Source organism: Sciurus vulgaris (genome assembly GCF_902686455.1).
Source record: "Sciurus vulgaris genome assembly, chromosome: 6".
Taxonomy (NCBI): domain Eukaryota; kingdom Metazoa; phylum Chordata; class Mammalia; order Rodentia; family Sciuridae; genus Sciurus; species Sciurus vulgaris.
The window spans coordinates 61658573-61780468 of record NC_136466.1 but is presented as its reverse complement, the minus strand read 5'-3'; the positions used below and the strand labels follow the sequence as shown (position 1 = coordinate 61780468).

The 121896-nt window shown below is 52.1% G+C and overlaps 3 protein-coding genes and 1 long non-coding RNA gene across 5 annotated transcripts; 2 read left to right on the top strand and 2 right to left on the bottom strand.

Annotated features, from left to right (window-relative positions):
- The first annotated feature begins 763 nt into the window (after positions 1 to 763).
- Positions 764 to 20465, top strand: SLC6A7 (solute carrier family 6 member 7). Its single transcript, XM_079144720.1, has 14 exons — positions 764 to 982; positions 6116 to 6299; positions 8301 to 8432; positions 8624 to 8858; positions 10434 to 10572; positions 11915 to 12049; positions 13166 to 13269; positions 13396 to 13520; positions 14218 to 14330; positions 14413 to 14544; positions 15018 to 15117; positions 15312 to 15412; positions 15976 to 16143; positions 19470 to 20465. The coding sequence occupies exons 1-14, from the start codon at positions 950 to 952 to the stop codon at positions 19677 to 19679; spliced, it is 1911 nt and encodes a 636-aa protein (XP_079000846.1). The 5' UTR covers positions 764 to 949; the 3' UTR covers positions 19680 to 20465.
- A 9953-nt stretch (positions 20466 to 30418) lies between these two features.
- Positions 30419 to 90337, bottom strand: CAMK2A (calcium/calmodulin dependent protein kinase II alpha). Of its 2 annotated transcripts, XM_079145985.1 has the most exons (19): positions 90142 to 90336; positions 75781 to 75875; positions 68347 to 68406; positions 61972 to 62026; positions 61139 to 61204; positions 60983 to 61055; positions 57901 to 58003; positions 56549 to 56632; positions 56327 to 56421; positions 55284 to 55406; positions 54839 to 54922; positions 53610 to 53652; positions 50879 to 50919; positions 45746 to 45778; positions 44727 to 44775; positions 38106 to 38181; positions 35548 to 35642; positions 31442 to 31670; positions 30419 to 31157 (listed from the first exon to the last, which is right to left on the bottom strand). In XM_079145985.1, the coding sequence occupies exons 1-19, from the start codon at positions 90201 to 90203 to the stop codon at positions 31154 to 31156; spliced, it is 1470 nt and encodes a 489-aa protein (XP_079002111.1). In that variant the 5' UTR covers positions 90204 to 90336; the 3' UTR covers positions 30419 to 31153. The 2 variants fall into 2 exon arrangements, with proteins under 2 accessions (XP_079002111.1, XP_079002112.1); XM_079145986.1 differs by lacking the exon at positions 45746 to 45778 and having other exon boundaries at positions 90142 to 90337.
- LOC306664875 lies at positions 68009 to 83088 on the top strand. The gene is made up of 3 exons (XR_013764823.1): positions 68009 to 68423; positions 82440 to 82607; positions 82777 to 83088. It is a non-coding gene; the product is annotated as an uncharacterized lncRNA (long non-coding RNA).
- Positions 75827 to 103742, bottom strand: ARSI (arylsulfatase family member I). The gene is made up of 3 exons (XM_079145984.1): positions 102873 to 103742; positions 96853 to 99165; positions 75827 to 75875 (listed from the first exon to the last, which is right to left on the bottom strand). Exons 1-2 carry the CDS (start codon positions 103181 to 103183, stop codon positions 97758 to 97760), a joined length of 1719 nt encoding a protein of 572 aa, XP_079002110.1. The 5' UTR covers positions 103184 to 103742; the 3' UTR covers positions 75827 to 75875; positions 96853 to 97757.
- Positions 103743 to 121896: the final 18154 nt, after the last annotated feature.

Sequence of the window (121896 nt, the reverse complement as noted above, 5' to 3'; positions counted from 1 at the left end):
TTTTCCATTTCATTTTCATCCCAAGGAAAGGTGTGCTAAGGACCATTACAGGCTTACTCTGTAACCTTGACTAAGGGACTTAACTCTCTGTCCTTCAGTTTCCTCATCTGTAAATAGGAGTACTAACACCTGCGTTTTCCAGGCTGGGAAAACGAGTCTCCGACCAGGACCTGGCACATTTTAGATGCTCAATAATGTAAATAAATACTGACAGATTAGATGTTTGGATAAATATCTGACTAATGGTGGATGCCAACAATCCATAGTTGGCCAATAAACGTTAACTGAGCACCTACTACGTGCTAGGCCCCGTGCTAGCTGATTCCCGTGTCTCTGAATTCCTCCCTCTTCTATAAGGGAAGTGAGATTCTTATTCCCATTTTCCAGAAGCAGTTGCAACGCAGGGAATTTAAGTAAATTCCTACAGCAAATAGGCAGGGGGATGCTGGATCCCAAGACTGAGCTGTCAAGTGTCACCGTGAACCGCTTGCCTCCCTCCTTGCCCAACTAAGGAAAGGGAGGCCCAGAGGCAGGTCACTCGCTCAAGGTCACACACGAGACGGTGTCTGAGGCCGAGGGTTTCTGTGGGAACCCCTCTCCCCACTGGCGCGGGCCCCTCCAATTCGCAGCTCTGCGTGCGGGGGCGCCCGCATCCCCCAGCCGCCCGCATCCCCCCGCCGCCGTCGGTCGGTCAGCGGGTCTGTCTGGGTGTCTCTCCGGCCTCGGGCGCTGCGCAGGGAGAGGCAGATCGTTCGCAGCCCGGCCGGCGCCCCACGCCCGCAGTCGCCAGACGGCAGCGCCTGCGCCCGTGCCGGTGCCCACCCCAGCCGGTGCGCGGGAGCCGCCGGGCAAAGGCGCAGCGGCCGGCGGGCGGGTGGACGATTTTCTGCCTCGCTCTCTGTCTGCGCTCCGAGAAGCCAAGCCTGCAAGTCTAGCACCGCCCTCCGAGATGAAGAAGCTCCAGGGAGCTCACCTCCGCAAGGTAGGGCACGAGGGCCCGGCGCACCTGAGCCAGGGCTGCTGGGGCCCGCCCGCCTGGCGGCCCGCGGAGGGCCGGAAGGGGTGGGAGGGGGCCGACCCGCTGAGCAGGATCCCAGGAGGGGTGGGGTCGGGCCCCCCCTGGGGTTGGGCTGTACTGTGCTGGGGGCCCATGCGAACAGGTGTCTGCAGCCCCGGGAGGTGCCGGGGAGGGGCGGCCAGGGACAGACCTCCGCCTCTCCCCTGTCCCGAGCCTGCCTTCCCCGGAGGCTGATAGCGGGGTAGCGTGGGTTAGGTGAGCCAACCTTGAGCTGGATTAATTTCGGGGTGGGGATCGACCTGGCGCTTCTCTGGGTACTCTACTGGAGCATCTCTGCCAGCCTCCAGCAGACCCACTTCTTTCCTGCCTGCTCCTGCCCTTGGGCCACCACCTGCTTCCTCCCCGCCCCCTGCCTTCTGCTGGCAGCATTCCCTTCCCTGCTGAGACCCCAGGCTGTCCCTCTGCTGGGCTGAAGGGAAGCAGAGGCAGGAAGTGGGGGGCGGGGGTGAATAGGACGCCCAAGAGTATGGGCAGTGGAGTTGGGAGGTGGGAGCTGGGTAGAGGACTGAGGCCACAGACCCCAGCCCCTCCCCACCTTTCTGGGTGGGGTTGGACCTCCCAGCCAAGTTTTATGGGTGTGGGGAGGAGGAACTCTGGGGGAAGCTTTCTGGCTTTTGACTTGATAGTTCCAGTCCTAGGCAAGGAGTCGAAATCCCTGGTTACTATTTGTGAAGCTGCCACTTGCCCTGTGACTTTGGACAACTCCATTCTCTAAGCTGAAACCCTGCTGGGTCATCCCCAGTGCACAGACACTAAAGCCCTCCTTCCCCCCTGCGTGTGTTGAGGGGTGCAGGAGGCTGAGAACCTAAGGGGCAGGTGGATGGGAGAAGACTTCACAGGGGCTGCGCTTCCCACCCCACACCCACCACCCAACTCAAGCACTCATTCTAAAGCTCTGCCCTTGGACTGCCAGGCACAGAACCCCTGTATAGTAAATGGGTCTTTTTTATTTACTGACCTGAGTGACTTCTTGGAGCCTGTTGTGGGTCACTTGGGACCTATACCCATTGTTTTTCTACTCTTCTTCCCTCCTTTCCCACAAAAGCCCCTACCCCTCTCTGCCACAGGGCCACACATTATGTAAACAGCCATGTGTTGTGAAGCTCTTTCTGGGAGCTTAGCTAACCTTATTCCATTCAATCTACCAATGATTCTGGAAGTAAGGACTTATCATCCCCATCTTACAGAAAAGGCAACTGAGGCCCAGAGAGGTGAGGCTCACTGCTTACCTGGTGATAGGTTAAGCAACCTAGAACCAATTGGGCAGCTCTGGGGCCACTTTCTCTCAGGGTCCCATCTTGGTCTTGGCAAGAAGAGGGCAGGGAATGAGAAAACACTAGAGTTGGTGGCAGTCTCTTTCAGAGATGAGCACTGGACTGGGAGTCAGGGGACCTGACTTGCTCTGCCTTCAACTTACTATTTGACCTTGGGCTCATCACTTTCCTTCCCTGAAGCTCAATTTCCTCCCCTACATGATGATGAAGTTGGACTTCAGATTCCTATTGTCCATCTCTGTCCTAAAGAAGGTAGGGCAGACATGGCTTGGGCAGCCCAGCCTCTCCCATTCCCTGCAGTGGGACCTACATCTACTGAGTCCTAAAAGAGAGGGTGCGGGTCTGGCAACCCAGATGTGCGTTTCTGCATGACCCTGGGGTGGGGAGTTTGGGCTCAAGAGTGAGAGTTCCCACACAGGTGGAAGTGTGCAGTGACTCATAGCTTCTGACCCTGCCCCATTTTTTGGTTCCTGTCCTCTGTCTCCCGAACATCTTCACTTTGCCAACCTTCTGGGATTCACCCCACAGTGAGGTGGGGGGCTCCAGGTGGGCTCCTGATTGGCTCAGCCTTGGAGGACCTCCATCCCCTGGCCCTGGAGCAAGAACAAGCTTCCTTCTGATTGGGGGAGGAGGGGGACGAGCTGTCAGCATCCTGCTCTTGGAACTCCTGTCACCATGGAAACGGAGCTGGAACTGCTCTGTGAGCATGGAAAGGGCAGCTTCTCTGGAGGGATCAGAGGAGCCTCATTACCAGGACCTCCTGTCAGCTGGCCTGAACGGGGCAGGGGGTCTCAGGTGACAGGCCTGCCTCACCACCCAGTGCCAGGGACCAGCGTCAACTGGCTGCTATAGCATCACTCCTGGAGCTCACCTGGGAGTGAGAGGTTCCAGAAGACTGATGCTCCCCCAGTCAGATAGGCGGCCTTAGGGAAAGGGAGGGGTTCATGCACGTGGGAGCCACCACCCTCACCTCAGCCTGTCCAAGATCACAGCTAAGGAACTGCCAGTCCAGCACATGTTTGCTTCAACTTGGAGAGTGATTATTTTTTAAAAGCAGCTTCGTCATTGTCATTGTCACCAACACCTTTAATCATGCCAGGCTGTGCTGGTCACCACTGCCCAACCTCAGACAAGATCACCACCACTATGGTCACTACTGTCACTGAGAGTCAACCAAGTTATTATCCCAATGTTACCACTTGCTCCACTGCCCAATCCTGTCACTATAGCCAGACACCTCTGGTCCTGCAGCTCTCATGCCATCTCTACTTTTCTGTCGCCATTTTTTGTGTGTGTGGTGCTGGGAATGGAACCCAGGGCCTCACACCTGTTACACAAGCTTTCTGTCACTGAACCACACACCCCAGGCCTCCTTTCATCATCTTCACCTGCACAATCAGCATGACCAGTACCCATAAAGCCTCCTCTGTCACCACCTGCTTGGGGTGAATCTTAGAATAAGAAACTCGTCTGATTATAGCAAGTCCTGAGCCCTAGGGCTAGGCTCTAATCTGGCCTGCGGGCTTCACAAGTGTCTCCAGCAAAATCTCTGGTGAATCTTGCCTCATGGACCATCAGGACCAGAGACTCACTGAGACGTCTAGACCCACATTTCTCCAAGTACATCCCAGCATGCTGCTCTTTGAGATTTTTTTTCTGAAAAAAAGGATACTTGATTCTAGTCCCTATTTGGGAGTCACTCTGTATATGGATTTATTGAAGGATTTTACAGGTCCTTGTAGCAAAGAAACATATTCTATTTTGTGTTAACCCCAGGTTTCCTCACACCTCTTTGGTTCAAGAATGCTTTTTTTCCCACAGAATATCTATGAACATCCCAAGGAACCTGTTTCTGAAAATGCTGATCCATCTTAATGCTCTCATTGCCCAGAAGGGGAAGTGTGGCTCAGAAAACTTCTAAAGTCTCACATTGTGTTAGCTCAGACCTTGGACTAGAATTACAGCACTCTCAGTGCTTTTTCTCCATAGCATTCCTCAGCAGGAGGCGAGGGCTTCTTGTCTGAAGACCTTGACATTGCTCACTAATAGGCCCCTGTGCACTAACATTCTTCTCTGACACAGCTGTGCATTGCAAAGTCTGGCAAGGTGTGGTTGCCCTGTCTCCTGACCATTCCTGGGTCTCTGGCTGAGAACTGCTCTTAGAATATTAGATGGTCACCCTGGTACTGTTGCACTTCCCATAGGTGCTTACGGCCATGCCAGTTTGCATGACTTGAGTCCAGGATGGATCCCAAGTGGCTGGAAGCGGGCCATCTCGCCCAGCCCAACTAGAAGGGAGAATGCCCAATGGACCTCTCCACCCACTTTGAGTCATGGAAGGGGATGTCAGAGACAGCTGGCCTCCATTCCCCTCTGCTCTTATCTGCTCCTGTGACAGCAAGATTGTGACTTTCTGAGACAGATCAGGACTTAAGTAGCTTTTTCCTGCCCATGAGCCAAAATCCACAGTCCTCAGTAAGCCCCTTGAATCACAGGGCATAAGTCTAGTCCCTCCCTTCGGGAGCCCACATCCTACCAAGTCCTCTGCTTCCAGTGTTCAGGGCTCCCGGCTTCTTCCCTTTGTCCCCCTGTAACCTCTTTTCCTGCACACTCTCCCATCTGGTCATCTGATGGGACGTGCTCCACACTGTGTCTTTATTAAAATCAAGTACCTAGAAAGGAAACAAAACTCAAGCATAACGAGTAAAGAAAAGGCCTTTAACCTCAGGAAACTCTGGGTTAGGACTACTTCTCTCACTGACTGGTCAGGGAAAGACCTTCAGCCTCAGTTTTCCTCATGCTTAGAATGAAGCTTAGTTGAGTAATTAGCTTGGAGTTGTTGTGAGAAAGAAATCAGGTGACATGAGTTAAATGTTTAGTGTAGTAGTCACATAACAAGTGCTCCATAGTTGGTAACTTAGTAAGACCATCACCAGCACCATCAACATCACTTCCACCATCATCGCCACTTCCACCTCCATCACCACCATACCACCTTCACCACCATCACTCCATCACCACCACCATCACTACCATCACCATTACCACCACCATGACCACCACCATTACCATCACCTCCATCCCCATCACCTCTACCACCTCTACCACTACCACCTCCACCACCATCACCTCCATCACCACCAACATCACTACCATCACCATTACCACCACCATGACCACCACCATTACCATCACCTCCATCCCCATCACCTCTACCACCTCGACCACTACCACCTCCACCACCATCACCTCCATCACCACCACCATCACTACCATCACCTTTACCACCACCATGACCACCACCATTACCATCACCTCCATCCCCATCACCTCTACCACCTCGACCACTACCACCTCCACCACTATCACCTCCACAACCATCACCATGATCATCACCACCACCACTATCACCTCCACCATCGCCACCTCCACTACCATCACTATCTCCACTCCCATCACACCACCATCACTACCATCACCATAACCACCACCATCATCACCACCATCATCATCATCAGTGGTGGCAGCAGCAACATCAAAATAAGACCAAGACCATTCCTTGTTTTGACCTCTGTTAGCTGAGACAGGATCAGGTACTGTTCTCAGTGCCCAGAGCCACCCTGCCAGTCCACAAGGCTCTCCTGCATGTGACCATGTGAGTACACTCAGAGCACTTGATTGTTCAATTCTACACTCTTGTCTTGGGGTCACAGCTCCAGCCTGACCTCACCCTTCCCTCTTTCCACTTTGGTCTTACTGGCAGCCCATCACCCCAGACCTGTTGATGACCCCCAGCGACCAGGGTGATGTGGACCTGGATGTGGACTTTGCTGCAGACCGGGGGAACTGGACAGGCAAGCTGGACTTCCTGCTGTCCTGCATTGGCTACTGCGTGGGCCTGGGCAATGTCTGGCGCTTCCCCTATAGAGCCTACACCAATGGAGGAGGTATGGGCCTTGGTCCTGTTGAGGACTCTCTTGGGTGATGGGCCAAGGCTCAGAGTAGAATGAGCTTTTAGGTGGCCTCAGCTACTGTCTGCCAGAGACCTTGGCCTGGGAGGGGGACTCTACTCTGCCCTGTCCCTTTCTATCACCTATGCCTCTCCCTCCTCCCTCCCATCCCCAGGATGGATACCCACACGGCTCTCTCCAGAGGCTCAGCACCCTCTGGGCCTTGAAATGTGGGTGGAGGGAGCTGCCTGGGCTTCTTGATAAAGCCTAGATCTGCCTGTCAGTAATCAACCTGTTTTTGATATTCTTCACATCCCTTTCCCCACCTCCTCCGGAGCCCTGCTCTGTCAATCACTTTCCCTCTTGAATCTTCAACATTTCCTCCTCTCCTGGTTCCTTCCACTCCGAATGCAAACACAGAGTCTCTCCTAGATTACAAAAAATTCCTTTCTTTCCCTGATTCTTCATCAAGTTCCTCTTCTAAGTCTCATTGATAATAGCTGAGGTTGAGCCATTATCATCTGCCATGTGCCTAGGCTTGGTGTCTGTCTTATTTAACCCTGATGACAACCCTCCTGGGTAGACACCATGGAAATGATGAGGCTACTGGAACCTGGAGAGGCCAGCTTATTTGCCCACGGTCCCATAGTGGCAAACCCCACCGTCCAACTCAGACTGTTTTCTCCAGGATCACTGTGCTTCTACTAGGTCTCTGTATTGCCAACAGGCTCTGTATTAAAGCCAGGTGTGGCACTGGGGCTGTAGCTCAGTGGTAGAGTGCTTGCCTCATACATGTGAGGCACTGGGTTCGAGCCCCAGCACCACAGAAAATTTAAATAAAGATATTGTGCCCACATACAACTAAAAAAAATATTAAAAAAGAAAGAAAGAAACAACCAGGCGTGGTGGCCCATGCCCAAAATTTCAGTGACTTAAGAGACTGAGGCAGGAGGCTCACAAGTTCGAGGCCAGTCTCAGCAACTTAGCAAGTCCCTAAGTAACTTGGTGAGACTCTGTCTTGACATAAAAAATAAAGAAGATGGGGGATGTGGTTCAGTGGTAAAGCACCCCTGGGTTTAATCCCCAGTACCAAAAAAAAAAAAGTGTTTTGATAAAATGAGAAAAATTCAAAAAACATTAGTTGAACCAAGCAAAGATACATTTATGTGTCTAGGAATGAGTGACTGGAGGGGGCCTCCAAAACTCCTGGAATTATGGTGTCCACAATTGCCCCTCCACTCTCCTGCTGCCCTGCTCTTTCTCTCTGTGTGCTGACCTCATTTTTTCCTGAGACAGGCTTCCTCCCAGCAGTTGGGGGGACTGCGGTCGAGACAACTCTGGAATGACCCTGAAACTCCTCAGCCAGGTTTAGCAACCCCAGAGCTTTCCAAAACTGCTGCATCTGAATGAGTCTCTACAGAATAACAGAGAAGATCTCTGATGGCCTGACTTGGGAAATGTGCCCACAGTGGGGCAGGAGGGAGGGCAGAGGCTCTAGCTGGTGTGACTGCAGCTCTTCCAGAGCCATATGGTGGTGGGCGGTTCTCTGAAGGAGAAGGCTGCCAATATGAGAAGAAAAGGGAAAGGATGTTGGACCCACGAAACCACAGGTGGCAGCCACGAGTGTCTGAGGTGGCGTGGTGGGGAGGGGAGAGGAGGACCGGGCCAGATCCTGCAGAGCATTGACTTCTGTGGTGAGGAGTTTGCACTTTCTCGGTGGAGAATGCCTTCAGCCCCTCATTCATTCACTCACTCGCCCAGCGGGCTTTTCTCAAGCACCTGCTCCAAGCCAGCCCTGTTCTGGGCATGGGTCTGCGCAGGTGCTCTCAGCGACCTGTGACAAAGAGATAACAGCCCTGCAGGAGCACAGTCCGACCCACAGGACCAGTGCCGCATGCACCAGCAGGTGCTCTCTGACCACGGGGGTGTTGGGGGGCTGGAGCTGGGCTTGGGTGGGAGCTGAGCCTCCTGAGCCCTTCCAACCTTCCCTCTCCGCAGGTGCCTTCCTGGTGCCCTACTTCCTCATGCTGGCCATCTGTGGCATCCCCCTCTTCTTCCTGGAGCTCTCCCTGGGCCAGTTCTCTAGCCTGGGACCCCTGGCCGTCTGGAAAATCAGCCCTCTCTTCAAAGGTGAGGCTCAGTGGTCCCGGGCTGGGCCAGGCCTCTGGAGGCAGGGAGGTTGCTGTACCCCACCCTCGAAGCTCCAGGCAGAAGGAAGCGAAGCCCTGGGCATTGACAGCTTCCCAGAGGCCCCTGGGCCTAGCTGCAGAGGGCTCTGCAGAGGGCTGGCCCAGAGGCCCAGCAGCCCCTCTTCCTCGCAGGTGCCGGTGCCGCCATGCTGCTCATCGTGGGCCTGGTGGCCATCTACTACAACATGATCATCGCCTACGTCCTCTTCTACCTCTTCGCCTCCCTCACCAGCAACCTGCCTTGGGAGCACTGTGGCAACTGGTGGAACACAGGCCGCTGCCTGGAGCACAGAGGCTCCAAGGAGGGCAATGGGGCGCTGCCCCTCAACCTCACCAGCACCGTCAGCCCCAGTGAGGAGTACTGGAGGTGAGGCAGCCCCACCTGGCCACCGACTCAGGGTGGACAAAGGGAGGGCAGGGACATGGAAGCACCCCCAAGAGGCTCAGTGTCACCTCAAAGGTGGAGTTCAGGTGCCAATGTGGGGGGACTCTGGCTTCTAATCCCAGCCTTTCAGCTGACCAGCTGTGTGACCTTGAGCCATTTATTTGGCTGCTGTTGCTTTGTCTTTAGGACCAAGACAATAATAGTAGCTGTCTCAGAGGTAGTTGCCTATAAATCGGACAGTCCAATCTGGTGGATTGTAAGTACTCAGTAAAAGCTAGCTGATATTGATAGTGATGGTGGTGACAGTAACAGTGACATTCTGGAATCTCAGTTTCCTCCTCTATGACAATGATAATGGAACATTATCCTCTCACTTGCTCATTCTTTGAATAAGCATTTGTTGTGTACCTACTACACCAAAAGGTGAAACAGCATAGGCCAAGGTCATATGTAGGAAAGACCATCTCAGATTAGTCTTAGGAGAGAAGAGTGTAATGAAGCAGGACCGTTGTGAGATTTAAACAAGGTAATGTGTGTAAAGCACATTGCAAGCCCCAGGAACCGTGGCCATCAGAAGGACATCACTGCTTATCAGCCTGTTCCAATGCCCATTTTATAGCCAGGAGACAAGGCCCAGAGGCTTCCTGAGTAGCTAATGCAGAGACGGTATTGACACTCAGGACTTCTGATTCCTAATCTTGTTGTGGAACATTCTAGAGTAGCCTGATCTCTGGGAAGAGGCCGTTGACTGGCCAGAGAACACACCAGATATCCTTATGCCTTCCCCTGCATGGGACTGCTCTTAGGAATTTCTCCCAAATGGGCCTCATATCCTAAAATATTTCAGTTCCTAACACAATCCATTTCTCTGTCCATTTCAAGGCCACCCAAAGTGTCTGTACCTGCTGAAGAGTATGTCTGATCTGTGGGAGAGGATAGGCAAGGGCCTGTACCTTAAACCAAAGGACTTGGCGTGGTCACTGGCAGCTGCCAGGGGTCTCTGTGGCAATGCCATGGCTCCCTGTATCAGTTGGGTGGTGGCAGGAGGCAGATGGCACTGTCAAGAGGGTTTTACTGAAGGGAACTTAGGAAAAGAGCTTTACAGAGGGTCAGGGAATCCACAAGGAAACATGGGGCACCTGGGAACAGCACTAGGGAGAAATAAGGAGGCAAGGGGAGGGAATCAGGGGCACGGGGAGCCTGGGGAGAGGGCTTCCAAGCAAGAACCATGGTCAGAGGAACATAGCTGTAGCTAGACTCTTGGATGGCACATGTGCGTGTGCAAGGGTGTATGCACATGTGCGTGCAAATGCCCAGACCCTCATCTCTCCACCATCGGTCTCCTGCTGTCACCTCCACTCAGTCAAACCAAATGGAAGTGAAAGAGGAAGGGAGCCTGATGTGGGGTCAGCAGAGGCCAGCCTCCTGGGACAAGCTGGTCAGGGAAGGATGCGGGGCTGGGAGGAGGGCCCCTGGGCCTGGCATATTGGACACAGCTTGGCCCCATCCTTGCGGAGCACGGCGGGATAAACAGAGGATGCTCTTTGTCTCCTGCAGCCGCTATGTCCTGCACATCCAGGGCAGTCAGGGCATCGGCAGCCCTGGGGAGATCCGCTGGAACCTCTGCCTCTGCCTGCTGCTGGCCTGGGTCATCGTATTCCTCTGTATCCTCAAGGGTGTGAAGTCCTCGGGCAAGGTGAAGCCTGGGAGGCCAGAGACATGAGGGGCAGGACAGGGGCTTCTGGAGGAGACAGGGCATGGACTGAGGCTGAGGAAAGGACAGGCTTTACCTGGAAGAGAGGAGGGGTAGGCGTTGAGAGGGGGCACTGCTGATGATGTATGTGGAGGTGGGGAGGGCCAGGGAAAGGCCACTTTACCAAGCCAGAAGCCTGCTTTGGGCAGCAGCCACAGGTGTTTCAAGTTGACATCCTTACCCTGTGCTTGGCACTTTGGAGTGGCCCAGTGAGTTTGTTGAGTCCTCAAAGGGGAGGTATATGAATTAGTGCTCTTTGAGATGCAAGTGACCTGACCCCAGATGTCACATTCAGTTGGAGAGTCCAGAGGGTATGTGTCAGGCACAGTTGGGTCTAGGGGTTTGATGGATGTTATCAGGAATCGGCTTTTCTGGTCTCCCAGCAATGGGTTCCCCTTGTAGTCTCCCTTCTGAGGTTTCATTTTTCCTGAGGTTGCCCCAGTAGCTATAGACTTAGACTTGACTTTCTGGGTGAACGTTTCTCTCTTCTTCAGTATCTTACAGAATTTAGTCTTACTGGGTAGGCTGGGCTGTGCACCAGTCCCGAGCAGATCTGTGGCCGGGAGGGTGCGATGCCTGCACTGGGGATGGACTCAGCCCTCTCTCGTGAAAGTTGGGGTACTGTTACCTGAAGAGGGCAAACTGGATGCTGACGGCCCAAAGCTACAGATGTACTACTGTAGGGGATGGAAGGACAAGGAAGCTGTTTCAGAAGGATTTGGAAACCTTCTGCTCTTCGCTCAGTCGTTTGTGAATTAGAACTTGTCCATGTGCTAAGTGCTGAGGGGTGCTGGCCACAGGAACAGAGCTGGTAAAATCAGGCTACCAAGACAGGGTAGGGAGCAATTCGAAAGAGGAGAGGTGCTCAAGGTCACAGCCAAGGCAGCGAGGACGCTGAGACCACACTGTTCACCAAAGGAGTAGCTGGAGAGGGAGGAGGAAGGGCAGGAGGGAATTTGGGGGTGATGAATGCACGGAGTGAGTTTGCCGGGGCAGGGTGCAGACACGGGGAGGAGGAGGCTCTGTCACCAGTGATGCTGGCCTGTACCAGGGGCAGCAGGGAGATGGATCTGGGGTGGCCTTGGGAGCCGGGTGACAGCACCAGTTGATGGTTGGATAGAGGGTGGCCGAAGGAAGGGAAGGAGACGCATTCTGGATGATGGCTGGTTCCTGGCTTGGGCCACCTGAAGGTAGGGGAGGTGAGTGTCTCAGATGAGGATGTCAGGAGGAGGGGTGTAGAGGGAAGTTTCCCCCCACCTTCAGCTCCCCGCTGATCATTTCTCAGGTGGTGTATTTCACGGCCACATTCCCCTACCTCATCCTGCTCATGCTGCTGGTCCGCGGAGTGACCCTCCCTGGGGCCTGGAAGGGCATCCAGTTCTATCTCACCCCGCAGTTCCACCACCTGTTGTCTTCCAAGGTGAGACCTTCAGGCTTGGGTGCAGAGCAAGGGGTCAGGCCTGAAAGGACAAGTGGAAAGAGGGCTCTGGGGAGAGGAGGGGGCAGGGGGCAGGAATCCTCCAAGTGGGGAGTCTCCAGCAGCAGGCACTGGAGCTGGCCCTTCCTGTGTACCCTTTTCATTTATTATTATTATTATTTCTTTTTTTGGCACCAGCGATTGAACTCAGGGGCTCTCGACCACTGAGCCACATCCCCAGCCCTATTTTGCGTATGATTTAGAGACAGCGTCTCACTGAGCTGCTTAGCACCTCACTTTTGCTGAGGTTGGCTTTGAACTCAGGATCCTCCTTCCTGAGCCTCCTGAGCCACTGGGATTACAGGCAGGCGCCACCATGCCCGGCTCATTACTCTTAAAAAATCCTGTTCTCCCTATTGTATGGATGAAGAAACTGGGATCCACAAGAATTAATGACAAGCTTAAAGTTGTACAGGAAGAATGGTAGAGCGGGAATCCCAGTCCAGAGCTATTGGACTCCAAACCCAAGGGGGGCATTAGGGATCATGATGAGAACTGCAGGGTACCAGCAGCTAACATTTATTATTTCTTGGTCCATGATTGTGCCTGACTGTGCCCTGGCATTAAGCTATGGGGCAGTGGTTCAGTCCTTCTGACCCTCTCCCCTGAGATGGGCACTATTCTAGCCCTGCACTTCGGAGGAGGGATCTGCAACTCAGAGTGACAATATGGCTTCCTGGGGCAGCACAGTTAGAAAGCAATGAAGCTGGGACTCGGTCCAGGTCCCTCTGACTTCAGGCTGGAAGTCAAGGGTCACATGACTCATTGTCAGTATGAATCTACTGCAAACTATGTTAGTTTCTGCTTCTTGCAGACCTGAACCAAGCTTAGAGGTGAGCTAGGTGGGAAACTGAGGCCCAGAGAGGGGAAGGGACTCCCACACAACCCATGGTGGAAGTTGGAGCAAGGCTCCTGCTGGCCCATGTTCATGGGGCTGGCTCTTCCCCACGTCTGTCCCCTGGCCCAGCCCCACTCCTTGCTTCTCTTCGCGGGCCTCTACACACTGCTGTGAACCAGCCCCTTCTCTCTGCCCGCCACCTCTCTCCTTTCCTGGCACAGGTGTGGATCGAAGCTGCTCTTCAGATCTTCTACTCCCTGGGTGTGGGCTTCGGGGGTCTCCTCACCTTTGCCTCCTACAACACATTTCACCAGAACATCTATAGGTCAGTCACTGCAGTTTCCCTGCACCCTGCGGCCAAAGCAGGAAGAGATTGGCCAGCCAGGGAGGGCCTTGGGGACTGAGGGTGTGGCCAGCTCACCCTGGCCTGCGCCTGGACTTCTCCCGGCAGAGACACCTTCATCGTCACTCTGGGCAACGCCATCACCAGCATCTTGGCTGGCTTCGCCATCTTCTCCGTGCTGGGCTACATGTCTCAGGAACTGGGTGTGCCTGTGGACCAAGTAGCCAAAGCAGGTGGGCAGGCTGCCAGGTGTAGTGTGAATGCATGTGTTGGCCACAGCCAGTGCTGGACCAAGGAGCATATGTGTGGACCAGTGAGGTTATGGATGGGTGTGTTGTTTGTGTGTGTGTGTGTGTGTGTGTGTGTGTGTGTGTGTGTACATGTGCACAAATGCACATGCTAATGAACATATCTTCATTGGTCTCTGGGTGTCCGTGTGCAAAGGCATAGGTGTGCAAGTGAGTGTACATTAATCTGTGTCTGGAGGTAAATGAGTTTCTGTAGGAAATTGTCTTATCTTTGTCCAGATGACTCACATCCTGTGTGAGATGTCTGTGTGCAAGTGAGTCAGGGGTGAGAATGATCTTGTGGATCAATGTGCGGTGCCAGTGGATGTGGAAGGGTGTGTTAGCGAGATTCTTGGGGCAAATGAACATGTGTTCTAATGAAGTTTTATGTTTGGATCCCGTGTTTGTCCATACGCTCATTATTAAGTCCTCCATTCTGTCAAGTTTTACTACTGAGCGCCTGTAATGTGCTGGCCTATGTCCTAGGAGTTAAGACAGTGTTGGAAGTATACATTTGGCCTGTGTCTCTGAGTTTGGCTAAATGAGTGTGCCCAAGTACATGTGTGTGATCATGTGTATTTGAGTGTAAATGTGGAGGTCACCACATGCCCCAAACTGCTGACCCCTTGTGCCCTTGGCCCAGGCCCCGGCCTGGCCTTTGTGGTCTACCCACAGGCCATGACCATGCTGCCTCTGTCGCCCTTCTGGTCCTTCCTCTTCTTCTTCATGCTCCTGACTCTCGGCTTGGACAGCCAGGTGAGCCTCGGGCACAAGCTGGTCTGGGGTGTGGGTGGTAGAGACAGAACTCTGACCCCAGGCTGCTGCCCCCACCATGCAGTTCGCCTTTCTGGAGACCATTGTGACAGCTGTGACGGACGAGTTCCCGTACTACCTGCGGCCCAAGAAAGCTGTGTTCTCGGGCCTCATCTGTGTGGCCATGTACCTGATGGGGCTGATCCTCACCACCGACGTGAGTAGGGCGGCAGGGAGGATGGCGGTAGCAGGGCTGTGTTGGCACCTGCAGCAGTGCCTGTGGCCTGGAGGAGCAGTCACTGAGCCACTTCCTTTGGAGGAACCTGCCTTTCCCAGGCCCTGTCCCCCCAGGGAGGCAGTTTGGCCTTGGGATGGAGAATCCTATCTCTGGAGTCTTAGTTTGAAAGCCCTGGGTCACACTTCACTCCTGCACTTGCTTGAGTGACCTCAGACAAGTGACTTCACTTCCCTGAGCCTGTTTCTCCTAATTGGTAAAAAGGGGGATTTTGCAGAGCAGGGAGGCCCCAGGAGATGCTGCTGGTGCGGGGCTGAGAAGGCAGATGCTATCACGGGGCCTCACCTGGCTCTCCCAGCAGCCTACAGCCTCCTGCTCACTCCTGCCAGGACAAGGGCCTGCAGCAGAGAGTGAGGCTGGGCTGGGGCATCCCAGAGCTGTGACTTGTGTTCCAGGGAGGCATGTACTGGCTGGTCCTTCTGGATGACTACAGTGCCAGCTTCGGGCTGATGGTGGTCGTGATTACCACGTGCCTTGCCGTTACGCGGGTGTACGGTGAGAAGGGCGAGGGAGGCGGAGTCTAGGCTTCCTGAGATGGGAGAATGGGATCTACCTGGGGCCCCTGCACCTGGGGCCCTGGCTCCAAGGGCCAGGACTTCAGGTGGGGGTATGAGGTGGGGGAGGGGCTCTGGGGTCTTGGGCTGCAGGTTGGGTCATTCCTCCTCTCTCCCCTCCCCTCCCCTGTGCAGGCATCCAGAGGTTCTGCCGAGACATCCACATGATGCTGGGCTTCAAGCCCGGCCTCTACTTCAGGGCCTGCTGGCTGTTCCTGTCCCCAGCCACACTCCTGGTAACCAGGGGTGGGAGGGAGCGTTGGTGGCTGGGGCCCCAAGGCTGAGCACGTGGGTCCCCTCTGTGTATTTAGTCTGGAAGGGTCACCCTGTCCAAGAGTGGAGCATGTGTCAGGGCTTCAGGGTGGGTATGAGGATCCTGGCCTTGATCTCCCTTCCAGGCCCCTAACTTTCATTGCTGAACTGAGCTGAGCTTTACATTTTGTTGGCAAAATGGGTGGGGCTTTCCCAGACTCAAGGGCCTCAGGGCTGGGGCCTTGGTGCTCTGCTTTCTTGGTCTTAGAGCAGCTCAGAGACAAGCTGCACTTCAGAGCTGGGTTGTCCCAGGCTATTGGTCAACTTGAAGCTGGGCTAGCCCCAGTCTTGTGAAGGCTCCAGAGATGGACCATCTTTGATTCTGGTACAACTTAGGATACTGCATGGCTTTGGGATAAGGTCTCTGAGATCTTGGGATGATCCTGGGCTGGCCTATTTCAAGCTTTAAGGTAGCTCGGACTGGGTCATCCCAAGCCCCGGGGCCCACTTGAGGCCCCTATGATACTGGAGGTCACCCACCCTGCAGGCCCTGCTGGTGTATAGCATCGTCAAGTACCAGCCCTCAGAGTATGGCAGCTACCGCTTCCCCGCCTGGGCCGAGCTGCTGGGCATCCTCATGGGCCTGCTGTCCTGCCTCATGATCCCAGCTGGCATGCTAGTGGCTGTGCTTCGAGAGGAGGGCTCTCTCTGGGAGGTGAGTCTGCACCACCCTGTGCACCTTCAGCCTTCCTGACCTGTGGCCCCGCCCTTCCACTAGAACAGAAAACACCGGCCCCCACCTTGTCCAGGGACCCACACCACTGGGCAGGTTCAGAGGCTGGAGTTCTGTGCTATGGCCCCTCACAACAAGAGGGGCCTTGGAGGAAGGAGCTGGACCAATCCAAGTCCAAGGTCCTCCCATGAGTTAGACAGAGATCAGGACTTAAACTCAGGTGGCCAGCCCAAAGTTTTTCTGTGGAACTCAGTTAGAAGAAAACAGAACTAGATGTGGCAGCACACGCCTGTAATCCCAGCAGCTCGGGAGGCTGAGGCAGGAGGATCTCGAGTTCAAAGCCAGCCTCAGCAAAGGCTTGGCACTAAGCAACTCAGCAAGACCCTGTTTCTAAATCAAATACAAAATAGGGCTGGGGATGTGGCTCAGTGGTCAAGTTCAATCCCTGGTACCAAAAAAAAAAAAGAAAAAGAAAAAGAAAATTGAGAGACTTCAGAGGGTGGGCTGTCACCTTCTCCAGTGCCCGGGAGCACTGCTGTGCCTCAGAGGTAGCTAGGGATAGAATGACGCTGTGAGGACTGGCAGAGTACAAGCTGTTGGACACAGGGGTCAGCCAGCCTTGAAAAGGGGGAATAGTGACCTGCTGTGGGTCAGCAGGTGAGCTGTGTGAGCACAGCAGATCCTGCCCCTCCCTGAGCATCAGGGCATCCTCTAGACACTGAGCCCTGCACCTCTGAGGCTGTGTGGGTTTGGAGACCTCTGGTAGCCAGAGGCTGACGTCATGAATGGAGCTCGAGGGAGCCTGATGGGGTCCAGACAGAGCGTGAGGATCACCCGCCCAGTGCCCATCCTCCTCCTCCCTAACCTTGTCCTCTCCCGGAGCGCTGGAGCCAGCTGGTCCTGTCTCATGAGAGCTAATGGTTAAATATTCAGGGATGTGTGTACCAGTTGTTAAACAATTGATAACTTGGAACTGATAGTGGCGGGAAATTGGCTACACAGCAGGCCTCCCATTTCCTCTGCCTCCCCCTCCCTCTCCCTGGGGCTAGCTTACCAGCACATGACCGCCCCCTGCCACCCTACTGCACTACCCTTCAGCTGCCCTTGTCTCACCTTCATATCTCCACTCCTCAGCAGCAGAGACAGGCTGTGACCACTCATCCCAGACGATAGGGGCGGCCTGGAGTCTGCAGCTGTGCCTCCAACTGCTATGTGATGTGGGCAGACTCTGCCCTTCTCTGAACCTCAGGACCCTCCTCCCGCCACTGCCACCTTACTACTAAAGGGGTAGTCTGCAGCGAGTCTGCAAAGGGAAGGCAGACAGGGGAGCTGCTCGGGTGGAGGCTTCAGCTCCCAGGAAGCCCAGGGTCCCTAGCCCTGCTGATGGGCCCCTGGCAACACTGAGCCCCCTGCAGCCACTGCCTCCTGCCTCCCCTGCTGCAGAAGCTGCCCACAGCCCGGTGGAGGGCGTGTACTGTTGGGGTTCCGTGGGAAGGATGGTCAGCACTGCAGCGAGGCTGAGTGCTGCCTTCAGAGATCAGGGCTCCCAGCAGACTCATCAGGATCAGAATCCTGGTTCTGCCACTTGTCCACAGCATGAATGATCCTAAGCAAGTTACTGTACTTCTCTGAACCTCAGTTTCTCCTTCTTTAAATAAGGACAGCAATCGCTATTCAAAGGGCTGCTGTGAGCTTATCAATATAGTCTACATTGCGGGAGCAGAAAAGCAGAATATTTAAAATGCACAGCATAGAGTCAGATGGCCTGGGTTCAAATCCAGGCAACTTAACTTACCTCTCTGAGCATTAACCTTCAGATAATATCTATGGTAAGTACCCCTCTCACGGGGATACTGTGAAGATTAAATAAGCCAACACCTACCTAGAACATGTTAAATGCTCGGTTATAGACCAGGGGTTCCCACAGAGGGGGATTTCGTCCTCAGAGGGCACTTGGCCATATCTGGAGATGTTTTCAGTTGGCATGGAGCAGATGGGTGCTAGTGTCATCAAGTGGGCAGACACCAGTGATGCTGCTAAACGTCCTTCCGTGCACAGGGCTGCCCCATAGTAGCACTGGAATTCTCCAGACCAAAGCATCAGCATCTGCACAGGAGTTCAGATGGGAGCACATCTGAATCTCCGCTCCCAGGGTGCCTGTGTTCTGATGTGGGAGACAAGGCAGGCGATAAACACCCTGTAGTGGAAAGTGCCATAATTAAACCAAAAACAAAACAAAAAGAACAGAAACCAGAGTGTAGGAATAGCCAGGGTTTCAGAGAGAGCTGGGGAATGGACACGGTGATCTGTGTGGTGTCTAGTGGGAGAGCATTCCAGGCAGAAGGGCAATGGGTGTGAAGCCTTAGGAAATGCAAGAAGGCAAGTGCCACTGGAGCAGAGGCAGTGGGGGGAGAGTGGCAGGCGCCAAGGTCAGGAAGGTACATGGGGAGGGAGAGGAGGCCATGGTAAATGCTTTGGCTGTCATTGCAAGTGACAGGAGAAGCCATTGGCAGGTTTCTGAGCAGCAGGGTTACGGCTCTTACTGCCTTTCAGTAAGCAGTCACCGTGCTGTGAAAGCCAAGTGAGCAAGGCCCTAGGCCAGGGCATTACACACATTATCTCCCCCAGGACCCGCAGCTCGTGGGCTTCCCGTACCATCAGCAGCCCCCCTTTCCTGAGGGATTGGGGCTTTCCTCCCCGGCAGAGCAGGCAGAAGGCTCTGGGAACGTGGTCAAGGAAGGAGGAACTCTGGAATGTCCAGGCTTAGTCATCACCTCTGCCAGCACCCTCCTCCCATGGAAGCTGGGCTCAGAGAGAGAGTGGTCAGAGTCAGGGCCTAGAGGCCAGGAGGGCCAGCTGTCCTCCCCACCTTGCTTCTCCTGGCTCGTGGCTTTTCCCTAAAACCCCCAGTTCCTTTGGATTCGGCATTTAAGGGAAGGGCATAGGAGGGGGATGCTGGATCCACCTTGGGATGCTCAGGAGAGGATCCTTCTCCGTGATCATAGCAGCCATGCCCTGTCCCTGGCACCCTGTCAAATGCGTCATTTGGGCCCTCACAATGATCCTGGAAGAGCTCACAATTTCCCAGTTAGTCTGAATCTAAAGGCTACCCAGCTTGCAAGTGGCAGAGCAGGATTCTCATTCAGACAAGGAATCACTTCTTTGGAGAAGAAGTAGGGTTCCCCCACCGCCACCTGGGGTTGTTGCAAGGGCACAACGAAGCGACTGGTCAGGCCTTTGCTGGGCATCTGGCCACAGAAGCACTCAGCAACCACTGGTGTCTTCAGGCTATCTTTGCTTTGCCACAGAGGCTCCAGCAGGCCAGCCGGCCAGCCATGGACTGGGGCCCATCCCTGGAGGAGAACCGAACAGGCATGTACGTGGCCACACTGGCTGGAAGCCAGTCACCAAAACCGCTGATGGTACACATGCGCAAGTACGGGGGCATCACCAGCTTCGAGAACACAGCCATCGAGGTGGACCGAGAGATTGCTGAGGAGGAGGAGTCCATGATGTGAGGCAGGAGGCCGGTGGTTGGGAGGCCCTGTCTGGAGCCAAACAGGCCCTTCCTGGGGGCTGGAAGAGGTGGCCGTGACTGCTGGGGTTCTGGGAAGCTGCAGGTGGTTGCTACAGAGATGCTGGCATCCCCAGGGCAAGTCCATGTCCCTCCTGTGACCTCTGTCTCACCTGAACTCTCTATCCAGCCCCCTACACACACACACACACACACACACACACACACACACACACTCACAAACACACACACCATTCAAAGTGAGAGGAAGCCAGTTGAGCCCTCACTTTGCAGATAGACATATGAGGCTAAAGAGGGAGGGCCTGGCCCAAGGTCACTGGGCCAAGAGGACTTGACCCCAGGCCTCTGAACTGTTCGTTCTCTTTCTCTTGGGGCAGTGGGCACCACATTCCCATCTTCATTCAGCGCCCAGATCTTCCCTTTGCTCCAGAAGCTGTCCTTCCACACTTTCGGACAACCTGAACTTGCACCTGGGGTTCAGGGAAGCCATGGGCACTCGAAGCTCCCAAGTCCCTGGGAGTTAAAAGTCAATAAATTAAGTGCGGAGAAAGATCCCTGTGGGTTCCTGTGTAGACCAGGGTCCCTGAAGGGGGTGGGAGCCGAGGGTCCTGGGAGAGGAAGAGGTTTGCAGAGAGAGAGAAAGGAAGGAGAGCCTCTGCCAGAGCTGCCTGGTGGGACCAGGAGGAAGCCGACCTGCTGGGGTGGAAACAAGAGTGGCCATAGATGCTGGTGTTAGGTCAAAAGGGTTCAAGTCAGGAGGAAGACTAGCAGGGAGAGAGGAGCCAGGGACGGGCGGGGTGGGAGGGGATTTGCATGATACAGAATATCATTTTGGACCTGTGCAGGGTGGGTTAGGGGCAGGGTAGGAGCAGGAGGCCTGTGGAGGGCAGGCAGGAGGTGCTGGTGGCCTGAATTAGGACTTGAAGTCGGGGTAGGGAAAGAAAGGAAGGCTGTCAGAAAAGTCCACACCTTCACCTGGTGGACCTTGTGACTTGACATGCCAGGGAGGCCCAAGCAGCACCGGCTGTGGAGGTGGTCTTAGTCAGGGGTCTTAGGACCCAGGGCCTCTCTTCCCTTCTGCTCCATCCTGGCAGCCCTTACTGTCTCCTCCAGCTCCAGGCGCTTCTGGGACGTTGGTCTTGACTGTGAATGTCAAGGGTAACCGAGAGTCTCAGAGATGGTCCCAACAGGATCATCTGATCCTGATGCCACCCACTCTGCTCCAGGGCAGGCATGAGGGCAGTGGGCAGTCCTGGAGCTGTGGGTCCCTGGGAAATGAGATGTACAGGCATGCCGAGCAGGTTTCAAGCCCATGGCACTCCCACGGGGCAGGTGCCCCGTGTAGCTACAGCCAGCCCTTGTGCCCTATCTCTCCTGGAATCTCCCCAGCCATCTGTGGTCCATTGGTTGATTGTTAATAAATACCAAATGAGGTCATCTTCGTTTCCATGTCTCCTTACCACTGAGAGTATGAGGCCAGCCACACAGGGCACTTCAGCTCCCGCTGGACATATGAGGAGACTGAGGCTCAACACCTCCCTTCCAGCTTTCCTGGCTTCTGACACTTGCTCTGCCCTTCTCTGTGGCAGCGCTGGGGGTTGCAGGGAGCTGAGGCAGGAAGGTGAACTCTGGGCCCCTAGAAACTACATAGTGCCATGTAATACATATGGACAAACTGAGGCCCAGGGCGGGGAAGAGACTCCTCCCACCCTGGGTGAGCCACAGATCAGGGTTCCCAGACATCACCCCCTACAGCTGCCTTCTTTCCCTCTGCGGCGCCCCCTCTGCCCTTCTGAAGCTAGAAGACCAGACTTGGGAGAAGCCTAGGGGTTCATTCCCAGGGAAGAATCTCCTGGTGCTGCCCATCCTGTCTAGGTAGGGCCTTGCCATGTGAAGGGACCCCAGGCCTTGCAAATGCGAGGCCCCGGTGTCCGCAAGTCTTGACGGATGGAAAGGAAGGGGCTGTGTATTTTGGATACTAATAAATTTCCAAGGCCCCTCCCATCCCTCTTCGTTCAAGGCTCCTTGTTCAGGTAGGGGAAAGGGACCAATTTGCTAATTTGCTGGGAATGAACTTCACAAGCATTCTTCCCACACCTAGCGCTATGCTCCTGGGGAGGAGGCACTGCTCCCAGGCAGTTGAGGTTGGAGGGTCTTGGAGACTCTGGGTCCCGCCAGTTTTCCTGCCCACCTCCCCTTAGCTCCTCTGGCCTCCCCTCCTCTCTGTGCCGTCCCAGCCCTGAGCCTGAAGCTCTCATACGGGCCTTCCCTGGCCCAGTCCTTACTCCGTCCTGCTTTTTCCATTTTCGCTGCTTTCAGACAGCTCTTCCCGCCCCTCCACTCTTCTTCTGCCATCCTTGCCATCTTCTGTCTGTGCCCATCCAGGTCCCACCGACCCAGGCCCTTTACTTATTCCAGGTCTCCCTGACTGAGGGACAGACCCCAACAGACCCCAGCCAGGCCCTGGCTCTCGAGGGGACTGACTGGGGAAACATTAGCTCTGTCCATAATAGGACCCCGGTCTAGAATCCTAGAATGTCCTGGCAGGTGGCCATCCCAAGGGCCCAGAGGGTCAGTCAGAAGTCTGAGCAAGAAAAGTTGTTGGTATGAGTGGGAGAAAAACTGGCAACTGACCCTTGGAGACACAGGAGGGAGTGGCGGCGGGGCGGGGGGACTGTGGGGAAGTAGGGAAGGCAGCAGGCCTCTCTTAAGGGAGGCTTTCTCTCACAGATCTCCTGACTTTTTAAGAGTTGCTGAAGTCTGGGATTTTGTGAGAAATTTCCCAATTTGAACGGTGACAACTACTTCAAAAGATGGCGAGTAGCACGGCTCCACTCTGCCTGCAGTCCTCTCTGCAGGCTGACTGCTCTGCAGACGTGGGGGTGGGCAGCCCAGAGGGCAGAGCTTGCCCGAGGTCCCACACGAGAATGTGCTGGACTGGAGCCCAGGTGCCAGGGCTTTCCACCCGATGTGGTCATCTGCTCGTCTCAGTTCATTTCTGTGTCCGTGGGTCCTGTACTTGGGAGGCTGGCAGGGAGGCCTTGGGTGTGGCAGAGGGTGCATTGGGGTCCTGCACTTTTCTTCCAGGACTCCCTTGGGTTCCCGGAAACACTGAGATGAGACTCTGGACTATCTGCAGTTGCTTGCAGCTTCTGATCTCTGAGTGCAAACATGGAGGGAACGGGGGAAGAGGAGAATGAGGGGCTCCTTACCACACCACTGGGGACAGCCATATTCCCAAGTTCAAGCGATGGTCAACAGACACAGGAGTCACTCTAGTTACCTTATAGTGTTTGGTCCTCTGCAGGCTCCACCCCCTGGATTCCCTTCCACTACTCTGTCAGGTTCAAGTCCGCACTATACCCTGAGCAGGCCCAGGCTATCCTGCCTCCTTCCTGACCCCATGTCTTCCCATCCATCCACAGGGATGCCAGCCCTCCTTTTAGGTGCCTCCTGAAGACACCCTCCTGCATAGCTTTCCTCAGTTTCCAACCAGCTGTGGATTCCTAGAACCTTCAGAGGGTCTGACTCAGTCCTACATCTGGCGAGTCCTGACAGCCCAACCCTGCCTGAAAAGTGTGGTCACATCCTTCAGAGACAATGCCTCTTCTCTCTGTGTGTTAAGACTCTTCTGACACTCCTCGGAACGCAGAGCCCAGGAGATGGTGCAGAGGGTTCAGGCAGTCCAGCCACACAGACCGAGGCCCGCCCCGGCTCCCCCCTCCTGAGCCCTGCGATCCAGAGGAGTCACTTCACTTCTCTAAACTGTATTTTCTTCAGAGTTTTCTTTTTCCTCCTCTGTAGCAATCTCATACGGGGTTGGGACGATGCTCTGGGCCTCTGCACTGACCTGGGTCTTGGTGGCACACGACATACATCTATTGATTAAAGGAACCCATTTGTGTCCATGGTCTCAGTCCCACCACCTACTCTTCCAGAACAGAGCCTGGACTTCCCTGGTCTCTCACAGCTCTGTATGAGGGAGTGTCAAATCAAACACAGAACTCTGGTGGCTCTGGGGACGACCAGCAAAGAGTTAAGACAGCTTCAGGCCCCTCTGAATCTCATGTGACCCTGGGTTGTGCGGCCTCAGGGTCTGTGGTGGCCACTCTCTCCAGACTCATTTTTTGCTGGTGGCTCATGGAAAGTTTGGCTTCTTTAGCTCCAGGCCACTCCCTCTGGGGACTGAGGCCTTGCTGACGCTGGTCCTGCCCTGGAAGGGCTTCCAGGACTGCCTGCCTGCCAAGGATCCTTGGCCAGCATCCCCCCAGCTCATCTCCGCCTGACTTCCTGCTGCCCTGGCTGCTTCCCGCAGGACAGAGCAGCAGCTGGCCCCCTCTGGTCTCCTCCAGCATCTCCATCCTGGATCACTTCTTGTTTGGGAGAAAAAAAGCCTTTTCCCGCTAATGTCCACAGCATCTGTGAGCTGCAACCCCAGGGAGTTGTCAGGAGTTGGAGCCAAGGCAAACTTGGACATCCCCTGGTCAGAGCCAAACTGTGGTTCTACAACCCATCTGAATGAATCTACTACTTCACCCCTCTGAATCCCAGCATCCTCAGATGTAAAGCAGAGAGAATAGTTGTCTCCTTGCAGGGGATTAAATGAGATAGTACTGGACACATATTTTTTTAAATGATCAACGTGCTTAAACGCAAAGCTTAACTGGTAGAAACCCTCAAGATGGGATGGTTCTCATTAGCAAGCTGTTCCTTAGACAGGTGAAAAAAAAAAATAAAAAATAAAAAAAAATAAAAAAAGAGCTCAGTTCCCATCCCCAACCAGCCCAGGGAGACGGAGGTGAGGGACTAATGTGTCTGGAGCCAGGGAGGGGCCCAGTGAGGCCCAGGGCTCCTCAGCACTGTGGCAAGGCTCCTTGGTCGCTGGGCCTCAGCATCCCCTTCTGTGTAACCAAAGGGTTGAACAGGAACAGTGGGTTCCACCGATGCCTCGGGGAGAGAGGTGACTCAAATGAACCCTTGGCCTTGACCCACCCTTTCAGCCTTCTGGAAGGACCATGTCTTGGGACCTGGCAAGGGAGCAGCACCCACTTCTTCAGAGATGGATTTGGAATTGGCGCCACCTAGTGGGAAAGTAGTTCGATTTCTTCAGCAGGACAAGCCCTGTTGGTTTCCCCAGTGAGCTGGTTTGCCCAGGCCAAACCAGTAGGAACCCGGTGGAAGAGGAAGAGCGGGCAGCGCAAGGTAAGTGTGGGCACAGCGACAAAACTGTCTGAACCCTCAGCTTGCTTTGACCTTGACTCTGCTGACCATGGTCAGGGTCTCAGAGAGCTTCTGGGCTTGGGTTGGCAGGAGTTTAGAGGCAGGGGAAGGGCCAATGGTCAATATTGATCTAGCTGAGTCAGGAGGAGGATGGGGAAGTGGGGAGCCTGGGGTGAGGCTTCCTGATAACTGCATGTATGGGCTCCCGGTGTGACTGTGGGAACCAGGGGAAGGGTGCTGTATGCAGGACTCCCTAACCTGGGAGCTTACTGAAACAACAGCTGCCTGGACTCCTGCCCAGCGTGATGTGTTCTCATCTCTGAGGATAGGGTCTGAAACATCTTTATTTTTAGCAAACTCCCTGGATGAATCTTCTGCTGCCAGACCCATTCCCACATTTGAGGAGCACAGTTTCAAAGGAATAGTTATAATGAGGAACTGAAACCCATAGAGGAGATGTAACTCACCTAAGGTCAACCCTTTTGGCTGGGTGGGAAGGGGTACCCCACCTGTAGCTTCATCCACCTGGGCCAGGCTGCCTTAGGGAAGTAGGCTCTGAGACCTTGGCAGGTCCAGGTGCAGAGGGAGGGTAGGCTTGTCCTGGAAGGCAGGACAAGGAGAGGGGAATATTCCACAGAACTGGACCTGCTCCACCTGTCCACAGGTGCTATGCAGACACTCCCAGCACCTACTGGAGGATGTTTCCTGGAAGATTTACTACAATCCAGGTCTGAGAAAGGCCATTTCCATTGCTGGAGACTCACCATGTTCTGGAAAAGGACAACCACATCATGGTGGATTTGGGGCTCTCTCCCAGCCTCGGATACTTCTGGCTCCTCTTAAGCTGGTTTTCATCCCTCCCACCTCATTTTTGGGCCCTCGACTTTTGCTCTGACCTCCACACTTTGCCCATATCTCATCCCACAAGCACCCCCACAAAGCCTCTCCCTCACTCCTGTCACCCTCTCTGGCCTCCTTCCTCCAGGTTCCCCATGCTTTGCACCTCTAGGTCCAGCCCCCATCCAAGCCTGCCCTGAATTTTTGTTCTCTACATGGCTCTCGCTGTCTGTGATGGTGTCGGGGATTTCTGGGAGACAGGAGACACATCTAGCTTATCCCTGATCCTTCCTCAGAGCCCAGTGTGGCTCTAGCATACCTCAGGGAAGCAGGTGTTAACTGTGGCTCAGAGTCCAAATCTCCCTTTCCCCTCTTATGCCAGGGCCATCTTGAGCAGCTTCCTCACCCTTTGACAGTCTCCTTAGTTATGGAATGAAGAGAATGGTAGTGCCCACCGTACAGGGATGTGCTACAGATTGAGAGGACAGAGGAGAAAGGATAGAACATGTCATGGAAGCCTTAGAGGGTCTTAACCTGCAGTGTGGATTTTAGGGGGTAGACAACGGAGAGATGAGGCGGTATGTGGAAGGGGACTGAAGGTGAAAGGTAGGGGAGTTTCTAAGAATCCCAGTCACTATTTGCTGGTGTCCAGAGTCATGAAAACACCCCTACCAGGCAAGGAAAGCCCCTGGGGGGAGCAGAGCACTGTGCCTCTGCGTTAGTAGGCTGGGTGAGTCCTGCCTCACGGTCTTGTGAGAAGAAGTCTCTTTGCTTCTGAGCTTTGTTGTCTTCATCTTCGAAATAGGATTGTCGTGACTGGGACAAGAGGTATTGGATAAGCACACTGTGAACCACAGAGCATCATGCTCCTGTGAGATGAGCACAGCATTTTGAGTGGTACTGGGGATTAAACCCAGGGACATTGTACGACATTCCCAGCTCTTTCTATTTTATTTTGAGACAGGGTCGTGCTAAGTTGCCCAGGATGACTTCAAACTTACAGCACACTACCTTAGGGTCCCAAGTAACTGGGTTCACAGACATGTCTACCGTGCCCAGTGGAGCGGATATTTCTTGAAAGTTAAATGCGATCTGTCTCTGGAGGTCATCTGGGCCCTCCTAAAGTGGGATAGACACAGAGGCAGAGGACCATCTGACTCGCTCCTGTGCTGCCACCTGATGGTTTGTGTCTGCAACAGCAGCCTGAGCCCTCAAGCCCTTTGCATTGCCCAAGGGGAAGAGCCCAGGCTGTGAAGATAGAGCTGGAAAGAGTCATCTCTCAAGTTTGTGAGCTCCAGGACAAGGTGTGAAGAGAAGTCCCCAGGTCCCTCTTGCTCCTCTCAGCCTTAACCTGTGCTCTTGCTGTGGAGATCCTCACATGTGTGCAAGAAACACACTCCCTGTACACACTCCCCCTAGCCACCCACGCTTGAGCAGCCAGTACAGACCTGGAAAGCAGCTGGTGTGGGGACTCTGGACTCCCAGGAACCTGGAGCACAGTCTAGAGGAAACTGTGGGCTCCAGTAGGCACACCCCCTTGGCCCTGTTTGTGCAGACCTCTGGGAATGGCATGGCTTAGGATGACCAACTTGCCTGGTTTGCCTGAGACTGGCCTGAGACTAGCACCAAGAATCTTGTGTCAGTATCCAAGATGATTGGCCACTCCACCATGGGCTGAGAAGCTATGAAGCCACTGCATTGCCGCCCTGTTCCAGCCCAGCCACGGGCAAGCAGTTTGGGCTCAGAGAACTTCCGTGCAGCCACTGGGGCCTCTCCTGGCATCCAGCTCCCCAGCCCAAGGCCCCTGTGCCAGATGCTGGCCCACAAACTATAGGTTAAAAGGCCTTTCCGCCTCTCATGCCGCCATTCTCCAGACAGACCTGCAGAGAGAGCTCGCCAGGTGCTCTGAGGCCGGGGGCTTGTCTATGAGGCTAGGCTAAGGGAAAAGAAGGGTGGGATTCTTCATCCTACAAGGAAAGTCAGGGCCTGTGGGGGAAAATTCTTGCCTGGGAATCCCTGAGGGAGACTTTACCTCTTGGTTGTTTGTGGGAACCCATACCTACCCTCTTGCTCTTGTTAAGGGTACCCCAAGAGCCTGATAGGAAACTGATTCCATCCCTGGCTCTGGGTAAATGGTAGGGGGAGTCCACACTGAGTGATTGACTCAACCTTGAGCGTGTAACCTAAGCTGGTCCAACAGAATGAAGACTGAGACTTTTCTTTTGCAACAGGAGAATCTGTGACAGAGAAGGAACACCTCTTAGCACATGGTGCTTGGCCAAGACAGGGAGACATGGAATGCACAGAAGTTTGTAGCTATTTATTGCACTGAAAACACCAAGAATAAAACAGACCCCCCTTTTTCCCTCCCCGCCCCCCCCCCCCCAGTAGCAGAAAGTTTGAGCAGTGGTCATTCAAGTTCACAGCCACATATTCGTTTAAAAAAAGAAAATAAAGAACTAAAAACAGAACCCCAAACAAATAATAACAAAGAAACCAGCATGGGGAGTCTGTCAAACACATCCCCCAAAGGGTCTCCCTTTGAAGGGAGACTGGAGGCTGGGGTGGGGGACGAGCCATGGTGGGCACAGACCCAGGAGAATGCTTTCCTGTAAACATATTTGCATGCTGGAGCCTGGGTTTTGGCTTGGGTTTGGATTTTTTTTTTTTTCATCTAAAGGGTGTTTGGGAGGAGCATAGAATCTGGTGAGGGTGGACTCTGAGAAGCTTTGTCTGCCAGTTTACCCCACCTGCTGCCTCAGGGTCACCCTGGTGCTTTGGAGTCTACACCAGGTGGTCACCCACCCACATTCACAGTGGGGGCCATCTCAGCCTGAGGCAGGGACCTGCCTCCATGTCTCTGGCATTTGAAGAGGCACATGGTGGGCAGGAGGTGTGTCAGCCAATGAAAGGTAGGACATTGGGGTCCTTCAGCTCAGTTTCCTCTTGTAGGGAAACCGAGGTCCAGAGAGGGAAAGGACGTGCCCAAGGTTGCACCGCAAGTCTGGTCAGAGCTGGGAATGGAAGCCTCCTAACCCTCCTACCACTTCTCTTTCCCCTGCAGCCATTGCTGATGAGCAGCAGATGGCACCAAAGAGGGGACCAAGGGGCCAGCAGGGCAGAGGGTGGGACTGGCCGGGCTCAGAAGCAAGTTGGAGGCCAGTCATGGAGGAAGCCTGGAAGTTCTCACAGGCAAGATGGGCCTCATGTCACCATCTGTGTGATCCTCCATCAGCCTGAGTGGGAACACTCAACCCTTTTAGCCAATGGGAAAATGGAGGCTGAAGAAGGGACCAGACCTTGCTTGGTAACTGGTGAAGGACACACCATCAGGGCTGGCAATGCACAGAGAGACAGGTGGTTTTGCTGCTGGGACAGTAGGATCACTGGACAGTACTGAGAAGCCCTTTGGGTCTGGGGCAGGCCAAAAGCCCACCTTTATGCCTGGGCATCAGGGTCTCTGCAGAGGAACTTGCAGAGGCCAGTGATGGACCAGCTTGGAAACAGGAGGCCTGGGCAGCCAGTTTCCTGGCTTGCAGCCCAGCCTATCTCACCTGTCCCTGAGCAGCAGGACTGAAAAAGGAATCCAGCAGACAGCTTATGATGGGGAAAGCAGAAAATTCTGGATTAAATGACCCCACCAGTTCTGCTCCTACTAACACCCAGAAGGGTGGGGGAAATAGAGCCTCCTCCAAAACCCTGGGGATGTGGCTCTTCCTCCCCTAAAATCCTCCAGAGGGGACAGTATCTCATGCTGGCAAAACACGGCCACACAGAGGCCAGAAGCACGGAGAGGCAGCAACATAATCCCGAGTCGGACACTGAGAATACAACCTCTATTATTATGATTATTATTTTGTCCAAAACATGTAGATTGATTTTGCTGTTTTTCTTCTTTTCGTTTTTGTTTTTAACATACTTACTGCATATAAAGTCATGCAAAGAGAACAGTGCAGACAGTAGATCCTCGTGGATGTGCCAAGACATTCCATACCAGAGTCAGTCCCAGGGGAAGAGGGCGGGAGAGAGGAAAAGTGAGCAGAGAGGAGAGCCCGAGGTTCAAGATGAGGCGTGGAGAGTAGATGTTTCCAGGGCTCTGCTTTGGCCACCAGATGCCACGGGGAGAGAGGCAGTGAGGACACTTGTTCCTGGGCCCCCGGAAGCATGGGGGCAGCACAGACAGATGGGATGAAATCCTGGGAAGTGCAGTCGTAGGACCCGAGTTTGAGAGAGAAGCAAAGCCAAGCCTGGATGTTTCCATCCTGACAACCTCCTTGCCTCCTGCCCTGCCATCTCCTAGTCACACTGGCATCAGATGCTCCCGCATCCTAGGAGGAAAGCCTGCATTGGCTCACCTTGGACCAGAAGGGCAGAGAGATCATGCTCCCTGGACTGAGCCCACCTTGGCCTCAAAATAGCACAGGTGACAAGGTCCACCGCAGAAATGACCAAAAAAAAAAAAAAAAAAAAAAGGAGGAAAAAAAAAAAAAAGAAAAAAATCTAGAACAGAATAAAAACTACCCCTCACCCCTCTTCCCACCCCCCTTCCCAGTTCAACCCTTCTCACAATAATTCGAAAAGTCTAGTTATTACATAAATATCCATTAACGCGAAATCCATTTACGAAACACAGAATTTTGGCTATAAAAAGGCATGCGGTCCAAGTAGAAGTGATACCCAAATGTTGCTTTCTTTTGACCCTGAAACACAACCAGATCCCCTCTCAGACAGGACGAAGCCAGAATTCTCTAGGGATGATGGGAGGGCTAGTGGTGGGTTAGCGTTGGAGGTGAACTTCTCCAAAAGGAGGAAGGCAGCAAGTGGGGACACCTGAGGTGTGGGGCTGCCCACACTGAGGGGTCAGGTCTGCAGACCACCGTGAGGGGAGGGGATCAGGAAGAAGTTTGAGGAAGGGGGTGCTTCTAGCATCTGCTCCTCTCTTATCCTCTCCCACCAGGAAGTTTGGCTCTGGAGACTTGGGGTGTTCATTGGCCCTTCCCCAGGGACCCCGGAAGAGGAGATACCCTCAGCCCACACCCCTCCTTCTCCCTGAAGACACAGCTGGGGCTTTTCTGCCTTCAGCCAAGGGCAGACTAGGCCAACAACAGCTAGGGGGCGGTTGGGGGTCCCTGGGGCCAGCACCCTGAACACCAGGGCCTGAGGAAGCCCCACCCTGGCAGAGGGAGAGCGGAGAGCGAGAGCTGGGGTTGTGCTCTGAAGTCGTGATGGCTTTGTGAACAGCAGGTTTTTTCGATGCAGGCGCAGAATTGACAGTGGTAGTGGTGGGAAACGTGATGGGGAGAATTCCAGCAAGATCCAAGTGGGAGAACCAGCAGCATATTCCACGAACAAGGAGAGGATCCCTGCGACACAGCAACGCAGCGATCCCAGCCTGGTCCTTCAACTGTAAGACACAGTGCAGACGTGGGCTTGCAGAACCTCTGAGGGAGCCCACCCACCACCTTTGATGGAGTCCACACTTCCTCCCAGTGCTCTGGTCCAGTTCAGCCCCTGGACTCTGCAGGCCCATGGTCTCCCTCCTGGGGTCCTCCCACCCTCCTCTGCAGCCTTTCAGAGGCAGAAGCCAGCAGCCAGCTTCAGAGACATGGCCCTGCTCCAGGCCACCACCCCACAATACACACATTCCCTTAGAACACCCTGGGGGGAGCAGGAAGGAAGGATTCTTACTGGGGGAGGACAGAGGGTGCCCCGGATCTGTGGAAGTGGACAATCTGCCATTTGCCATCCCTGCGGTGCCAGACGCGGGTCTCCTCTGACTGGGCAGTGCGGGGAATGCCGCCTGCATCCAGGTACTGCGTGATGCGGATGTAGGCAATGCAGGCCGACTCGTCCCCCATCAGGTGGATGTGGGGGTTCAGGATGGTGGTGTGCACAGGCTTGCTGTTCCGGGACCACACTGGAGGCAGGGATGGGAGGGGCAGAGCAGATGCAACTGGGGAGCCTCCAGCCTCACTTCCTTCACTTTCTATCAGTGGAGGCCCTATCAGTGGAGGCCCCTCCCCCTACCTCATCTGCAGAAGGGGAGTCTCTGTGAGAGGGCTCAGATGCCTGGGAGTCAAGGCAGAACTGCTAGGTAACAGAGACATCACACCCCAGCTCAGACGCAACGAATTTCAGACACGCAGAATTTTCCAAACAGGAGGGAGTGGGATTTTACAATCATAGTCTCTTGGACACATGGAATTATGGGGCCAAAATGATGATAGAGCTGGATGAGCTCCATCTGCCTCAGACCCAGTTCCCTATGTGGGCCAGGCAGGCAGAAAAAATGGGAGTTGTTAGATGATGACCGACCCCTCTGGGTCAGGGAGATGACAGGGAGCGATGAAAACTGCGGAGGATAGAACTCTTTGTCCCATCTAAAAAGGTGCCTGGTGGTTACCATGTGAATAAGCGGGACCCATGCTGCCACACTGGGTGTCTCAAGAGGATCTGGAAATCTGGATTTTTATACGACAACTTTCACTTTTAATTAGTGGTATAGACTTTGAATTTGAAACATCATACAGGCTACATGAAAAGCAACAGCAGTTGCTGTGGGCTGCCTGTCGGCCACCTCTATGGTAGACATACAGAATTATGAAAACATGGAGAATATTAGAACTGTAGGATCTTAGAACCCTTAACTTTTGGGATTGTATTGGTAGTCATGGAGTGAGGTCACGGAGCTTTCCAGAGTTTAGGCATTGATCTTGTAATTGTGACTGAACTGATAAAAGTACCTGAACTAGCTCCTGCTGTATGAGGTCACCACCACTATTATTATTATATTGGTTCTAGAAAAGCTCTGTTGTTTCATCAGTATAGAAAATAAAAGCACAGAAAGACAATGACCCAGGGGTGGGTTGGAGAATCAGATGGCTGATTCTCACCCTTTTGAGGAACCTTTAAGAGTAGCCCCAGTATGGTCCCCAGTCACATAGATACAGATTCAAAACACATATTCCCCGGTTCCACCCTTAGACACCCCAGTTCAAGGGACTAATAAAAATCTCCCTTCCCAGTCCCCACCCTCTGATTCTGATATGCAGCCAGATTTGTGAGCCACTTATTTCCTGAAAAATGTAGAAAGTCTTATTTTTTCTGGATTGCAGAAAGCACCCAATAGCATCCATCCCCAAATATTGTGATCACTCTATACCAGGATTTTCGATAATTATCAAAATCATGTGTCTTAGACTATAGAATAACAGACTTAGAAATCTGGGCTCTCAGACATACAGAATGTGAAGCTTTAGTGTCATTGACTTAGGGAACCTCAGAGGTCAAAGGTCACCACCTGGCACTCCTAAACAATGCAACAAGGCATCCATGAAATGTCCCTGACAGCATACAGGGTGAAGGCACACAAAACCATCTATTTCAATGCATCTCTTTAGTAGTTATGGAAACTGAGGTCCAGAGAAGCCATCTGACTTGGCCCAACCTGGGCCAGTTTCTGAAAGAACTACAGTAGAACCTAAAAGAAGTCAGGCTCCTGGTGGGACTGAATTAGAACATTCTAGGACAATTCCAGAAGGGATGAACAGTTTAGCATTGTCAGGGGAATGAGTCTTGCCACTGTTGTTAGGGGTCCCCAGACACCATGCTGACATGGTGTCTCTCGACTAGATTAAAGGCCCCAGTATCCACCCTGTGGATAGGGTGGGAAAGAAGGCCGAGCCCTCCACAAGAAAAGATTAACTGCATGGAGGGTGTGAGTGAGTGGTCACTCTGGGTCTTTTTCTCCTGAAGATCCTGCCTTGGAAGTGACCAAGAGTGGTGGGCCAGTGCTAAGATGGCGACTGCTGCCCAGGCAGGTGGGGACTGCAGGGGCTTCTCTCTCTGTTCGGTCCCATGGTCATCCCTGTACCCTCATATGGAGCCTTGGCCTGGTCTCTGCTCTGCTTTGTGGAGACAGGAGAGTTTATACCAGGGGACCAGCACTCCCAGAGGACAGAGGCATAATGGTGGCCCACTGATCTGTGGGTGAGCTTCAGTGTGATGGGGACCCACAGAGTCCAGCCACCTCTGTTCACATGAGGATTTCATCTCTACTGCTACTGATCCATTAAAGGAAGATGTAGCTTCATTCTTCACAACTTTTTCCTAGGGAGGGGACTCTGGTACTCTGTACTCCATAAAATTCAGTCAGGCAGGGTGCAGGCCAAGAGAGGGGTGTCCCTCCCAGCTGGAGGCTGCTACTGTGCAGATGGAGCTGGTTACACTGGCAATGGCAGGAGAGTGAGTCAGGTTCAGGTTCTGCCTCCAACTTCCTTTGGACAAGTCATTTCCCTCTTTGGGCCTCAATTTCCCTTTCTGAATGACAAAGAGTTGGACTAGATCCTCAGTCATGGAAGTACCCACCTTGATATTGTACCATATACAAGAGCCACCTGTGCTTATTTCACGAAAATATGTTCCTGGATTGATTTGCTTTACTAATTTACAAGTTTATTTTGAAAGGAAATTTCTAGCACAATCATTAATGAACAATCAGTGTTACAGAATAAAATCTTAATACTAAGTTTAGAGAAAACAAAATAAAGTTATGCAACCATTGTCCCAAGCTCTTGCCTGCCAGGGATCTGAGCCTGGGACTGACTTGATCTTTGATAAAAAGGGACATTAGCTCAGAGAGATGTTAAGTTAAACCAGTGTCCAACATTCTAGAACAATTCCAGAAGGGATGAACAGTTTAGCATTGTCAGGGGAATGAGTCTTGCCACTGTTGTTAGGGACTAGGGTCCCCAGGACACCATGCTGACATGGTATCTCCTGACTAGATGAAAGGCCCCAGTATCCACCCTGTGGATAGGGTGGGAAAGAAGGCAAAGCCCTCCACAGAGGCTTTCCCCTAGGTTGGAGTGGGAGTATTGAAAGAGAATTAAGAAGGAAGAGCTTTCTCACCATGTTAGCCAATGTTTCAAGTGGTGTTTACATACCCCTGAAATCCTATTGTATAGCCCTAGTGGCATACGACAGTTGTATACCCTGTTGTATAGACCTAGTGGCCCCCCTCACTTTGGGGGACCCTGGATATACCACCTCTCAGGTCCTTCCTCCAGGTCCTAAGCATTGTGATTCTAACCTGCATGCCCATTTCTTGGTCCCCTTCTGATCCGTGACCCAGAGAGACACAGACACAGGCAGAAAGCACCCAGCTTCAGCCCCCTGACAGCCCCCTGACAGCCCTGGTTGCAAAGCTGCCAGGGTCTCTCCTGCAGAGGAGAGGCCCAGGAAGGACGGACATGCAGGACAGAGACCTAGACAAACAGGCAGGGGCACAGCAGTGTGAGCTCGCTGTCCCCCCCCCCCCTTTCCTGCACTGCCCGCCTAACAGGGGCATGTGCATCACAATCCAGGAGCCAGCTTGTGACCAGCAGGCAGCTGGGATGGTTATAGGCATCATGATGTAGCTTGGGGTGTAAGCCAGTGGGAAGGCTCCCTTATCTATAAATCAGCAACAAATACCGGTCCCAGACCCATTCCAGGTTCGAGGATAGGAGAGGGCTGCAATGATTTGTCACAGGCATCCCTGGTTTCTGGAGACTCCCACCCCACCTTGCCCCATCCTCAGCCATAGGAGGGACAACTGCCAGTCAGGCTGGCAGTGGATATGCCAGGGTTAGGAGAGGGAACCAAGAGGGTACCAACCCTGGTCCACACGGAATCCTCCTCTTCTCTGGCTCCTGAGCCTCCCCTGGGGCCCTGCCTGTCACCCTGCTGTGCCATCCGGCAGGACATGGAACGAGAGCAGACAACAGGCACCCCAGAGAGAAGGGATTGCTCACGGTTTTCAAAATAGAATCGATGGAAGTCCAAGCCCTCGACCAGGTTCCCCAGGGCCTCAGGTTCGAAGGCTGTCATTCCAGGGTCACACATCTTCCTGGGGGAGGAAGCCAGAGGAAAGAGGGGCTGGGGAAGCTTCTTGCTGCAGCCTTGGAGGGGCAGCCCCTGTGGATGGGAAGAGGCTTGCACACTGCCAAGTGTGGGTCATGGCTGAGTGGTAGGTGCCGTCAAGATCCAGAAAACCTAGGTACAAGTCCTGGCTCTGCCACTTACTGGTTATGAGACCCCAAGCAAGTGGCTTAACCTCTTGAAGCAAGAGCAACATGAACAGGTAAGCAGGGTCCTGCTGTGGACAAAGTGTGCCAACAGGACAAACACAGTCTGCTTTCTGCTCTCCACACAGTGCCGGAGGGGGCATTCCCTAATTTGTCTTCCTGGGGTGAATGTAGGTGGCTATCTTTTCCTTTACATAAAAGTGACCTCTACTCACCAAGCCAGGTAAGTCCCTGAATTTTGCTAATTTTTGCAAAAGTGCTCTGACTTGAGCCTCAGTTCCCCTTCTGTAAGATCAGAGGAGATGCATTTGGAAGAGAGGAGCACAGGGCTGTGGCCGAGGAGGCCCTCAGTGAAAGGAGGCTGTGTTCAGCTAGCTGCTCCCTTCCAGGTTCGTCTTCTGGGACACCCTGACCACCAGCAGGGGAAGGGAACAAATTGTCTCCCTCATCCCCAGATTTATAGACTCTTACGTGGGACAATGTAGACTCCTGTGACAACAGCAATGAAGCCAGGGACAAGAAATGCCCCAGGGTGGATGAAATGCCCAATCCAGAGTGAAATTAGGGACACTGGAAGAGGATGTCAGGTCCAGCATTACCTGAGCTGCATAAAGCTCAGGTGACCCCACACAGTGCACTTGTCCACTCAGGACCTCAAATTCTCCAAACAGATTAAACAGAGGAGATGGGGGGGGGGGGTCTATGCTCAGTCCACATGGGGTGCCTGGGACACTTCCAGCTCCAAAACCCTTCAAGGGTGCTTAGTGTGTGGGAGACTGAGTGCACCACTGCAGAGGCCCCACTGGTGGAGATGTCTGGGTGTCCCTGCCTCTTAGAACACCAGGACTCAGGCTGCAGTGTACATATGGGAAACCAAGGCTAAGGGAGATGAGGGACTTCTTCACGGATACACAGCACCCAGACTCCAGGGCCCAGAGGTCATGGCAAGGGTCAGAACCTAGGGTAGGCTTCAGATACCAAAGTGATATCACAGAAGTGGAAGGGGTTCCCAAGGGTCTCAAGAAATGGCACTGAGGGGCTTAGGGGCCATAAGGGACACCACTCTCTTGCTCTCTGGATGTGCCTTTCCAGAATCATTAGCATAATATATCCCAATTTTACTCTCTAGGGTCAGCGGCAAGACCAGCCTAACAATCTGTTTCTGGGCTTTTGTGCAACACCCAGGCCCACATGTGAATGCAACTTGGGCACATTTCTTGTGCACACAGTCACAAACGTGCACACATGTGTACGAGTGCATACATACATATGTATAGGACATGCCAGTTTCAGTTTCAACATGCACCTCCCAAGTGCCTTGTTCCTCCAGAGAAAATCAGTGAATTTCTAGGAGCTTTGCTGCCCACTGCTGCAGAAACCCTCCCACCATGAGAACCATCCTGACTTCCAAGCCTCTGGGAGGCACACTTCAGCTCCTGGGCACAATGGACACCAGAAACAGACTGTCCAAGGTGCAAACCCCAGCCAGGTTATTCCCAACTCACCTTATCCCAACAGGCAAGGTCACTCTGCCTCAGATGGCAGGCTTTCTGTACCAAAATGTATATGAGGGGAAGCCAGATCTAGGCCTTATTATCAGTACTGGCCAAAATGCTAAGGTTGAAGTCCAGAATTTTTGCTCTCTAGGGAGGGGTTGAGTCTCCTTCTTGGCCAGAGGGACCAACAGAGGGCGCCCCAGCCCAGCCCACGCTCCGCTCTCCTGGCAAAGGCCTGCAGCAACTGCGGGATGTCACAGACTACCTGCTTCATTTGATGCTATTTCTGTGCACGGTGCCTTATTCTCCAGAGGATTTAAGGTTCTGTTTTGAGGTACTTTTGCTCAACCCTGCTCACTGAAGGTACACACCCTATGGGTCCCTGCCTGCTCCTGTCCAGCTGAGGTCAGAGCCCTGAGGAGGTCCAGCACAGGAGCCAGACGGGCAGGACTGAGGAGGGCCTGCCTCCCTCCCCTCCTTCCCATGCTGGAGGGGAGACACCCTCTCTTTCCTTGGGGAAGCAAAGGAACTTTGATGGAGTTCCTCCTGGGAACAAGATGAGGAAGGAGAGCAGGGAAAGGAGGACTGAGATACAGAGAGGTGTTGTGAGCAGAAAGCTCTATGTGAAACATAAAATCTGAGTGCAGAACAGACGTTGGAGCTCAGTCTCATTCACAGCACATGCAGAGTGAGCGAATGAGCGTCTGCAGTAGGGACCCCAAGTTAGCCATTGGCACCCCCTGAACCACAATCCAGGCAGGACATGCAGAATGAGCCCAGCTGACTCACGTGTAGGACTCAAAATCTCCATTGCTTATGGCTTCAATCAGCTGCTCTGTCACTTTTATAATTTCCTGTTTCCGCACTGTAAGGCAGGAGGGGACACAGAGATAATAATGATGATGATGATAGTAATGAAACACCAGCTACAGCTTCCTGAGTCCTTATGTGCCAGATAGACCCTGTGCTGGGACCTGAGGCCTCATACAGATCATTTATCTTTGCATTGTCTCTCATTTATCCTTGCATTGTCCCTGGAGGGTAGATAGCATTCTCCCCATTTCAAAAAAGAAGAAACTGAGGTCCAGAAGGGTGAAAAGAGGGGAAAATCCCCTCATTTAAGAAGGGCAGAGGTGTCTTGGCTGAAAGCCTTTGCCTCCAACAAGCATAGTAGACATTCCATAGACCTGGTTTGAATGCAGGTCTTGACTCCAAAATATGTCTCCCTTCCACCTTGGCCACGGGCATTAACAGTCACCTGATTAACCTCAATGAAACAGGGCTCCCCCATGGCCAAATCTGAGGCCACCAAGGACAGCCCCAGGGCTTGCCCATTCCTTGTATCTGAGTGAGATTTTGGCTCAATCCCATAGGATTCAGGAATTGAGCTGTCCAGAACTTTCTAGCATTCATGAATCCCAGTTGCTCTCTCCCCTCTCTCTCACTGAAACACCACGAGCAGCTGACCTTTCTAGTAGAGAGTTAGGTGTCAGTTTTCTTATTGATGTGTGATGTTCTGAGCCTCAGTTTTCCCATTTGTTAAATGGGGGACATTATCACCCTCCACTCATTTGGAGTCAAACACATAATGGAAACCAGGTCTTTGTTGAACTCCAGCCCAGGTCCTTACAAGCTGTGCAGCTGTGGGCCACAAGATGGTTTGCTAGTCTGCTGAGTGAAGATGATAGTGTCCTCCTCCCAGCGCTGTTGTGCTATGTGGATGGGACGATGTGATGAAGCACTGTCCGGAAGCCTGACGCATAGGAAGCACATTGTAAGCACTGCCATTTTCTGCAGGACCCTGTCCCCCCAGGCCAGGGGGCTGCCTCCTCTGCTCCTCAAACACTCTGGGAGACAGGCAAGACTGGCATGTCCCCATGTCACACATGAGATGACTAGCCTCCGTAATGAAGGAGTTTGAAGCCTGGCATCCTGGATCCCAACACAGCCTGACAGAAGCCTCCCTCAGATTCCCAGAGACAGGCCCTGCCTCCCTCCTCCCCCAGGCTTGGTCTCATGCCTGGCCACTCTTTGGCCACCAGAGCAGTCCCAGGTGAGGTAGGTGAACACAGTGTCTGGAGAGCAGGCTCAGGCCAGGCCTCAGGGTTCTCATTCTGGAAGCTGGCAGGGAGACCAAGCCTGGCAGAGGCCCTGGCCTTCCCTTTCTCCCAAGCTGCCCACACCTGGAGCTCACCTGCAGCCCAGGCGGATATAGAGTCATAGTTCCACCAGGTTGGAGAAACCCTTGGGGGCCAGTGACTCAACCTCCTTACCAGACTGCTGGGGAAACCGAGACTGTAAGGGGCTGTGATTTGCCCACAGACACGGAACACAGTAGGTAATGAGCCTGGTTTGCAGCCTAGGGTGCCCCAACCTACTCACTGTACTGACGCTCCACCTCGCCATTGCTTGGCCCACATGCTTTTCTGTCTCTCAACTCAATATGAGCTCACGGGAGCTGGGCCGTGGCTTCCCTGGAGCCTAGAATAGGCCTCGCCCCCTCAGCCCTTTAATATTGAATAAATGAAAGAACATACCCAGCCTTGAGGCCCGTCTTTAACCTACAGAGTCTCGGAGCCTCACGGCACAACTTCCCTCCCACATCACAGATGAGTGAACCAAAGGTGAGAGAAGCTAAAGGCTGCCTCTGGTAGAGCTGGGACCCCAACAAGAGTTAGCAGCTCCAAAGCACAACATCTCCCCTACACCTGGGCCCAGAGCTGCCCCTGGCATATGGTAGGTGCTAGGCAGATAGAGCGATTATGGTTTAATGTCCATCATCATAGTAAACAAATAATTCTTTTGCTCCTGGCTCCAGTTAGCATCACCTGGCTGGAAATGAGCCTGTCTTGAGACCATGAGCATAACCTGGTCATTTAGGGGTTCTCCCCATCTCTCTGGGACCATACCTGGGTTGGGGCAGAGGAATCACCTGGTGCAGAGCAAATGAATGAAGCAGTGGATAGCTCCAAACCAGAGTCTGCAGCAACCTTTGCCCTGTCCCCTGGAATTGCACAAGTTACCTGGCTGCCTGCATCACTAGGTGCTCCAGGACCTGGCCTCCTGGTCAGCTCTACCCTCCTTCAAGAAAACTGGAGATGGAAGACAGGAAGAACCCAGCCCTGCCAAGAAGCACCTCAGTCCAGCCACTCCTACATGGAGTCAGAGGTGGCAACGTAGAGCAGGCCCACGTGCTTCTGATGGGATGTGGGACCCATGGCACCATGCTTGCCTTCTCTGCATGAACTTTGAGACCCTTCCAGCTTGTCATCCCATAAGCCTCAAAGTATTATCCTACCTCCCACAGGCTGCTTGTCCCTGCCATTGCAGGGAGTCCAGCAAAGTGGTCCAGGGCGTGGATTCTGGAGCCAGACTGCCTAGGATTCCAATCTGGTTCTGCCACTTAATATCAGTGTGCCCCTGTGCAAAGGGCTGCCCCATACCTCCGTTTCTTCATATGCGTGATGGAGATACTAATGGGATACCTACCTTAAAGAGTTGTCTTGAGGACTGAGTTAAGAAAATACCCACAGAGATAGCTAATCCTAAGAGCCAGCTGCTGCTCCAAGACTCTAACATCAACTCACTCATGTCAACAAGGATGCATTGGGTCCAGCATTTAGGACAGCGAACGGCAGTCCATAAAAGTGAGCTGTGGTTCTTGTCCTGGGGAAATCTCGGAGGCAGAGCCTTGCATCGCAAGCAGGGGCAGGGGGGCTTCCCAGCAGCCTGATAGGAAGGCTTGGTCTTGGTTAAAACTTGTGGCTTGTGACCTGCCAGGCAGCCCACATAGCTCTTGCAATGTGTACCCTCCTTCTTCTTCCACATCAGTGTCCCTGAAAGTCCCTAGTTAGTGTTCTGGTCTTCTTTCTTCCTTCTGGAGTAAGCACCTTCCCACCCAGAGCCTTTCTGGGTCTCCTGCCACCCAGTTTTCTCTTCTCTGGGTTCACAGCCTCCGTAATATGGTTTCCAGGTCCTGCCTCAAGCTGGCCAAGCACTCCTCAAAGGTCTTAAGGATCTATCTGGATGTCTCTCTGAGTGTGAGCACACAGTCTCAGGTGTGGCCCAGAGAATGCAGGATATCAGCTCTCTATCTCCTCCTGAGTTCTGGACACTACCTCCACAAGCACAATCTGTGACCATGCTTGAGGTTAGGACTCCTACCACTTATCACACCAAGTTTGCAAACAGTGGAAGACCAGTGGGCAGGAGATCTCCCAGCTTTGTTCTCTGAGACAGAAGATCTGGAGTCCTGTGCTTCTTCCAGCTGAAATCCACTCTGGTTCTGGGCTCTTTCTGTGCCCTCAGAAACCCCATTGCTGGGCATGAAATTCATCCAGCAGATGCTCAGTAGTGGTGTTTGGTAATTCTCCTCTGCCAGGTACCCACCCAGATGATCCAGTCTGGGAGTGTTTCCCTACAGATGGGTAAGCTGAGGCCCCAGAGAAGCTAAGGTGCTCTCTTAAGATCACACAGCATGCTGAAGCCAAGATAGGGCAAGCGTTCCTGACGGGTATTTCCCAGAACGTCTCTGCCCAGATTCTGAGGCAGTTCTTCAGACTGGAGAGAAAATTAATTTTGCATGGAGCTAATCAGGAGCAGGTAGGAAAATGGGGAGGAAGGCTGAGAGAGCCCAGCGCAGTTCAGAAGGCGAGAGACCTGTGCCTGAAGCCAGAGTGCTCTGAAATATTCATGTCCCTTCCTTCCCTCAGGGGAATTGGCTCCCTGAAGGATGACATTTCTAATTAACTTTAATGTTAGATCTGAGTCCACCCCACCAGCTGCTATTCTCACTTAGTAAGAGGGCTTAACAAGTTAACACCAGAAAATAGTTCTCTGGGCATTTTCTCTGAGCCTGGGGAGCTGGGGGAGGCAGAATGCCTCTTCTCTCCTCCCACACCAGGAGAAGCCCCAGGCTGGGCCAGCAGCTTCCAGCAGAATGGCCTCCTGGGCTTTTCTACATGTGTGGAATCGGGGTCCTATACACGCCCTTCCTCCTCTCTGGGACTCACACTGCTCTGTGCAGAAGTGGAGGTGAACTAAACTTCAAGACAAAGTGCCTGATCCTAATCCCTGTGAGGAAGTAAACGCAGGGCCAGGGACGTAGCCTGAAGCTGTTTCCCTGGGTGGAAAACTTCGCTCCGAAGGTTCCCATTTTACACAATTGTGCGTACACAGTTTGCATTCTATTCCAAATACTTCTCTGTTTAACATTTAAATATTTTCCTAATATAATCTTTGACTAAAATTAATGCTCTAAGAAAATGTCCTGTGACTTCCTGTCACTCAACCATTAACTCCAGTTTGAAAAAAAAAAAAGATATTTTTTGGGTGGGCTTGTACCAGGGATTGAACTCGGGGGCAGTCAACCACTGAGCCACATCCCCAGCCTTATTTTGTACTTTATTTAGAGACAGGGTCTCACTGAGTTGCTTAGTAACCTCACTTTTGCTGAGGCTGGCCTCAAACTCGCCATCCTCCTGCCTCAGCCTCCCGAGCTGCTGGGATTACAGGCGTGTGCCACTGCATCTACCAGAAATAAGATTAAAAAAAAAAAAAAAAAAACAACACTTGCCACATGCTAAATGCTGTGAATATACTTTTATTTTTATTTATCACTATTAATTTTCTTTCAGTACTAAGGATTGAATCTAGGGGCACTCTACCACTAGTACCTGCCTGGCCCTTTTATTTTTTATTTTGAGATGGAGTCTCTTTAAGTGCCAAGACTGGCCTTGAACTTGCAATACTCTTGCCTCAGCCTCCAGAGTCACTGGGATCACAGGATTGCATTACCCCTGGCTTGTGTATGTACTTTAGATGCAGTTTCTCATTTTACCTGCATAGTGATTTCTGAGGTTGGTACTCTATCATCACCTCTTTATTATTAAAGAAACTGGGTCTCAGGTTGAGTAAGTTGTGCAAGGGTTACCCAGCAAATGGACTTGCACAACTTACTCATGATTTGGTCTACTACAGACCTACGGAATTAGAATCCACAGGGGTAGGTGGAGTCATAGGGGCTGTGGTTAGAAGTTCGCACCTGGGGGATCCAACAAACTGCTTGACCCTAGTGGGCAATCCTTCAAGAAAAGGCAGTCGTAAAGACGGCTCCAGGTGCTATCATAGACAACTGATTTGCTCGCACCAGGCTGTGATGCCCCAAGTTGGAACTAACCAGAAAGAGACACCCACCGGCTAGGCCCATCTTCCAGGCTGCTAGCAGAAGTCAGGAACAGCCATGGTGTGTAGCATGTCAAAGCTGCCCAAAAGCCCGAATCACGATTGTGCAAAAGGAGAATGCTACCATAAAATTCTCCTTCTCCTGTCATTGTATTCTTTTCAAAGCAAACTATCAAACTCCTGGAAAATGTCTCAACTGATACAGCTGAGTTCCCTCTATATCGATGGCCTTTCTGTGTATTTTCATAGACTCCCTATATGTCTCTGGCACCTGCTGGAATGGGCAAACCTCTGGGCCCAATGGGCTCTCTGTCCTGGGAAATGAGGAGGTCTGGGTGCCCAGTACAGGCAGAGCAGCAGGACATTGTTAATACATCAGGGACTTGGTGTCCCCTACGCAGAAACCAGCTCAGGGTTTCTGTTCCTTCCTCCAGCCTCCCAGAATGCTTTCTACACTGTGACCAGACTGCCTGGGTTCAACTCCCCAGCCCACTGGTAAACTGGTTTGTGGGCCTGTTTCCCAGGCTCTGAACTTTCCTCAGTTGGAGAACGGAGTCCATCACAGGGCCTGCCTCGCAGCGTTGGTGTGAAGGCCCAGTATGTTAGACCAGAAAAAGTCCGGGAACGAGCACAGGGTTTAACAAGTATCCATACATCACAGCTGCATATGCTATTCTTTCAATTTCCTCTTTTACCACCTGATTTCAGATCATCTTCACCCCCTCATTCATCTGAGAGCTTTTATAGACTATCAATCTTTAGCTACAGTAGCCCCTGCACTTAGGGTTGGTCTTGGGCAGGATTTTCCACTGGCAGACTGAATTTTCTGGATTTTTCCTCCTCCTTTCTTTACTATTATTACTTCATGCTTTAAATATCAACTCACTTTTAAAAAGAAACTCTTAGAAACATTTATTTCAAAGGAAAAATTTATACCGTGCAGTATACATTCATGACTTGAATTTGTGATTTTTTTTTCTCTAATATGTGTTCAAGTAAAATCTATAACCCTAAAATAAGTAAAGACCATCTGTGCCATTCCAGTGGTCTGGGACTCCACATGGAGAAGTCATGCCCCACAGGGGGTCTGTTGTCAGAAGCCAGGGCAAGGCTCTGCCCAGACATGGGAAACAGGCAGGCACAGGGCCTTTCTGGGGGTGAAGCGGTCTGCCCCAAAAGCACCAGGGAATCTGGGGGCTAGGTGCCAGAGGCAAGACCGTCCCCTACCTTTGGTGTCTTCATCTTCGATGGTGGTGTTGGTGCTCTCTGAAGATTCCTGCCAAAAAGAACAGGGGAGATGGTGAGGCCTGTTTGGTGAGCAGCACAGGTGTGGCCAGCTGGGGACTGCCCCAGCTGCCTGCTCATGCGGACCGCGTCTGAAGTCCCACGGCTCCGCCATCCAGATGCTGCCTGAAACCCTGCCAGACTTCTCAGCCTGAGGAGGGAGGGCCCCGCTCTGCAGGTGGCTGGGGCGGGGCCCCGATGAAGGGATACTGAAAGGAGATCCCTAACCTTTTTGGAAGGACTGGGAGGGATTCCTGGGTCCTTTCTGCTCAAGGGGGCAAAGAGGGGGTGTGGGGGAGCAGAGAGACACCATGGTGGCCACAGAATGGGGAAGGAATACACACACTGGCAGGAGAGGAAGACAGATAGAGGGAGGCCCAGTGTGAGAGAGAGTGGGCTTTTCAGAGGGGAGAAAAACCACACAACTGAGTGAGACAGCCATGGAACCAGAAGAAGAGGGACGTAGGCCACCTGGAAGCCCTAGACAGAGGCAGTTCTGGTGGTTCCTCTGCCCCAGCAGCCTATGTAAGCTCAAGGGGACCTTCATGGCACCTACCACTTTGGCCAAACAGAGCCCCACCCTGGCCACAACTGGCACAAACCAAGCCCTGAGATGAATTCTAGAGCAGAGGGGTGGGGAGAAGTCAGAAGCCAAGGGCTGGACGTGGGATCATGCTCAAATCCACCTTTACATAAGCCCGAGGAGGTCTCAGGGCTGTTGTCAGCCTGCTGGCCTGATCTGTGGCGTTGGAGGTGTCAACAGAAACACGCAAATAACACACACACACACACACACACACACAACACACACGTTGTCACACAAGGCCATTGTACCAAGCACGCCCTGAGCACCCTCGCCCCGCCCCGGGTTCCAGTGCAGCCTGCAGGAGGGAGGCAGGAGCAAGGGAGGAATGGTCCGAGGCCCAGCATTTACCGGCGTGGAGGAGACGGCAGACACTCACCATTAACTGAACGCTGGAACTGGACTTTCTTTTCTGGAAAAACAAGGAGAAGAGATGGGACAGGAAAAGACACAGCGTGAAAACGGCAGGGAGCAGAGAAACGACAAGGGATGTCTGGAAGGAGGATGGGCCTCAGGGTCATCCTCTGTGGTCCTTTGCTGGCCTGGCATTGGGTAAAGGCATCAGGGCCACCAGCAGGAGCTGGCCTGGCAGGGTCAGCCCTCTCAGTCTGACATTCTGGGTCCTCATGTTCAGCTGCCTGGGTCTACCAAGATAATGACCAAGCTCAAGGCCAAGCCTCCCTTGGACCAGGGCTGCCCACTACACCTCACTCTGATGGAGGAAGCTAGTCCTGGCTTTGGCTGCCAATTGCCCAAGGCCTCCAGAGTCCAGTGCTCTTGAAGGGAGCATAGGCCAAGAGCCTCCCCATAGGCTCCCACATCTCTCCTAAGAGGACCCCACTCCCAGCTGAGTTTCGCTGTCACTCAGGAAATGTGTCTCCTTTTTCATTTCCTTCTTTTGCAGTACTGGGGATCAAGCCCAGGGCCTTGCACATGTGAGGCAAGCACTCTACCACTGAGCTACATTCCCAGCCATGGGAAACTCATCAGAAATGTGCAGAACCAGGACCCCTTTGAGGAGTCTGATATCTAGATCTGGGGTGGGAACTGGACATCTCCATTTCCAGAAATATCCCCAGGGAACACTGGAGATGTCGGGGCCAGGCAAGGGGGCCAGTCCTCTACATGGCCTCGTGCACTCACAACTTCCCAGCCACTGTCCCATTCAGCTCCTTTACGTTGGAGAAACTGAGACACCATCAGAAGTGAAGCTGAGTCTAGAGCTGGAGTCGTGCGGCCTTGCCAGTTGGCCTGTCCTTGCACTTGGCAGCATCCCCTGTACTGGCCACGGCGCTAAGGGAAGCAGGAGTACAAGTGCAGATCCCCTTCTCCTTCCCTTGGCTCTCAGAGTTAGGAGTCTCGGGCTCACACTCATAGAAAGTGCAGATTGAGACTGACACTTGCATTGGAAGATGAGAGAGTCCCAGAGAGGGGCAGTGGCCTGCCCAGGCTCTCTCGGCAAGCCACTGGCACATCTGAGGCCTGAGTGCAAAGCTCTGTCCTCTGCCTTGAGTGCCAGGCACCCACAGCCTGACCCTCTTCAAAGGCTTATCCTGTCCTAGATGTCCTTACACCTGAGCGGCCATAAGGCCCCTCACCTGCTACCCTGTGAGAGGGAGCAAGAAGAAACTTCAGAGGCCACCTCTGTCAGTCTTCACCATGGAGGTGGGGCTCTTGGTATTTCTTGAAGGTTTCAGGTCTAATCTTGGGCTTTCTAATTCCATGATCCAGTGACCTTCTGAGTGCCAGAACCTAATTCCATGCTTCCAACCAGGGCCTCCCTAGATGTAGCAGGGATGGCTCACTGGGCATCTCCGTGCCTGTGTGCTCAGACTCTGCATCTTCCCCAGTCAGGCAGAACAGTGTGGCTTCATAGCCAGCCACCTGCATGCGCCCTCTCCTCCTCTCCTCTCCTCTCCTCTCCTCTCCTCTCCTCTCCTCTCTTCTCCTCTCCTCTCCTCTCTCCTCTTTTTCTCCTCATGTTGGCCTCCCACCCTGGCTGAAGCCAAGCCAGGCTCAGTGTGTAGGGAAAGGGGACAGTCCCACACAACTCAGCTGTCAGCAGAAACCTGAGGAGCCTCTCAGGGGCCAGGAGGTTCCAGGCGGGACACGAGGAGATAACACAGAGCAAAGACTGCATCAGATTCGGACGCACAGTGACAGGATGGGACATGGGGAGAGAGGTCACGACGGCACGGATGGGACACCAACAGGGGCAGTGAGTGAGGTGAGGGGTAGGAGCAGTGGGCCCTTTTAGGTAGAAGCTGAGGCCTAGGGGTGGCGGGCAGGCACTGCTTCTTGGAGAAAGGTTCGATGTCCCTAAATCACAAAATAAGGATGCCACTGACAACCCACACTAACCGGCGCTTTAGCGTTTGATTGAAAAGGACTTTCATTGAAGGTAGAGCCACCTCTCTTAGAACCACACGAAGAAGGGAGGTTCTAAGGTCAGCAAGCATGGTGGAAATCAAACGTGATTGATCAACCTTGAAAAGCCCTTAAAGGGCCATGAAGTACAGTCATCTCTGAACTCCAGCTGAGGTGGCCTTTCCTCCAGCACTGGAACCAATCACTGTTTCTCCTTAAGCCCCAGATGAAATGGCAGCAGGTCTCTAAGGACTAGGTTTCAGGAAGAGCATGGATGTCCCCCTTTGGCTGAATGAATGTAGGTCATGATGTGTCTCCACCAGGTCCCACTGGGGTGACTGTCTCACCAACCCTTGCAAACAACCAGAGTGCTCCCCTTGTACAGATGACAGACCCAGGACCACGGTCCCCCAGAGAGAGGGACCAGTGAGACCCAGACTCCCACAATAGCTTCCTGGCTTGAGGAAAACATGGTTAGAATCTTTCCCCCACCCTACTACCCTCCTTCTCCAGGGAGAACATGGCAGGCCTGGTTCCCCAGATGCTGGTCCAGGCCTTCTGAGTTACTTTCATCTCCCAGCCAGATTCCCTCCCTCCTCCATCCGAGCTCACAGTCCAAGCTAAAAAGAGATAGTTTGTCCAGGGATGGCCTTTGAGTTTCTCGTCATCCACACGCAGGCCACCCGAGAAGGCGCTTAGGGTCTGCCAAGCACTGTAGGAAGCAGTAATGCCATTCAACTGTGCCCACTGGAAAGCTCTGTGATGACCAGCAGATCTCTCCCACCCACTGCCCTCTGCCAACCTCTACCTTCTGGCCTTGCTAGAGAGGAACTGAAGGAGCTTCTTTCCCTGCATCCAGCCTAAGGTAGCACCTCCTGACCCCACACCCAGGGCTCTTCATCAGACTTCGTCAGGGCCACATCCAAGAGCAGGCAGACTGGGTGGCTTTTCTCCCTCTGCAGCCTTCTCTTCCATTGACCTGGGCCACAGCACACCAGCACTGTGGCCTCTGCCTCCACATACCATCTCCAGGGAGATGGCCTTCCCCAGGGTCCAGCATCCCAAGCTCGGCATCTACACACTGGGCAGAGAGGTCCCTCCAGCTGTTCCACAACTGGCAGTTCCCATGCCGCACATCCCTCTCTTACCCTTTCGAGTTGTGAAGTGTTGGCTCAAGGACAGCTCCAAAGGTAGGCTAACCCTAACTGAACACCAGAGTCCACACAGGATTTGGCCAGGTGCGTGTGAAGTTGATAAACTGGGTTGGCTTTTAATCTGTGGTTTCCAAATATTTTCTTGAACAAACTTTGCTTTCAAGGGAAATTTCACACAAAATTTTATATGTTAGGCAAAAGTCTAACACATAAAATAGAAAAACTAACCCTGGCCTGCATCTAGTGAGCACGTACAGTATCCCACACTAGCACGGCGCTAAGCTCTCAATGAACGTTATCCCAGCTAATCCTTGAGAGTACCCTAGGAGGTGGGAATCCTTTTAGCCTCATTGCATGAAAGAGAAAACTCAGTCTCAGGGAGTTTAAATAACCAGCCAAGGTCTAGCTGCTGGTGAACCTACCCTTTACTCTTAAGAACCCTGGTAACTGTGACTAGGAGCTGTCCTGGTGGAAGGAAGTGTGGGGACCTTATGAATGGGGCTTCCCCCTTTGTAGTGCTGGCCGGCCCATCTGTTGCCAGAGGGGCCTCCCCAGAACCTGTGAGCACCAAAGAGTTCAATGTGAAAGCCACTGACTTTGACTAATAACCAACTAGTTATGTACAGTCAAGCATCACTTGATGACAGGGACACATTCTGAGAAATGTGTCATAGGTGATTTTGCCATTGTGTGAACGTCCAGAGTGGTGTAGTTGGGGTAGCTTGTACACGCCTAGGTTATACAGCATAGCCTGCTGCTCGCGGGCTGCAAACCTGTGCTGTCCTCAGGGCTGTCAGCAATTAGAGTACAACGGTGTTTGCGTATCTAAGCATAGAAAAGGGACAGAAAAAATACGAGGCGAAGGAATCGCCCCGCTCTACTATAATCATCTGGGACCATCGCTGTATATGAAATGTCATTAGGTGGCACATGACTGTATCCCTCAGCACCCAGAATGAGAAGGGAGAAGGATGAGATGGGGTTTTGTTTCTTTCTTGTCTGTCTTTAGAACTAAAATCTTGGAAATGACCACCAAGTCCATGCCAGCCATCATACCTAGGAGAAACTCAAGTAGCAGAAGGCAAGGGCAGAGAGGAGGCTCGACCTGGCCCTGGACTTCCAGTCAGACCCACTCCCAGGCAATCCCTGGTGGACCAAAGCCAGTGGGTGGCCCGAGACCTTAATGAAGCCATGACGCCACCAGCACACCTGGGTGACAGTGCTCTCACAGCATCTCACCTTGTAGTGTCCTGGGCCCCTAGCCAGGTGGGGCACTGAGCCCAGAAGGAGGCACGGTCTCAAGAGAGGAGAACCCTCAGGCGATAGTGTGCAGGGGAGGAGGGAGCCGTGAGAGCTGGGGGGCCAGGCCCCAGGAAGGAGAGGAAAGAGAGAGAAGAGAGGGGAAGGAGGGGCCAGCAGGGTGTGGAGGGAAGTAGCTCGGGCATCGGGATGGGGACAGGGGACAGGCCTGGTAGGCACAGGAGGGGATTCTTGGCCCTGGAGCAGCAAGCCTTGGCAGGGAAGGGGTCCTCTGGATCCCAGGCCTAGAGAATGGCTGCCTTCCCCACGGGCTTTTCTGGTTGGACTAGCATGTGCAACAGGTTAGGGGCCTGGCACAGCACACCCACACTGGGGCAGGAGGAGGTCGTCCCTCGTACCATACCTGTCCCCCTTGCTCACAGTTCTTCAGCCCTGGAGAATCCCAGAAACCCGACCTTTCACTTTTCTGTGCTCATTCCAACCCCAGACTACCTGCCTCTCCCTCTCTCCGCCATACCCCCTCCCCCCGCCACACCCCCTCCCCCACCCGCCCTCCTCACAAGCATGTTGAGAGGATGGCACCACAACCCAGGTCACTGGGTCTGGGGACAGCCTGCCTGGCCACAGACATAACCTGTGTCTGCCCAGGTCTTGCCCCAGGCCTCAAAACCCGTCCCCGTGGGCAGAAACGCTGCCAGAGACAGGCCCTGCCAGGCTCCCAGGGGGCTTACCTTCACACCATCATTCTTCTTGTTCCCTCCACTCTTCCCTCCTGTGGAGGAGAAAAAGTAGAGGGTTAGCAAAACCAAGCAGGGCACCAGGGCCCACAGGGCAAGGAAGAGCAGCATCCACAATCAGCCGGAGCAGCCGGGGGGCCACGGTGCTGGAACACAGCCGGCTCAGCAACCAGGGAGAGACGTCCTCCTCCTCCTTCTCCCTCTTCAGCAGCCCAGGCGCTGCTCGTGGGCCCACAGGGTGGGCCTGGGCTCCTCCGTTCTCAGCGAGCTCAAGTGTAACCCTCTGGCTTCATGGGTCCAGGGAGTTGTCCAATGCGCTCCGGGACTGTGGGGTTGCTGTTTCAGCCTGGGGATTCCCTCTGGATTCCAGTCACCACTGTGCTGTTGGTGGCCAACCCAGAGGCCGGCTGCCTGGCCTGGGGGTTGGACTCTCCCCTCCCTCCCCGCCGCCCTCTCTAATTTTAGCCCCATGCGGCTGCAGAGGTCATGTGTCAGCCTGCCTACTCACTCAGGACAGCTGCAGGCAGAGTTTTGCCAGTGACAAGAAGCAGATGCCCCCCACTGGGGCCCACCCTTGCGGGAGCAGCCCTTCCCTACTTTTCCCTTCAGGCAGCATAGGCCTCCCCAGCACCAGACTCTGGGTCCCCACACTGAGGCTGGCCTCATCGCTGGTGGCAGGTAATAGCAGAGGAACAGCTCTAGGCTCTTTCCCTCTCCCTCCCTCCTCACTTCCTCACTGGAGCCCTGGGGGTGGGCATCAGCCAGGAAATGGCATAAACGCCCAGTCCTGCCCCACCTGGCATCCAGCTGCTTCAGACCTTAAGCAAGTGCCCTAAAATGAGACCAGGGTCTGTGAAGTGCTTCACACAGCACTCAGCCTGCCTGGAACTGCTGCTCCAAAAATGGCAGCCATGAGAAACCCTCCTCCAGGCAGTCCGGAGAGTGGGAGCTGGGCGGTAGCGGTGGTGGTGGTTTAGGGCATCATGCCCCAGGGGCTCTGAGGCGTGGGGCTTGTGGCTGGTCCAGCTCTTCAGCCCCTGCCCCATTGCCTCTGATGGCCCCTTAAGGCTGTCAACCAGTCTCCCACTTGCAAATCAAGGGGCAAGGGCTCGCCTCTGGTGTCTGCAAGGAATGGTTGCCTGTTGCCACAGACCTTTGTAAGTTGAACCAGGATGGACAGCAGCACTGGATGGTGCTGGTCCCACACACCTCAAGGAGGGTGACCCCTCAGCTCCAGCTCACTGTTACAGACAAGGTCAGACTGATTTTCAAGATCACAGAAATTTGAATTTTTCTATGAAATCTCCTGACTTTTGACCTGCTCAATTTCCAACCTGACTGATTCACAGCTCCTCAGGCAACCCAGTGGCCCCCTACTCCCAAGAAGTTACCATGTTGATGCCAAACTTAGTGAGGAACCCCAGTGGACAGCCCACACTACAATCCAGAACTCCTGGGCTGAAGAGATCCTCTTGCCTCAACCTTCTGAGTAACTGGGACTACAGGTACATGACACTGTGCCTGGTCCATCTGCTAACTTTTAAGAACTAGAACCCCATTCTGGAATAATTTCGTAAACATCTTTGTCCCATGAAGCACATCTAGAGACTGGAACCAGTCCACAAGTCACCATTTCCTGGGCTCTGGACCAGAGTTCTCCAGGGTGCTTCAGGTGTTAAAAAAAGACTCTGACTGGGTAGCTCATCTTTCAGTATAAGGAACTTACAGGATCCTTGTCTGGGGAAAGAGTAGGAAGGCAACTCAGTGTGGGGGAAAGCCCAAGTCTGAAGTTCTGGAATGCTCCCATCTCTGGACCTTGCTTATCCCAGCTGGATAAGCAGGTGGACCCTCTGAGGGAAGCCAGGCCTTCACTCTGCTCAGAACTGACCCCTGGCTGCATTGTGGGCATGCATCCATGGCAGCTGGCTGTGCTGGCCCCAGGCCCAGTCTGAGGGCCCCTCAGGTGAGCTTTTCCATATCTGCTGTCTATATCTGCTCTCCTGCCCCATCAGCTCCCAGGGCTCCCCAGAGACAGACCTCTGGCATAGAGTTGGTCCACATGCCAAGTGGAGCTGTTTGCTAAGCCCTGACAATAATCCCTTCCCCTTCTCTCTTTGGGGCCACATGCCCAGGTAGTTGGGCACTCCCTGCCTTAACCAGCCTGGTTTTGGACAAGGGCCTGGGAGATTCTGGCCCTGGTCTCCCTGGTGACCCAGCCTGGTTAAGGACACCTGCTCTGGGGTGCTCATATCTGTGAATTCAGGCTCTGCCTCTCTCTAGCCTTTGACCTGGAATCAGAGCACACCCCTTAAACTCTACTTCCTCATCAGGAAAGGAGGGCAACAGCCCCCACGTCCCTGCCATGAAGACTACATGAGTAGAAGTGTGGGGACTGCTTAGCACAGGGCTCCAGCAACAGCCAGGCAGTACTATTGCTCCCTGGTCCATCCTGGTTCCATCCCTCCTGGACCTGAACCCTCTGCACTCCAGGAGACTCCCCTCTGAGGATCCCAGTGCCACTGTGAGGCAGGAGAGCCAGATTAATCTCTCGCCAGGCCCCGACCTGCTCACCTTACGCCTTTCTCCTTTCCTGTTGGGGTACAGGTTTGTGGCAGGTGAGCTAGGCCCCAGTCAAGAACTATTCTGCAGCCCCCACATATCCAACAAGATAATGCTCCCAGCAGACCATTGCAGGACGGACGGCAACTCAGGCCCCACCACCTACCAGAGAAGTTCCTGGTGGCCAGCATCGTGGTAAGGATGGCTCCCTGCAACAGACAAGAGTAGGGGCAGGGGCAGGGGAAGAAGGCCAGAGGTGAGGGGAAGGGGGGAGACAGAAATGGGAGGGGCGTGGGGAAGGACAAGCAGGTGCTCTCTTCAGGAACAGAGCCAAAGCCTCTGCCTCTGTGCCTCCATCTGTTCCCCACCCCCACCCTGTAGCCCAGAGCCCTTCCCCCACCCTGCCTAGAGAAGTTGGCTTTGGCTGGCACAACTCTAGGGACAGGGCCATCCCAGGCACAGATATTAATAGGTCCCATGGTCTGGCCAAAGCCGATGGACTTGAGGACACCTACTGGCAGGGACTCCTAAAGTTTCTTGCCTGGGCAATGATAGGAGACCTTGCATCCCTCTTCTAGGTTGAGACTGCCTTACTCCAGGGTTAGTTTGCTGCTTTGTGGCCCCTGGACTCAGAACCCTGGAGGATTCTCCATGTGGAGAAGCCCTCTCTATTGGCAAAGGACTGGGGTATCATGCTCTGGTCCTCATGCTGTCTGATTCAGATCTGACTCAGATACTCTCTGAATCTGAAAATCTCAGAGGCCAAGAATCCCAATTTCCTTTTTGGGACTTTCTCTGTGACACAGCCCACTGTGCAGTGGGGTGTGGCTCAATTCTCCTGGCATAAAGCTGGCTGTCAGTCATTCTTCATCAGTGCTCAGCAGTTGGGGCCTCTCACCTGACAGTGGTCTCCTGCCCGGTCACCTCTTGTTCCTAAAGCTCTCCCCAGCCACTCACAACCACCTGTGGTCCCCCGAGAGGTCATGCTCAGCCTTCCGGCATGGACCATTCACTGTCTGGAGCATCTTCCCTTTCTGACTCTACACTGGGTTAATACCTTTCCTTCAGGGTCTCAGCTTAGATGCCACTGGCTCCAGAAAGGCCTCCTGGGATCCTTCCCAGAACCTCCCAGATCTGAGGATGTCATTGCCCCACTAAGTTCCCCCATAGCCCAGGCACAGCACTCACCATGGCCCTGCAATGTCTTGGTCACTCGTCTTTCCTCTCCACCAGACCACGAACTCAATCAGGGTGAGGAGGGAGTCTAAGTCACTGCTCACTCCCCAAAGCCCAGCCTGCTGTCTAGCATGCAGTAGGTGTTCAATAAATGCTTGTGGAATCAATGAAGGAAAGATCTAGTGAGTCTGGGGGGTATGGAAGGTAAGGACCCATTACCTTCAGTTTCCTCCTGGCATTGAACTTCTTCAGGCAGTCCACGGTCTCCTGTCTGTGCATGCAGGAGGCCACAGTGGACCGGTGCTGGAGGAAGAGAAAGACAGGTCGGTAGTGAGGCAAGCTGGAAGACAGGCCTACCAGGTTTCCTCAGCATGGCGTCTTAACAAAGGTGTGGTGGCCTCTCGGGAAAATAACTCTTTGTTCTAGGGGAAGGTGCAGAGAGCTTAGGAGCTTGGCATCAGATAGTCAATACCAGTGCCGCTCTCAGTCCTATGTCAAAACAAGACATCCCTTATTTCCATATTATCCTTGAGCCTTGCAGTAGGGTCAGTCTCTCTGATTAAGCCCCATCCACCCCAGCCCGGGGCAGGAACAGTACCCACAGAGGCCCAGACCTTGCAGCCCAGAGGGACTCCTGGGAGGGTTCCTGCTGTGAGAAGCTCACCGAGATCCAGGGGTGCTTGAGGGCTTCTGCGGCTGTGATGCGTTTGGACGGGTTGATGGTCAGCATCTTATTGATCAGATCCTTGGCTTCTGGGGTGACAGTGTCCCATTCTGGTGATGGGAACTGGAAGGGGCAGAGAGGCCAGGTTTGCCCAGCCTGCCCCAGGCCACCCCTGCGATCCCCCAGCCCCTGACTGGCAGGGGAGCAGGCAGGGGTGCTAATGCCCATCCACTCAGCCTTCACAACCAGGAGTGGGGACTCCTCAGGACCAGGGAAGGGCCAGAGCCTCCGAAATAAAATGGATTGGAATGTGGCCAGAGGGAAGGAGACCTCCCGCTGCCATCCTAAGTCTGCGCCTTCTCTGGAGAATGGCAGACGGTGGTCATGGTCCAGACTGCAGAATCAGAAGATCTGGGTCCAGGTCCTGCTCTGTCTCCCACAGGTCTGGGCCCATCATGAGCCATCTCTGGGGACGTTGAGGCTTGACTATCACAGAATACATGGCACTTGGCCTGATGGACACCAGCCTTAGAGAAAAGCAGTGTGGTTCAGTAGTTAGAAGCATGGGTGCTAGGGCCAGAGGTCCCCCTATCTGTGAAATGAAGATGACGGGAGTGTCTATGTCGTAGGCTAGTGGGAAGATCTAATGTCATCATGAACATAAAACAGAAGAGTGCTGTGGACCTGTTAGCTATTATGATTATTTGTACACGTGAGGAAGAGAGAGAGAAAAAAATTTTTAAAACACAGCTCAGGGCCTGCCCCTCTCCCTGCTTTGGCACTGCTCTGCCCTCTGGGGCCCCATAGGACAGATCTCATCACTTTGAGCCCCTGATCATGAGGCACCACAAGCACTGACTGGCCTGTCAATCTTCAGGCTCCCCTGGGGTTCACTAGAAAGTGGCAGGGAACATAACTGGGATGGAAAGACAGGAAGAAGATGTCCTTCCTCAGATCTCTGAACTTCTTGGGTGCTGGCTTGCAGTGGAAGGGGACCAAAGGATAACAGGGGCAGGGTGGCTGGAGAGAGGAGCGACACTCACATCATAGGCGCCGGCTTTGATCTGCTGGTACAGGCGGTGCTGGTCCTCATCCCAGAATGGGGGGTATCCAACCAACAGGATGTACAGGATGACCCCTGGGGAGAAGACCAGGAGAACTTCACCCCGCTGTGGGGAGGTCAGATGGAGGGGGTGATGGAAAGGAGAGAGGGCACCCAGGGCCTGGGTGGCCCAGGGGAGAAGAAGGCCTTTGGATGGACTCACCGCAGGCCCACAGGTCCACAGGCTTCCCGTATGGATCCTTCCGCAGCACTTCTGGGGAGAGGTATCCAGGTGTCCCTGCAAACCCTGCTCCCCAGACACACAGACAGGCAGACAGACACACAGAGGTTGGCAAGTGAGTAACCTGGAGCCAGATCCTGCTGGGAGAGGGGATGAGGGTTGTCCTAGAGGTAGAGCAAACAGCCTCTGGCCCCCAGGGCTTGTGGTTATATCATGCAACGCTGGTGAGGTCGGTAAGCCAGCAAAGCCTCTAGGCCAGGATGGACAAGTACAGAGCTCACCGACCACCACTCCCCACGGCAGAGCCTGAGGCAGACAGCAGTAATCAATCAAAGCTCCTTCCCACTGGGTCCTGAGTCAGGGTCATAAAATTCCCAGAACATTCCAGCCCCCACTACAACCAACTAGTGGTGGCCTTCAGCTTCTGCCATACCAGCTTTGCACTGAGAGCTAACCCTCCCCACGCCCTACTCCCCACTGCCATGTCAGAGCTGGTCATAGATGCCAGAGGCTGTCCCTAACTCCAGTCTTGCCCCTAATCTCCTGGCCTGGTTTCTTTACCTTAGAGCCCCAGCTTCCTCCTGTGCCAAATGAAGGATTAGAGTTTTCTATTTCAAATGCCTCCCAGTGTTTGGGGCAAGATTGAAATTAAAGACACTCAAAATATTTTAGCAAGTAATCATAAGAATAGTTACAGGGTGTGGGTGCTGAACTTAGGCCAGGCACTTTACAAGCCTGGTCTTAGTCAATCCTCACACAGACCTTAAGGAACCTACTATTATTATCCGCATTTTACAGATGAGAAAACAAAGTCTCAGAGAGGTGAAATGACTCCCCTAAAGTCACACACTTCATAGAGTCAGAACCCAGAGCTCTCATCCTTAGCCACTGATCCTTATTGCCCACTAAAAAGTACAACCAGACTTTGAATCATACCAGCATCCCAGAGTGTGCTGGATCATCTGAGCTCAAGCCCTAACTTCACCCCTCTTAAGCACCCGTGACCTTTTCCGAGTTTCTTAGCCAGTCCCCTCATCTGCAGCATCAGGATAGTGACCTCCAGCATCCAGGCTCAGGCTGCCCACAGAAGTCCCTGCTGACAGTGACCATGCGAGGTCACTTGAAGAAGCCATGTTTCTGCACCCAGCCCCAGGGAGACAGGGTGGCCACTATCTGACTGGCTGGAGGCTGGGTGGGGCGGACTCTGCTCTGTGGGCCCTGGCTGGCCCAGTAGACTTATCCAGCCCAACCCTGCTCAGGCAGAGGGTCCCCAGAAGCACGTGTGTCGACGCCATGACTGGGCCCCGACACCCTGCCACTCCTGCCCCACTCACCAAACCATGCCTGCTGCTCCCCCTCCACCTCTATGGCCAGGCCAAAGTCAGCCAGCTTCACCGCAGCACCCTTGAGCTTGGAGGCCAGCAACAGGTTCTCCGGCTTCCAGGACCAGGAAGAGAAGGGGGAGGAGAGGGGGAGAGACAGAATTCAGATTCAGAAGCACACCTTGGGGACTGGACTTAGAGGAAGAGCGGTTGCACAGCCCAGGGGCCTGGCCCCAGGACCCGGACGGGGAGTTACTCCCTGGCAATTTCTCCATCTTCTACAACAGAGAGACCCTTCCACAAGCCACCCCAGGTCTGGAGCCAGAGCCAAGGCAGGGCAGGCAGGGGGATGGTACAGCCACCACAAGGAAGAAGCAGTGGGATTTATTGGGCCCACTGTGTGCCAGCCACCATGTTCCATGTGCATCCTTTCACCCACCATCCCAGCAACCTCTTGGGTTGGGTGCCATTATCTCTGCTTTCCACAGTGGCCTTACATCCCTTGAAATAATCCTGCTCCTTCCATCTCAGGGTTTTTGCACTTCCTGTTTCCCCTGCCTGGTTTTCTCTGCCTTCAATTCTCACAGGCCTGGCCTCTTCCCTTTGCCCAACTCACCTTCATGATGTTCCTTCAAAGAAACTCCACCACCCCATGATTACTCCATGTAAAGAAGGAACCTTCGGGTGTCATCTGTATTATCTCTTTTTTTTTTGGGGGGGGGGTACCAGGGATTGAACTCAGGGGCACTTAGCCACTGAGCCACATCACCAGCCTTGTTTTGTATTATATTTAGAGACACGGTCTCACTGAGTTGCTTAGCACCTCACTTTTTTCTGAGGATGACTTTGATCCTCCTGCCTCAGCCTCCAGAGATGCTGGGATTACAGGTATATACCACTGCACCTGGCTCATAGTAGTATCTCTAGTCGTTACCTAAATATTTATCATAAGGAAACTGAGGCTCAGAGAGGTTAAGTGACTTGACCGAGATCACATAGTTGGTAAGTGGTAGAGTCAAATTCAAGACAAAGATTGACTCCATATTAGTCACCATAGGTTGAGAGATGGTGGGGCTTGGACATAGGATCACAGCTGACCTGGAGGAGGCCCCACATCTGGCCTCTGGGTCACTGAGACTTCTGCCTTCCACTGGCTCAGACCCCCAGAATTTCTCCACTTCCTGCTGGTCCCCTTCCACCTTGGGACTCAGGACAAAGAGAGACTAAGAGTGTGGGCTCCATTCTTAGGTCATCCCAGCTTCGGGTCCCAGTATTGCCACTTCTATGCTTGTGGAACTTTGCCAGATAGTGTTATTTCTCTGAGTTTAGTGTTTTCTCAGGAATATGGAGACAAGGCCTACCCAATGGGACGGTGGCTGGATTAACCGAGATAGTTCATGGAGAGCACCTGGCATGCTCTACAGTCAGTGCTTGAGCTTTGCTGTTGAGGGCAGGGGGCTAAGAGTCTCTGGAGAAAATTGGTTTCCACTCTTCCTCCGACCCTTTCCACAGCAGGACTTCCAAGGGGTCCCACCTCCAACCTTTCCCTGTCAAAGCTAGCCTGGACCCCAACAAATAGTGCTACCTCTGCCTGGCTCCTTAAGGCCGCCTTTGTCCTCCGGGGCTGCGCTTCCAACGTGCCCTGGGTCTCAGTGGCCGTCCTGTCCTGATTTGATGAATGTGCCACTAATTAGTGCATCCAGAGTGGCCTAAATTTGGGCAGCCTCTCCTCCTTCCTTCCTCCACCCGAGCAGGGGCTGGAGCTATAATGGGAACAGGCCTTTGGGGAGAACCGCCCTGCTGTCTGGCTGGAGACCCTCTTGTATCAAACCATGAGGAGCTGGCCCAGGGCACAGATGAGAAGCAAAGCCACAGATTGCCAAAGACAGTTAGAGGTGGGCAGAGGTTCTTATCAGAGCAGTGTCCTAAAGAGGGGCCTGAGATGAATGGAGCACCCAGGGAGGTACCCAGAGTGAGGAGGGCCTGAAACTCACATGTGGGTAGGAAAGGGGAGTCCAGCCCCTCAAAGACTTAGGGGCTACCACAAAGCTGATCAGGTCCTCTAGAGCAGAAGTCTTGATCTCCATGTGGTTCCAAACTGGGGTTCAGGGCAGAGCCCCCACAACAGGAAAGAGCAAGGGAGTATTCCCCCATGTTGCTATGGGCAGCCCCATAGGAAGTGAGTTCATCTTCACTGAAGGCCGAAAAAAACAGAGGGTCCATGGATACCCAGAAGGGCCACCCTAGAAGGGGTTGCTGCAGGGCTAGATGAAGTGGCCTTTGGGCATTAGACTCTAAGATCATAGGACCTGGGGTTAGAAGGCCTGGGCTCTGTGGTCCTTGCTCAGGCATAGTTGAATCCATGCCCTTGGGGAACTCCCTTGGATTCTTTCAACCTTAATGTCCTATTTTGCAAAACCAGGATGCTATGAGCTCCCAGCCCCTAATGCCGTGAGGCCCAGCAGAGGAGATCCACCAAGTCCATGAGGACAGGGCAAGGCCAAGCCACCAGTGCAGCCCTAGACTGCTCAGTCCCATCAATCTCTTCAGGTGGGAAGAGAGGGACTGAGAAGTCCCCAGGTCCTGTTTTTCTCTTTCCCACTTGTCTGAGCCCCTGGAACAAGAGTAACATAGCATCCGGGTCATGGTGCCATCTCAGTCACCATCCCACCAACCTGAGCAGCGAGGAGGCCAAGCAGCTCCAACATCTGTGGCCTGGCTGGGATCTGGACTCTGGCTCGTGCTGCACCCTACGACAGTCCCTGTGGTCTAACTACACCTTGTCAGGTCTGACCTGTGGGCTGGGGAGTCAGGAGGCCTGGGGCCCAAACCCAGCAGCTCTGCCTTCCTGAGCTGTTTCCTCAACTCACAGTGGGGGGATAGTCCCACCAGATTCGTCTCCAGATTGCCTCGCGTGATGAAAAAGCAAAATGCAAGACAGTGTGCGTAGTTCTTCTTAAAAAGGAGGAGTGCAACAGGAAAATAAAAAGGATTCTAGTAGCACCCAGCTCTGTGGGAGGAGGGAAGAGCAGAGGGCAGGAGGCCCCCGGGGCAGGCAGACCCCCGATTAGCTGCACCCATTACAGGCGCTCACCTTCAGGTCCCGGTGCACCACCCCCATCTGGTGGCAGTGCAGCACAGCCTCCAGGATCTGCTGGATACAGTGACTGGGGAGAGAGAGAGAGAAGGGTCAGGCCAGGGACAGGCCTCCCGGGGAAGCTGGCAGTCGGCAAGATTACCCGGCGCTTACCTGGCATCAGCCTCACTGTAGTACTCCCGGGCCACGATGTCTTCAAACAGCTCCCCACCAGTGACCCTGGGAGACAGGCACACAGTCAGCCTCCCATGGTAGCCCCAGGTGCCACCTTGCCTACAGAAGTCCCCCAGAAGCTAAGGATGGGGCCCAGGGACCTCAGAACCTCAGCCCAAAAGAGAGGAACGTGGGGCCACTGGCTGCCACCACAGGCCCACCCTCCCTTCCCCTGGCCCCCCTCCCCCTCGGTGCCCCACCCCGGGCAGGGTCCTGGCTGGTAGGGGAGGGCACCCAGAACACATGGCGGGTTCGCCAGGCTGCTGGAGTCCCACAGCTGTTTGGTTGTCCTTGGTTTGTTCTTTTCGCTTTTCTTATTTTTTCATAGACATTGTTTTGGAGTAGACTTGGGTTCACAGGAAAATTGAGTGGCAGGTACAGAGGTTTTCCTTATGTCCCTGCCCCTGACACACCCTCTCCCCCACCCACATCCCAAGGTGGTTCTACAGATGAGACCAGAGCTACGGCTGATTCCCACGCCCCACCCGGGAACCACGGGAGACTGCCATTGCATGACTTCGACAAATCCAACCCCCAGAGGAAACGCAAATAGTAGGCCAGCATCACTGGCCACGAGTGGAAGAGAAACAAAAATAAATATGACTCACAGTTAAAAGTGTCGGTGTTTTAACTAGGAGGATCAGCTTTCCCAGCGTGGTGGGGCAGACCTACCACATTTGGGGAAACTCTGGACCAAAAGATGGTCCAGGTAACATTTGGGACCCTGACCAGGTACCACCCCCATGCCACATCCCAGGTGGGACCAGACTCACAGGTCGAAGATCAGGTAATGATGTCCCTCCTCGGAGATACTGTCATGCAGTCGAACTGAGGGAGGGGCCAAGGCAGACAGTTACACCTGGACAGACAGCTCCCCACCCCTTGCATCCCCTTCAGCCCTCATATAGCCAATATTCCAACTTCCCAGTCACTGTTTTGTCAACGTTTAGTCCCCTCCTCTCCGAAACCCTCAGTCTCTTTGCTGGGTAGGGGATAGTCAAGGAAATGAGCCTGTGATTCTAGTTTCTGCCATGGACTTACTGTGTGACTTTGGACAAGTTGCTAAGCCTTTCTGAGCCTGTCTTTCCTTGCCTGAACCCAAGGAATGACACTCTTGGACTGGCAGACCTGTTGTGAGAGTTCCATGAGGCATTCAGTCGGTGCTCCTTCAGTGCAGGCCCTGGACTCACATCCCTGCTCTGCCCCCAGTTCTGAAGATGTAACGGGCTGGGGCAGGAGCCACAGGAGCCTGAGCGCCTGCTGAGGAGCTGTCACCTCTTCATGCCAAACTCCCCAGAATCCAGAGCTCCTCGAATTACCCGCGAGCTCCTGGAAGGAAGGACAAGGCCTGGGATGCCTCTGGGGGCCGCGGCCCATAGGCCAAGGGCGAGTTCTCACAGTATCGCCCTTCCTGAACCACGGCCTGAAAACGAACATGGTGGGGTGCTGGCTCTTAATCAGGCTCTGTCTGCACAGTGGAAAGTCACACAGCTGCTAATGTGGCAGGTCTCCATCCCCTGGCTCGGAATCATCTCCAGATTGCCTCGCGTGATGAAAATCAAAGTGCAAGACAGTATGCGTAGTTCTTCTTAAAAAGGAGGAGTGCAAAAAACCAAATCACCCAATCAATAAATGGGCAAAGGAACTGAACAGGCGTGTCACAGAAGAAATAGGGATGGTCAACAGATCCGAGACAAAGCGTTCAACGTCTCTAGTAATCAGAGAAATGCAGATCAAAACTACTCAGATTCCATCTCCCATCAGAATGGCAATTATCAAGAATACAAGGGCTGGGGAGATAGCTCAGTTGGTAAAGTGCCTGCCTTGCAGGCACAGGGCCCCGGGTTTGATCCCCAGCACCGCCAAAAAAAAAAAAAAAAAGAATGCAAGCAACAATAGGTGTTGGCGAGGATGTGGGGAAAAAGGTAAAAGGTACACTCATACATTGCTGTTGGGACTACAGATTGGTGCAGCCACTCCGGAAAGCAGTGTGGAGATTCCTTAGAAAACTTGGGGAATGGAACCACCATTTGACCCAGCTATCCCACTCCTCGGCCTATACCCAAAGGACTTAAAATCAGCATTACAGAGATACAACCACATCAATGTTCATAGCTGCTCAATTCACCATAGCCAGACTGTGGAACCAACCTAGGTGTCGTTCAATAGATGTGTATGTGGTATATATACACAATGAAATAGTACTCTGCTAAGAATAAGAATGAAATTATGGCATTTGCAGGTAAATGGATGGAGTTAGAGACTTGCTAAGTGAAATAAGCCAGTCCCAAAAAACCAAAGGCCAGATGTTCTCTCTAATATGTGGATGCTGACCCACAATGGGAGGTGGGGTAAGGAGGTTCACCAGATAGGACAGAGAGGCTGGGGAGAAGGGGAAGGGGACAGGAATGGGAAAGACAGCAGAATGAATCAGACATTACTTTCCTATATTCATATATGAATTCAGGACCAGTGTAGCTCCACATCATGTTCAACTACAAGAATGTATGTTCCATGTTTGTTCAATAGGTCAAAATATATTCTACTGTCATGTATATCTGAAAAGAACAAATAAGAAAATACATTTTTAAAAGGTGTTTAAGCTTATGTATGACATAAGTCTCTCTGGAAGAATGTGGAGAAGTGGGCATGGGGCTGCTTTGGAAGGGTGATTGAGGAGCAGGGTCATGGAAGGAGACTCACTTTCACTGGAAACCATAGAGCCACTGAATTTTTGCCACATGCCTGTATCTCTAACTCAATATTGAGTCCCCCAAATTGCTATGACTTTCATATTTGCACATAAAGTTTTGAAAGTGGACTAGAAGGCAGGCATGATACAGTCCCAAATGGGTCCCTACAGGGGATGGGAACTGGGCACCAGAAATGGAGAATGACTGGGACACAGATTTAAATTACAATTTAAAGACTTTTTTGGGGGGGGTAATGGGGATCAAATCCAGGGGCCCTCTACCACTGAGTTATGTCCCCAGCCCTTTTTATTTTTTATTTTGAGATAGGGTCTCGCTAAATTGCAGAGGCTGGCCTTGAACTTGCAATCCTCCTGCCCCAGCCTCCCGAGTCACTGGAATAATAGGCATGTGCCACTGCACCAGGCTAAAATTTTTAGACATGTTTAAATAAGGATACATACTTACATAAGGACAAAAATGTTTTAAATATATTTAAAGCAAAAAAAAAATCTCAAGATGTACACAGGATAATCCTGCTTTAATCTACAACATTTCATTAATTTCAAAAGCCACACATACAGTTAATGTGAATACCCATGTACCTACTGCTCAGATTCCTGTTTTCCTATACTTATTTTACTACACTTCTAACTGTTCCTCTGTTAATCTATTTTAATTTTTAGTGCATTTCAAAGTAAATGCAGGCTTACCTTTTTAAAATTCATATGTGTATTTAACTACATACTTGATTGATGGAATCTAGCAATCCTACATTCTCTTCAGTAAATCGGGGCCTCCAGCCCTGACTGCTGTGAGTGCCAGCTGCCTGCAGCATCCCAACCCCTGTCTTGGGCTCTGACTCCAGGAAGCCTGACCTGAGATGACATGCACATATGACTGAGAAGATCCAGATGCCACATATCAAATGCAAGCACACAGCCTCCAAGTTCAGCTCTAGGTGGAGATCTACGGGAGATACTTCAAGAAGTATTTGCCTTCTCGTTTATCTGCTATAAATGTGGATTCTGAGTGTATTGGAGTGAAGTGGTGAAAAAGACCCTTTTCTTCCTCCGTCTTCCTCCAAGTGGATCCTTGGGGAGAGGACCCTTCCTGTCCACTCTAGTGGGAAGAGGTCTTAACGTCCCTTTTCTGAGCGTGAGAAGCTCTGAGAAGCCAAGCTGCTGCCAGAACCATCTCAGGAAGGGATTTCAGAACTGGCTCCTTTTGGAAGGAGCCCCCCAAAAGACCGGGGTCCTAGACCCATGCTCAAGGTTCAGGGAAATGAATAGAGAAGGTAGGGGGGTCTGTGGAGCTGCTCAGTGATGACTTTGTTCTATTATAAAATGCTGCCCCTCTAAGTCGCCAGGCAGGGCACACAGCCTGAACTTCAGCCCCGACGTGGGTGGTGCACCACCTGCACATCAGTACCAGCATCTGCCTCAGTCCCTAAAGAAAATGGAATCTACCCCAGAGCCCTGGGGACAGGACCCCATGCGGTGCTGTATTCACACACAGCCTCCCCTCCCATTACGGAGGCTGCCCTGAGGAGTGCCCCAGTCAAAGCCCAAAGGGAAAGGCAGGGTTCAAAGACAACAGGCTGTAGTCGTAGGCCTGCCTCCTGGTGGAGTGATTGGACCATTGTCATGCTATCATTTGACTTTAAAATATTGTCACAGAACACATTTGTAACCCAGTTTTCATTTATGCGACTGTAGTGACGAAATTCTGACGTTCCTGTGCTGCTTCCAGTGGGTACAATTTTCGTCCTGAGGTGGAAGGGCAGCCCTTGTCTTTTTCCCTGTGCCTCCTGACACAGCACCCAGATGCCCACTTGGGAAGCTCCAGGGAATGACTGAGAACACGGACTCTGCAGTCAGGCTTACTGAGACCACCTCCTGGGTCTGCCTCTCACAAGCTGCGTGTCTTTGGGCAAAGACTTGGCCTTCTGAGCCTCCATCTCTAATGGGAGTGCTGATAGAGCTGGCATCTCCGGGTACTAATGTGACGGTTCTTGTAAAGTACTTAGCATAGTACTCAGGGCTAGAAGAGCTCAGCAAATAAAGACAGTGCCGTCTTTACCCCTGACCAGTCACGCTTCCCTTTCCCAGTCCATGTCACCTACCAAGCTCTCAGGTTGTCCTAGCACAGGCCAAGTTCCCTGAGCCCCGGGGTGGCCTTGTGGGGTCTGCCCCACCACGGGTGGTGATGGTCCAGAAAGCAGAGTACTGCTCCCCAGCTGGACCTGGGAGGTAAGTGCTTTGAGCATGGCACGGCTGGACCCACCTGTGCAGAGCCAGGTACCTCCCTGACCTGGTCGGCTTGGGGTTGGGCAGTGACCACATGTGGATGGTGGACAGTGCCGGTGTCTGGAGCAGCCAAGCAGGCTGATAAGATGCAGGCTAGTTTGTCTGGGCACAGACTCGCCTCGCAGACTCTGCAGCCACATCTGTGTCTCCTTGCAGCCTACTGGGAAGGACTCACTGGGAGGATATCTGGGCCCCTCCCAGGCCCTTCCAGCCCTGTCCATAGCTCAAGACTTCTCTGAGGTTTTACCTGGCTGGGTGTTCAGCTTTGCTCTCCACGGCCCTGTGTCCAGCCATGCCCACCCTGTCCTCCTTTCTCCACCATCCTCAGTGCCTAGCGGGGGCCTTGGCATGTGGTATGTCTTCAGGAGTCCTTGACATCAGGTGTTTGAAGGTGTCTCAGTGATGATGACATGGATGGAGAAGATAGCTATCACTTCTGAGCGTAGCTTCGGGCTAAGTGCACTGTCTCATTAAACCTATCCAACAGTCCTGGAAGGTGGGTACCATGATTATTTCAACTTCACAGAGGAGGATACTGAGATCAGAGAAGTTCACATCCCTCCAGTCTCAAACGCCTAGTAAAGAGTAGAGCTGAGATTGAGACCTGATGTGTCTGAACCCAAAGTCATCCTCTTAATCAGCACGTTATATCGTGTCTCTGTTGATGACCAATCTCAATGGCTCTGAGCAATGATAATCTTACCAAGTTTCAGGAAAGAGGGTGTCTTCTGATAAGATTGTTCTGCAGGAAAGTGAGGACTGGGAAGGGCAGCTCAGTCATCACAAAGCACTTGTCTCAGGTCTGTCACTGCATTGTGCTCTATTTAATTATCCCATCTAGGGGGCAGGTATCATTTCCATTCTCCAGAAAAAACTGAGCTTCTGAGTGGTTGAGCAATATGTCCAGAGTATCACAGCAATTGAGCAGTAAACCCAGGATTTGAGCTGCAGTCTATCTACCCCAGAGACCATCACTCACTGCTCCCCATGTGGCTGGGAATGGGAGGGGGAGAGAGGCGCATGGGGGAGGCGCATTGACCTGAGACAGCTGCAGTTAGGCAGCCTCTCCCCGCCCCCACCCTGCAGCTCACAGCCTTTGTAGTCAGGGATCGTTCAGACCCGCTCCATCACAGTGGCGGGGTGCAAGGCCCTGAGCAGAAGCACTGCCCAAGGCCACCCAGTGGCAAGTTAGCCATGGGGACAGGGGCCAAACAGGGTCCCTCCCTGAGGCCAGCGCCTGGCTGCCTCTTCCCTGCCGCTGGCTCTGGCTTCTGGCTGCTGCTGTGCAGTGGGAGGGAGGGGCCTCCTCAGCATAAATAGCAGAGGGAACCTCTCCCTGGCGGGGAGTTAACCCTCGGTTCCCCGGGCACACAGACACGCTTCCCTCCCCAGAGACCAGGCGTGGCACTGTCAGAGGTGGCGCCGTCCCTGGGGAGCTTGTAGACCTCACTCTCAATATGTGCTCTCCTTCAGCAGTCACCTCAGCTCCCACCCCAGACGGTGAGTCAGAAGCACTTTTCACAAAGTGCCCCAGTGGTTCCAGAAGGACCAGCCCTTACCCGGACAGCCCTCTCCTCACAAAGACTGGGGAGCGTGGCTCAGAAAGGGGAGTGCCCCTGCCCAAAGGTCACACGGCCATTCCCTGACAGAACCAGACTGGAAAGCTGCGCTCTTCTCCTCCTGACTCGGAACCCTGAGCGGCAGGGGACAGCCCCCCAGTTGTACAGTAAGAGGCCTCAGCACTGCTGCCCTGGCCCTCCCTGGGCCCAGTCTCTCAGGGGCAGGTGGTAACAGGGCTCAGAGGAAGCTGACTCAGCAGGGGACAGGTCTGGGCAGTGGGCGCAGGTCAAGGCCAAGTGCGCTCCCTGGCCTATTTTCCTCTCTTTCTGGGCCTCAGGAGCTTTCCTGAAACAGCTTTTCCGAGGGAGGCTGCCGGCAGTGTGGGAAGGCAGGAAGGGCCTTTTCTTCACCTTCCCCCAAAACAAGCTGGTCTCTGAGGAAGGTGGAAACCATTAGAGACGCCCCCCTTCCCACCTCCACTGCCTCCACCCCAGAGAAGAGAGCAGCTGTCCTCCACGCGGCCCCGCACCCACCAGGAGGGGCCAAGCAGCGGGCCGCCAAGTGGGCACCCCACACCCTCCAGGCTTACCGATGTTGGGGTGCTTCAGCAGGCGGCAGATGCGGGCTTCACGTTCCAGCTTCTGATGGTCTGAAACAAGTGCTCAGGTGAGTCTCAGGGGAGGGAGCGACCTCCAGCTCCAGCCTCTCCTCCTGCCTCTCCTCCTTGTGGCCTCTTACCATCTCCCCCTGCTGGGGCAGCCGGCGGCGGGAGGGAGGAGCTGGTCTTTGGGCACTCCAGGAAGGCAGTGGGATGAGTGGGGGGTAGGGAGCGGGGTGAGTCCCCCCCTCTGTGGGCCTCCGTTTCCAGGGCTCTCAGAGCCCAGGCCTTCTTTAAGCCCCTTCCTGGATAACAAGGCCCAAGCGCCAAGCAGCCGGGATGCCCCGAGTCCAGCCCCTGCCCTTCGCCCTATGCTCCAGCCAGACATCCTGCTGAGCGCCACACCTCCACCCACACTCAGCCACCTCACTCTGGGAGCAAGCAGTCTGCCAGCAGGAACATCTCCCAACCTCCAGCTGTCATTCACCTGCCATCACTAGCTCCCACCCGTCCATAGGTGTCAGAGGCTCCTGGCCATCTGTCCTGACTGGCAGGCTGGCAGGGCCTTCCTCTGCACTCTCAGGGCCCTGGACAACATGCTCCTCTTTCTCATGGACATCTAATCCTTAAGGGCAGGGTCTGTGTTGTACCTGAATGATTGGCACACAGTAGGTGCTCAAGAATAGTTGAATGAAGTAACAAATGATTGATGCGTGAACCTTCCTGAGGGAGAGGCTATTCTCTCCAGAAGAACTGTTACCAATTCCCTTTCAGAGGACTCTGGGACCAGAGACCACAGGGTAGGCGGCAGCCTTAGCCTGGCCTGGCGCTCTTACCCTGTCTTCCATGACCCCTGTCGAAGGCCCCTGGGTTTCCACCCACAGTGGAAAGAGGCCTTGTTCAGGATCTGCCACCTGTGTCTCTGACTCTCTAGCTCCTGGGAACAGTCATCCTTCCCTGCCACCCCACTCGCAGGCCCTGCCTTCCCTGGGCAGTGGGCCTCCATCCCTATCTTACAGACACAGAGGCAGCAGCCTGAGCAAGCCGAGGCCTCCATGGTGGCAGAGTCTGAACTGAAGCTGAGTTTTTCCAAATCCCTTTATGGTATATTTCTCACAATTCCATAGCTAATACCTTACTTTTTAAAACAAAATGGTTAAAGAGAAACTACTAGCAAATGAAGAATACAGACTGAGAGTCCTTCATCTGAAACACAGGAGACCAGAACTGTTCAGAGTTCAAAAAAAAATGTTTTCTCAGATTTCGGGATATTTGCATATACATCATGAGCGGGGATGGGACTCAATGTGCCACAAAATTCTTTTGTTTCATTTTACATTTTATACACAGACTGAAAGGTGATTCTATATAGTATTTTTAATAGCTTTGTATGTGACACAAATTTTCAAGGAGTGGAATTTCCCCCTTGTGGATACATGTCAACTCTCATAAAGTTTTGAGTTTTGGAGCATTTTGGATTGGGAATGTTTGGATTAGGGATGCTCAACCTGTATTTACGGTGTGCCAGCTCCTGTACACTGTTTTATATGCCACTAAAGCCCTCATGACAATCCTCTGAGGGAGGTACTATCATTTTTGTGGTTTCTGAGAGGAGGGAACAAAGGTTCAGAGAGTAAGCAGACGCCTCCAATCACCCCCTTGGTGAGTGAGGGAGCTATGCTTTGTACCCAGGCAGTAAGACTCCAAAGTTGGGCTTTAAACTCTGCTGTGCTCTTCTCCATGTCCCAACTCAAAGCCACCACCTCCACCTGCCCCATCTGCCGGTGGGAAAGGTGGGGCCCACAGAAGGGAACTCAGGAGGATGCGCAGAGGCTGAACTGGAACTGTAACCAGACCACTGAACGGCCCCTCCAGAGCAGGCACCTGGGAAGGGGACAGAGATGGAGAAAGTCCCAACACTTGCTCCTGGGCACCCGGCTCCCCTCTGCCCTGCCTCCTCCACTACAGCAGTCACTGGCTGTCCTCCAGGCACCAAAGCCAAGATCGATGCTGAAACGCGGCTTTGCCATCCGCAAAGCAATTAAGTCCGATTCAGTTTCCAGAGGCTCAACTCCCCGGTGAAAGACATGCTGCTGGCTAGGGAAGAGGAGGGGGCCCGGAGTGGGGGTATCCCAACTCCCCTCCCTCCCATTTCCTCCAGGGCAGAGGATGTTCGTTCCTGAGCAAAGGAGGGGCTTTCCCTCAAAGGCTAACTGGAAGCATTCAGAGGGAAATGGATCCTCTCCCTGCTACGTATGGATCCCCCTACCCCAGGCCCACAGAACCAGAAGTCAAGCAGGTCAAGACCAGGTTTGTCAGAGGGAAGAGGGAATCTTCTGGCCCAGGCTACACGTACAGAGCCCAAATCTGGAATTTTGGTGTTTTCTCCATGTGAGGTTAGCCAGGAACACAGCTCCACTGGTGGTATGCTGGTCACACAACGTTCAACTTGCGTCAGGTTACCAGACCTCCCAACTGGAATGCTGGGAGCTACTGTTTTTATAAGTCTTATATCTTAGGCAAAGCACAAATGCCCTGCATTTTACCTCTCACGTCATTTATTGGATGCCAACGTATACATTTATAACCCTGTTTGCAACACCGTCAATTTCTAATGTATAGAGAAACTCAGGACAGGGACCCTGTTTCTCTTGACTTCTGAGGTCTTGCTCTCTTGTGTAGATGGGGAAATGGAAGTCCAATGATAAAAAAATTTTGACCTCCTCATCAAAATCACTTGGCTGGAAATTGTGGTATATATATATATATATATATATATATATACAATGGAATATTACTCAGCTATAAAGAATAATAAAATTATGGCATTTGCAGGCAAATGGATGAAATTGGAGAATATCATGTTAAGTGAGATAAGCCAATCTCAAAAATCCAAAAGAGGAATGATCTTACTGATAAGCGGATGATGACACTTAATGGGGGGGTGGGAGGGGGGCAAGAATCAAGGAAGGAGGGACTGTATAGAGGGAAAAGCGAGGTGGGAGGGGTGGGGGAAAAGGAAAAAAATAATGGAATGAATCAAACATCATTACTCTATGTAAATATATGAATATACAAATGGTATGCTGTTACTCCATGTACAAACAGAAACAACATGTATCCCATTTGTTTACAATAAAAATAAATTTTAAAAAAATCACTTGGCTGGGTGGACTTTTTAGAACACAGAGCTCTGAGGACCCCACTACCTGCCCCACACAATCATCCATGGCAGTCAAGTGGCTTTCATTTTATTACTTATTTATTTATTAATTTGCAGTACTGGGTATGGAACCCAGGGACACTTTTCCACTGACCTACATCCCCAGTCCTTTTTGTTTTTTTATTTTGAGACAGGATTTCACTAAGTTGCTGAGGCTGGCCTCAAATTTGTGATCCTCCTGCCTCAGCCACCTGCACCCCGCACCAATCACTGCTTTACAGGCGTGTGCCACTGCACCCAACAAGCAGCTTTTTTAAAAATATAAGTAAGATCCTGTCACTCCTTGGTATCGAACTCCAACAGCTCCCCAATGTACTTATGATACGATCTAGACTCCTCACCATCGCCAGCAATAGCGAGCGTGCTGGATACTGCCTCCGGTGGGCAGGAAACAACAGCCACAGTACCACCTTGGCCTCAGGCATGCCAAGTCTCTTTGTACCTCAGGCCCCTTATACATGCTGTGACTCTGCCTGAAATGCTCTTCCCCTGGGACAGTTCATGGCTGCCTTCTGTCATAGGCAGTTCCCTCCTATTGACGTTGTCATAGAGCAATGTCATCTCCCAGAGAGCTTCCCTGGCTGCTTTCTAAGAGCATCCCTCCTGTCACACCACTTCCCCAGTATCTGGTCTTTCTTTCCATCACTCCTCTCTTCCTGACACTACCCAGCTTATTTATGTGTTTAATGTCCTTCAGCTTCATTCCCTAGAAAACAGGCACACCGAGGGCAGATCTCTTCTGTTGGTGTCTGCCGTGTTCCCAGGACCTAAGATAAACTCCCAAGCAGCTTACCAGGGTACCAGTGCAGACAAATGGCAGAGCTGGATTTCAGTCCACATCCATAATCACTGTCCTGTGTTGCCTCCCTTTCTAATCACTTATTAATTAACTAATCAATCCATCCAGCTCAGGAGAGACCCCCCACTGGCAAGAAGTCTCGGAAAGCCAGGAATCTCCAGTTTCCTGCCTGGGAACCTGGCAGTATTGTCTCTAATGCCCACAATGACATCTTGGGAATATTCTTCCCTCCCTGGCTCACCTACAGGGTGTCGAGATTAAGTTGGTGGACACTGAAGTGAAGTCCCTGGGGCCAGATAGTCCGAGCAGGGCAGGGCAGGACGGGTCAGGCCTGGGAGGAAGTATAGACACACAGCTGACACGGTTTTGTATCCCAGAGGGGCTGGGCTCCAGCAGGCAGCTGGGCACATGAGCCATGGAGGAAAGAGACCTCAAGCCTGGGAACAGGAAATGGCCCCTGGCTCCATAGGGCAGCAACAGGGCTCCCCATCCTGGAAGGTTGGAGAAGTAATTCTAAGGTCCAGGCAAGGGGTGGGAAGGAGACTGGGGAAGAAAGGAGACGGGTGCCCTACTGCTTCCTCCGGGCTCCTCACAGGACCAGAATGGACTCAGGTAGAGCCCAATGAGTTCCCGCTCTGTTTCCACCCAGTGCTGAGCCTCACCCTCTGGGAGCCTAGGTAGTGAGCCCTCTGTGCTGGGGGTGGGGCACGGAGTCAGGAGGTCACAGTACCCAGACCAGTCCCTCTGGCTGCACCAGACACACCTAAATGCCCAGAGCCCCAACAAGGAGGGGCATGGGGAGCCCCTGGTGGGTGGGCACTGAGCCTTTCCTAGCCAGCTGCAGTGACCAGATTCCTGCCACGCGGGAGCTCGTGCCTCATCGACTGAATCCAACCCTCAGCTGCAGAACTTGGGCCAGCTGCATTTTTAAAAAGACTCCCAGGGACATTTGGCAAGGGTTGGAACAGGCAAAATTTACTTTTCATTTCATTTCTTTATAGTTTTTTTGAATTATACTATAAGCATTTTTTAAGATTGATTTGAAGATCATATAAAATTGGCTCCTGGGTTTGGGAATCACTTGCTAGGATAGGCCAGGCAGGTTGGGGACAGGGAAACCACAGCTCCTTGGGAGGGTCAGACAGATAACCCCCAGCCCCCCAACCCCCTGTGGGCACAGCCCCTGCTGGGAACTGCCAGAAGTCCCCCCCAGGAGTGCCAGCAGGAGAAGTTCAGAGTGTGTTGCCAAATTCTCAGCATTAGACCCCCCTGGAGGCACCATGAGTGGCAAACAAAGAAGCCTGCTCCTCCTCTCCCGCTGGGAGAAGAGCCTGGCAGTTGGCAGACTTCTTCAGGAATGTTCCCTGACACCTTCCCCGCTCCCACCCTCCACACACTCACCTAGGCTGGGCCACCTTCCTCCCAGGAGGCTAAAGTTCAACCAATAGCCAGAGAGAGGGTCTTGGCGGTGATTGCTGGCATAGCCAGAGTGCACACTGTCCTGGGAACACTTAGTCACCTTCCCAAACAGAGCAGTGGCCTTACCACTCTCCTGTGCACCTGTCTCTCCGCCTGTGTGTGTGTGTGTGTGTGTGTGTGTGTGTGTGTGTGTGTGTGTGTGTGAATGTGCCCCTGAGATGGTGGTGAGGCCCTCCAGTCCCCCAGCATCCAGGGAGATCTCCATTCCTAACACTTCTCTTGGGACAACCTCATCCTGTCACCACCATGTCATGACTCTAAGCACATCTCCACCATATCTCAAAGATTGGGACAGCTCCCTTGATCCCCAGAGATACAAAGCACAGAGTAGGCATAAGACTACCTCTAGTCACATAGCAATGATAGAGCCAATCCTGGCCTTTGGTCATGAAAGCCAGGCTTCTGGACCCCTACCAGCTTTCTTGCCCACCCTGCTCCTTGCCCCTGGCTCTGGAATTTCCTCGAGTCTGGCCTTTTCATACTGACCATGCCATATGCAAGCTCTGGACCTTCAGAGGCCCCACCTCCAATTTCCCCCTCTGCTGAGTCTTGTCCCTGCAGCACACCAGGAGAAGTCAGTGACTAGGAGAAGCACTGGCTCCAACAACACGGAACTGGAGAGATGAAGGGCAGCAACACAGAAACCAACATGGGACCTGCTGGGAGGCCTGCAGGGAGCAGTGGGAGCATCCTGTACAGCATGTGCAGGACCTCCAGGAAGCCTAAGCCTGCCAGGCCCTGGCCCAGACACAGCTGCGCCTCTCAAACACCTGGACGCTAAGTCTGCCCCTCATGCCATGTCTCCCATCCTCTGCACAGCCCACCACTGCACCCACACCACCCAGCAGAATTCCTCCCTCAGCAGACGGTTCCAGAAGCCCCTCACACATGGCTTCCTTTGGGATGGACATTGGTGTCTTTGAAGACAACATCTTCTCCAACACACAGACTGTGGTCACTGCCATTACTGCCCCTAAACACATGCCAATGGGGAGGAGTTTTCTGGGCAGCCGTCTCAAACTTGAATGCCCATGTGACTCATCCAGGCACCTTGTTAAAATGCAGTGTTGGGTCTTTTAGGCCTGGAGTGGGGCCCAGTGCTTTGAATTTCTAATAGTCTCCCAGGCGTGCTGATGCTGCCAGTGGGCCTGGGGCTGTGTTTCCCAAACCTTTCTGCAAATTAGAATTAGCTGGATATCTTTTCCAAAACCTAGTCACATCCCAGACCACTTGTTTAAGGAACAGAGAGTGGGCTGGGGTGTTGAACCAGAGCTCACCTGGAGTTCACTGGGCTCTTGGAGTACCTAGTGTGAGCGCTGTCCCAGGTGCTGAGCAGACAGTTCTGAATGAGACCCGCCCACCCTCTTGGAGCTTATAGTCAAGAAAGAGAGATGTTAAACAAGGAGACAGACCAGCAAATAGGACAAGACTAGGTTAGGGGAAAGCCATGGTGGAAATAAACAGTATGAAAGAGAAAAGGGGGAGACCCCTCAGACTGGGTGGTCAGGGAAGTTGATATATGGATGTGACACAAAACTGAGACCTGAAGGTTGAGACAGGGCCAGCCATGTAAGGAGCCAGGTTAGTGTATCTGGGCAGAGAGTATGGCAGGAGCATTTCTGGAGGTAAGAAATGAAAGGAAGTAGCAGAAGAGCAGGGAAAGGAAGTCCTGCCAGGCACGTTGGCCTTCCCTTGGTGTGGGAAAAAGAGCTGGGCCTTCTGGGAGAGGCTATGGCCTCCGGCCTAGATTCCCTGAGAAAGGAAGAGGGAGGGGTCTTTCCTCATTAGACCCTCAGGAACAAGATCCCCCAACCATGTCATCATCCAGGGGGAGGGGCTTGGGTCCTGGTTCTAAGCCCAGGGGTGGAGGAGGGTGGCAGGGAAGAGGAGCCCAGAAGTGGGCAGGCCTGGGTCAGGCACCTACCTCTGGCTGAGAGCTTCTTGGTATTGATGATCTTAGCAGCATACTCCTGGCCAGCCAACACCTTCACACACCTGCGCACAACTGAGAAGGCTCCCCTGGGAGGACAGAGAAGGCAGAGAAGGTGAGGGGCCCGGGGCCATGTCCTTGGAGACACTAGAGTTCACACATCTGCACCATGCTGGGAGGGAAGCCTCCATCAAGCTGCTCAGGTACATAGGGGCTCCTGCGACCCAGCTCAGATCAGTGTGGCTGGAGAGACCCAGAGAGGGACCCAGAAGCTTGGTCTCACTCAAGATCAGCCTCCTGAAGTCATCAAAACTTAAGCTCACCAAGTTGCAAAGCTTTGGTATCCTGTAGTGGTAGAACTACAGAATCTAGGTCTCTTAAAATTTTTAGCTTTTTTTATTCTTTGAGTAGGTAACACATTGACGGGACTCAAAGTTCAAAAGACTTTTTTAAAAAAGTACAGACAGTGAAAAGACTCCCTCCCGACCCTGTACCCCAGCCTCCAAGGTCCCCTTTCCAGAGATGGCCACTGCTGCTGACCCTTGTGCCTCTTTATGCAGACACCCACCCCCACACAAAGGCCACTGGAGTGACATGCTATTCTGTACCCTCCTTTTCTCTGTTAGTAATGTATTTTGGAGATGGTTCTTCATATCAAAACATAAAGAGCTCCTCATTATATAATACATAATTGTGTGGCTGGCCTGTACTTTACCAGCCAGTCTCCTAGTGAAGGGCAATTGGGTTAGTTTCGATCTTCAGTTATTCCAACAGCACTACACTGACTAACCTTGTATGTGGGTATTAAGATTACATTTCCCATGTGTGCACACATCTGTGGCATGAATTCCAAGAATGGATTTTTTTTTTTTTTTTTTTTTTTTTTTTTTTTGGTCAAAGGGTAGGTGTTGTTTGGAAATTTTGATAAAGACTGAAACTGTGCTTCTTAGCGATTGCACCAATTTACTTTCCCTGTAGTATGTGAGGGGACCAATTTCCTCTACCCCTGTCCACACAGTGTGTTATCAAACTTTTTTACATTTGCTGGTAAGAGAGATGGAAAATGACAACTTGATACTGATTTAGTTTTTAACTATCATTTTAAGAGTGAGGCTGAGCATCCTTTCCTGCTTTAAGAGGCTCCTGGGATTTTATCCTCAAAATATCCATGACCAGAAGAGAACTTGGGGCAAGGACTGTGAGTTTCAGAGCTCATGGGGAAATGGATTATTGTCACATGGAATGGAGCTCGTCACCCACATCCTTTAGTTTTTTAAGAAAATCTAGAAATATAGATATTGACCAAGTATTTCCCTATTGGTGTCTTATCCCAAAAGGACTTGAGGTCAGGACCTGCCTAAGGACTTGATCTGAAGCTGAGCTGCCACCATGCACTCCTTCACACAGAGGTAATCCGACCCGACCACTCATACTGAGGAGGCTTCCAAGGGACCTGACAGCAGCATTGGCCACAAGTATCACTGCCCTAAACACACCAATGGCAAGAAGAGGAGCTCCTGGGCAGGATTCCCAAATGCAAATGTTCATACAAGTCATCCAGCCATCTTGCAAAAATGCCCATTCTGATTCCCCATGATGAGTGGAGGCTCAGGACTCTAAGGTCCACTGTAGCTCAGGGTAGATGGCTCAAGGTCACACAGCAAGTTACAGTCAGAGCCACAACTCTGAGATCGGCATTCCTGGGTGTTTGACTTTCCCAATAAGCCCACTCAGGTTCCTGCTCAGGTTCCCCAATGGAGCCTCCAAGTTTCAATCTTCCCACCCAAGATAACAGGCAGGTCCAAGTCACACAGATGAGGCCAACGAGAGTAGAGGAGGCCTCTGACAGGATGTGTGCCCTGCTCACAACCTGGGTCTGCTATCACTGAATCCACACCTGGGCAGCAGGAAATGAGCGGTCAGGAAGCTCTAGAGAAGGGAGAGGAAGACAGGGGTGGGATGAACATGAGGAACCTTGAAGTATGACCTTATAGAAAAGTTAAAGGCCCGAATCCATGAACAACCATGGGACCTCTCTGGCATGTGCAGCTCTGCCTGTTCCTTACCAGAAGGAAAGCGGTAGGCCCTGTGACCCTCACAAGACTCTGTTCCTGCTGTGGGGTCCCTCCTCTGTGCTCTGGAGCCCCCCCTGTGTAGAAAAATGTCCTTTTCCTTATTGACTCCCACAGTGCTTCTGGTCACCAAATAGAGGCAGCTTCTTTCATACCAACCCATTCTACTCTGCAGACACCAGGTGTGTCCCACAATTCAATCATGACGCTATCTAGAGTTAGTGCAGACCCCACAGGTTAAGGGTCCCATCCCACAAGACAGCTCCATCACCTCAGATGCCAATCCCAAGCAGTGAGTCCCCAGGTTACCTTCTGTCCAACTTTGTTAGCAATTGGAAGTTCCCACAACTCCCTCCTTAGGCTAGAGAATTCTTTATGATGATTCGCACAGTTCAGAAAAATACATTTACTTATTATAGAATAAAAGGTATGATGAAGGACACAGATGAACAGCCAGTGACCAGGTAGGCAAGGCTGGGAAGCATCCTGAGCACAGGGGTTCTGCCTCTCCCGACCTGAGGTGTGTCAACCTCCTACCGCATGGATGTTTACCACCCAGAGGTCTCTGCACCCCACCCCTTCAGCATCTTTATGAAGGCTTCATCACATGTGTATGATCAAATATTAACTCAGTCCCCAGTCCTCTCACCTTCCCAGAAGGTGGGAGTGGGGCTGAAGTTTCTAAGTAAATCACACCTTGATCTTTGATGATCAGCCCCATCCAGGAGACTGCTGAGCGTCACCTTATTCAAACAAAAGACATCCTTATCACCTAGGAAATTCCAAGGGATTAAGAGTTCTATGTCAGGAATGGGGATAAAAGACCAAATATTAGAAATCAAGATGCTCTGGACAGTCCTATCCCTTAGGAAATTACTAGAGTTTTAGGAGCTCTTTCAACAACCAGGCCCAAGATCAACTATATGTCTTATACCACAATACCATGCTTCCATACTTCCCATCTCGTCCAGGGTGGTGGCAGCTTGTCCACCTCCCTGTCTCTCCCAGCTGGGTAAGTTCCTAGGGGCAAGAACTTGCACTTGCCTCTCTATGCCCTGGCACCATGGACCCAAATGGTACCTGATACCAAATGAGCCTCCGTAAGTGTTCCTTGCAGGAGCAGGAAGTTGATATGAGCAAGAATGAGAGAAACGGAAATGAGATAGGAGAGAGGATTTTTAGGCAAGGGTGTCAGGGACAGGAGCAGGCATCTGAGGACAGCAGGTGACTACTTATCTCTGAAACCCAGGCAGGGGTATGGACCCAAGGACCTTCAGGTTCCTGCCAAATAGGAACCTTGATTTTGAAGAGCCCTGGGCAGAAAACATGCTAAGTGGCCACATCTGGGAAGGGTTCTGACCTCCACAGAGAGGAATGCAAGGATAGAGGAAGGTGGCCAGCTGCTGAGTGCAGGGCTGGAACTTGTCACATCTACCAGCATCTAGCCCATTCTAGGTCCAGAGCTAGAGGTTAATTAATAAGTGTCTGGTGGATGGAGGGAGAGAGGGAGGATTGGATGTAGTTTCTACATTAGAAAAACTATGCTCTATTCTGGGTAAAGATCTTAAATTAGTGATCATCAAAGTGGCTGCTAAAGAATCTCCTGGGGATCCTTTAAAAATATAGATATCTAATAAATCAGAACCCCTGGGTGTGGACCTTGGGTATAGGTGATTCTTTTCCAACCAGCCCAGTCCTGCCTGCCTACCTTCTGGGGAAGTCCTGTTACACATCCTACCTCTCCTGGAATCGATATTCAATAGAGACCATCACCTGGGCTCTGTGTTGGGAGGTTTGATGGGCCCTATGAAGCTGGGAGGCCTTGGGCAGGGCTGGGCCATGATGTGGGCCCCAGTTTCTTCACTGGCAATGTGGGGGCTGGCAAGGGGATGAAGCTTGATAGTGTGGAGGCCTTTCCAGCTTCACTGTGGTACCCCAGGGCTGTGCAATGGCTCTTCCTGTGATGGTGGAAATACTCCACATTGTTCAGTGGGGCAGTCACTGGGCAATACAACTGTACCAAATTGGACCTGTGGCCAGTGGGACCACAGAAAGGAATTTTAATTTGATTTCCTTGAAGTAGCTCTATGTAGCTAATATCTACCACATCGAAGAGTGCAATTCTATTTGGGTAAGAGAAGGTATTTCTGGACCTGCCCAACCATAGTTCACAAATCATGGTTCTTCAGCCACTTATGAGCAAGTTGCTTCACTGTGGTCTTCCTGTTTTCTCCTTTGTAAAATATGAACAATAAGAATACCCACCCTGTGCAGAGGGTTTGAGGATTCAGGGAGATAATCAGGCTGTGAGTTAGCAGAGTCCCTGGAGTATAATAAATGATCAAGAAACAATGCCCTGTCTAGGGGCCATGATGTGCAAAGGTGTGAGAACAGAGCATCATCGGTAACAAAGTGGACGTTGCCTGCCAAGCTCAAGATGAATGGAGCAGGGAGGAGCTGTGGGGAGGCCGTGGTGAGGAGGGGAGGGCTGCTCCCCAGGGCTGAGCAGCTGCCCTGGTGTGTGCAGGCACAAGTGTGAGCTAGCAGGGAGGCCCCACCCAGCATCCAGCAGACTGCAGAGAGGGCAGAGCTGTAGAGAATGTGGGACCGTGCTAATGGGCTGTGAAGAGAGGATTCACACTGGGAAATTGCTTCCTGGCTGCCTGGAAGACACAGTGTCCTGGGCGTTGTGGGCTGCCAGCCACAGGGGTCCACCACCTGCTCTGGCCTAGAGGACCCTGAAATGTGAACATGACTGCCAGGTGCAGCAGCAAGGGCACTAGATGGGAAGCCAGAAGGCCCATGTCCCTACCCAGCTCAACCACCAGTTTGCTTATCCTGTTGGGTCTCAGTTTCCCCATTTGAAAGAAGAGGATAGGAGCCCCCACCCTACTTCCTCCTGGGCCATTGTGAGTGGACCCTGCAACCCGAGAAGCCACTGCCAACTGCCTCTGGGGGAAACCTCTCCACCTTCACCCAGAGCCACTCAGAGCTCCGCGGGGGTCTCAGCAAACAGGAACACTTATCCACAGGACTGCACACTCGTGAACTCTTCCTGCACTCTGGGCTCATCCGGGTCTGATTGTTTGGGCTCTTTACAGTCTTCAGAGTCTTCCCTTCATTGGCTGCTTCCTCAGATATCCCCCAATAAAATGAAACAACGAGAACCTTTCTCTCAACCCAGCAGCCCGAGCTGCTTCCTCCCTCCCTTTCTCTTTGCTGCCAAACTTCCAGAACAAATGTCCGACATCCGCCGCCTCCTCTTCCCACCTCCCACACTCCATGAACCCACTGCAATCTGGTTGCCACCCCCAGGGCTCCATGGAAGCTAGGCTCGTGCCAGGCTCGCCCACCCAAAGCCTCCCCTCCCCACTGCCCCTGGCAGCACCCCCTTGGCCCTGGTCTGCCCTGCCTCTCCTATACCAGGTAGTGTTCGGCCCACTGACCACACTGCTTCCAGGCTTATCTTACATTTTTTCTGGGTCACTATCTCTCCCTGGCATCCCCGTCACCCACAGTGCCTTGCTGCCCCATAGTCCCCCACCCACATTAAAACTCCTTGTTCCCTCTCCACCTGACCTCTTACGACTTCCTGCTCCATCCCCTGTATCAGGGGCCATTAGCTGAGATCTCTGGGGAGGCTCTGGGCATTCATGAATCCACTTAAAATTGTATTAAAATGATTCTGTGTCTGTGCATTGTTCTGGGCAAAGGATGCGTAGTCTTCTGCTTCACAAAGCAGCCCAAATGGGTAAAGCCACTGACATCACTCAGGATTGAAATCTGCATCCACTCCCATGCCATTTTCAGAATTCTAGTTCCATGCTTTGATCTGCTCATTTCCTTGCCTGGATGCTCCATGGCAGGCTAGTCTCTTCCCCCAAATCTCCCTGACTCTGTTAAGATACATAAGCATCTGGCTTTCTGAGATAGGCTGGGGTGATTTCAGAAGGTTCCTGGCCAGATGCAGACAGGCTGGTTGCCTGTGAGAGGGTTAGCACCCAAACCTCTTGGTGGTGATCCACTCAACTGATCTGATCACCCAGAGCAGATAGGGTTAGAACATCTGGGGGAAGGCAAGAGTTGGGGCTGGCCACCAGGACAGCATCATGTTGGACCAGAGTAGGGGCCACATGGCATCAGAGAATTGGCATCTCCTGAAGAACCTTACCGTGAAAGTCACTCTTATTCCATAAATGAATAAATCGAGGTGGAGACCTTCAACTCAGGACTCCTGACTCAGAGTCCATTGCTCTTCCAATATGCTATACTCTGGGATCAGAGGCACCTTAATTGTAGCCCAGTGGGTTATAGGGTAGGCAGATTGAAAAGAGACTTTCAGCACTGTGCACGTAGGAGTAAGGGGGCGCGATTGAGGGAAGGGTGTCCGTCACTTACACGAGAACTGTGGAGGGCTCCTTATCCCCCAACGGTTAAAAAGTCAGGCCCAGTTTCCTTCAGAAACACAGGAAAGTTCTGGACAAGGTGAGGTACTCCCCCCTGTACTGGGGATTGAACCCAGGGGGGCTCTACCACTGAGCTACAGCCCCAGCCCTTTTTATTTTTTTTATTTTGAGACAGGGTCTCACTAAGTTACTCAGGCTGGGCTTGAATTTGTGATCCTCCTGCCTAAGCCTCCTGAGTCACGGGGAAGACAGGTGTGCACCCCTGCAACCAGAAGCTCTGTCCCGTAACCAATTCCTGTCCCTTTGGGGGTCTCAGCTCTCCTATCTGTGAGATCAACTGTTGGTAAGTAATGTTTGAGACTTCTCTTTCTTTCCTTTTTCAGTGGTGGTATACTTTCTTAAAAATAAACAAGCAAAACCCAGCCTGCTGGTTCCCCCAAATGGCAACTAGATCAGAGGAGATGGGCTGGGCTTGGGATGTCCTCCTCCTGACTCCCCCTTCCTCTCCGCAGCTTGCCTCAGCAGCTCTGTGAGCAGAACTCTGCAGCCACAGCTTTATTCAGACGGATAATCTGGGGACCGTTAGTGAAACTGCTCCTCTCCCCTCCTGCCCACCACTGTGGCTACACCACCCACTGCCAGACTCCAGAAGATGCTGCAGGGACAAGCTGTCCCACACACCCCTCCCAGGGCCCTAAAGCCAACCTAGCAGAAGCCTTGTGAGGGACACAGAAGGCCTGGGAACTAGAAGATTCTGTTTGCTGCAGGGAACATTGAACCAACAGAAGTTGCAGCATATTCCTTGTTTTGGCTGTATATGGGTTTTCTTGAACGGGTTACAAAAAGAAAAAAAGGAAAAATAGAAAACTAGTCACAGTGCTCAGAGGTAAGGCCAGAGCACAGCGAAGCAGGGCAGATGCCAAGGGGCTGCTTTCTCCCTGGCCTCTGATGGCTGCGTATCCTGCCGGGGCCACGGGGCATGGCCCAGAGGCTTTCAGAGGTCCTGATGTCAGAGAGAGTGGTTCTGAGGGATGAGAGCCACATGCTGAAATGGAAAGAGGCTGGCACTCCCAGTTCTGCTGTGTCACCAATTTGTGTGGCCACGGGCAGGGCCCTTGCCCTCTCTGGGCTTTAACTCCCCACCTGTGAAACAGTAGAGGTCTGTCTCCTTATTCAAATATTCTGGATGGAACTAAGGCTGTCATGACCCTACACTGCCTCCCTCTTCACTCTTGGAGCAAGGGATGTTGGGGAGGAGGGATCTCAGGGAAGCCTAGGGGTGTGGATTTGCATGTGGCAGCTACCTCAGCACAGTCTCCTGAGGCTGCATCCATCTGGGACAGAGGAACAGCTATGGATGTGAGAAAGTTCTTCCTGGTGTCAAGATGAAATCCGCCTCCCTTACCGTATTACGCTGCTGTTCTGCCCTCCGAGGACACCTTGCAGGTATGAGGGGCGGACACAGCCCCCTAAGGGGCTCTTCTCGCTGCTCCTCAGTGCTCTCCCACTTGATTTGGCTTACAGACCATTACCGCCCGGCCTGCTCCCCCTCCTAGACAACAGCAGCCTTTTACTATTCCTCTAGGACCCAGCATCTGGAAGTTGAGGGCAGGCTGCACAGCCCAGAGAAGAGTGAGACCCCAGGTCCCTCAGGAGCTGATGGGCTCCACTGAAAGACACATCTCAGAGCCTTTGCCTGTGCTGCGCTCACTCTCAGGAATGCTCTTCCCTGTCTTCCCCTAGTAAACTTTTTTTTGGTACTGGGGATTGAACCCAGGTGCTCTACCACTAAACCACACCCCCAGCCCTTTATATTTTTTATTTTGAGACAGGGTCTCGCTCAATTACCTAGGCTGGCCTTCAACTTGTGATCCTCCTGACTCAGCCTCCAGATGTCAGTTGGGATGACAGGTGTGCACCACTGTGCCCAACTTGGTTGTTTCTTGTCACCCCCAGATCCCAGATGTCACCTCCTCAGGGAAGTCTTCCCTAAGACCTCCTTCATTCCAACTAATTGAGGACTCTTGGAAGCTCATGGGTCCATATTTGCATTCATTCATAGCCCTTATCCAAATGTATTTAAATAATAGTTTCTAAAGTGATTTAATTAATGTTGGCTTTGTAGCAGATCACAAGCCCCCTGAGGGCAAGAGACTGCAGGTGGTACATGCTGAGCTCCGCCCAGGGCTAGGAACAGAGGATCTGCTCAGGAAAGACTTGAATGGCTTCAAGGATCACAGATATGTCCTGTCTTTTATGTGACCCCAAGATAGCAAGCCCCTAACTTTGTCCAGCACAGTAGGTCCTGCTGGCCTAATAGATCCACCTAACACTGTGACAGATAGCCATGCTCTCAAGGTGGGTCTCAGCAGGTGGGCTGCACAAGGCTCACCTGGACCAGAGGCTTCCTAAAGTGCATGGAGTATCTCAGAAGGGACGGGTCACTGTCAGTGTGCACACAGGACAGGTGGGCTGTGATAGAGAGGGGCCTGCCCAAAGAGAAGAAAGGGACAGAGAGAGAGAGACCAGAGAGTTGGAGAGAGATAGAGAGGAAGAAGGAACCCAGAACCCAGCCAGCATCATCTTGTTGTCCCTGCACTGGGAGGTGAACTCGTGCTCTGTGTCTTACTGCAGCCAGCGTGTGTGTGCAGCGTGTGTGTCCGTGAGCTTGTGTGACGGTGCACGTGTGTGAGCACTAGCCTCTAATGCGGGCGCGCCATCCCAAGGGCAGCCCTCTCTCTACGTAGAAGACTTGGCCCCAGCCTGCAGGAGGTACTGGCAGCAGTGTCAGTGTGTTCTTGTGGAGGGAGGCAGCAGGCAGGGAGGGAGGCTCGGCAGAGTGTCAGTGTGTCTCAGCCCATGTGGGGGCGGCTGTGTGGGGGTGGAGGGCTGCAGCATGCACCAGAACACATGCTGCCTACCACTAGGATGGCTTGGAGGGATAGCGCAAGAAAAGGCTATCCCCTCCCCTGTCCTCATACTCCCACATTTTATAAAATATTAATCAGTTAATTATTTAATATTGAGACAGGGTCTTGCTAAGTTGCTAAGGCTGACCTCCAACTTGTGATCCTCCTGCCTCAGCCTCCGGAGTCACTGAGATTACAGGCGTGCACTACAGTGCCCAACATTCCTTACACCCACTTTTGAGGTCCTGTCTCCCAATTTCCCATCCTTTGGCTTCTGGTCCCTGCACATCACTGTCCCTTATTTCTGACTTAGCCACTGCCTCTCACTGTGACCTTGGACAAATCACTTCCCTTCCCTTTGAATGTGGACTGTCGTGTATGCAATGAATGGACATTCTCTACAGTCTTCCGGATTCCAATGCTCTGGGGGTCTGCAGTTTCCCATTAATCCTCCACAGAGGGAGGGTGCAGGGGGTAGCACCCCTAATGGAGCATTTCAGGCATCTCCAGAGATTTACAGATGGCAAAGTTGAGGTACGCAAAGGATAAATGATGCATGGAGTGGCCTAGTAAATTTAAGGTAGAATCATGACTGGAAAATTAAGGAACCACTCAGAGTTCCCCCCACCCCAAGGCCACTGCCCCTTTTCCCTTGTTTGTGCTCGAGGGGGGATGTCCCTGGTTACAGCTCCTGAGAACCCCTCTCAGCACCCCTCACAGTGCACATGGGTGCTGGAGACCTGGATGCGATGTCCTGGGCCTCCACCTCGCCCCAGTCTGCTTGTCTGTGAGATGGATGCATAAGCCCTGCCCAGCTCCCTCAGAGAAGAGCTAATGGATGAGAAGTGCCTTGCAGGCCCAGAGTGCTGTGAGAGGCTATTAGAAGCAGAATTAAGGCATGATCCCATCTTTGGGTGGGGCACTGATGTCTAGGTGTCCTCTCTCTCCACTTTGACATCATCCATCTTATTAACAACTCGGCCAGGGAAGGGTGGGGTTGCTAAAAACATTCTACAGGCATCAGAGCTTGAGTCTAAAGGGAACCTAAGCAGCCTGGGCCCTGGCCCCCAGTGCAGGGGGCTGCCTCTGGGCCACACTGCCACTCACCAGTCAGCCCAGCTGAGACTGGTGCACAGTGCAAATCCATGGCATGAGAGGGGCTCGGGCTCAGGAGCCAGCCTCTTCTCCGTCAACCTTGCTGGCCACCCACACCCCGCAACTCTCCCCCTACCCAGCACTGCCTGAGTCAATTTCAGATCCTTGTTTCTAGAGAGAAACGAGTGGGTTGAGCTCCCTCCCTCCCTCCCTCCCTCTCTCAAGTAAAATCTCCTTTGGAGGCTCTTCCTGTACAGCCCAGTGATCACACCGACTGCAGGGTGATTCTCTGCCTCCCTCACCTCTGTGGCAGGGGTAGGATCTGAACAGCAAGTCAAACATTGGAGAGGCTTCCTCCTTCCTCTTCCGCTTCTTTGGCCCTGACCTCTTCCTCCAGGGCGTCTCTTGTTGCCCCCACCCCAGCACTCGGGAGGTCCTGGACTTCGGAGAAGGCCGAGGATGCTGGGAGCTCTGGCCCAGCACCCCGTCCCCACCCGCCCCGCTGGAGTCTGTGCTCCTCTTCAAGCCTTCCATGTCTCTCATCCCCAGTGGACGAGGATCAGGGGCAAGGGAGAAGGAAGTCAGCTCATCTCTGGGACCCCTGAAATAGCCTCATGCCAACCCTCTAGGAGACCTGGAATTTAATTCTGGGCTCTTTTGGGTCAGTGGGTCTGGTAGCATCTAAAAGCTTAGGGCTCTGCCTCCAGCCACAGCCCCCAGTGGGCTGCCCATTAGGCTTAAGGGCAGCTCCCCCTCCACCCGTGGCCTGCCCTACCTCGGGATCCTGGAAGGCCTGCAGTGACAAGCCAGGCCTCACTGGGCAGGATACCAGGAAGCCTGGAGCGTACCTGCCCCCTTCTCCAGCTGGGCAGCAAACGGCCCAGCTGAAGGAGGCCCAAAGGCCACAATGTCCCCTTTTAGAGTCAACTTAGCCCCCTCTGCCAGTCCTCCTGCTAGTGATATGTTGTGGGCTCTGGAAGGGGACTTGGCTTCTGGGTATTGACCACACTCTCCTGGCTGGAAGGGGCAGGGGTCACCAATTGAAGAGTGGGCCCTGCAGGAGCCTTCACTGTTCCGCTGACAGAGGAGCCAAAGCCTCCTGCCTGCACAGGACAGCCTTGGTCAGCCCCTCCCCCACACCGCACAAACTCCAGAGAAAAGGTAAACAGAAGCCCTCATCCCCCTTCCTCAGCCCTGCCCAACCCCAGAACACAACAGCCAGGCCAGCAGGGATGTCCTGCTGGTGTCCCTACGTGCACAGGCTGCTGCTCCACACACATCATCTCACTTAATCCTCACAGTGCTTTTTACTCTCCAGAGTGTAGTTGAGGGAAGAAGTGTCACAGATTGCCCAGTGTCGCAAGAGCTAAGGTTGGAGTGCTGCCACCCTACCCTGCCCCACTGGATACTCAGACTGAAGCTGCTGGGCAGAGCAGCTGCCCGCCTCCTCCATGATGTGCCCTGGACTTTGTAACACGGACATGAGAAGGTGTGAGGCCTTCTCTCAGCCCTTCTCTCCAGTCCAGGCACCCTCCAACTCGGGCCCAGGCACAGTCTTCCGAGGCCCTGCAAGCTCCTGGCAGTATGCGCAACATTTTGGAGGTTTGTGCATTTTTCTGGGCAATGTCAATTTAGACTTTCCTCAGATTCCTGGAGGAATATGTGACCTAAAAAAGGTTAAAAGCACTGATGGTTCTGGAAGGAAAAGGTCTGAAATTGATTAGACAAGGCCTGGCCATGACTGCCACCTCAGTTTTCCTGCCAGGGCTCCCTCTCCCCTGAAATTCTGTTCCTGCCCTGGTCCTTCCAAGAGCCCAAGCAGGCAGAGGGCTGATGAGGCTCACAAAGGGTCTCTGTGCAAGTCACCTACACTAAGCCCGATCTTGAGAGCATCTCCTCGATCTTGAGAGCATCTCCTCTCGGGGCAAAACAGCACTTCTGTTTTTACTTTGAGCACTTGAGTCACATTCCCACCATCACACTATGCTCTGTGACGCAGTCCTGCCACAAGCCAGCCTTGGTCACAATCTTAAAGGCAGCTCCTGGCTAATCAGATAGTTTTTAGATTCCCAGTGGGCATTGAAACCAGCTGACGAGAGGTCCCAGCTTGAGTTTGGGGGACAGCCCCAGTCCTCCAGAGCAGCCCTAAACGTGTATTCCTGCCCCCACTTCTAGCACAAAGACACACTCAGAAAGGCAGGAAGTCTGCAGACAAGAGTGAACACGTTTACACAAGAGCGTGTGTCTGCATAACGGAGCTGGCCTGTGTCTCTAGGTGTCAGGGTAGGCTGAGTGCATGTGTGCGCGTACATGTGTGCGTGTGTACAGGCATCCTGCTTATACACAGCCACAGGCCCACCTCCCACACGTATGCAGACACCAGCATGAGCTCACACACGCCTACAACACCCACACACCCACACGAGCCCATGAGCCCAGGCCTCACGCACACACACACACACACACACACGCACACACACATGTGCACACACACACACATACAGACGCCTTCCTGTGTGCATCTCACAGAGTGCACATGCAGACCCCATGGGAACACCACTGTGTCCATGCCTCCTGTGTGGTCCTCACACATCCCTAGACCCCATGCTCATTGCTTACTGATGTGTGCCCAGTTCTGACCAGCCACACATGGGCTACACAGTGACGCACGTCCACACTTGACTCCTGAGCAACCCAGCCAACAGCACTCTTGGCATCCTCACACACAAGCACCCTTTCAGGGCACACTTGCATTTTCAAGCTTTACACACCAATCACACACAGAAGTACCTCCTCCTGGTGCACAAACATGAATGCTTGCACACCCTTTGGTGCACGCCAGTGTACCCCAGAGTCAGTACTTATACAACACAATCAACTCCCCTCGAAAGTCCTATACGACAGCACACATCAACCCCCACTCAAAATGCATGCTGGCCCTCGAACATCCAGACCTCCAGCTGATGCTTCTGAAGCCCCTTTCCTCCGCGCTCCTGCCGCCACAGCAGTAACTAACCAGGGCACTGACACTCCTTTGCCCAGGGGGCACACTCCATCTCCAAACTGCACCCCAACCTTTGCTCCATCCCAGGTCCTCCACAAGCCTAGCTGGGGGCATCCAGGGACCTTCCCCAAGACTCCGCAGTCTACTGGGTTCCTCCAAGATGCTCCCCTCACTCCTCACCCTCCCACCCTTCTTGAATCCATCATCAAAGGCATAAAATGAGCTCTGGGCTGGGCAACTTTGCACAAGGATCCCAGCTCTTCACCCTTCATGTCACAGTCCTGCAGCAGGGGTGTCCCCCCAGCTTGCTGATAGCCCCTCCCCTCTACCCAACACCAGTCCTTCACATGTTAACCCCTCCTGTACCTGTGCCCTCACTTCTGGTAGGATCTGGAAAGGGGACGGGGAGAGGATATGCTTACAGGAAGAAGTTGGCTTCTCTGAACAATGGCTGCAGGTGTCTAAAATCAGGAAGGACTACCTGGGAGGTGTAAACTCTCCACCACCAGAGGTATCCAAGAGAAACTAGAGAAAGGATTCCAGCTGAGCAGGAAAATCCCTTTTAACCCTAAGTTTCTAAGAATCTGTGTGCGCCCAGGTTGTGTATACTTATGTACGTGTGTGCATGTCTGCACATGCACCGACATACACCATCAACCTATCACCCTCACACGCACACACACACCTGGCTGTACCCACAAATGTGCCAATGCCTGACTCTGGGCACCTTGTGCACATGCGAGCACCTCAAAAGCATGCAGCCTGCCTTTCTCTGTGTGCACAAGAGAGCCTGGAGCAATGTTGGCACACGCCCCCAAGCCCGAGACTGACCCCCTGCACCCTCCAGGACTCCCTGAGGTGCAACTCACTTTCCCAGTTCCTCGAAGAGCTGATACTCTTCTGTGAAGCGGGTGCAGGTGATGGTGGCCATCCTGGCACTGGACAGGCAGGCAAGGGTCGGGGCTGGGGCACCAGGACTGGGGCACTGCCGCTCTGCTTCCGGAACTAGGGGCCACTCGCCTGCCTGTGTTGCTGAGTGCAACTGGAGAACCGGCTTGACTGACGAGCCTGGGGCTTCTGAGCAGGGCACTGTGGCTGCTCACAGCCTCGCGAGCCTTCGTCAGCATCCAGGTCCCCATGGCAACCACCTCCGAAACGCCCTGTTCCCGTTGCCCCGGTAACTGCCTCCCCAACACCTGCCTGCCTTCCACTGCAAAACCTGCTCCCGGACGCCCTGGCCCCTACTGCACACAATACCGCAAGCCTGTGCAGGGCTGGGGGCAGGTGGACTCAGCACCCCCAGGGGGGCACTGAGGGGCATGGAGAAGGAGGAAGAGAACAAACTTAGTCCACAAGTCATGTTCTCTTTCCCACCTCCCCCACCTCCAACTATGAGTCCCTTCTAGCAGACGGGATGGGATTAAGTGGGGCAAAGAGGCAGTTGCCATGGAAACGACCAGTGGGTGCCACATTCCAGGATGGTCCTTGGGAAAGACAGGATATAGTTACCCTGGCAACTTCATCTTCTCTGGAGAGACAGGTATTGCCCCGTTGCCCTGACAACAGCTGGGTTCTAAGGTTTACAGGAAAATGATGGCTAATTCATTGGGATGTCTCTCTCTGTGGATCTCAGTCTCTATAATTGTCTCTGTGTTCCCCTCTGTGGTTTGGTTTGGTTTTACCTCTGCCTCTGTCCTTCTTATTTTGCTCTTCCTCTCCCTGCTCTTCTGCGACCCTATCACTCTGGTTCTCTAGATTGGGAAAGAAGTGCAGAGGAGACCCCAGGATTATGGAAGGAATAGCTCTGGCTGCCTACTCACCTTGACCTCTCACCACTGTGACTATGGGTCCCTCCTGAAGCCTCTTCTGCAGCCTCTCCCCCACCTCATATGCCCAGAGGGACAGTGGAGATCTGGTCTCCTGGGGCTCATGTCCCAGTTTCTGCTTGTGCTTCAAGTCAAGGTAAAAAAGGCAAAAGGCAGCTTTGGTGAGGTTAGCATGGCCTGGCTTACCAGGGTCTGGGCCAGAGGCCATGGACCTGCCCTGCTCTGAAATTTTCATTCCCAAATTCCATGGGCAACTTTCCTATCAACTTCAGTTCTTCAGAGCATCAGCAATACCTACAACCCAGGGTTTTAAGAAGGAAAGTAACTAGATTTTAAGACTAAGGATCTGAGTTCAAGTTCCAGCTCTGACATTTATTAACTGTGGAACCCTGAGCAAGTCACTGACCCTCTCCGAGACCCCAATTCCTTTTCTATAAAATAGGGGAACAAAACTGCCCTTGCAGAGAAAGGCTGTGAAGTTCCAGCGGCTCAAGGGTCATGAAGGCCTTGGGTGAGTATGCAGACGTGAGGTCTTTTATCAGTTTCTAGAAAAGGAAAAGGAAGTATTAAGGGGTACCGTGACACTCTGGCTTGTACTTGGAAACTCCGACTGCACACTCACAAAAAGAGGATCCCTTAGCTCATTTCATAGTCCCCAGGCTGAACCCCCATGATGGCATTCCTCCAGTGAGCATGGGCAGACAGAAGGACTCAGGGATCCAGGGTCTCTGGGTTCTAGCTCTCAACATCCAGATTGCCTTGCTGTTTCCACCTCGCTTGCTGGATGTGTGCATTTCGGTGTTCTCCAACCCCAACACGTCCCTGACTGGCAACCCTAAGTCCAGGGGACCCTGGCCACATCAGGTATCTCCCCATTGTGTCCCTCTTCCTGAGATTCAGAGGTGAAGAAGGAAGAAGGGCAAGCTCTCTAATTCAGCCACTTTTCCCAGGAGAGAAAGCGGGGGGAGGCAGAGGAGAAGGAGGGGAGCGAGCAGGAGGTGGGGGTAATGGCTTAGCCACTAATTGCACCATTACCACCTTCAGAAAAAGGAAAAACCACTCCGTTTTGTTTCTGCACACAATATGCTTCCCGCTTCTGCCGCCAACGTCGCAATTCAGAGGCAAAGAGGAGAGGCCTGTGCTGGGGACCGCACAGCAGTGGGTAGCAGGCAGGGCACAGAACACCATGGCCAAGCTAGAGGCACGTGTGTCGGGAGGCAGGGAAGGGCTGCGCTGCCACCCTCCTGGTCCAGCCCCTCTAGCCTGTGCCTGGGAGGGAATGCTTCCACACACAGAGGACTGAGACCACCCCAGCCATTGCTCAGGGGAAAGGACAGGCAGCATTTTTCAGTGGTTAGTGTGACTATGTGACTTACAGGCTGTGCAACTTTGAATAAACACCTTAACTTCTCTGTGCCTCAGTTTTTTTCACAGGAAAAATTTAGTAAATGATATTTCCTACCTCCATGGCAATTCTATTGACTCAGGGAGAAGAACATGGTGGCTAACATAATGTATGTGTTCAATACATGAGGAATTATTATGATTGAAGGACTTAGAAGTCATTTCCTTTCACATCCCTCCTTGAATCATGGAAGCACACACAACCATCTCCAAATCCCAACACTTTGGGGAGCTGGAGTTTAGCTCCTGGTTTGGACATCACCTTGCCTAGGCCTCACATCTGCAACAATTCCTGTGGATTAAGAGGCTGGGGCTAGAAGAAGAGGACACTGGGACCTCAGGCTCATCAGCTACCAACCAAATGACAACCCTGCTTTGAAAATTAGTAAAACAAAACAAACAGTAAAACAAGAGCTGGGGGTGTAGCTCAGTGATAGAGCACCTGCCTAGCATGCATGAGTCCCTGGGCTCAATCTCCAGTACTGAAAAAAAAAATTAGTAAAACAAAAGGTAAACATGCAGAGAGACTATTCAAGGAAATCTAGCATTCTGGACAAAGGTCCTGCTTGGTCTGGGGCTGGCCTGACCACTCTGCTGCTTCTTGTGCTCCCACTGATGAAGAGAACACGTTCAGCATCCAGCAGAGCACAGGGGGAAGTCCCCACATCAGGTCCCAGAGGAGCTCTCAGTAACTCAGGACAATGTGAAGGGGTACAAGTAGTGCAGACGGCCAGCTGCCTCCCTGTCTCTTACCAGAACCACACAAGTGGCCTACGTGCCTGCAGGACGCAGTGCCAACCCAGCCCCACTCCACTCCTTGCATGGTTGTCTGCCCTTCCCCACTTCAATATCTACTTTCCACTCTCTTTTCTTCTTTCTCTCTCTTGCCTTTTTCTCCATCCTTCTTTCTCTGTTCTCCCCATCTTCCCCATTCCTTTCCACTTCTGGGCTGGTTTCATTTCTTTCTTTCTGGGTCTTGGTCTCTGTCACTTTCTCTCCTGTGTATGCAGTATGGGGGGATGGGCAGGTCCCAGGCTGCAGGATCCATCCGATGATGATGGAGAAATGTCTGCAAGAGGGAGAGAAGGGGGCTGGGCTGTGGCTCAGTGGCAGAGCGCTTGCCTAGCACGTGTAAGGCTCTGGGTTCCATCCTCAGCACTACATATAAATACATAAAATAAAGGTTCATTGAAAACTAAAAAAATATTTAAAAAAAAAAGAGGAAGAGGAGGGAGAAGAGGAAGGGACTCCCTTGGTGAGCCTTTCTTACATACACATATGCATACCCCTCTGAACCTTCCAGAGCCCAGCTCTAGGGGTATGGGCACTGCCTCCGGCAGGCACCCCCATACTGAGTGCAACTGCCAATCTGCAGAGGAGGCATGACCGCTAATTCACTGCTTCCTCTGTGCCCAAAAGGCTGGCAGCTGTGCCCGATGGTGGCAGGCAGCGAGGAGCCAGCCATGCCTCTGTGGTGCAGAGAGAAAGAGCAGATGATTGCATTAGGAGGATTGTTCCTGCCAGACTCCCCACTCCCCAGGGCCATGGCAGACTCAAGAGCCAGCACGTGTGCCCCCATCTGCAACATGTGTGTGGCATTCAAGAGCAGGCCTGTGTGCCATGGGCTGGTGGCCAGCGGTGGGAGCCCTGGAAGTTGCTGAGCATAGCCCTGATGAGCCAGGAGAGGGGTTGGCTGTGAACACAAGCAGTGCCCCACGCTGACAGGAGCAATAAAAGGAGATGAGAGTTGAGTTCCTGGGCAGGCCCTCGGAGCCCCAGTGACACTGTAACAGCCAACTCAAATCCCACCTTCCACAATCCACCCACGAGCTCACATGCATATGTCCAAGTGTTGTGGGGTCCTACAGGGCCTGAGCAGGCACCACAGAAAACGTGCCATCTGAAGGGTCCCCGTGGGGCCTGTCCCACTAAGGGCAGCAAGTGTGGGGGCAGAATCAGTGGAAAGTGGGCCAGGAGAGAAATGATCATAGCAAGGGTCTGGGTGGAGGGTGATTGAGTTACTTCATTGCAGCAAGTGAAGCCAAGGCCGAGTACAGAAAGAAGTCCAGTGTCGCAGAGCAGCACTGTCCCCCAAAACATCCTGCATATTAGCCCTCCTTGCTGGGAAGAGTGAGGCAGAGAGCCATGAGCCAGTGGCTGCTAAGACAAGGACTGCACAGCATGACCTGCAGTGAGGAGACCCAAGTTCCCATCCTGGAAGAGCTGCTAGCAGAGTTTTTCTTCAGTGGGGAAAGAATGAAGGTAAAATCTTCATTTATTGACTCCAGAGGCCTGAAAAGTAGTTATTCCCACCACAAAGCCAGGCCCTGAGGTGTGCACTCCACACGGTACTGTCCATCCCTGACAGCGCACATTGGCTGGAATGGTGCAATCATGCCCATTTTGCAGAGATGTGGTGCTGTATACTTGCTCAGGGTCGTGCAGCTGGGTTCAAATCCAGTCTGTGTGATGTCAGCACCCCTTCCCTGGGTTATTAGGCTTCCACTAGAGAGCACATGTCCCTTACAGATGGGGAACTGAGGCCCAGAAAGGGAAGGCTGTCCTCTCATCATTGCACAAGTCAGAGGCAATGAGTAGAAATGGGAATCCTGGCTGCCAGACATTGCTCCTTCCCTTGCTCCCTCTTTCTGGCTGGGGTGATTGCCTATGTCCCAGGGCAGCCAGTAGGCTCCTAGTGAGAGAAGGAAATGCTGTGAAGGCCCCAGCAAGTGTGGAGTCTCTTTTGGCTCCTGAGGGAATGGTCATCAGAGCCCAGGACTCCACAGGCTTGGATAGGTTGCCATCTGGCACCAACTCCACTAGCTAACAGATCTGCTGCCACCCAGTCCAGCTAAGGGAGAAACTGGGGACCGTAGCAAGCATCTCTGATCAATGACCGACGAGGCCAAGGATACCTCTGATTGCCTGTCCCCAGCCCCTGCCTGCTACAGAGACTGGGGTGCTACAAGCACCTGCCAACAGTGCCATAAGGAGATCCAGCAGAAGTGCAGACCCAGGCACACTGGCTGAGAGGAAACTCAGGAGGCTACAGGAGGCTGGAGCGGGAGGGCACTAGGCTCATTGATTGCTAGGCAGAGCAGAGGCCACAGCAGGCTGTCTCTCATGGCAACCCCTGAGAGAGACCCTCCACCAATTTCAGGCCTGGACCAGGTTGTAGGCTGAAGCTTGAATGGGTTCCTGGGCTGCTTGCCGATTTCTAGGTTGAGTGGGACTCTGAGTTACATGAACCCTGGACTGGGTTGGAGACCTGATGGAGACCTGAGCCCAGTCCCCATCCCCAACTGGTCTCTATGGTTTGGGGTCAAGTTAACTGCAGGGAGTAGGTCTTGGTCCCCAAGGGAGGACAGAAAGGACCATTTAGTCCTGCACTTATGGCCCCAAGAAGGGAAACAGGCTGGAGGCTGTACAAAGCCAACTTAGCAGGCACCAGAGGGTTAGATACAATTCACACAAACCTGCACCTGCAGGAAGGCCCCGACTCTGTGCCTCTCTGGAAGGTCTAGCGTGTGCAGTGGAAAAGCAACTGGCAGAGCTGGAGTGTCCTGAATAATGGGCAGACAGTGGACAGTCCAGCCTATGGGGTACACCCATGGGGTGACTTCTTCAGAGCTTCCCTGAGCAAGCCAAAATGGTGGGGTCACTGAACTCCAGAGGCCTCTGCAGTCCTGGTCCCTGCCCCACCAGCGGGTCTCAACATCATGGAAACAGGAAGGGTTTCAGGTGTGGAAATAGTAAGGGGCAAACAGAACCAGGCTGAGAAGAAGGACCCAGGACATGACGGTCACTTTCACCTTGCAGTCCCTGCAGCCGCAGGCCAGAATCCTCGCTACTGGGCTCAATCGCTGCGGTGGGGATGCGGCTCTGTAACCAACACCCGAACACCCCACGCAGCGCACCCACCCCACCCCACCCATCCCGCTCATCCACAAGCTGACGAGTCCTAACAGGCCTCCTTTGCCAGCGACAAAAATAACTATTTTCAAAATTCACAGCAGGGCTTTCGCCTACACACTCCGCGCCGACTGGAACCTGAAGGGAGATATGCAGAACGCTGTGTGCGCTGAGAAGCGCGGTGCAGCAGGAAGGCTGCGCAACCCCGCGCCCCGCCCCCACACCCGGCCACAGCACCCCCAGACGTGCACACGGGGGCGCCCACAGTGGCCAAGTGGAAAGGGTTCTCAGATCCTCTGCTGTGCACTGGGAGACACAAGCCCAGAGAGGTCCAGGGGTTTGCCTGAGGTCATATAGTGGATGTGCAGCAGAACCCAGATGTTCCACCCACTAGCCAAGCTGTCCACCATGAACTCTCGCCTGCCCCTGTGCACACACACCTGTACACACACGTGTTCACAGACTGTACTCCATCCCTTGCCTCTGTGTCAGGGCACTTTAATCAAGTTCACAGGCTCCTCCAGGACCTTTAGTTTGGTCAGTCTTCTGCAGCCCTGTGAGGTAGGCAGAGCCAGGGCTAGCATCCCCATCTGCAGATAGGGAAAGCAAGGCCCAGAGGGGAAGGTCTGTGCCAAGGTCAAAGGAAATATTGGTTCTGGGGCTCTTTTCACAGCTGTTTCTGCCACCGTTGATACTACAGTAGCTAAGGGCCCAGAAAACTTCTCTGGGTGCCTAGGGGCAGGAAGAAGAGCTTTCCACCATGGTTCCCAATGCCATCTGGCCCCAGGCTTAGGTCACATGAAGACCCAGGAAGGGCAACCTCCCCACCTTACACCTCCATCCTCAGCTCTCAGGTCTCACCTTTAGAGACCAGCTAGCTTGCCACACCCCAGTTAAGGTCCAGACTGGAGTTGCCTCCCTGTGGCCCGTCACCCGGGCAGCACCACAGAGACCCAGAGTGAAGGGGAAGACCCTACCACAAGCTTTAAGGTGGCCAGGAAGCCAGGAACTCCACTATGGCCCCAGGTACAAGGTGCATAGCACTCACAAAGTCACTGGACCTCATTTTACAAATGAGGAAACTGAGGATGAAAGCTCATGTAGGTCACCTGAGGTCACAGAGCAAGTCAGTAAAAAGGCAAGACTGGGACCCAGGCCTCCCAGTTCAGTTTATCCCCACCCCCACCCCCAGCCATGTTCCCAACCTGTTCAACTAAGGAGTTCTGCACCCTAGTACCCTGCAGATGGAGACTTGACCTCAGGTTTCTCCCTGAGAATGAGCAGGGCCAGGTTGAAGTGGGGAAGTCTACTTAGGGTAATGAAGATTCCTGCCACCCCACCCATCAGATCCGGTGGGACATCAGTCTGGTGTTGAGTTTACGGAAAAAAGATCGAAGCTTGCAAATCTTGCACTTTTTCTTGCGGCGACCCCGGGAGAAGCTTCGAGATCTGCCTTCCTCCTCTTCTTCTTCCTCTTCTTCCTCATCACTGGCCCAGGGCCCCCAAGCACCCCCATTGAAGTCAGGATGAGCCCGGGGATTCTCAGCCGGATAGCGCACAGGGATGGCCGTGCGGTTATAGTCCACCAGGCGAGCCAGCAGGGTGCGAACCACATCAGGCCGCTGGTCAGCTAGGTCCTCTCGTTCGTAAGGGTCAGCACTGATGTTGAAGAGCCATACAGCCTGGCGGACACTGGCCATCCGCTCCAGGTTCCACCAGCTACCTGGGAAGGCAGCCAGCGTTTGTGGAGGGATCCAATCACCATAGCCGGGGTCTCCCGTTAGCAGCTTCCACTCGCCCACGCGGATGGCGGCCTGCACAGCAGTGTTCCAGATGCCGAACCCACCCTCCAGGGAGCCATGCCGGGCGTGGTTGTAGAGCGGGTCAATGTTGTGCAGGATCTCTGTGCGTGGCGAAGCCCTGCCCTCGCTGATGGCCGGCCACACATCATAGCCGTCTAGCCCATCAGCTGCCGATGCAGTGCCACCGGCCAGACCCACCAGAGTTGGGTACCAGTCAGTGATGTGCACCAGTGCCCGGCTGGTCCGTCGCTTTCGCTTGAGCAGGGGGCTGTGGACAAAGCCCAAGCCTCGCACACCACCTTCCCAGTAAGTACCCTTGCGTCCTCGGAGTGGCCAGTTGCTGCCTCCTGAGAAAGTTTGGCCCCCATTATCGCTGGAGAAGATGATGACACTGTTGTTGTAGAAACCATAGCGCTTGAGGGCCCAGGTGATGTTGCGCACAGCCTCGTCCATGCAGGTCACCATGGCTGCATACTTCCGCCGGGCCACGTTGCCCATGCTGCGGTAGCGGTACAGATACTCTCGAGGGGACTGCAGCGGTGTGTGCACTGCCTGGAAGGCCACATAGAGGAAGAGGGGCCGCCGGGGGTTGTGGCTGGCCAGGATGTGGCTGGCACGCTGGGCGTAGAGCATGGTGGAGTACTGGCCACTGAGCCCCCAGGCCACGCTCTCACCCTCGTGCAGGTCAAAGCCACACACCCCAGGGCCATCGCAGTTGTCATAGGTGTAGTAGTCTACGTTGCCCGTGAGCGAGCCCAGGAAGGTGTCAAAGCCCCGACGGGTGGGCAGGCACTCCTTCCGGTAAAAGCCCAGGTGCCATTTGCCTACCATGTGAGTAGAGTAACCTGCCTCCTGCAGCTTCTGTGGCAGTGTCACCTGGTCCAGGGGGAGGCAGTTGGGCTGCCGTGGGCGGATGATGGAGTGCTGGAGTCCTGTGTGGATCTGGTACCTGGTGGTGGGAAGGGAGGACACAGAAGGCAAAGATGAGCTACAGACCACCACTCCTGCTAACCCACCCCCAATACCACTCTGAGGTGGGCTCTGGTCCCAGCACTGCCAGCAAAAAACTTATAACAATAACCACCAAGTATTACATAAGGGCTTAGCATCCTCATTGAATCCATAACATCAACTGAAATAGGTATCATTGTCATTTTAGAGAGATCAAAGCTCAGAATGTTTAAGCCACTTGCCCAGAATCACACAGTTAGGAAGCTGAGAAGCTAAGAATTGAATCTAGATTAATAATAATATTGATAATAGCTAACACCAAGCACTCACTGTGTGCTTGGCATTGCATAAGCCTTTTTTTTATTTTTTTAATTTTTTATGAATGATCTCACCAAATTGTCACCACAAACTAGAAGGTACCTATTATTATTTCCATTTTCCAAATAAGGAAACTGAGTTTCAGCAGATTGAATCACTTGCCTGGCAATTCACACAGTAGTTGGAGTAGGATTTGTATCCCAAGTAGTCTGACTCCAAACTTCAGAGGTCCTGAACACTAAGCCACCAAATTGCTATGGAGCCTAGAGCAAGTCCCTCTCTCCCAAGCAAACGCCTGCTCACTCTTGAAAGTCCCACCCAAATGTTAGTGACCCCATCCTCCCGTAATGTCTCTCACTGCTATCTCAAAGATCGAGTCACTTTTCCTTCTGGGGTCCCCAGCAGTTAGTACACACCCTCAGTGTCCTACTTGTCCATGGACATATTCCCAGTTGTACATGCTCTTGGACCCAATGATATGATATGTAATGGAACTGTCCCTTCTCAGTTTTCTAGTCCCAGGACCCAAGAAATGTTGAAAGGACTCTCAGTTCCTTTATGGAATGAATCAATGAATGAACAAATGAATGAATGAGTGATGACTCTTAGAGGCTTTTAAAGCCAGAAGAGACCCAAATCCTCCTCTAGTTTTTTCAACTTTTATTCAACTACTCTTTAAAAAGAAACAAAGATCAGCTGGGTACAGTGGCACATGCCTATAATCCCAGTGACTCAAAGTGTGAGGCAGAACTATCACAAGCCCAAGGCCAGCCTCAGCCATTTAGCAAGACCCTCAGCAACTGAGTGAGACCCTCTCTCAAAATAAAAATGAAAGGGGCTGGGAATGTGGTTCAGTGGTAAAACACTACTGGTTTCAATCTTCTGAACAAAGAAAAACACAAAGGTCAGAGGAAGAGAAGGGTCACTCACGGTCAGGGGCAAAGTGAAGACTTGAACATAAATCGAAGCACAGTCCAAGCAGGAACTATTCAGCAAACGAGGCTATCCCATCTCTTTCTATGTGGGGTCCTCAGTTTGTTCATGTGTACGAGGGAGCTAGCTAGAATGGGAAATCTCTAAGACCCATCTAGTTTCCAAATATTAGGAAACAAGTTCCCACATGACTGACTGTGAGCTCACGCAGTCCCTTGATCCAAGTCACTCACACAGGTTAACACCCTGGCAGGAGCTGATGTTCAGCAGAATTCTGAATTCCTCATTTATTCATTCATAGCCCATCTTCCCCTTTCTGTGGTCAAGGCCCCCGTGTGATCTGCTTATGGTATCTTAAAAGTCCCAGTGTAAATAAGAAGCCTGGAACTTCACAAGTGTGTTAGAATCCCACACCTTTTTCTCACCCTCAGGCATCCAAGTTAGTCAAGACCTGAGTATTTAACACCTTAAATGGGGGAGGAGGGCTCTCTGTTTTGGCTTCCTTATCTTAAAAGTGTTATTTTTGTTAGCTATAATTAGCTACTACTGTCATCTCAACATAACATGATACACACATACATTATCTTATTTAATCCTTATTTTAAAAGCTATAGGGGAGACTCTTCATTACCCCCATTCCACAGATAATGAAGTTGAGGCTCCCCAAAATGCAGCAACTGGCCCAAGGTCAGATAGCTGGCAAGCAGTGGAGCTGAGCTCTGAACCCTGTCTATCTAGTGCTCAAAATCTTTTGCTGATAGAGCCTCTCAGGGCCTTAGTCAAGTTAATAAGTGTCTGAACTTGACAGAAGCACCCTAGGACCTAAGTACCAGAGGAGCCTCTCGTCCAATGGATGGGGCTCCATGGAGCACTGGCTTGTAATGTGGGTGGGCCAGCTAAGAGTCCCCAAATCCCATTTGTAAGTGAGTAACATGAGAAGCATTGGCTCTTTCCAGCTTCTCTCTCCGGCTTCACCAAATGTAACTGAATGCATTAACAAATGCTAACAAGATCAGTAAGTATCTGTCACATGGAGCCAGCTGCAGAGAGTGGGGGCAGAGGCTGGGCAGCCACGCTCAGCTAACTTCACAGATCAGGGGTTGGAGCACTTCACAGATCAGGGGCTGGAGGACTGTCTTACTGGCTGCTCATTCTGATGCTGCTTAAACCAAAAGTCCCCGCTCTACAGGGAAAGAAATGCTAACCTGTGCATTTCTTCTGGAAAGCAGATTCCTTCTCCCTCCTCAGGAGGTTAGTGATGTCTGGTCCTCACCGTCACTCCAATGCCACCTTAACACATGCATACCCCACCTCTCTTCCTCCTCCTCTTCTCCCTGTTTCTGGACCTAACCCCTGAGTCCCAGATAGAAGGAAGAAAGGGCACAATCATTCAATTCCCAGCTCCAAGACCCCTGCCAAGTACCTCATCTCTCAGCCCTCTTCCATGAGACCCTGACACGGGCACAGATACCAGGCTGAGCCAGCCCTGACTTCGTGCCTCAGTTTCTCCTATCCAGGAAAAAGCAGACCAAGACTCTGGCTTCTGAGATCACACTGGGGTTCTGGGGTAGAACTTGAGAGAAAGCATTCCTTGGCCCTCTTCCAAGGAGGATTAGCTTCAGCCCTGCTGGAGGATTTGCTCCTAAGTGGCCAGAGTTTGCCTTCCACACCCCCACCTCCTCTTTCCCTGCTCTTTTAATCCTGTAACCCTGCTCCCCGCCTGGGGATGACTCCTTACACGGAGAAAGCAACACGTCTCCTTGGGGATACCAGCCAACTTGGAACTTGGGAGGATTTTGCAGATGGAAGAACAGAATCGTGGTGAAGTGAAGTAACAAGCCCCTGGCTACATGGGTCACAGCGTCCTATGTGTGTCTTTCTCTTCCACCTATCAGTTCCTTAGTGTTCTCCCAATATAGTCATCTAACAGTGCAAGGACCCAAATCCTTCTGGTGACACAGAGGCTGCCACTTATAGATATCCGAGCAGGTCACACACAACTCATTCCACCCTCACTGCTCTCTTTCAAGATAAAAACTGCTCTTTGACCCATTTTATAGACAAGAAAACTGAGGCTTAAAGAAGTTAAGTGACCTGCACAGAGGATCAGGGTCTGTGAATAGCAGCAACATTCAAAATAGGTGTCAGAGGCTGCCATGTTCCTCTAACAAAAGGATGACCAGATGTCTCCTCCACATGGTGTGAATGTGCATGTCCTAGAACACCAGAGTGAGATCTCAAAGATTAACAAATCTATTCTGGGTAAGAGAAGGGAAATTGAGGCCCAAAGAGGGCAATGGACTTGCCAAGATCCCACAGCCAACTGGAAGAAAAACTAGCCCCATAGTACGGGTTTCCCAGGTCCCAGAAAGGGTTGTTTCGGCAGGGAAAATCTCCTGAGTGGGTGTATTTGGGGCTTGGAGGCCCAGTCTCAAGGATCTGGGCCGTGCCTACCTGCCAGTGAGAAGCTGACTCCGAGAAGGTGTGCAGATTGGCTGGATGTAATAGTTCTCCAACTTGACGCCCTCGGCTGCCAGCCGGTCCAGCGTAGGGGTCTCGATATCTGAGCCATGGTAGCCCACGTCGTGATAACCCTGGTCGTCGGTGAGAATGAAGATGATATGGGGAGGCTGCGGTGGAGCGGCCGAGGGCTGCTCGCCCGCCTCCCCGGGCCCGTCAGCCACGAGGCTCGGCTTGGCCCAGTCCCAGGACAGGTAGCCGAAGCTGAGCAGGCTGACCAGAGAAAAGCCCGTGAGGGCGTGCATCGCCAAGTCTGCCCGCGCGTCCCTGCGCGAAAGGCTCCCGGGGCCTCACTGCCTCGCGCGCCTAGGGCGCACTGCCCGCCCGCCGGCCTGGATGCCGCGAGAGCGCTCAGCGCCCCCGGGGGTGGCCCAGTGTCTTATCCCGGACTGGCAGCCCGACGGCGGGGCCGGACCTGCGCGACCGCAGCGGGCGCTCTGGGAAGGTCAGGCCCGCGCAGAGCTGCCTCCCGCCGCCCGAGCGCCCGCCCCGCGCCGCCCTCGCTCCCTCTGCCCCAGCTCAGCCCGGCCAGCCCAAGACACGGCGTAACGGCTTCCGAAAAGTACTCTCCACCATCCTCTGACTCTCCTCTTCCTTTTTGCCCCGGGTTTCTCCCGCCTCCTAATTTCTCTTGCCTCTGCTTTCCCTTTCTCCTCCCCCCCGACCCCCGAGCCCGGGGCGGCCTCTTTGCCCCTCCCGGAGTCCTCAGAACGGTCCGGCTCCCTGCAGGGCGGTGGGCAGGACCCCAGCGGGGAAAGGGAGGGAGACACCGGGTGGGCGGGCCTGGGGGGGACACCGCGGGAGTGAATGTGAAAAAGTTGTAACATCTGCCGGGCCGAGCCCCAGGTGGAGAGGCGGGACGTCGAGCGACAGCTCCGCCCCCGGGCCGGGAGCCCGGGCCCGCTCAGCGGCCTGTTCCAGCGCCCGCCCCTGGCCGGGATTGGGGAAAGGAGGGAGGGGGGCTGCTTGGAATTCGGTGGAACAATTCCGGAATGGCCCAGTCAGACATTCCTTCATCACGAAGGCTTAGTATCTCTAAGTGCCAATCCTGGAAGGGATGCACACCATTCTCTAGTCCAACGGAGTCATTCTACAGATGGAGAGACTGAGGCCTTGAGATGGTCTGGGAACCGGGACATCCCAGTTAGTGACTTCTGTGGGGTTCACAGTGACTGCCTGAGGACAGTTCACTTCAGTGAGCCAGTACTTTGACAAGTTGGGACCTTTCCAGCTTCTCTCTCCTCTACCCTTCCTCTTCCTCATTCTGCAGTTCCCAACTAGACTCTCAGGAGGGTGGGACTGTTGTATACACATGTCTTATATCCACAGGGTCTGGCACAGGTGGGAGCTCAATCGATATCTGTTGCATGAACGGATGGATGGGCTTCTGGGGTCACCCAGGCCAACTGCCACCTTCACACAACAGAAAGCAAACTTGCTGACCACAGCCAAGTGTGCCATGGGTGCTAAGAGAGGTAGCTGCCTTGCATAGGGAAGCCCTGGGGCATCAGTGAGTCAAAGAGCCTTGTTTCTAGCTGCTGGTGGTCACCCAAGTAAGTGGACCAGTCAGTGTCTTCACATGCTCTGGTTTTTCTAAAAGAACACCCAAATCCAGTTTAATGAGAATATTCCAAGTATTAAGTGTTAGTAACTAATTTAAAGCAAAATTAAGCACTGTGTTTGCCAAATCAAACTTATCTGAGCAATATATCAAGTCATTGGGCCATTTGCAACCTCAGCTCTGCATCATAATTTCCAGATTTTTACTACACTTCATTTTTAAGTAAAAAAAATCAGGTTAAACAAAAACCATTTAGGTTTCTTTATTCCTAGGACTTCAAAGTTTAACATGCACACTGCTGATCTCCAGGAGAAGGTGGATAACACTGAATTTCCTGATGTTATGTGACCAAAGACCCTCTTTTTTCCAGAGCTTCTTGAAAGATCAGTGTCTTGGGAACTTTGGGAAACAAAACCTGCCCAGGTGCATTCACTCTTCTAGCACCTTTCCCCTGCCAAGATCCTTCCCTCTTACTTAAAACCACTGTGTGTGGAGAAAGAAACCAGACCTCAAAAATAGCAAATAGCAGCCCATTGTGAATCTCCATTTCAAAATGAGGGCTGCGTGGGGCCAACCACTCCTGTTTGCTTAAAGTCCCACATTTAGGGTGACCAGATTTATCAGAAGGGAAAACTGAGCCTGTTGTTCTGGCAGAAGAAATGTTGAGGACAGACAGGAAAAGCACAGCCTCCTGAGGGAAAGGTTGCTAAAATGGTGCTTCCGGAGGCTTCAGCAGAGGCTGTCCTGGGTGTCAAAGTGGGACAAGTCACTGGAGGTCAGAGGGACCTGTGCTTTGCATTTCTTATGTTAAACCATACCTTGGTCAGGATGAACTAACTAGTCAGGGTTGCCTTGCCCTTGCTATATGTACAAAGAGAAATGGGGTTGGGGGGATTAGCTTGGCCCCCAAAAGGCCCAGGGAATGAGATCAGAGGCTCCAGATCTCTGTGGAGATGTCATGGGGACAAGGCAGGAAGTATTTCAGAGTTCAAGACTGTAGGCTCTGACAGCAGACAGCTTGAGTTCAAATCCTGCCACTGACATGGGATCTGCCCTTGGCAAGTCATCTTACCTCCCTCAGTCTCAATTTCTTTGTCTGTAAAAATGGGATAATGAAATAAATGAGGCACAGCACAATGCTCAATAAAGTACCCAGCCAGAGTAAGTACTCCTCGAATGTGAGTGCTTAGGATCGTTCTCTGTGCTTTTGAGAGGAAGGTCGAAGCCCGGGGGGAATGAAAGTTACTAGGAGGCAGATTTCAGGCCAATTGAAGGGATCACTTTTATAGGAACTCTGGCAACCTGCTTAATAAAAGGGTGGCAGTAACGGGTGAATCACCATGTGGAGAGGAGTGGGCGGGCCTCCAGAGCCAACTCTTGTTCTTCAAAGTTCACATTTCTTTTAGGGTTCTTAGTAATCACTGAAATCCACGGTGGCCTCAGAGAGTAGCATTCGCCCTCTGGTGCTCTAGGGAAATAAGCACTGATGGTCAACTCTTTCTTAGGTGCCGTTACACAGCTGGGTCAGGCTGGAACATTTAAACCAGCCGTTCCAAAGACTCAAGGACAACAAAGCAGAAGTAAACACAAAGTGTAACGCGAATCCAGGTCATACCTCTTTCAAGATTGGCTACACGTCTTCCCTTTGTGTTTCCTTCAGAGTACTTACTCCCTTCTTCCTCTGCGACAAAGTCCATCAGTCCTCCCCTGACCCAGGTTCTCTCAAACCTCCAACATATCTCAGGCTCAGGTCTCAAAAAGAAGGTTCTGCAAAGCTGGCACTCTCTGGCCAAGATAACCCAGCCTTGCAACTTTCCATCTAAGGACCTGCTGTTTCCAAGATAATTGACATCAGCAACGTTCCCCCATATAGGAAAGATCTGCTTCCCCATTCACACAGGTGAGCTCGCATCCCATAACTCCCTGAAGAGCGCCATATAACAGTGCTATAAGAAGCTGGGTGCAGTGGTGCATGCCTGTAATCCCAACGGTTTAGGAGGCTGAAGCAAGAGAATCTCAGGTTCAAGGCTAGCCTCCGCAACTTGGCCAGGTCCTAAGCAATTTAGGACTTAAGCAAGCAAGACCCTGTCTCAAAATAAAAAATAAAAGGGGCTGAGGATGTGACTCAGTGGTAAAGGGCACCCAGGTTAAATCTCTAGTACAAAAATAAGTGAATAAAAAAAATCACAAGAAACCTAACATTTGCCCCTGAAATGCAGATCAAATGTGGCAAGGGTGTTGTCCTGTTACTTCCTGTCAGGCATTTCACTTCATTAATGAAATCAGACTTCCAAAAGCACTGATACAGGACCCATTTGTTTTGGAGGTAATAGAAGAGATTCCTGAACAAAAATAAGGAGCAAAACTAAAAGACTTTGAAAATTCTTTCCAACTAAAAAATGGCATTATTCGATTGTGCCCAGACAATTTTTTGGAAATGTGGAGATATGAAAGTGAAAAACTGAGTAGGTCTGTGTTGTGGCTCCTATGCATGTGAGAGAGAGAGAGAGAGAGAGAGAGAGAGAGAGAGAGAGAGAGAGCGCGAGCGAGAGAGACTCTAAGTATATATATATATGTTTGGTCACTTTGAACTCAAATGATCTCAGTATAGGTGTTATTTTCTTCTGACTTAGTGCCCTTGGCAAAGACCTTATGCACAGATTGTGCATGCCATCACCCTCCTGCTGGAGGTCAACCTGTCTAGGCTGGACCACATGAAAGACTTACAGGAAAACACAGAAGACCTCTGAACAGTCCTAAATTTATCACGCAGACGAGAGCTCCCAGGCATTCCTCACTCCAAGCCTGCTGACTCTTACTTCGCACACAATTCTTGCAAGACTAATCATTTCATTCCCAGTTCATGAATATTAGAAGCAGCTCAGAGGGACTATATAAGGTGACTTGAGGCATTCACCTGTTTTGTAGTAATACAGTTTCAGAGCAAAACATTTGAGAGAAATAAAAGAATAAACATTAAATCCAGTTGATGAATCCCAAAGTCTAGGAGTTTGGGGCCACTTGGTACAGCAGGAAAGAGCCTTGTGTACGAGACTCAAGGACATCACCAGATAATAACCCAGTCCACAAGTGAATGAAGGATTGCCCTTCAACGTCTAAATCCTGTTCAGGATCCTCTTTTTAAGAAAACCAGGAAAGCGTCATTTATTTCATTTTATTTTATTTATTTTTAGTACTGGGTATTAAACCCAAGGGTGCTTAACCACTAAGCCACATCCCCAGCCCTTTTGTATATTTTATTTAGAGACAGGGTCTCACCCAGTTGCTTAGAGTCTTGCTAAGTTGCCGAGGCTGGCTTCGGACTCACAATTCTCCTGCCTCAGCCTCCCGAGCCACTGGGATTACAGGCGTGCACCACTGCATCCAGTCATCATTATTCTTTAAGGTTTTCATCCAAAGTGGTCAACATGGAAGTTCCCAGTGTACGTTCTGCTTTCATTGCAAGGCCAGGCTTTGGGAGGGAGGAAGGTCCTCAGTGGGTTCCTGGTGATTCAGGAGCTGCCACACTGTGATGCTGGAGGTCATTCCCAGCAAGCCAGCAAGCGTGTGCTCACTCCTAGTGGCAGGCCTGCCATTGACCTTCTGCCTTCTCTTTGCATTTCACGGGTGCCAGCATTGCTTGTCCTCATTTCAAGCCCATATGCCTTTGTAACTGAAATAGTGTGTGGCCCTGGGTGTGGGAGGCCAGAATCCCACTTCTGTTGCCAGCTGACTGTCAGATCAAGTCCTTCTCTCAGAAAGAGAAGGTTCCACAGGCTCACCTTGGTCGTCTTGCTCAGTGACCACTGGCTCGTACTGCAACTCCCACCATCCCACCCAGCGCATCCTTAAGTATAGTCAATTAATGGAAAGCTCGGAAGAGTTTCAAGAAGCCATACTGGAAAGGGGCTGTATCATGGAGAGTAGGTGGCAGGGGTGCCTGCTAAGTGTCCATGTAGGGAGTCCAGGAGAGACACGCCTGCCACATGAGTCACTCTCCCAATAGACAGGGCCAGGGACATCCAGAGAGGCCCAGTGCCTGTTGGGTATCGCTTGGGTAAAATGGTTCTGGGAGGAAAGGGGTTTTTCCTTGATGCTGGGGTACCCCTTTGCATTTCTGGAGGAAGATCACACTTCCCCTCTGATCCTTGCTTCTGGCCCTCTGGGTGGTCCCACCGAGTGCCCTTGTCTTAGTGGTCAGGATCCCCATATCAGGCATCTGAGCCAGCAGTGGCAAGAGCCTGGGCACCCAGAGTCCCCTTGCCTTTAACCCTTCACGGGGCCCAGCCCTGGGCATGTCAATGGCTCCTTTCTCTGGCGCTCAATGAAACATTCTTCCGAGTAGATTATTGAAAGCAGAGCTCCTGCTGCACAATGGGCGCTCTGTGCTCACAGCCGCTGCCCAACCTGTTTGCCCAGCCCGACTGTGGCCTCACCTCTCCGCACACTCTCCACGCTCCACCCGCCCGACCCCAGCCCCACCCTGAGGCCAGCTCAAAGGGAGGCCGTATGAAAGGACTTGTTCTCCGGCTTCTCAGAAGTTCCCGCCATGGACTCTGCCAGCCTTGGGAGGAATTAGCCTAACGGGACCCAGGCCTGCCTCCGGCCCATCCATCCAGGGCTCTACCCACTTTGATGTCCAGGGGCTTCCATCCTCACTGGTCAGCTGAAGTTTTTCTCTTCCATACCTGTACACACATACGCACTCAAAGAAAGAGGAGTCCCAGAGAAACAGTGGAGGGAGGATTCTAATACAAATGGAAAGGTTCTCAAAAGTGAGGACGGCAGACTGCCCCAGTCCCCACCCTAGAGCCTTCACAGGTTCTGGGAAGGAAGAGAGAATGTTCCAGTTCAATACAAATTCCCTGGCACAGACTGTCATGGTCTAGCTTAGCTCTGCCATTTGCTAACTGTGTGACTCAGTTACTTGAGTTCAACTCTCTTTGCCCCAACTTTCTTATTTATAAAACAGTAATAATAATAATAATAGTACCCACTTCACAAGGTTGCTGGGAGGAATTCCATAGATGAGACTTGTGAAGCTCTTTGCACGGTGCCTGGTGTTTAATAAGCTCTCTCAAAATGATAGCTATTGTTATCATTGTTCCTATACTTAGGTTCTATTGTGAGTATACTTAGAGTCTATTCTTACAAGCATATAACCTCAGGACAAAAATCTGCATGCCCCTGATCAAGTTATTCTTCATCTCTGAAATTTTTGATGGCTACCAGCTGTCTGTCATAAGCTCAAGCTCCTTCATCTGACATTCAGCAGCAGAATCGTGTCTTCCTCCTTTATGATAATGGTCACTGAGTACATGGAAGAACAACCATTACTGTTTTCATTGTTATCATCTACTCTACTTGGAGATATCGGCTGGTACCACAAACAATAAGGAGACCCTACCTGGGAAAGGAGATGCTGAATTGATACCAAATTGACTGAAAGTAATAATAATAATAATAATAATAATAGCAATTTGTTTTTATTGAGCATCTATTATGGGTCAGGTACCACGTACAACTCTTTATATCAATTAACTCTCCTAATCCCTACATAGTCCTATGACGTAAGAAAAATTATTATCATTTGCATCTCACTGATGAAGAAACTGAAAAATACAGAAAGGGTGGGTAATTTACCCAAGATCACACAGCTAGAAAGCATCAAGGCCAAATTTGAGCCTAGGTCTCAAACCTAATGCTTGCTCTATTAAAGATTCTACCATGTGCTCTCCTGTTGCCCCACCTGCAAACGGGATCTTCACTTTCCCCTCTGCACATAGGTGATTAGATGCCAACACTCCCAGTGCATTGGAATGTCCAGGCAGCCCCCAGAGGCCCTGGGAGGTCTGAGTGGACCTGGAAATAGCACAGATACATGCCTTGAGAGGCTCCCCTGTGCTGATACCCCAGGTGGAACTGCCTCCACACTGCTTCTTGCCTCAGGTACCAAGTGGGATGGAACCATCTTTGAAGCTGCTCTCAAGACCTGTTCACTGCCCATCCTAGTCCCTCCTTGAGGCCCCACTGCCTGCTCCACTAGCTTTGGAATGTCCTAAAGCCTGTTAAGGCAGAGGCTTTCTCTGGCTGCCCATCTTCTCAGACCCAGGTGTCTCCTGTTGTCTGCCTACCTGTGAAACAAAAATCAGGTTCCCAGGGCAGCAACTTTCTGAGCTTTTCTCCTAAGGGACAGTGCAACCCATCCTCCCCCCACCCCAGCATCCTGGCCTTAGCTAGACTGCTCGAAGGCAGGGATGCTCACTAATGACAGGGAGGAAGCTTGCCTCTGTTCCCATGGCAACTGCTGTGCTCTACTTAGTCAATCACTTTTTGAAGCTCCTGCTGGTGTGAAAGTTATTTTGCATAGAAGTACTTAACCCTTACCCAGGAACTCTGCTCTGGGTCTTTACATCCTCCCGGTCCCTTGCCAGTTGATTTTCTCTTTTCCCCCTTTGTTGAAGTTCTTTAATCTTTAAAGTTCAGCTCAAATTCCATCTCCTCTAAAAGACCCTTCCAGACCCACCCCTAGTATCCCCTCCCTATGCAGTCAATCTCTTGCTCCCCACACGCCCCCCTGGGCATGTTTATGACTCTATTAGATCACAGTGCGCCTGTTTCACAGTTATTTATGTGTCTCCTGAGCCCCTGGTGAGTGATCAGCCCATAGTAGGTGCTAAACAAACATTTGTTTGAATTTATTTGAATTTCCCTTTCAGGGTTTTTTAAAATTACTATTATTAACAGCACAGACGGTTACTAATAATCCCTTACGCTTGTAAAATTATTTACAGTTTATATATAGCTTCGTGCTAGAGGGCACTTCTTTAAACCCCAGTTCCACCCTTCCTGGCTGTGTGACAGTGTACAGGCTTGTAACCTCTCCCAACCTGCTTCTCATCAGCAAGATGGGTGGTTGTAGAGATTAAAATAAATGTGTAAAGGGTTTGTTTCGCACAGGGCCAGATTGCCTAGTGATGCCCCAATAAATGTTAGCAACTACTATATAATTCAGGATCTCAGGACCTCACAAGGGCTCTCGTATAGAAAGAATAGCAGGAATTTTGTAAGTATCGACCTTGTCATCAATGACAGGTGAAGAACCAGAAGCTCAGAGCTGGGAAGATTTTCCCAAATCATCTGATTTCAGTCAAACACTGTGCCAGGTACCTGTGGTCTGCCTTGACACAACTCAGATTTTCCTTGGGGGTGTGGGGGCAAGGGGGAACCACTCCCCCTTCCACCAGTGGGTCAACTCCAGAGCAAGTTTGAACCATCAGAGCATCAGTTGTTTCTAGCCAGAGTAACTAGTTCAAGAACAGGTAAGCAATCCAAGCCTGTGCAATGAGACTCATTTCTGAGGTTTTTGTTTGAATATTTGAGAATAAGGTACTCCCTTTTGTGCTGGACTTGGAGTAAGAAGACTAGAGGTCTGGACCCGCCTGGGGCTAATTTCAAGAGAGAGAATGCCAAGTGCAGCAGAGCAGACAGACAGATTCTTAACGATCTCACTTGAGTACATGAATCTTCCCAGTCATACCTGCAATTAGAATTACCCACTGGTCTTTGGTTATCTGACCCAATACACTCCTTCTTTCTTATGTCAATTTATGTTGGTGTCTGTCACTTGCAACTGAACAAGTACCAACTACTACAGGAATACTGTCTCCTCCGCCCGGAAGTCAAGAATCTCCTTACTCCACTCATTCCCACAACAGGTGCTTAATGGATGACTGCCATGTGCCCCTTACTCACCATATTTGAAACCACAGGAGTGGACAACACAAATCACCTGGCCCTCTTGAAGTAAATTGTCCCTTATTACCTATTTGATATGAAGACACTAAGACTCAGAGGAAAATGTCCCTAAATGAGTCCTTCCTGCTGGTCCTGTGGAGGCTGCACAGGTGCTGAGGCAGGCAGCTGGGATCAGTCAGCTCCTGGCAGGGAGGGTGGATTTAGGGATTCGTGAGTTTCTGTTCAACAGCAATTTCCAGGCCAAGGACAGGGACTGGATCTGGAGGTTGAGTCTCTGGTTTCCACATCCTGGATTCCAGGCAGGGAAGAGTGTCCTGGGAGTAGCATGGCTTCAAGGTCTGATTTGGGGTCAACTCATGCTCCTGGCTTAGTTGACAGATTCTCCTTTAGGTCTAGAGCTCTGACTGCTAAAGTGTTCCAGCATCCAGATTGTCCCGGAAGGAGTCTTCCTCTCACAGGAAACTTCGAAAGTCTTATCACAGTGGACAGCCCCATTTTTTAGCCTGACTTTCAGCCCACGACACATCCCTAGGAAAACCCAAGCTCTGGGATCGTTCCTTCCTGGAAGCTGTGGTCTAGAAGTTGGATTCGCACTCGGTTTGCTTTGTTTGGCTCTGGCAACAAAGTTCCCAGCACCAGGTCTGGCACACACTAGATGAATAGGTTTTTCATGAATGAGCATTGGTGGGAATTTTTAGGACGGGGAGAGAGGCCCGTCCTGGTTTTGGATGCTTCTCTAAGCCCTAAGCAGAGAGTGGACTCTGGCAATGTTCTCACAAGGTCATGTGTTTCCATAAAATTTGGCCTATTCAGTTGTGATCAGTGATTTTTCACTCTGACCTTCTCATCTCCTCTTCATGTCCAATGACTTTAGAATAGCTGTGGCATTGGGGGATCTGGCTCAGAAGAAGTTGAATTGGGGACACGTTTAGTTTGCCTTTAGTGGAATTTTAGGTTCCAAGAACATGTAAGTCACCTCTCTTAGTGTAGAAATCTCCTGTTTCCCACTGAGCTGACTCACCTGACATAATCACACAAAGGTATGGGCTCCCAGCTTGAATGGTACCATAAGTGTGTCCCCTGTACCTGGTAATAGAAGTGTGTGCGTCAAAGAGAAGTGAAATCTAGGGAGCCAGAGATGAGGTGGTGGAAAATTCTTCCCATTATCAGATCCATAAAATTGAAAGCAAAGGACTCACTCAGAGATGCTTAGGCAAAGTGGAAATTATTTCTTCTAAGGAATATTCTCTATAATATAGTGCATACAATTATAAATGTACCAAAACATTTTTTTCTCTTTTGATAGGTATCATGTTGTTCTGGGTTGGATTGTGTCCCCTAAAACAGATATGTCAAACCCCAGTACGTGAGAACATGACCTGATTTTGAAATAGGGTCTTTACAGAGATAATCAGGTTAAAATGAGGTGGTTAGGGTGGGTCTAATCTGACTTGTGTCCTTAAAAAAGGAGAAACTTGGACATGGACAAACACAGGAGGATGTCATGTGGGGCTGCAGGCAGAGATTGAGATGATGATTTTCTAAGCCAAGGACACCAGATACCAGGAAACCTCCAGAAGCCAGGAGAGAGGCAAGGCCCAGTTTTCTTTCACAGTCCTGTGAAGGAACAAACCCACCAACACCTTGACGGGGGACTTCTGGTCACCAAAACTGTGAGTTAATGCATTTCTACTGTTAAAGTCACCCAGTTTCAGGTATTTTGTTATAAGCAGGCCTAGCACACTGGTATATGAGTGTGTGAGATAAAATGTATCAGAAGCCCTGTGTCTCTAAGCTACAAACCTGTTGCAGTATTACAGTGAGAATTTCCATGAGTGAAGTTCTGTGCTCTATGCATTTTAGCTATCCAAACATAAGAAGAAAATTGGAATTAACCATACAGCATGAAAGGATGGATTATCTTTTCATTTTGTGTACAGAAGAGAATTACAAGATCAAAGTCCCTATCAGGGTTTACCTAAGAAGGTACCTGTGTACTATCCTCCTCCAAATATTACTTTGCTCCTATGCCTGCAGGACTTCCCTACCACTGTCCCCAGGGCCCTCACATTGGGGCCACTGTGTGCTCCCCAGGTCCTTTTTAGAAAAATCACAGGCAAAATTCTGTTCTCATGGGCCTAGGTCTCAGATATGAGACTACAGAACGAAGGGGTCAGAGTGGCCTGACCTCTGTCTCCAAAACTGCCCTTCTCCATCACTTTCCATTCCTTCCTCTACCCAGAAAATAAGATTGGAGTTATTTCTGCTCAGAAGCCCAAAGAACATTGCCTTCATGTTTGGCCACGGACAGTCTGTCTCAATCACCCTGTGAAAGGCCATCTAAACATTGGCAATTCTGCCAGGTTTTTCTTTCCACCTTTTCCTCCCTCTCCCCTGCCTGGCCTCTGCCTCCCTTCTGTTCTCCTTGCTCCACTGTGTCCTCAGGGAACCCCACTCTCTTCTTCCCTTACAACCCACCTCCACCTTCTTTACCACTAACCTTCTTGGCCTTCTCTCCAATCAGATGACCAGGTAGGGTTCAAGTGTGCCTTAGGGTTCTGTCTGGGCTCTTGACTTAGGACCTGGGGAGGAGTTAAAAATGATTCAGTTGCTAGGTCCAGGCTGGGATTAGGTGGCTGACTTTGTGGAGGGTTCTACCCAGAGTACCCTCAAACACGACTCTAGCCATCAAGATTCTAATCTCAGCACTAAGAGATCCATTCTCAATGGTTCTCAAGGTGTCCATTGAGAATCTTTGGGTGACAGAAACCCATTGACCAGCTAAGGCAAGTAGGGGAGATCTCTGACTGGTGTAAGCACAAAGAAGAGGGTGAGATAAAGCTAAGCTTCAGAGCTGGCTTGGACTCTTCCCATCTTTTACCTCAATCCCTCTTTGGGTTCATTTTCATTCTTCCAGACAAGTAGGATCACCAGGGAGGACTAAGTTAAAATGTGCCGTTGTGGTGGGGACATTAAATGGCACAGTCACTGTGCATGACATTTTGGCAGTTCCCCAGCAATTCCACTCCTCAGTAAACACCCCAAAGAATTAAAAAACAGACTTAAACAGGTACATGTACATAGATTTTCATAGCAGCACCATTTATAGAAGCCAGAAGAGGGAAGTCACCCAAATGCCCTATAGATAGATGAATGGATAAATAAATTAGCAAATACATACTATTGAATATTATTCAGTCATAAAAGGAATGAAGCCCTGATGTATACTACAACATAAATGTAAAAGAACATTTTGCTAAGTGAAAGAAACTGGTTCATAAAAGTTCATTATTGTGTAAAATATCCAGAATAGGTAAATCCATAGAGAGAGAATGTGCCTTGTGGTTGCCAGGGTCTGGTGGAAGAGGAAATGGAGTGGGTTCCCTTCCCAGGTGATGAAAAGGCAAAGGTGGTATTGCACAACATTATGCATGTACTAAATGCCATTGAACTCTTGGCTTTAAAGGATTAATTTCAGGGCTGGGGATGTAGCTCAGTGGCAGCACACTTATCTAGCATAGTAAGACCCTAGGTTCAATCCCCAGTATCTCTCACACACGCGCGCGCGCACACACACACACACACACACACACACACCTGATGTGAATTTCATCACAACAAAGTTTAAAATTGCCAGAGAGGAGCTCTGATTGGCCAGGTTTGGGTCAGATACCAAGGCTGGCCAATCAACAGAGCCTAGGGGTGGGATCTACAAAAAAACCCCAGAGCTCCCCTTAGAACCACATGGTTGCAGCTGAGACTGACATTCCTGAAGGGCAGAAAACAGAATACTCTTCTGGAAAAATGAAACTTTAGTTTAATAAGTAAGATGTGACCCAATCAATATTAGAGTGTGGAGTTAATTCAGAGCTACTCCATCAATCTAATGACCATTAGCTATATGTGACTACTGAGATTTAAATTAGTTCAAGTCCCTAAATAGCACTAGCCACCTTTCAAGAGCTAATGGTACCATACTGGGCAGCAAAGCCATAGAACTTTTCTATCATTGCAGAAAGTTCTGTCAGAGAGTACAGCTCTTTTATTTTATAGGTGAGGAAAACAAGGCCTAGAGAGAAGAAGGGACTTCTGTAAATACAGACAACTATTCAGGGCCAGCCAGAACCAACACTTAGGCCTTAGTTTAGAAGGTGAAGTTTTTAATTGAAAAGAAACTCAGTTGTCTTCCCGATTGGAAAATCAACAAGCTTGTTGCATGCAATTTTAAAAATATTAAGAAAAAAATAAAGATCAACACAATTTTCATGACTCAGAGATTATCATAATTAACATAAATATACATACATATATATATCCTACTAGGCTTTTTTTCTATGCATTTCTACTTATAGACACTTATATATGGATAAAAACACATTTTATGCATTTTATTCTGTCTCCTTTTCCACAATATATTTCAGACATTTTTATGTCATCAAATGTAGATTTGTGCCATCATTTTAATACCTGTGAGAGATTAATTCTGAACAGAAGATTCTAAAAGGCTCCTTTTGATGAAGCAGTATTGCCCAGACCCTTAAAGAATCAGGAGACAGAGAGGGTGGCAGGGCATTATCAGCAGAGGGCAGAGTATGGTAGAAGTCCACTTGTGACTGGTGATAGGGCATTCTGCCCATTGGCAGTTGGCCTTGAATTGATGCAGGTATGGGGATTCCAAAAGAAAAGGTAATGTTACCAAGATCACACAGTGAGTTCATGTCAACAATGGGACTAGAAGCCAGGTGCCAGGGCACACTCCTGTAATCCCAGTGACTCGGGAGGCTAAAGCAGGAGGATTGGGAGTTCAAAGCCAGCTTCAGCAACTTAGCAAGGCACTTAGCAACTCAGTGAGACTCTGTCTCTAAATAAAATATGAAAAAGGGCTGGGGATGTGGCTCGGGTTCAATTCCCAATACCAAAAAAAAAAAAAAAGATTGGAACTGGAAACCTGGAACTCAGCTCCCAGGCTAGGGCTTGGGCCTCCACAAAGTCCAGTCTCAATTCTTCACACTGGCATCTGAGACCTGCATCACCTAGTTCTTACCGACTTTCATTATCTCAATACCAGACGACAGATCACAGATCATCCTTTGCATTGGCTCCTTGTACAGGCAGGGAAATCAAGGCCCCTGGAGGGGAAGGGCTTGCCTAAGGGCTTTGAGCTAGATAGTAACAATTGCTGGTGTGGACAGAGCTCTCCTGCATGTCAGGCCATGCCGGTGTCTGGCCTGCATTCCACCACAAGACCCTGCCTCCCTCCCTCCCCCGAGCGGCTGTACTTGCACAGCCCCTGAGTCACTGTGGGCCTGTGCAGTGAGTCAGCAGCATTCCTGTGGCTGAGAACCCCACAGCTCAGCCTCAGACCCTTCCTGTGTATCCTCAAGCTAGACCAGCCAAAAGTGCCAGCCAGATGAGTGGCCTCAGGTCATGGCCTGACAACCTGGGAGCTGACCTGTGGACCCTGGGGCTTTGATGACTCAGAGAGACCCCAGTTACTTCTGTGCTACCAGATGCTGAATGCTGATCTCACATGGTCTCCATGAAGGAGCCCAGGGCAGAAGGTACTAGCAACTATCTGGGCTGGGAGAGTGGTAGGAGGCAGGAAAAAGTCTCTCTAGCACCCCACCACCCTTCTTTGAGCAAGTCACTCCCCACTTCTTTTTTTTTTTTTTTTTTTTTTTTTTGCGGTGCTGGGGATCAAACCCAGGGCCTTGTGCTTGCAAGGCAAGCGCTCTACCAACCAAGCTATCTCCCCAGCCCCGACACTCCCCACTTCTGGATGACAGGATTGGGGACTAAAAGCACAGGCTTTGTCACAGACAAACCTGGTAGTTGGGGTTGGAGTCTCAACCTGCCTCTTATGCTCAGTGTGACCTTGGCAAGTGCATGACTCTGAGCCTCCGAAAATAGGAAATCTAGTCCCCATCTCACAGAGCTATGTCAGGAGTAAATGGGAGTGTGTGTGTCATGCACTCCGCACAGTGCAGGGCACACAGAGAGTTGTGGGATTGTTTCTATTATTAAGATAATAGGAAATATTATCCAGGATTTGTTCTCATGTGCTCTGTTTATTCATTCACTCATTCATTCATTTAACAAGTATGCATTAAGTCCCTACCAGGGCAGGACAGAGCTCAGAACAGGGCTTTCCAGAGACTAGGGGTCATGTGATTGCTGATATTCAGACCTTTGCTGAGCAGAGAAAACACAGATATCTACAGACACAGTCTCTGCCATCATTGAACTTATATCATCATAGGGAAAGTGAGGCAGCAAAAAGGAAAATAAGCAAGGAAGTGACAGAGATGTGACAGAGATGTTGAAGGGACAGGCCAGGAGCAGCCTCTCCCAGGCAATGATAACTCTGAGATGTGAGGGCTGGATGTGAGAAGCCACACTGTGAAGAGGCAGGAGGAGTGTTTCAGGCAGGTCAAGGGCAAGGGCAAGGGCAAGACCAGCACCAGGACAGGAGGAGGTTCTGTGTGGAAGGAAGAGCAAAAAGGTTGTGGGGTTGCAGTGAAAAGGGGAATACGGGGCATGAGGGCAGGGGGTGGCCAATCCTTTTAGACTGTGATGAAAACATGTTCCCTTCTTTGCAAATGCAAGTCCACTATTCTGTAGACTGGGGTTCCAGAGCAAGACCCCCAAACTCCTGAATCAGAACTAAGCTGTAAGAGCTTGACCATTTTCCCAAGGGCACATCCCATGTCCTGTCCAGGCTGCTGTGACCCCAGCCCTCCAGCACCAGCAGAGCCTTTGAGTGAGCAGGGAGACCACAGCAAAGCCACCCTATGCCACACTATTTCTGGCAGGAGGTGGGGGGCAGAGGTGGGGGGGCCGGGCCCTCCAGCTGCATTCCAAGAGCAAATCTACCCAAGTGGTTGGACTTGAGGAATGCTGAGCCCACCCCTACCTCAGACACAAGGAGCTTTTTCTTGCCCAGGCCCTGGGGTGAGGCTTTCCAGGGGCTGGAGGTCACCCGATTTCTGCTGTTTATGATTTAGGCTTTTGCTGAACAGAGAAAATACAGCTGTCAGCCAGAGGCCCAGCACAGCACCTGCAGGGAAGGACAGCCTGGGAGAGGGGAGCAGGCTGCCCAGGCTCGTTGGGGTCCTCTCCCTGCTCGTGAAGTTCAGTTATCCTGGCATCCAAGGACCTGCTTCCACAGTGACTTTCCTAAGCAGGGTTGACAGCTTGCTGTAGATCATCCCCAAAAACAATTCAGAGCCAGGGAGGAAGGGGCCAGCCACCTAGATCCCAATAATCGCTAGCATTGAGAGCTTACTGTGAGTCAGGCAGTCAAGAGAGCTTGGCCAGCATTTCACAACCACCCTGTGGTGAGGCTACTAGTGTTGCTGCCACTTTACAGATGAGGAAACTGAGGTTTCAGGCATTCTGATTACGTGCCCAAGGTTGAGTAACTACTAAGTAGAGGGATCAGCATTTGAACCCAGACCTTCTGACTCTAAAGCTCATTCTGGCTTTTTTTTTTTTTTTTTTCATTTCATTTATTTATGTTAAAATCTTTTTCTGAAAAGGAAGTTCTTTTTACTATTATTAACAAAAATCATCAGGCAAAGGTGAAAAGAAAAATAATGAGAGCCAAATAATGTGAGTAAATCCTGGCTAGCTTCTGCCGCTGTTCGCTGTTCAGACACGAGCTTGAGAACTGTTCTCTGCTGGCGAGAGACAACAGCAGGTGCGGATAAGAGCCCCTGACACACAAATGCAGCCTGAGTCTTCCTCCTCAAAATAATGTGAGAGCTAAAGTGAGATTGGAAAGGAAATCAGGTTTTCACTGTGCGTTTCACTCGTATTTAATGCAGCTTAGCTATGTGGTCATCTCAGGGAACATTTCTCTTTCTGCCCCGCCCCCCCCCCCCCCCCCCAGCTGGTGGAAGATCACCACCCCCTATTCCTTTGTGATTGGGTGGGACCACGTGACAATTCCAGCCCTTTCTGAATCGCCCATTACTTCTGGGCTAGAACATGTAATTCCTGGTGTGAGGACATCCAGAGCCTGGGTCCAGAGTGAGGACAGTGCAGAGGAAAGAGCCCCAGCTGAGCCATAACGATTATGTAACATGAACAAGAAATACGCTTGAATGTTAGATGCCATTAAGTCTTTCAGGTTGTTTATTTACCGCAGTGTAACTGAAGCTATCTGACGAATTCAGCCTGCCATGCGGACTCCTGCAGAAGACGTGGTCCCCCCTTACCACAGCCACAGTCTTAATTACCGTGCTGTGCTAGACACTGGCCAAGCCAGGACAGGAGCCAAAGCTCCATGTTCCATGGAAAATGCTCTTACCTTCTCTGTTGCCTCCTTCCCCAAGCGCACTACCTTGGATAACTGCCCTCTTCCCCCAAATGCCCTTGACTCTCCGCATCTTGGATCTTAAGCATTCCTGTCTCGGGAATGATAGACACCTCCATCTCCGCCCCAACTAAGGTCATAGTGAAGAGACAGACAGCCTGTGTTTGAATCTGGGCTCTGCTGCTTACCAGCCCTGTTCTCTAAGACTGGTCCTTAACGTCTCCAGGCCTCAGTTTCCTCATCTATAAAATGGAAGCAGTCATATGACTTTCCTGCTCACGAAACTGGTGTGAGGATTCAATGTGGGCTGAGATTTCATGGAAAAAACATCGGGAGATTCTTATAAGCATTGAACTGTCAAACAGCATTGGTGAAACCCCTCCTGCCTTTTCAGGTCCTGTCACCATTCTTTTGGTGTCTTTGACAGTCACCAAGTGGAAGTGCTCCCTATCCCCTCTCTGGGCAAGTTGTTCGGAGCTGCCTCACCCATAGGTCTGTCCTCAATCAGAGTTGCATCCTTGGCATCTGGATTTCCTGCCTCTTCCACCCTGCTAGCACATGGTCTTTCACACGGTAGGACTAAAGAATGCTGTTAGCTCTAAACTGACTCAGGCCAAGGTAAGGAGAGGTGCCTTGGGCATCAGTAAGGCTTACGTGGGGATGATCAACCTCTGAGGGCAGGGGGTCTCTTGAAGCCAGTGCATCAAAAGCCTGGGGCCCTCTCCTTTACTTCTGGGGTGTCAGTTTGGGTACCAGGTGGAAAAGCTGGATATCAGGTATCTGTTTGCTTGGGCTGCTACCACAAAGTACCACAAACTGGGTTGATTAAAACAACAGAAATTGGTTCTCTCAGTTCTGAAGACCAGAGGCCTGAAACCAAGACACCAGCAGGCCACACTCCCTCTGAGTCTTTGGGTAAAACTTTTCCTTGCTCCTGGTGGTGGCCAGCAATCTTTGCTTTGTATGTGCATTGCTCCAGTCTTGGCTCAGCTGTCACACTGGGTTCTCCCTCTGTGTCTGCATCCTCTCGTGGTTGCTCTGTATGTGACTGGCTCTTCTTGTAAGGACACCAGTCATGTTGGATTAGCCCCACACAACCTTATCTTAATTTTATTTACCTGAGAGACTCTATTCCATATAATCTCACATTCACAGATACCAATGGAGTTAGGAAGTCAACGAATCTTTTCAGGAAACCCAATTTAACTGGGAGTCAGAAAACATGGGCCTTTGACCTCTGGCTTCCCCAATGGAGGCCACAGAAACCTGGAGAGAAAGAGAGCTAGTGGGAACCTTAGCCAGGGGACCAGGCCACCTGGACT

Coding starts and splice junctions, on each gene's coding strand:
- SLC6A7 (XM_079144720.1), top strand. CDS start 950: ATGAAGAAGCTCCAGGGAGCTCACCTCCGCAAG. Junction 8,433..8,623: donor AATCAGCCCTCTCTTCAAAG/GTGAGGCTCAGT, acceptor TCTTCCTCGCAG/GTGCCGGTGCCGCCATGCTG. Junction 8,859..10,433: donor CCCAGTGAGGAGTACTGGAG/GTGAGGCAGCCC, acceptor TGTCTCCTGCAG/CCGCTATGTCCTGCACATCC.
- CAMK2A (XM_079145985.1), bottom strand. CDS start 90,203: ATGGCCACCATCACCTGCACCCGCTTCACAGAAGAGTATCAGCTCTTC. Junction 58,004..60,982: donor TGGTGCACCGGGACCTGAAG/GTGAGCGCCTGT, acceptor TGGTCCTGGAAG/CCGGAGAACCTGTTGCTGGC. Junction 55,407..56,326: donor TCAAAGCCGGCGCCTATGAT/GTGAGTGTCGCT, acceptor TGCCCCTTCCAG/TTCCCATCACCAGAATGGGA.
- ARSI (XM_079145984.1), bottom strand. CDS start 103,183: ATGCACGCCCTCACGGGCTTTTCTCTGGTCAGCCTGCTCAGCTTCGGC. Junction 99,166..102,872: donor AGTCAGCTTCTCACTGGCAG/GTAGGCACGGCC, acceptor TCCCACCACCAG/GTACCAGATCCACACAGGAC.